We start from the raw sequence: 137,317 nt of genomic DNA on the forward strand, positions 1-137,317 counted from the left end.
GATCCTTGAAGGATTATAGTCACGAGCTACCTTGCCCAGTGGGAACTGTTTTCATGAAAGTAGAGTCAAGGGGTTCTGAAGTCATAAAAGAAAAGATGAAATTTAGCCAAGTGTGGTGGTATGAGCTTGTAGTCCCAACTATTCAGGAGGCTGAGGCAGGAGGATCACCTGAGCCCAGGAGTTTGAGGCTGTAGAGCACTATGATTGCGTCTGTGAATAGCCACCGCACTCCAGCCTGGGCAACATAGTGGGACCCCTTCTCTAAAACAAAAACAAACAAACAAAAAGATAAAATTTAGAAAGAAGAAACTTTCGTTAAACGTTAAACTTTAACTTTAGGACCTCAAAATCTTTTAAAATTACAAAATATTTCAAATGTGCAGAACAGTATAGAGAATAATAACAAACATGCCATACCTGCCACCCAGATGTCCAAATGTTACTCTTTTGGTGTATTTGCTTCAGATTCTTTTTAACATTTTTTCCCTAAAGAAAAAAACAAACATTACAGATACAATTGAGGTCATCCCTGTTCCCTTCTCTCCTTCGCTAGGGATAAACGCTATTCTCCTATTGCTCTGTGGCCCTTCTAATTATTTTTGCACTCTTATGACATAGAGACAGCCAAAAATATTGTTAGGTGTTTTAAATTATTTATGTACATGGTATAATACCATACATATCCTTTTGCAACTTGATTTTATTTCATTCAATATTCATATTATGTTATAGAAACTCACCCATAATCTCATATATATATATATATATATAAATTTTCATTTTTTTCAGATTCTAGCTATTATAAACAATGTTGTAATGGACAGCCAAGTGTATGTTCCAAGTATATTTGTACGCTTGCCCAAAGTTTCTGAGGGGTGTGGATATACAGACTTCCAACAGGGATTGCTAAACCGCTTTCTAAGTGTACGTATTAAACTCTACATCTCTACCAATACTTGTATTGCTGGACTTCCAAATTTTTGCTGATCCAATGGACACAATTTTTTGTCTTCCAATTTGCATGTTCCTGATATCAGTGAGTGTGGACATTTCCATTCAGGTTTCTTCTCCGGGGAATGGATGGAATTGCTTGTTCAAATCTTTGCCCTTGGGCCGGGCGCGGTGGCTCACGCCTGTAATCCTAGCACTCTGGGAGGCCGAGGTGGGTGGATCACTCTAGGTCAGGAGATCGAGACCAGCCTGAGCAAGAGCGAGACCCCCATCTCCACTAAAAAATAGAAAGAAATTATATGGACAACTAAAAATATATATAGAAAAAATTAGCCAGGCATAGTGGCGAGTGCCTATAGTCCCAGCTACTAGGGAGGCTGAGGCAGTAGGATCGCTTGAGCCCAGGAGTTTGAGGTTGCTGTGAGCTAGGCTGACGCCATGGCACTCACTCTAGCCCGGGCAACAAAGTGAGACTCTGTCTCAAAAAAAAAAAAAAGAAAATCTTTGCCTTTGATTTCTAGGAGGTTGCTGGTCTTTTCTCTTGTGCTGATTGGTAGGAGTTCTTCATATATTTTAGATAGGAATCCTTCATCAGTTACATGTGTTCTAAACACCTTCTCTCGGGCTTATCTTTTAACACTATTTATAGTGTTTTTAATTATTTTGTTAACTAGGAAAATGTTCAGTTGCCCACAAACATTGAGAGAACAGTATATTGAAACCACATGATCCATTACTTAGACTTAACAATTAACAAGATTTTGCCACACTTGCCTTATCTCTATCTTCCTTCTTTATTTTTGCTAAGGTATTTTAAAGCAAATCCCAGATTGCGTCTCATTTCACTCCTACAGACTTCCCTAAGCATCGAGACAACTATGGGCATTTTCTTATATAGTCATTGTGTCATGGTGACTCCTATCATAATTAACAATTATTCTTTCATACCACCTACAAGATGGTGATTTGGGATACAGAGAAGTTTTTAATGGGGCCACAGTTTTTCTACTGCAAAGCAGAGACGGACCATCGCCTGGCCTGGGATTACAATTGCTGTCCTTCCTGTGGGACGGTGACCCACGAGTGGCTCCGTTACCGATGGAAGGTCTTTCTGCACCTGGGAAAGGCGTGAGATGCCGGCTTCAGTCTGTACCTCTGGCAGCTGCTCACGAAGCACATGGCCACTTTGGTCATTATCTTTCCGGCACTTCCGCTGGAAAACGGCCACTGCCCTCAGAGAAGGTGGTCTGTCTGCAGCTACACCAGTGCCTCGCCCCGCGAGGCCTGGGAATGCCCACATAAAGCCCTTCACGATCTTTGGGGAAGAGACAGCCAGAGAAACCCCGTCTCCGTCGGGATGCTCTGGGGGGCTGGGCTGGGGTTAATCCGTCTGCTGTGTTCTCAGAATGAAGAAAACAGACCTTTACTGGGGAGGAGAACAGGCTTGGAGACAAACACTAGAACAGGACCTCTCAAATCTGCGTGTTCTCCGACTCCCGTCACCCGGAGAAAACCAGTCTGTGGGTCTGTCCCCATACCGAGTACCGTGGCGAGAGACCCCGAATCGCTGGAACTCATGGGAAGACTGGAGCAGCTCTGGATAAGACACCAGTGAGGTAATGTCTGGTTTTTGTTAAATATCCCAAATAGATTACTCACTCCCGCTAGATAAAAGGTAAAGACATTGTCGTGTTATAAACACAAATCCTGGTGAAAGCGGGGCCCCCGGGGGGTCCCCGGGCTGGGGAGCTGTTCAGAAGACCAGTGGCAGTGGGGTCACGTTAAACATCGTCCAGAGAAGAAAACCAGTCAGCTCTGCGATCTTCGCGGACTCCCTTTTGTCAGGAACCCAGAACACCAGTGAGGGTGTGGGATGCTCCGGTAAGACCCAGACAGGAAGCAGGTCCTGTGAAAGATCCCTTCTCTCTGTCGTCAGAAGAGCGAGCTTGGCATAATGACAGCCAGGCTCAACTCGGCTCCTCTTCCCTCTGGGGCCTTTGATTTTATGCCTGGAGCACTTTACAAAGAATTGCCACACGCCTTGTTTCAACTGATCCTTACAAGAGCCTTGTAAAATCAGCTGAGAACACTGAGGCTCAGATTGGTTCTGTCATCAGGCAGGGCCTTCAGCGAGGAAGTGGACACCTAGCTCGTGGTTGTTCTCCTCTGTCCATGGAGAGGGTTGGATAAAGGTCTCCCAGGTAGTTTCTTTCTCGACCTTGGAGTCTCGGACTGTCAGAGGCCGGGAAGAGGGCCAGGTCATTGGCGGAGCTCCTGTTCTGCAGAGACAAATGGAGCACCAGGGACGTGGACCTTTCCCCCAAGGGATTCTTGCTTCCAGCCAAGTCATCCCACACACTCTCTGACCCTGGTAGGGTCCTTGAAATTTCATTTCACAACTTCCTGGCAGACACCGGGGCAGAGGATGGGAATCCCGTTAGTGCTGGCCAGTCTCCCAAAGGGCCGAATGCAGCCTGATCGCTCTGCCGCAGACGTCCGCCTCCCCCACGCCGAGGCCTGGCCAGCCGGCCCCTAATCTTGGTAGCGAGCTCTGCAACCTCGCCAGGAAGTCTCCCGGACATGTGAAAGCAGCTCATGACGGTGAGCAAACATCGGGGCTGGCCTGGCACCCCCCATCCCATTCCTCGCCCTGCCTCACCCCCCATCCTGCTCCCACCCTGCTCACCTAGGTCCATGCACAAGCTCGTGCCACGTGCAGGGCCGGCCTCGAAGAAGCCCTGAGCTGCAGTCAAGCTCACTGGAGCCGGGAGCTCGGTGCCCCCAGACCAAGGACCTGAAATTTTCCTCTGAGGGGCTCAGCACGTCTCACTGTGTTTCTTGCTGCTCCCAATTCCTGCTCCTAAGGAAACTGCCAGCCTCCTTGGGGGTCACAAGGCTTTAGTAATCAGGAACGAAATAACATAGACGGCACGGAAAATCACACGGCGGTAAAAGAGTACCACAGTGTACCTGCTATTATTAAAGTCAGACCAAAGTGCCTGCCTTTTCCATCATCTCTCGATTATCTGCACGATCAACCCAGTGAACGGGGAAAGGAGAGAGAAAAATCACGATTACCCTGTGGGTTTACTTTACAGTTTACAATGTATCTTTTAAATCTGAATGCACTTAAAATATTTTATTTCTCTCAATCCTCAGAATAAAACTGTGTCTGGTACACAGCAGATACAAATGTTAATTTCTCTTCCTTCCTCCAGAAGTTGGAAAGGAAGACACTACTTGTCTCCACTCCACTAAGGTGCAAACCAAGGTCATAATCATTCAAGAGCAAATAAATATATCGTAGTGGACCTTAGACTCACACTTGACTTTGCTGGCTACAAACGTTTAGAATTCCGGAATACGGGGATTTAAACATGACCCCTTCCTTCCTTTTATGTCCCTCACCCAACTGATTAGTCCTGTGACGCAACAGCTTTTAAAACGTCTCAAGGGGGTACCAGCCTCACTATTCCCAGGCACAGTTCTAAATACTTTAAATCTAGGGAGTAATTTAATCCTCATAAAACACTGATGTAGGTATCCGTGTTATTCCCATTCTACAGATGAGGAAACTGATGCAGGTAGCAGTCAGACTTGCCCGACGGTACACACTGCCTGCAAGTGCTAGTGTGGGAATATGAACCCGGCCAGGCTGGTTCCCGAGTCTGGGTCCTTAACCGCTGCACTGCACCGGCTTCCACTTACTCGGCTGCCACTGCCTGCCTATCTTAGACGTCCATCAGTAAGTCCCTTGAAGGCAAGGACCGTCCTTTCATCCGTATTCCTGAGCCCTGGGCATTGTGTGCGGCATGCAGTATCTGCTCAGTCACCACCTACTGAATAAAGGCCTGCACGACCGGTCAGGAGGGAGGGAGAGCAGGAGGAAGGCCATCCTGTTTAAACCTAAAATGCCAGCGCTCACACGGGTCATCAGTTCTTTCTTCTGCTTTTATCTGAGATATTAAACAGTCACCAAAAAAAAAAAAGACCCCAGATTTCTAATTCCAATCTAGCCCGTCCTTTGGTTGACTTTGAGCGACCAGCTCTCCCAAAGGCAGTGCCGGCTCTCGAGGACTCGAAGCAGAGCTGCTGGGGACCCCGTATGAGGTTCACCCTCGGGCTCCCGGGGCTGCACTCGTGCGTCAGGGTCTACCTAGATCAATACGCTCCCCACAGAGACCGCTGCGGAAATCAGACCCACAGCTTCTGTGCGGAGGGGGAATCAAACGGTGAGGGCTTCCCAGAACGTCCGAGTGAATCAGCTGCTCGGGTTGGGAAAACTCCAGAACACAGGCCCACAGGGGGTGGCAGGTTGTAAATTGAGATCTAATATGAGCCATCTGGAGGGGATGGCAGCCTGGAAACTGCCCAGGAGCAAACTTATCTCGGGGAAACGATGAGTCAGCTCTGTCCAAACACAAAAGCTTCTGAAGTCCTTTGCAATGGGCCCTGCAGACTCTTCCTGGAGTCGCTAGGGTTGGGTGACTCTATCCAAAGGTTACCTTTGGACTTAAAGGTTCAAAATGCCTGGTCCCAAGCTAGCTCAGGTGTAAGTGAGTGCCAACATGAGTGCGGTAAAGCTACATGGCTCTGTAGGCGGAATGGAGTTGAAGAATCATTTCGCAGCCAGATAGAGGTGCCAGGCAAGACGTGCCAGGAAGTACAGGCCTGGCGGTGGGGGGCCAGCATTGCCCCCTAGAACTGGGACAGTTTAGCCTTGGTCCTGGAGGACACAGCTTGCCTGTGTCTTCCTCTCCCAGCCACAGTCACTGAAAAGCAACCAATTACCAGGTCTAATTATCTTCCTTCTGCCTCTTTCCTGGCAGCAGCTGCCAAGGCTCTTGCCAAAGCTCTGCTTCACCAACACCCTGATCCAAAAAGCCCCAAGTCAACGAGGAAAGAGCTCTGTGGGCCCGGGGCAGCTGTAAAGCTTCCCGACACCAAGGCAGGGCACAAGAGGTCAGTGCCGGGAGCTTCAAAGCAACTCCCCCCGGAGCCCCCTCGGCCTGAGCATCTGGATGGATGGAGGAGAGGTGGTGGCGCCGGCCACCTGGAACCGCACCAGAGAATGACACAACAGCAATCAACACACTGGCCCTTACCCGCCCCCCAGGAAGTCGGGAGGCTTTTTAAAGGCCTGTTTGTGCTTGTAGTGGGAGCTCCAAGGTCAGGGCTTGCTTAGAGCGGAGCCTGGCCTCACAGCTGAGCGGAGCTGGGAGACGGGCCAGGGGCTCTCAGGGCACCGCGCTGCTGCTGAGCCTTGCAGCCTTGCACTGCCCAAGTAGCTTTCCCACCGCTGCCCCTGGGGGAGCCTGAGACCTGATGGGCCTCTTCCTCCCTGGAACAAGAGGTGGCTCGCTCCTGAAGGGTGTCCTGAGCTGCAGGGGCTCTCTCTGACTGACACAAGAGTGAGTCAGTCTCCAAGGCCCCAGTCGCCTCAGGGGCCTGGACTTGCAGGAGCAGGGAGGGAGGGAAACCAGGCGGCCATCTCCTCGGTTTCCAGCCCCGCAGCCCCAGGGGAAGAAGGGCCAGGTGCAACGCAGGGCAGTTATGAAACCTGAGAAGCAGCTGGAGTGACATTGGGCCGGTGCTTTGAGAACAGGCAGGTATTGTGTGCTCGAGTGCGGGCGGGGGTATAGAATACCCATCAGCTCATGCACAAACACCACCCCCGCCTGTGCGCAGGGCGGGCCTTTCCAGGAGCCTGGGTGGTTTCAAACTGGAATGCGAGAAGAAAGGTGGTGCCCATAAGGGCGTTGGTGACCTACACCCAGACGCCAGGCCGGACGTGTTTCCCAACCCTCACCCCTACACAGTTCAACAGATCGCATCGCACGTGCCTGAGACGACGTCTCCGAGAATACAGAAACCCCACTGGTCAGGGATTACAGAATAATGTTTTCCTTCCGACTTTGGTAGAGCGTAGTTTCTCCATATGTTGTTCTCCTGGTCATCAGCAAATGTTTCCTGAGCAGGACTGTTTGCACGGTCCTGTCTGGGGTACCGGGTTACGAACGTCACTGCCTGCCTGGCCCCTGCACCCCGAAGACAGCTTGTAAGAGGCAGCGAAGCTTAGCAGGAGATTGAGCAACCAGACACTCCAGGCTTGCAGTGGTCAAACACCTCATCTTTGTATTAGAGACAAAAGCTTTTGCCTGTTTGACTTTTCTCTCTCCTGGTGGCTAGAGGCTGGGTAAGGTGAGAAGGGAATAAGAGCAAAGGAGAGAAATTAGGTGGAGAAAGTGACAATGGAGGGAGAGGCTGGGAAGCTGGGGCCCCCAGGGCTGAGGGGGTGAGGATGGGCCAGGCCCTGCTAGGTCAGGATTTCACAAAACGCGCTCCCCTCCCCAATTATCTTCTCCATCTGCCCTCCCACAGTGTCACCCTGGGCTCTGAGCTCTGGTAGTTTCCAAACCTTTTCTTCCTTTACTCACTGCAAGAAAGCTGTAGTTATCAGGGTGCTGGTTCTTGCAGCCCCAGGGGCCACGCTAAGCTCCCAGGCCAGTCCCTAACCCTGTGGCTTCTAAAAAAAATTGAGACGGGGGGTGGAGGGACCTTCCATGATACCACGTGTCCAGTCCTCGCTCTGGTGCCTTCTCTCCCAACAGGGCATTCTAGGCATCTCAGCCACTAAGGTCACCATATTCCTTGTACCCCAACTTCCCCCTGGGGAAGGGCTGCACCTGCTCCCTAAATGCTTGTCTTCTGTGCCTATGCTTATACCCTCCGTGTGTCCGAAAGCCTGACCATTCTATCTGTCGTTATCTGCCCTTTATTTCCAAAATCCAGCTCCTCTGCGTGGCTTTTCCTGATTTCTACCCTTAATCAAACTATCCCAGTTAACCTTTGGGACTTGATTGCAAACACCGCTTATTATAGCTAGTAGTGCATACAGACATCGCCTCATTTGTGCTATGTCCTCCCCGCCCCCACAGAGCCCAAGTGAGCCCCTGCACCGGGCAGCCCTGGCCCGGGGAAAATGCTGATGGACTTGTTGGACTGAATGACTGAAGCTGCGACAGCTGTGATCAATCAAGATTCCACAGTCACCGTTCCCCAGGCCACCCGGAGTGTTTCCACGCCAGAGCCTGCTGCTGAGTGGAGATGTCATCTGATTTATTAATTAATGCAAACACTGTTCATCCAAACGCTCCAGGGCATGGTTAAAAAAAAACAAAACCTCAGAATATTTAAAAAATGATAAAAATAGTATTTGCCAGCATGGAAAAAAAAAAACCGAAGTTTTATTCCTAAGCCCTTTCATCCCTGCAGCAATCGCGGCCTCCCCACCCACCCAGTTCAGAGCCCCCTTTTCCCACCTTCCCTACCATGCTGCTTTGGCGCTGAACAGGACTCCTGCCAGCGTTTGCTAATTGGGTTAATGGAGTGACTGCGTAATTGTTCTCTCTCTCACAGCCCAACCCACCGCACTGGCTACCTTCCTACCTGCCTCTCATCTGTTCCAGGATCACTAATTTGCAACAACAGCTTCCATTGTCGTCCACATCTGGGACTTTGGGGTTTTGAGTGAATCTCCCTAAGGCGGAGAACAGAAGATGCTGCTATTTTGGTTTGTCTGGTCCACAATGCGGCCATTCTGCGGGGTTTCTGGGCAGCGAGGGGCTGCCCGGGTGAAGGGGAAACCGGAGCCGGGAAGGGACCCAGCCAGAGAGCTGAGGATGGAGGGAAGGGGGCGGGGAGCAGGCCGGGGAGGGGCAGGCGGCAAGATCCTGACCTTTTCTTCCCAGCTACTTGGGTCTGCATTTCATTTTAATCAGTTTCAGATGAAACTGGCAAGCCGGGAGCCTCAGGAATCTCAGTACCCCCACCTTTGGCCTCTGATTTCTAGAACAACCGGCAGCCAGAGTTGGGCAGTGTGTGACCTGGCCTAACCTAGCTTCCCCCAGGAGGCAGCACTGAGGGTGGCCTTTCCGATCCCCAAGGTTCAATCAGAGCCTGTTCTCTCTCAACACCCTTGGAAAAAAAACAAACCTCCCCCCCCACCCCCCACCACGTGTGGTTTTTTGAGGTGTGTCCATTCTTGAAATCTGTTTCACCTTAAAGGGATCATTACCTGCCCAAAGTAAGGAAATGTTGGCGTTCTTGAAGTGGGGTGCAACTGGGACAGTGAGAGACAGCCTCCAGGGATCCTGAGGTGCCCCTGGGGATGCCTTTGCTGGTGGGGTTGGCATGAGGGTGCTAGAACAGTCTCTGGCCTCGGATTCTTGCGCCCGGCTCCCCTGAGGGGGCTGTTTCTTAGATTGACTTCTATCTCTGCTCTTGCCCTTCCCCCCCCAACCTTCCCCCCCCACCCCCTCACCGCCCCCCAAGCCACCCTTACACTGGCCAGGCAGCTCCTGGGCTGCTGGATTAGAACCCAGGGGGGCTGAACGTGGGTCCCTGAGGGGGGACAGCTCTGGGCCACTCCCCCAGTCACACAAGGGAGAACTTTTTTTTGGCACGTCATACAATAACACTTTACATTGTTCTCTCTTGTAACCGGTTTACTTCCTGACTCCCCCAAACACTGGGGAGGGGGAAGGAAATGCTTAGACCTCCCTGTTACGGTAGACGCCCCATCAGTGCTTGTTTTTGCCTTCAGTTCTGATTATTTGTAAACTTGTCTGACCCCTGCACCCTTCTCTGCTCTCGTTAGCTTGTAACTTTCTTGTGCGCATCTTCGCATTGACTGCAGCGCCCCCGGCGGGGTGGCAGACCTGGAATGGGGGTGCTCAGTAAGTACTAATGCATTAAACTAGATTGAAAATTCCAGCAATCAAATAAGAACCAAGGAGCTCTCACAAAAGTGTTGAGATGGAGCAAAAGGTAAACAAGCGCATCCAGACCGCTGAGTGGGGTCTTGACCGCTCAGCTGGGGATATATAGGGATCGAGGGACCGATTCCCTGGGACGCCTGTCTGTGCGTGACCGTCTGCACACCACTGCCCTCCGCTGGACGCGGAGCCGAAGCTGCCCCAGCTCCACGTGGGCATCGGGACCCCCTCAGGTTTCCTTCCCTCCGGATCTGGGACAGGCGGCCCGGGCAAACCGGTTTCTTGGTTGGCTTCTCTTACCAGGGTTTTTTTTTTTTTTTTTTTTACCCTGCCTGCCTTGTATTGAATCCATGAAACCTGGGAAGTACAAGAGGAACAACGTCTTCTTTGACTTCTGTGGGTTCCATAAATATTTAATAGGTGAAAATAAACATAATGACACACATCCCCATGTGTCAGGAATGCCTGCAGCACTTTGTTCTGTGATTATTAATATGAGAATGCATTTAGGGATCTACACTTCTTCTTGGTCTGCAACAGCTGCAGTGTTGTTTTTAGAAGACAACTGAGGAAAATAAAGAAGGACAAAAAGCTTCAAGTGGAAGAAAGAGTTCAAAAACAACCAGCCGTTCCTCTTTATCTTAGAAACCACCACCACCAAACCTTCCTCTTGCCTGCCTCTGCCGCCCTCTGGGGAAAGATATGGCCATGGAAGGAAAGGGAAGGGAAGGGAGAGTGAACACAGGTCCTGTCAGGGCTTAGACTGCTCTCTTGCTGTGACACGCTTTCTGTCTTCAGTTATAAGTATTTGTGAACTTGCCTGATTTCTTCCCTGACCTCACTATCTTATACTTTGCCCAGCAAAATCACTGACCTATAAAAAAGGTCTGCAATACAGTCATTGAATTCTACTGGTCAAATTTAGTACATGAGTGGCTAATAATTTGCCAATGGTAACAAAATAATGTTTTTTAAAAAAAGGAGGTATAACGCTTACTGCTTAGAAATTGTTTAGATTTGCCAAGAAATTGTTTTCCTCTCCCAAAGTTCAACTCTGGGGTTAGCCCAGGACCTGGCAGGCATTTGGATATATGAATCTGAGGCTCAGGGAAGAAGTCTGGACCAGGTAGAAATCTGCAGTCACACGGCAGGTAGGTGGTAGTGAAAACCCAAAGGGTATCGTCCAGGGAGAACCAGAGAGGGTGAAAACCAAAGCCAGGTACTTGAGATCTCGGTGCTGAAGAACCAGGGGAGGTAGAGGAGGCCAGAATGGAGCCAGAGCAGGAAAACCAGGGAGGCAAGAGGAGGAAGAAGGAAGAATGGGGTCAAAAAAGCCAAGCGCTTGGGAAGTTTTAGGGATGAGAGGGTGGCCCAGTGGCCTCGATGCAGCTGTATAATCTAGTCAAGAAAGGATCCAGAAGTGTCTGCTGGAATGGGCAATGTCAAGGTCAGCTGGTGACCCCAGGAATGCAGCTTCCATGGAGGTTAGGGGGAGTAGGCCATGGAAGACAGACTTTGGTGGGGAAGGGACTGGAAGGGAGGCAAAGACACGAAAACAATCACTGGAGACAACGAAGGTAGAGGGAAATAAGTTTTGGTTTTGACCCTGCACCCAGGCTCTGTTCTACCAATGCAGCTTTTATGCCGACACGAGTTACATTTGCTAAACATCAAAATTAATCAGACTCCTCCCTGCTGTGATTAACGTCTGCTGGCTCGCCATTTGCAGGACAATCAGGAGCCAGGTCTGGTGCTAAATCTGTTTCGTATCACTTAGTTTTCAGGCTTGGTTTCTGCATCACCTGTAAGACAGCTGCCCTCTTCCCAAATCCTTGAGGCCACATGTTTCGGAATTCACAGCGTGTTGGATTCTAGAAAGGTGATATGGTACACATGCAACCTATTACGTAATACCACCAGCAGAGTCTGAGCTCCACCCTGAAATCAAACACACCAGTGGAACAAATAAAGACCGAGCTTGGGGTCAGGTCAAGTTTTCCACTAAAGGAGTTACCGAGATGCTTTTGTTTTCTAGAGCTTTTCAGATATTGGGAATTGGGATAAGGGGTAAGACCACCCCGGCAGTCGTCTGACGGCTCGAATGAGCTGTGTATGGGAAAATGAAGCAGAAAGGACAACCACAAAGGGTGCAGAGGCCCTGCTCTTCTCGACTGGGAATTAAAGGAATTTCTCTTTTTCTGGCATTGTGTGTGTGTGAGCAATTTATAGAGGACACTCTCTGAGAGCCTTTTGGAAGCCATTGTCTCCACAGCTGGAAAGGAATAACCTAGTTTAAAGAATGCATCCGAGTGTAGCTGAGGACATTCAAATGACCAGGGCAGTGCCCTTCTTCCTCATCTTGATTCCTCTCCCTCCGGAGGGGAGGGGCTGGAACTCACAGCGATGGGGACCCTCACCACAGCTTCACTGTCATCCTCCCTGCTCGCCTGACAGTGAGCTCGGAGGCGGGACCGAGTCAGCCTTGCTCACTGCTGGGTCTCCAACGCCTAGCATAGCTCCTGGTATTTGCCCGGGATGGGCACTTGATATAGTTTTTGCTGAACTGAATTGAAATTAACCTTTTGTGTTCCTTGTTGTGACAGAAGGCAAAGTTGGCATTGTCTTAACTTACATTATTTTCATTTTCAGGCAACAACTCCTCCTCCCAGGGGGTCACTCTGCCTGCTTCTGCCCTCTCTACCTCTGCACCCCATTCTTGTTACCTGAGGATTTGGGGCCCTGGCTCTTGCCTTCTTCTTCACCTTATCCCTTTTCTTACTCGTAAGTGTCTTTAATATTTGTGTGAACAATGCAACTATTAACCCAGCCTCACCAGGAGCTATCGTTTCTCTGAAATGTTAACCCCCCAGTGTCCAATCCGACTATAACTTCAGTTCCTCTTTCCAATTATACTGACTCCAGATCTCCTTGAGGCCTCTCGCTTTTGGCCTGATTAATTACCGTCTGTCTAGCCTGGATCCCATGATTCATCACTTCGCTCACTCTCTTGCCAGCATCTTCAACATTCTTGACCCTTTGTTCTTCTTCCTCACGTGGCCTACAAATCCCTAACACCTGCCTTTTCCGTTCCAAGACACAGGCTTCTGGGTGGTGCTGGAGACAGACCTCAACTGGGGCTATTCCCGGAGTACGAGCTCCAGATTCAGCTGGGCTTTCAACTCTGATTTTGAGTTTCTGGTTGGCTTATTTCTCACAACGGCTTTTCCCAATCTTCTCTGAAATGCTCCAAACCTATCTTTACCCTCCTATTTTAGAAGATGGTCTTGCCTCTCAGGTGAGAAAGAAAATTTACCATCTTGCCCTTGTGTCTACATACTCATCTATACCTTCACTCAACTTTTCCTCCTTCCCCACCTCCTCAAAGGCAGTGGTGAACCTTCTGTTTTCACTCACCTGGGCCTTTGGTCTTCCCTTTCATGTTTCTCTTGAGATCTTGCTTTCCTCTCTGTCCCGTATTTTCTTTTCTTTTCTTTTTCTTTTTTTTTTTTTTTTCTGGAGGCAGAGTCCCACTCTGTTGCCGGCCTAGAGTGCAGTGGTATCATCATAGCTCTCTGCAACCTCAGACTCCTGGCTGAAGTGATCCTCCTTCCTCCTGAGTAGCTGGGACCACAGGTGTGCACCACCACACCCAGCTAATTTTTCTATTTTTAGTAGAGATGGGGGTCTCAGTGTTGCTCAGGCTGATCTCAAACTCCTGAGCTCAAGTGATCCTCCCCACCTGGCCCTCCAGAGTGCTAGGACTACAGGCATGAGCCACCATGCCTGGCCTCTCCTGTATTTTCAATCTCTACATCTTGTATGAGTCCTCTCCTAAAAGTTACAAATATGCACAAAACATTTCCGTCTCAAAACATAACACTCTCTACCTGGTGTCCCCTTAGGGCCATCTTCTCATCTCTTCCGTTCATGTTGAGTATAAGGCAGCTGCCCTCATTTTTCCACTTCTTCAGCCACTTTCAGTCAGTTCCACCCTGAATCCCAGCCCAACTGAGGTTCCGCTGTCCCAGGTCACCAATGACCTCCCCGTGACTATGGTCAATCAACTCATTTCAGTTCTCTTACATAAGTGACTGCTCCCTCCTCAAAACCCTCTTTTCCCTTACTTCCTGGATACTCCCAGTCTCCTTTCACCTCCCTGATAATTTCTCCTCTGCCTCCTTTGTGGACTCCACTTCCTCTCTAATCCTTTGTACATGTGGCTGTTTCCCAGGGTTTGCCCTCTGTCTTCTTATGCTATGTCCTCTCCCTGAGAAGGCTCAGCTACGACCTATCTGCTGACTCCTCTGAGCTACCAGACATCTCCAGCTGGATGTTCCAAAGATACCGCATGCTCATCAAGTCCAGAACTGAACTCACTGTTTTGCCCAGTATCTCCCAAACCTGTTCTTCTTCCCTTTCCCCTGTATCAATCAATGGCACCCCCCACTTCCACTGGTTTGGGAGTCATCTACTGTTTCCTCTTCTGCATACCCCACATCTAATCATTCACTAAGTAAATACTGAATCTGTATCTTCTCCATTCCTAAGCCAGTGCCCTAATTCAGATCCATGGCCTCTTCTGCCTGTATTACTGCAATAGCATCTCAAGAGGTCTCCCTGTCTCCAGGCTTGCACCACTTCAATGCAGTCTTGGTTTGCAGTTACAGCTTTATAAAATGCAAATCTGCTTAAAGCCCTTCAGTTGAAGGAAAACCTAATCTATTGTAGCAGAAAGCAGATCAGTGATTTTCTGGAATCAGGGTAAGGGTGGGGAGAATTGAACATAAAGAAGTATGGGGGAATTTTCTGGAGATGAAGAAATGTTCTGTCTTTGAGTGTGACATTGGATATGTGGGGATATATATATTTACCAAAATGCATCAAACTGTACACTTAAAACTGGTGTTTTGCAGAGGGCAGGTGGTGCGTGCCCATAGCCCCAAGCTACTCAGGAGGCTGAGCGGGGAGGATTGCTTGACCCCAGGAGTTTGAGACCAGCCTGGGCAATGTAGCAAAACCATGTCTCTAAAAAAATAAAAGATTAATAAAAATAACTTTAAAAATCAGCGTTTTGGTTGGGCACAGTGGCTCACACCTACAATTCCAGCACTTTGGGAGGCCAAGGCAGAAGAAGCATGGCTTGAGCCCAGGAGTTTGAGACCAGCCTGAGTAACATAGGAAGACTCTGTCTCTACAAAAAAAAAAAAGAAAGAAAGAAAGAAAGAAAAAGAAAAATCAGCTGGGTGTGGTGGTGTAAGCCTGTAGTTCCAAGTACTTGGGAGACTGAGGCAAGAGGATCTCTTAAGCCCAGGAGTTTGAGGTTGCAGTGAGTTATGATGACGCCACTGCCCTCTAGCCCAGGCGACAGAGCAAGACCCTGTCTCAAAAACAAAAGCCAAAAGCAAACAAAAAAACCCCGGCGTTTTATTGTACATAAAATATACCTCAATAAATCTGATCAAAGAAAATACCCATCTGCGTTGTTCAGTGCCTGGAGAAGAAAGTTCAAATTTCTTGTCCTGGCATAAGTGATGATATGCCTTCTTCCCTTGCTTTTTCTCTCCCCCGATTCCCTAAACACCAGTCATATTAAAGACACTGCAGATCTAAAATGGGCTATTTGCATCGTCTCCATCAGCCTCCCCTTGGACTCACAAGTGATCGTTCCTCCTTTGCACTCCACTACCCCGACATAAATGTTTATCCTATAAAGTCGTCGGTTGCTCCTTCACTAGGACCTTGTCGGCTCCATTCTTGCATCTCCAGCGCCATCACAGAGCCGCCCCATCTTCCCGGAAGGCCCCTGCGGTCCAGCGCCGTGGGCAGCGGGACGGACGCCACTCCTCCAGTTCTGTAAGCGGCGCTGTGGCAGCCGCCACCGGTCTCTCGCCGGCTCCCGACTTCCCGCGCATGCTCCTAGAGCCACACGCGTAGGGCCCGCCCCCTCCCGGCAACACCCCTCCTGCCCATTGGGCGAGCGTGACCGCGGCTGTCCAATGGCGCGAGGCGTTGGTGCGAGGAGGCGCCACCATCTTGGGGCGCTGGGACCGCTGCGTCGGTGGGCGGCCGCGGGAGGTGGGTAGGGAGGTGGGTAGGTGGGCTCCGTCCCGCGGCCTTGCCTGTCTCGTGTTCCGCCCTGGGCCACGATGCCGCAGTTCCAGACCTGGGAGGAGTTCAGCCGCGCGGCCGAGAAGCTCTACCTCGCCGACCCTATGAAGGTAAATTCCTGGCGGGGCCGCTGCTTCCAGCCCCAGCCCCAGGTCTGGATGTCTTCCCTGCGGTCCGCTCGGCCCCGCCGCCCGAGCTTCCGTGGCGCTCCCAGGAGGTGCTGGGGGCGAACAGAGACGGACTCCGCCACGTCTAATGGTTCCTGCTATCTCCTTCCCTTCCCCCCGGTCCAGTGGCCCAGTGAGGCCCTGAAAGTCGCAACAATGGGGGTCATTTCATCCCTACGCAGTTTTCTGCTACTATCGGCCTGCGTCCACCCCCAATCTCTGAACTTCCTTTATGCGCTTTGTTTGGTTTACGTGTCTGTAAGGCCGGGGCTCCTCCCCCTGCAACTTCAGCTGCTTGTCGCTTAGTTGTTAACGGTTCTCTTTTCCCGTGCCGCCCAGGCATGAGGATACGTCGTGTGTCTACAACGGTGATGTTTTTCTGCCACAGCTCAGACGTTCTTGAAAGATCCCGATTTGGAAGCATCTGCAGCCCCCAGGATAGCGGCTCTTAACCTGTGGGAGTCATAGGCCTTTTGAGAACATGAGAATGCTTTCACCCTTTTCTCAGAAAAAATGCGTCTATACGTAAATGTTAGCAGACAATTTCAGGGGGCTCTTGGACCCTGCAAAAATTATAGGAAGGAGGTGCTAGAGATTAGCTGATTATTAAGAAGCAGAGAAGTCCAAGCGATGGGAAATTTAGCATTCGGGTCTTGATTTTTCTTTCTCTCTTTGAGTTTTGGCTTCTTTTATTGTCCTGTCTAAAAATTATTTGAAGCATCTCCTTGTTAATTAAAAGTCCTCCTTTTTAGAACTCAGCATTTTTGAAGGGATTTTGTACTGGAAAGCCCAGACCTGAGTATGTGTGATGTCCTCGTGTTTTCTGTCTATTGTAGTAACTCAGTCAGATTCTCCTTTGTGTTCCATTTATTCCCCACTCAAATGTGAATGAATCCCAAGTCAAATTAGGTTCTGTGGGAGACACCAAGGTGAGTAAGATTCACTGAACTCTTAAGGAGCTGATATTGGAGGGTATTATAGATAGATACATTGTGGTGTGAATGTACCCCTCAGAGAAGAAAGAAAATTAAAAGCAGTTAATCTCAGAACATTCAGGTTCAGGGTTTACTACGTGAGACTTGTAGTCGATCATCAAGTAACATGAATTATGTTTTAAATGCACGTAGTGGGCCGGTAACCTGTGATTCCAATGCTACATATTGTTTACAGTGTTCATCAGTTTAAAGTGTGCAGCAAGATATGTTGATAATTATGATTAAAAATAGTTTTAGACCCATAGAGACCTAGATCAGTAACGAGAAGCTGTAAAACATTCTTAGTTCTATTCTTTACACTAATATGGTATAATAATAACTAAGGAAACAAATGAGATATTTTTGAAATTGAGTAATTTGTTTATGGCAGTGGTGCTTTCTGGCTGCTCCATTTGGTTCGCGCTTCCCTTGTTCACAGAGCCAATTTTTTTCTTCTTTCAAGCAAATGCACCATGAGACCATACAGGATTTTTGTCCAGAAGTACCCATGGTGGGAACTAAAAATATTTGAAAAAGCAGTGAAGAATATAGAAACTCACATCAAGAGTGACTATATTTTAAGAATGTGGTAGGTAGTGGTAGGGAAAATGGAAATAAAATAGTAATTACAGAGCATCGCTGTGAACAAAGCACGTCTAGAACAGACAAGAGAGAGAAAGAACCTTCTAGTTTTTTGCTCAGTCAGAAAATTCCAGTGGCCTAAAAACTTGTACATTCTCATGATAACCTTACACTGGTTTTTGACTGATTTTTGTGATAGGGGAGGGGATGATTGCACAAGGAGAGCTTGCCCGACAGTTTTATTCACTGCCTTCCATGTTGCAGACATTTTACACATATGTATAATTTATGTGATAGGCAGTGTATTTGTTTTTTTTATGTTTACATATATTAATATTTATAACTTATATAAACAATTACAGCAACCCATTGAGGTAGATAAACAATATCGTATATATAAATGATTTGCCTAGTCTCTAAGAGATTAAGCCAAAATTTGAACCCAGGTCTTTGAACCCCACGTCCGTTCTGTTTCTGCCAGGGTTAAAGAAGAAATTTTGTCAGGCCTCTAGAGTCTGCTTTCTAAAATGCTCTTATCTTTTCTTCCCACCACATTTAATCTGCTGGTTATACCCATCATTTTTCTCTTCTTTTCTTTCTTTCTATACCCATCATCTTTTCTTTTCTTTTCTTTCTTTCTTTCTTTTCTTTCTTTCTGACAGAGTCTTGCTCTGTTGCAGTGGTGTCATCATAGCTCACTACAACCTCAAACTCCTGGGCTCAGGTGATCCCAAAGAGCTAGAATTACAGGCATAAGCCACCATGCCCCACCTACCTGTCATCTTTTACCATTCTCAACTTGCATTGCTCTAACTGAAGATGGTATTACTGTTGGACTGTATAATAACCTAATAACCTCTTAGTTGGTCTGTCTGTTTGCCCTTTTTTTTTTTGTTTGTTTGTTTTTGAGACAGGATCTCACAATGTCACCCAGGCTGGAGTGCAGTGGCACGATCATAGCTTGCTGCAGCGTGGAACTCCTGGCCTCAAGCAGTCCTCCTGCCTCATCCTCCCAAAGTGCTGGGATTATAACTGGGTGCCACCGTGCCCAGCCTGTTTGCTTTTTTAGTCTGTCTTCATGCCCTTACCACAACTGTCTAAAAAACAATAATTGAATTCTCTGTCTCCTGCTTAAAAACTGGTTCTTCAACTGATTACTGGAAAAAGTCCCAACTCCCAGTCCGCAGGCTGACCTGACCCCGTTGCTAGTCGTCATGGCTTTGTCTCCCACCATTTCACCCTCCTCACCTCTAGTGTCATGAAGCAACAGAATTCATTGTATCTCTGTTCAGAATGGTTCTTCAGCCTTTCTCCTACCTTCTTCCCTGATGGAAAAAGAAAAACGCATTTCCAAAGCCACCTCTTTACCCTTTCCTTTCTCCGAGACTGAATTACTTGTTTTCTATCTTTAGCATTTTACCTGTATTTGCCTTTATAGGACTTCATTCATTCTTTCTTGTATTTTGGTTATTTTGGTTGGCTGAATTCAAATTTCCTACGTAGATAAGAATCTTGATTTCTTCTTCTGTGGCTTCTCTTCATCACATCTGACACCCCACGTGTCCCCTAAATTACCAACTGTACCCCCTTGTGGTAAGATAGGCCTTTTAACTCTCATTTCTCCTATTGAAACCAACGAGTATTCTTTTAAATGAGAACACGGATGTATTTGGGGAATTTTCAGTACATCTCTTTTCGAACTGGCTGCAAACAGAATGCCCAACTTTTTTTTTTTAAGTCTTTGAAAAAATGAATTACAGAAATAGGAATGAACTAAAATGACTTTTTTAAGATATAAAAGTAAAAAAGTTTATTTTATCCTTTAGAAGGACAGAGAGAATATGAGAGAGAGAGAGAGAAGGTTGGGGGGAGCAGGGAGACAGCGGGGCATCCCAAAGAGAGAGAAGGGGGATGCCAGCAGCGAGGCCACGTGGCTTGCTGCTTTTGTGGGGTAAAATGACTTTATTAACCTCACTTCAATTCATAGGCTTATAGTAAAGATGCCTTAAGATGTTTTGGATGTTTATTGTGAAAGGATCCTTTTCAGCCCACCTGAAGACTAAATTATCTATGAGAAACGTTATCTGTCTTCACTGTTTCTAAATATGTATTTTTATTTCAGGCACGTGTGGTTCTCAAATACAGGCATTCGGATGGGAGTTTGTGTATTAAAGTAACAGACGATTTAGTTGTAAGTATACATTTTTGTTTGTTGCATACCCTCAGATCTGTTAGAGCTAATTATTTGTTTGAAATTATTTACTTAGAATTTACAGGTTACCCATCAGGGTGCTTATTTTGCACTTCATTCCAAAATGAAGAACCTCATTCTAGAAGCGACTTTCACAGACCCTCAGGAAATAATTTAACCTGCTTTATTAGGGTAGGATGCTGAGTGTAGTTTAATCGTTTCTCTCTTCAGACCTTAAGCGAGAGGAAGGTAGTGACCAAAGTTGGATGTGAGTGAGTCTCCTTTTTGGTGTGTGAGAAGTAGAGGGGGGTGTTTGAACCCCAGCTGTCGGCTGCATCGTCACGTCTCTCTCCTGCCTTGGTCTGCCCACTCTCGTCACTTTGTCACATCCCGCCCATTCCTCAGCGCCCCGCCACCTGGCTCTGCCTGTCGGATTCCGGGGAACCCGCGCTTGGTGTGAGCGCGTCAGCAGCCCCTGTGTCTCCCAGCCCGGTGGCCTCATCGGTCCACATCTTTCTTAACCTCCTTGATGCTTCTGATACCAAGAACTGCTTTTTCATGGAAATTATTAGTTTGGCACTTGTGGCTCCATTTTATTTTGGCTTTCTTGCTCTACATTTCTGTTGTTTCTTTATTCTTGGCTGATTATTTCTTTGATGTCCCCCCATAAATATTTGTTTCCCCAGGATTCTGCCCTTGGTTGTCTTTTCAGACCACTTCTTTGGGAGCGATCTATGTAGTCAAGTCCAGTACTGCCTGTATCTGTCTATCTCTACTTGCAGATCTGTATGTTTAGCTCATGTTTTTCTTCTGACTTCCTGACGGGCTCTACGTCGAGCATCCTTCCCTCACGTAGCACTCAGAGTTAGCCTGTCTAGAGTGAAATTTATCATCTCTGCTCAGACCGGTTTCTGCTTCTGTTCCTACCTTGAGTTGCACCGTCTTCCACCTGGTTACAAACGTGGGGATTGTGTTTGGTCCCTTCCTTGCCTTCATTCTCATGTCCATTCTTCATTTGAAAAGCTTGAATTGATGCCCTGCAGCACCACACGTGCGCTTTGCTACACACTTGGAATTTTTTTTTTTGAGACAGAGTCTCGCTCTGTTGCCCAGGCTAGAGTGAGTGCCGTGGCGTCAGCGTAGCTCACAGCAACCTCAAACTCCTGAGCTCAAGCGATCCTCCTGTCTCAGCCTCCCGAGTAGCTGGGACTACAGGCATGCGCCACCATGCCCGGCTAATTTTTTCTATATATTTTTAGCTGTCCATATAATTTCTTTCTATTTTTAGTAGAGATGGGGTCTCGCTCTTGCTCAGGCTGGTCTCGAACTCCTGAGCTCAAACCATCCGCCCACCTCGGCCTCCCAGAGTGCTAGGATTACAGGCGTGAGCCACCTCGCCCGGCCCACACTTGGAATTTTTGATTCAGGCTCCTTCATCTCGTTTCCTGTCGTGAACGCTCCATCTTCACTGTTACTCTCTTAAGTCTAGGATTGCATCACTTGCTGGGACTACTAGAGTAGTCTCCTCGCTGTATCTCTGCTTGGAGTTCATCTCATACTGCTGCCAGAATGACTCTTAAAAGTGAGAATTTGATCATTACTCCGTTGCTTAAAAGCCTTTGAAGGCCACCCTCATATCCCTTCTAATCTCTTTTTTGTGTCACTTACGAGCTCCCTTAGTGTGTGCTGTGCGAGCTTAGGCCTCTGTGCTTTTGAACGTTCTGGTCTTCCTTTGCAGTGCTGAATCCCGCCCTCGCCCGTTGTGGCAAGACTGCTGCGTGTCTTTCAAAACTGACTCGAGAGCATCGTTCCATCTCTTTCCTTTTTGGCTCTTTTTGTGCTGTATCACAGTTCTTTTTTATTTAGTGGTTTTTTTGTGTTTGTTTTGTTTTGTTTTTTTGTTTTGTTTTTGTTTTTTTGTTTTTTTTTCTTTGAGACAGAGTCTCGCTCTGTTGCCCGGGCTAGAGTGAGTGCCGTGGCGTCAGCCTAGCTCACAGCAACCTCAAACTCCTGGGCTCAAGCGATCCTCCTGCCTCAGCCTCCCGAGTAGCTGGGACTACAGGCATGCGCCACCATGCCCAGCTAATTTTTTTTTTCTATATATATATATCTTTAGTTGGCCAGATAATTTCTTTCTATTTTTAGTAGAGACGAGGTCTCGCTCTTGCTCAGGCTGGTCTCGAACTCCTGACCTCGAGCGATCCTCCTGCCTCGGCCTCCCAGAGTGCTAGGATTACAGGAGTGAGCCACCGCGCCCGGCCCACAGTTCTTTTATGACATTTATCTTTTTAATAGACTCTGAACTTTAGGACAATAGAGACAGATCGGTAATATTCTTACCTGTACTTCCAGTGCCTCGTCTGACGTCTTGACCCAGAGGATACTCATACACATTTAAAAAATATTCGTTCTTTTAAAAATTTTATAGTGTGATTTTTAAAATCACTTTTTGCCTTTGGTCATATACTGTATTTGTGTTCAAGTTTCCATTTTGAGGTTGCATGAAGTCAGTCAGACCTTTTAATGATTACCATGTCTTCTAAGAACCAGTTGAATTTGGTGAAGTAACTGAACACGTGAAAAGGAAGAGTAAATTGGGGTGTAGTGTGCTGTTGAAGAGATTTGAATCCCAGCCTAGCCCTTTACTAGCATTTCGGCCTTGGAAATGTTTGGACTAAAAGTTTGGCCTTTGGGGTCCCAATTTCCTCTTCTGTAAAGTGCCATAGTGATAGTCTATCTAACAGGGTTGTTGTGGAAAGTATACAAACTATATGAGCGTACTCAGCATTAGTGCTTGCCACTGGTAGATTCAATAAATGAATTCTTGACTCTTGAGCATTCCATATTGAGAAAAATTTTAATTGTGATTGTCACATAGTGGTTAGGTATGCTTGCTAAAGAGAAGCCCTTATGTCCTGTTTTAAAAATAGGAGGGGCCGGGCGCGGTGGCTCACGCCTGTAATCCTAGCACTCTGGGAGGCCGAGGTGGGCGGATGGTTTGAGCTCAGGAGTTCGAGACCAGCCTGAGCAAGAGCGAGACCCCATCTCTACTAAAAATAGAAAGAAATTATATGGACAGCTAAAAATATATATAGAAAAAATTAGCCGGGCATGGTGGCGCATGCCTGTAGTCCCAGCTACTCGGGAGGCTGAGACAGGAGGATCGCTTGAGCTCAGGAGTTTGAGGTTGCTGTGAGCTAGGCTGACGCCACGGCACTCACTCTAGCCTGGGCAACAGAGTGAGACTCTGTCTCAAAAAAAAAAAAAAAAAAATAGGAGGGAATGCAGAATTAATTTTAATACAAAGGGCTTTATCTCCAATTGATGGTTTTTTTCTCCCCTGGTAATGATTAAACATAGTTGAGGATCCATATTAAACAATCTCAGAAAGAACTTTTATTTAACCTTGCTGATTCCTATGACAAGATCAATATATGAAAGATACTTTTTGTTTCCTTTCTTAAAACTGCGGAGAATTAGTTCATATCTAGAAGAGACCAAAGATGCAATTAGACCATCCTGTTAAATAGGAAATTTATAAATCCCCAACAGTTAAAATCTATTTTCTAATGGCTCTTTTAAAGAAAAGTGACTTCGTTCTTTATTATCACCATGTAATTTTGACTTTTTTATGATCTCATATATGCATAATTTTTTCTAATCTCATGACTGATTTATAATGTTTTCTGGACCTAAAACCTTTTTCTATCAGAAACTACAGTGAGAAGGTATGTACATTTCCCAAGCACATAGGCTAAAATTTGAAGGATGAAGATTAGTATAGCCTCTTTACGGGAGTGCCATGCAAGTTTGTACAATACATGGATAAACATTTTTTAAAAGTGAATAATTAAAAAAAAAAAAGTGAATAATTTAAAGGCTCAATGAATTCAGGTCAGCTGGACATGATGAGGTTGAACCCCAAGTTATTTAGTTTGATGACCGTTATTACAGGATCATTAGTTCCTATTGTTTAAAACTCACGTGAATCTTTAAGATGAGCTAAAGAAAAATGGACCTATATTACAAAATGAAGAAGCTGCCAGCTGAAAGTTGGTATTTTTGAAGATTCTAGAACAAATGGTTTTATAACCATAAACAAATCTTTTCATTTTATTTTTTATTTTTCTGTAGAGACAGGATCTTGCTGTCCCCAGGCTGGAGTGAAGTGGCACAATCATAGCTCACTGCAGCCTAGAACTCCTAGCCTCATGTGATCCTCCTGCCTCAGCCTCCCAGGTAGCCAGGACTGCAGGCGCGTGCCACTGTACTTGGCTAAGGCTTTTTTTGTTGTCTTTTTTTGTGTGTGTGTGGCGAGGACTCTCACTGTACTGTCCGGGCTGGTCTTGAACTCCTGGCCTCAGGCGTTCCTCCTGAGTGCTGGGATTACAGGTGTGAGGCACATGTGCCCAGCCACAATAAGCAAATCTTCGGTATCTTGTCTAATGAAGAGTTCTGTTTGGTTTAAAAATTATAATAAATGCCTTCAGGAAATCGAGATTGAACAGATTTGTCTGGTTTAATTTAGGTGTTGACTAGCAATAAGCAGGGAGTTCTAGATTTTTTTTTTAATTATCATCATTGAACACCCAATTTCACCAACAACGAAAGGGGTCCTAAGATTTCTGAACTTTTTCCCAGCAAAACTCAACTACTTACGGCCAGATCCCAGGGAGAAAATACCTAATTCTAAGCCTTGAGTTCTTCTCAACAGACCATGGCAAGGTTTAATGTATTATTTAACTGGTCATTTTTGAGAAGCTTCATCCATACCAGTGGCATTTAAAATACTGTACTATAAGGAATGTAATTGCTGGAGGCTGGGAAACTTGAGTACAGTTTCCTTAGTATGACCCCCCCCCCCAGAGACAATAGAACAAAACAATGGTAGGAAAGACTCTCAGATTTTTACCCAATTATATCTTTTCTCCATTGCCCATCTTACGTGGCTAACATGTACTTTTAAAATTTGACAGTGTTTGATGTATAGAACAGACCAAGCTCAAGATGTAAAGAAGATTGAGAAATTCCACAGTCAACTAATGCGACTTATGGTAGCCAAGGAATCCCGCAGTGTTGCCATGGAAGCAGACTGAATGGTTTGAAATGAAGATTCTGTTTGTCATGTTGTTAGGAAGTAAATATCTTTTGAATTTGAGAAAATGTTGGAACAGAAAATACATTATGTAACTAAGTGGAGCCAAGAGATCATTTTTTGTATTTTCTTTTTAATGTTTACTTTAGAGAGCTAGGAATGTAAATGGTTTCAATTAGAAAACCTTTATTTATTTTTGGAAATTGAACAAGAAGTACATCTATCTTGGAAACTTTTTGTGGATTGTTTGATGTTGGGTAAAATATGTAATTCTCTGATAAATTTGTATCAGTAATTTGAAAATGAGATATCAAGAAAAGCCAGTTCTGTCAATTTAGTTGATCTATCTTTAAAAGAAAATGAAATGTAACCATTTTGATAGATGAGTATATTTCTTTTGGAGCATAAAATTTGTGCTGTTGATGACCAAAATGTAGTAACTGGAATTAACTATACACCATAATATACCTGATTATGTACAGTAGTGTAGTCTTATTATATCTAAAAAAGTAGTAATAACAAGTATGCTTTATGTTAAGCTTTCCACATTTAAGCTATAATTTTTAGTGTAAGGGATTTGTGTTACCATCACCTTATTGAACAGTGACTAGCTTTGCAAAATCTGGTTTTCAGTGATCAGAAACAACAGCAGTTATTTGAATTCATGGATGGAATGATGATCACTATAATGGACTGAAACCACCATATTACAGACATATTTGCTACATATTTTTCCGCTATAGTTTCTCAGAAGGGCTAAGAATTATTCAGACTATTAAATCTTTGCGTACCTCTGTGACACCCCTGCCTGTTTTCTCTCTTTACTTAACCGAGGTGTTACGCATGACTGTCACAACTGTTATATTTTCCAGTAAACCATAAATGTGATACTATTTGATATCTATCTTGTATTTGTAAGGTGAATTTTACCACCTAAATGTAACGTTCACATGCTGATTCCGCAAGAATGAAATGAAGGCACTACCTTAAAATAGCTTTTGAAGAAACGTGTCATGTTCAGCAACATGTTAGCATAGGAAGTTCCATTAACCGAATGAATTTTGAGATGTTTCAGAGGGGTCAGTGAATAAAATCTTGCACAAATACATATCATTTGTTGATCTTTTTAACTTCTCAAGAATTACTGATTTCTTGACTGAGGTACACTATATTCATTTAGTCTAAAGTTAGCCTAGTGATATTGTAAGTAAGTTTTTTTTGGTTTGTTTTTGTTTCTTAGTACGTTTTATCATAGGACTTTTTCTGAGCTGTACGTTGATGGCACGGTTGTTTCCTTGAATTAGGAAAGTAACATCATGCAGTGTAGGGTTATTTTGGCTTTGGATTTTTTTCCCCCTGGAATTAATGGGATCACCATAGTTGTGGAGGAGGTTTGGCCTTTTTTTTTTCCTCATTTAGATCTACTTTTTAACACTGTGGAGATGACCTGGAAGGGAAGGACTGGTGTTTGGGTTCGAGTCCGTGTAGCCTTAGCAGCGTGGTTAAGAGCAGAGATTCCGAGTCAGGCTGCCCGGCTTGTGATCTTGGCTCCACTATTTCCCAACTCTGTGGTCAGACAAGATGCTTCTTTCAGCCTTCATTTTCTTCTCTGGAAACGGGGCTAACAATACCACCTTCGTTGTAGGACTACTAGGATTAAATGGCATGATCCATTTTAAGCTTTTGGCACAGTGCTTAGAATATAGTAAAGCTTAATAAATTGTAGTTGTTCTCATTGTTTTGATTCCTGTTTTTCAGGGGAGAGAGTGTAAGTAACCAGCTCTTCTTATGTTTTCTCATAATTCTAACGGAGTGATTATTTACAGGTAATATCTGCCTTTTCTGCTGAGCTGTGCCCTTTATTAAATGTCATTTTTTGTGGTTGGGGAAACAAAACAAAATTGCCTCCATGGAGAATGTGCTTTTTGTGCTTATGTGGGGGGAAACTGAAATCCTTAAATTTAAAACTTGTGTTTGTGTCTGTACAAAATAAAATGATTACTTAAGAGAGCTAATTGATGATAAAAAGTATTGAGCCTCTCAAAGATCATTTATTGCAGTGTTATATACCCGGAGTGTTTTCTTTTATCAGGAAGTATTTCTGGGTGCTGGAATCACATGTTCTTGGTTTTATTTATTATTTTTATTTTTATCCAACTGTTTTGTGATATATTTGATCAAATGCTGCTGACTCTAGGGTAATCCAAATAGTCACTCTAGTAATTGAGATTCTTGGTACAGTTAGCGGTTCAGATAATTTCATTTTGTTCTTCTCTTGCAGAGATCTTTCTTCTTAGAGCACAGAGCTCACTAAATGATGCTATTAGGCTACATATGTTCTCTATCGTGAAGGGTCAGCTTCTCCCTTTCAGGGTCACCTGGCCTGCCACTCCTTTTTCTTTTTTTTTTGGAGACAAGGTCATGCTCTGTTGCCCCGGCTAGTGTGCAGTGGAGTCATCACAGTTCACTGTAACTTCAAACTTCTGGACTCAAGTGATCCTCCTGCCTTGGCCTCCTGAGTAGCTGGGCCCTACAGGGACACTCCACCCTGCCTGGCCAATTTTTCTATTTTTTGTAGAGACGGGGTCTCACTCTTGCTCAGGCTGGTCTTGAACTCCTGGCCTTCAGTGATCCTCCCACCTTGGCCTCCCAAAGTGCTGGGATTACAGGCGTGAGCCACTGTACCCGGCCACCTGCCAACTTCTTATTCTTAAAAATATAAAATCCATTAGTCAAAGCTTCAAGTCATGGATAAGAGGCAGTGTTGGCAGGATTTTATAGTTGGTATCTTCTGTTCTCTCTCTTTTTTTTTTTTTTTTGAGACAGAGTCTCACTCTGTTGCCCGGGCTAGAGTGCCGTGGCATCAAGTGAGCCCAAGAACAGTAAGCAGGAGGTCCTAGCCTGTCTGCCTACAAAAAATAAAAAAAACCAATTCCTGTGTAATGGTGTTGCACCCCAATTGTTTGTCTCTTTAACTAAAGGCCTCATAGCAGTAATGGCAATGTTAATAGTATTTAGTATTTTTTCTCTTAAAAGAGGGAAAATGTCTGTTTAGTCCCATGGTTCAAATTAATGATGTCGACAGAAGTAAATATATGTTATCCCTCTTTCTTATATTAAAAGTACTACAGGTTGAGTATCCCTGACCCAAATTCTGAAACGTTTTGAGCACTGACAGGGTTCTCAAAGGAAATACTCATTGGAGCATTCAGATTTTCAGATTAGGGGTGCTCAGCCAGTAACTATAATGCAAATATTCCCAAATCCGAAACACTTCCGGTCTCAAGCCTTTCAGATGAGATACACTGGACCTGTAGTTGGGCTGGTTCCAGGGATTTACTCAGTTCAGCGTCTGTACCCCATTAGTCCTCACCACGAAGACCTAAGCGTGCTTCAGACCAGTGCTGCTCACTCTGTCAAAAGACAACTTTGTTTTTAAATTGCCCAATCTGTCGCGGACCAATACGTTTGTAAAATACAATGAATTGCCAGAAAGATGAAATTAAAAAGACATACACCAGGCAAGCTTGGGTTTTGGTTTTTAGAGTCAGCTGACAGTTACAGGATCAAATTGCTTTAAGAGTTTACAGCGCTTCTCTCTCCATTTCTGGACTCGGGCCCGCGGACCCCCCCCCACCCCGCCACCCCCGAGTGGCGGGTTTTTGCCAAGCGGAGGTGGAGCCTGCGGGAGGGGGAGGGGAAGAGGCTTTTCTGGGTCGCTCAGGTAACCTGGGGGGCGGGACGGCGCTTGGGCCCCCGCAGGCCGGGAACGCCCCTCTCGGAGGCCGGGCCTGGGCGGGGACAGCGTCGGGGCGGCCGGAGACGCGCCGAGGAGGAGCCGGGGAGCAGAAGGGACCGCGCGTGCAGCCGCCGGAGCCTGCGAGCCGAGACCGTAAGCGCCCAGGCGGCCGGGGCCGCGCTCCCAGGACGCGCCCGCGGATCCGGCTCCGCGGGCGGGGGCGCAGCGGCGGGCGGCGGGGCCGGGTGGGCCGAGGATGGGGCCGCGGTCGGCCCGCGCCGTCCCGCCCGGGCTGCGGTAGGACTTGCGGGCAGGCCGCCCGCAGCTCCACCCTCGAGCGAGGGACCTCACGTGCCCGGCGCTGGCACACAGCCGCCGTCTGGCCTGCGGTGCGCGCAGCCCGGGGAAGAGCCCGCGCGGGTCCTGCGGGCGGACTCGCTCCATCGGGGCAGGGGGTTCCGCGGCCCCGACGGGGTGGGCGGGCACGGTAGGGCCGGGGTCTTGCGGCCCCCGCAGCGCACCGGGTCCCCCTGCCCGGGTCTCTTGGCGAGCATTGCTTCCGAGGGTATGTCTCGTTCTCGCAGTGACATGCACTTGTTTGTCACCCACGTCCTAAGACCTATCGCATCTGTTAGTTGAGATGCACTTTCTTGTCATCTCTGCCGCCCCAGACCCCGTTCCCGCCCCTGCTCTTCTCCCTGGAGGGGCCAGCCTGCTCGGCGCTCAGGAAGCTTGGGGTGAAGAGTTCACCCTATACTGGGAGCCCGGGAATGTGATCAGGCTGGGGGTGGGGTCCGGTAGGGTTGTAATCCTACTCTTGGTTTGTTTTTCTTCCTTAGAGTTGCGCCCGCGCCTTGCTCCCCACCTCCCAGTGTTTAAACTTCAGGCTCCACAAAGCCTGGGTCCGCCCCGGGCTGGGCGGCCACTCCCCTCCCCGCCCCGGCAGCTGGGCGAGGGCTCGGCTCGTGGGTGGGTGGGAGGTAAGAGAGACCCGTGCATTCGTGCATTCGTGCATTCGTGCATTCGGCAGGTCGGCCGCCAGTGCAGCGCCTTTGCTGCGATTGACGCGCTTTTGCAGAACATTGTTGAGGACGTTGGAGTTCACGGCCTGTTTCTGTGCCGTTCTGCAGCCTCCTCGCAATGCAGCATAATTTGAAATAAACATTCCCAGGAAGCCCCGCTGCTCCAGAAAGTAGCATTGTTTTCTGGTGGGACGGTTGCTTCCTTCGGGGAGCTGGCCTTGGGGGATACCGGCGGGGGCAGGGATCTTTCCCTGGCCCCACTTGGTCTGACTTCGCAGCAGAAACTCCGGGAATGTTCTGCAGACAGTTTTTCGTTCTCAAATTTCCACATCTAGGCGGGGCACGGGATGACTCCCTGCATTTCCTTGGGGCAGCGTGGGCCGTGCCGAGGGACCGCCCGCTGCGTGCAGCCCCCAGGGGCACTGCCAGAAGGTGCCGTTACGGGGTTTGCAGTCCTCGGGACGGGGTTGGGGAGACAGTAAATGAAATAAAATTGTGAAATATAAAGTATGGTAGAGGATGAAGTGTGCTGTGGAGAAAATAAAGCATGAAAGAGGGAAGGGAAGTGTCAGGTGGGAAGAGAAGGCCTGGCGGGCAGAGGGGGACACTTACATAGGCCTGAGGAGTGAGCCAGCGGCCCTGCTGCTGCCTGGGGGACTGTGCTCCAGGCTCAGGGACAAGCAAGTGCAAAGGTCCTGGAGGCAGGAGGGGCCCGGGCATGGATGGCCTTTGTGTGTGTTTGCTGGGTGTGGGCAAGCTAACAAACCTAGTGTGGGTGACCCGCTGGGTAGCGCGGTCTGTGGGTGAGAGGCCCCGAGCTTTCTGCTGCCTTTGCGCCAATTCCAGGAAAGGAAGGACCTTCCAGAGGAAATAGCTGCTCGGCCAGGCAGCTGGGGTGAACCTCAACACCGGCTGCTACAGCCCACGTGCTCTCTGATGGTCCCACCTGCCCCTCAGCCGTGCTCTGAGTATGCTGGCTGGCCCGGACCTGGGGGGTGGGGCTGTCTGTGGGCTGTGCTGAACTGCTCCGTGGGCAGAGGGACCGTTAGACAAAGGGCATCTCGACCACAGAGGAGGTGGCGAGCCTCTCCCCAGCCTCCTCTTGGGGTGCCCTGGTTCCTGCCTGATGTCTCCATTGAGCACAGCTGGAGCTCACAGCGTGCCCCATGTCACCAGTGCACAGTGCCCCTTGTCCCATGGACATAAGAGCCAATGTGACCAGCTTGGTGATGGCTTACCTGGCACCCCAACTCTTCTGCTCTGGCATCTCGGCACGGGCCCGGACATGTGGACGCAGGGGCTTCCCAGACCCTCAAAAGAATGGAACATGGCTGGGCGTCCACAGCAAAGGGGCCGAGCATGGCCGGTCACCCCTGCCGAAGAAGTAGCTTGGGACATACCCACTCGAGGCTGGAGTAGGCACCAGTCGAGCAGGCAGGTGGTGATTTGAGGGGCCTCTAGGATCTCATGCTCAAAACCTACCTCTGCTAGGGCCCGAAGTCCCACTAGTAGCAATTCATTCCTTTGAGAAGTCATACAGCGATGTAGAAAGAGGATTGGGGCCGGGCGCGGAGGCTCACACCTGCAATCCTGGCACTCTGGGAGGCTGAGGCGGGTGGATTGTTTGAGCTCAGGAGTTCGAGACCAGCCTGAGCAAGAGCGAGACCCCGTCTCTACTAAAAAAATAGAAAGAAATTAGCTGGACAACTAAAATATATAGAAAAAATTAGCCGGGCATGGTGGCGCATGCCTGTAGAGTCCCAGCTACTCGGGAGGCTGAGGCAGGAGGATGGCTTGAGCCCAGGAGTTTGAGGTTGCTGTGAGCTAGGTTGATGCCACGGCACTCTAGCCCGGGCAACAGAGTGAGACTCTGTCTCAAAAAAAAAAAAAAAGAAAGAAAGAAAGAGGATTGGCCTAGAACGAAGACCTGGCTCGTGTCCCTTCCCTGGACCTCACTCACTGCATGAAATGAGGAGGTTGGGCCGCCGTCCTGCAAGGCTCCTGGCCGCTCCAACACACACTGAGTCTGTGGTTAAGTCCATCCGAAGGGATCTGCAGGAGGGAAACGGTCAGTTCTGATCAGGCCTCAGTGGGCCCTGGAGCCTAAGCAGGGTCCGCTAGGGACAATTCAAGTACAGCGTAGGTGGACAAAGCCTCAGACAGAGGTCAGGGGCCTGGGGTCAAGGTGGGAGAGTCACCACGCAGCCCAGCTGGCCTCCTGGGGTCGCCTGTGGGTGGTTCTCGACCCAGACCTGGCAGCTTGGGCACAGAGTCTCCAGGGGGCCGTGTGGGTACCGTGGGGAGGTCATGGCAGGGAGGAGGCCCCCCAGCAGGTCTCCTACGAGGGGACCAAAGCTTACCCACGGATCCAGCCACCTTCCTCTCCTGAGGAGGGTGGGGATGGTGGACGCTCCAGGAAGAGCTCCCTCCCGCCAAGCAAGGGACTGCGCAATGCTGTTCCTGCTTATATAACTAAACCCGTGACTGTGCAAACAAGTTCCACCGTGCAGCTTCCTCCACCCTCAAGGCTTATTTACTTTCCTGAGGGAAGTCACAGTTCACCCTTTCTCCCCAGAGCAGCTGTTTTCACTCTTGCGGTCCGGCCTGCGGCAGCGTTCCATCACACAGGCCGGAGCCCAGGGTGGTCTTTCGGGACTGGCGTAGCTCCGTAGTGACGAGGGCAGCTCAGTGGGCTGACTCTCGTACTAACCCTTCGGGGGGAAGTGGCAGAACCTACTTGCCGGGCCAGGTTGTCCCCGTGAGGAAGCAGAGCAGGCCCAGCAAACCCAGCCAGTCCCCAGGTGGGGGAAGCGGCCCTGCTTGCTCCTGACTGTGTGCCCAGAGCCAGGACTTGCCGTGCCCGCCAGGAAGGCTGTTCTCGGGGTCACAGTGACACCCTGTCAAGGTGGAACATCTTAATTTCAGTTACCCTCAGGAGTTTGCATTGAACTTCATAAGTATTTTTAGCGTTTTGGGACTCTTTATTCCTTTGTGCAACCTTGGCATTGCCACAAGATAAACACCACCGAGATAAAACAACCCAGGGTCCTCCTCCGAACTCGGACCCTTGGCTTTGGCGCTGGTCTCCGTGAAGCACACCCGGCCGCCCACGGCTCTCCGGGTTACCCTGCCAAGGCCGGGCTTCCAGCGCTCTCCTATTACACGCTACTGAGGAAGCTTCCAGACCGCAGAGCACATTGTTGAGGGAGGGGAGGAAGGAGCAGAGAGCGGTTCATGGTGGGAAGATCCGGCAGGCGTATTGTGTGGCCGGCTGCTGTCATCCCCTGAAAGAGGAGTCCCTCCCTGCTCGGCAGGAGAACGGCGAGGACTGAGATGCCGTGGAAGGTGATGCTCCTTCCTCACAGGCAGCGAGCGAACTGCATTCCGCTGGGGTTTTCTTCGCTGGTAATTTAGAACCAGTGGAAAACGCAACAGCTTTTATCTCGATTGGCAGAAGGTGAGACGGAACAGGACTTCCAGCGAAACTCCAGGGCAGGAGCCCGTGAACCCTGCCGTGCGGAGAGAGTGCCTTGACCTGCTCGCGTTGTGTAACTTAAAGCCTGCACGCAAGGTCGGAAGGTCGTGTAAATGGGCTTGCGTGGCCTTTAGAGACGGCGGAGCGGCCGTGTCCTCTCTGAAGGTGCGAGGGCAGCCGGCCCAGCCACGCGGTCCCCCCTGCCCCCGTCCAGACCCTCCACAGCAGGTGGGGCGACCGAGGCCTGGAGAAGCGGAGCCACTGACCTAGGGCTGCAGCGCTGGGAAGTGGCGGGGCCTGGCGCGTCCCCGCCGGCGCTGCTCCTGGACCACGTTTCGCCCCAAAGCCAACCCCACGTTGCGATCTTCCCATCCGCCCAGACACGCAGCTAGAGCCGGGTGGAGGGGCGTCTCTCCCGGGGAGATGGTGACATGGCCTTCACCCAGGGCCCGGGACAGCTCCCCCAGCCCCTAGAAGGCTGTGCTCCCACGCTGTTTTTACTTCCTTTTACTCCCCTTTGTTTTGCCTACAAACTACACTTTTCCTCTCCCCTTGGTGTCCGGCTCTCCGCTGCTGTCCCAGGGCCCAGCTCTCGCACAGAGATAAACAAGGCGCTTGGCCTGGGCAGTGCCCGCCACAGCCCGGCTCGCCTGCGTCCAGCCTCCCCATCCTGCGTCCCTGGGGGCCCCTGGGGTTCAGGAACAATGGCTGAGGGTGCAGAGTCCACCCACGGGATTCCCTCCAGAGATTGCCGCCATCCCTCCTGGGTCACCCGGAGCTGTCTCCGCTGGAGCGAGCGAGGCTGGGAGCCGGAATGGCCGTGGGAAGCCCCCGGGAGCCCTGTGGCTTGGCGGCTGCCGGCAGGGACTTAGCAGCAGGAACTTCCAGCCCACGTTCCTTGGCAGGCTGGCCCTGGGATGGCAGGGAAGCCATCTGTTTTCCCTTCCACTGGATGTTCCCTGTGCCTTTCCCCGGGGAGGAGCAGAGGGGCCGGGGTGCAGGGGAGGGCGGTGGAGGGGGGCAGGCCTGAGGAGGCGCACAGACCCTCCAAGTCCTCATCTGAGGGGCACACAGCGCCATCGTGTTCCAAAGTGGCAGGCGTCCCCCAGGAGGAGCATGAGGCTCTCACGCTGCTGCACGTGGGAGTCACCGGCAGGAAAGTGTGCGGCGCACGCCTTCAGAGCCAGGCCTGCCCAGCCCCGGCGCGGCCGACCACCGCTTGGCCTTTGCTCTGGAAAAACACTGGGTAGGGCGTCCTGCCCGGTGATGCTCCCGGCCAAGGCCGGCCACACAGGGACGTGCTGAGTCACAGTTAGCAAGCACCTCGCTACGATCTTAGGAGCAATTTCTGACCGTGAGGGTCTGACTGCTGGCCTGGGGTTGAGGGCGGGGAGTCTCCGCGGGCAGGTGGGCACACCGGCCCCTCATGGCGCACAGCGGATCCTGAGTCTGACCTCCTATGTTTAGATCCCAACCCTGAGCATGGCAGCGCGCTTGGGATACGGCTCCCCGGTCTTTTGGGGGGAGGAAACTTGCTCTAGTGCCATTTGCCACCTACTCAGCCCGTTTTCTGAATCTTACGGTCCATCTCTACCCTCGAGGCTAAGAAGTGCGTTATATGTTATTCCTCGAGGAGAATGCAGCCATCTTTTTGCTCAAAAGTTCTGAAAACTTTCTATGCTGTCATTCAGAGCATGTTTAAATGCTTTCTTTACTTCAGTGAGTGTTTAGTGAGCATCCAGTGAATGCCAGGCCCTGGGGGTCCCAGGGACATGCAGACGGGCAGCACCCCCCGGGGGGCTTACAGCCAGCGGGGGAGGCCCACGTCACATAGTCACACAGACGGATGTGACGGTGACGAGGCCCAGGACTGACAGGTGCGCCATGCTGGATTCGGTCGGGGGAGGCCGCCCAGAGGAGGGACGCTCAATCTGAAATCTGAAGGGTGAGCGGGAGCGAAGGGGATGAGAAGGGGCAGGAAGAGCTTTGCAGACGGAGGGAGCAGCCGTCACGAAGCCCTGCCTAGGACAGCACGGTGAACACCAAGAACTGAAAGACGGGTTTGGGGGGGCGGGGTCTTGGGACAGGTGGGTAGTCGGGTCACAGGCCTGAAAGGCCACATTACCCGGTGTTGCTTTGTCCCAAGGACAGTGGGAAGCTCTTTAAAGGTTTAACAGGAGATGTGACATAGTCAGGTTTGCGTTTCCAAAGGAGCACTCTGGCTACAGAGGGACCAGTGTGTTGGTGGGCGCAGGTGTGAATGCCCGGGCCAGGTGTGGCAGTGGAGATGGATGGGAGATGTATTTTGGAAGTGGAGCTGCCAGAACTTGCTGATACGTATGGGCGGGGTGACGGAGAGGGGTTTCAAGGACGTCACCTGAGTTTTTGGCTTGGTAGTGCCGGTTACCGTGAGAGGGAACCCCAGGAGAAGACCAGGTGCAGGGGGACAAGATCACAGTGCAATGTCAGATGCACTGGAGAAGGTTTTGACGCCAGGTACTGTCCGGGCCACAGGTGGCTCTGCTCAAATACACTTAGAGCTCTTTGTCCACACCTAATCACTCTGTCACACTCCGCTGCAACGGGGGCCAAGAAATGTATTGTTTGGCTGGGCTTCTCCAACTAAAATAAGAATTCTGTTGCTAAGGAAGAAGAAGAGAACATTGCAGGCAGTCTGCCACGGCGTCCGGACCTGACAGCGTGTTTGGTGCAATCGCCAGCTCGCCAAGGACAGCTGGGGTGAAACATCGAATTCTGAGTAATCTCCTCTCCGGGTCACCTTTCCGCACGCAACCACGGAATCCTCACATCCCCAAGTATATTTCCGTACCTCCCTTTTCTCAGTGTGTAATTTACAGAAGGGTCATCTGAATTGCAAACATGATTTCTAAGTTAAAACCCTTGGGTCACCTTCATCACGACGAAGCAATTTATAAAAGAGATGAGCAGCTAGGACAGTAATAAATGCAACAGGTACACTCTGAAGTTTGGCATCATCAACTCTTAACCAGCTGGATTCCTGTGATTCTTTGTTTCAACCACATACTTTGTTATTTCCGTAGCTTAGCACCTATCCTCTTGTCTGCCTGAATTGTTTTCATCCCACCATTATTTTCTGCTTGGTAAACTCCTATTCATACTTAAAAACCCTGCTCAATGACTTTAAAACCCTGCTCAGTGAAACCTTTCTTGCTTTTGCACACTTCTCTTCCATCCGTGTGTATACAGTATTGTATCTATCACTAGAAGGGTGTTTGTGAGCTGTTTGTCCTACTAGAGTGTGAGCTCCTACAGCTACAGGGCTGAATGTTATTCTCCGGCCTGTGGTCACACTTAGTGTTGCTGAACCAACCTCTAGTCCAAAAGGATGTTTATATTTATTCCCAAGGCACTAATCCAGATCTCTTATTTACTTTCAAAAAAACCAAATAACTTCTTGGTGCTTTACAGACAAAATTCAAGTAGCAGAACAAGAGTTCACTTAAGCTTTAAGTATCCATCTTAAGATGTACTGTGTGTTTTAAAACTTGTATTTGTGCCTCAAGTGTAACAGAACTACTCAGTTCAGTTAAATTATTAAACCGATTTACCTTTTAACAGTACCAGAAGACAAAGTACGTACTCTCTTTGACCTCCTGTATTTAAAATTGTCCTTTGTAAGTCAGACCCAGAAAGATGAAACAAAAATAAGCTACTCAATCGCTCCACTTGTGTTATGAATCAATCTTTTAAGGGTAAAGGTCACCAGATTGCATGCAAGTAAGTTGTGCCGATTTACAACAAAAACTGCATTTTCCTCGCCTGGCCGGTGAGTCATTTTGTTGCGAAGGATAAGACCAGATGTTTTCATTCTGAAGAGCTTCCCCTCCTACCCACCTTCCCCTCCTAGCTCTCGGCACAGTATTCTGTCGGTATTCTGAAAGAGTGCATTACAAAACAAAAATACCTAATCAGGTAAAATACATTTCTGGAACTTTTGGGGTGGGTCGATTAAGCTCTGATAAATAGCCTGACAGAGCAGGCACTGTCGTCTTGGATCGTTTTACTGCTAAATTTTTCACGGTGTCTCCTAAACCTTGCGTTTCAAAGCAGTTAGGGTGTTTTCTACACCAGCAGGAGCTGAGCACACAGAAGAGATAAACGCAGCTCTTTCTCCTTGGAGAAGAGAACACTTAGCCAACAGAGTTCCGCCTCCTGATGCTGGGAGTGTAACTTCTGCGAACAGATAGGAAAGGGGAGCAGAGACTGTCCCAGGGACGCAGCTGGCAGGACACTGATGGCCAGATGTGCACGTAGCCTTGTGCTTTCCTTCACCCTCCCCAGTCGCGTCCTTGGTGCAGGCACACGGGGAGGACAGCAGGTGCTCCCAGACCACAGGTGCTCCCAGACCACAGGCGTCCTGTGCCATGCACTGCCCCGCGTCCAGCCTGCTTACGTCCACACTGGCTGTGGCGGGACCCTGGGGTGTGGGCTGAATAATCTAGCAGGGACCAGGGGCTCCTCTGGGGTCTCTTCCAACACGGAGATTCTGCACGGTAATAAGGGATTTAGGGGAAGGGAGAGGAACACACGTGCGCTGAGCAGGTGCTTCGAACCGGGCAGTCTCCACGAATAGCCCGTAAGAACAACATTATTATCCCCATTTTACAGATGAGGCCAGAGACACTGAGAAAGGGCCGGTAACTTGCCCAGAGCCCCTAAGCTGGTCAGCGAGGGAGCTGGCGTTTGAACCATCCAGAGAGGAAAGCAAGCTGGAAGCCCTCTTGTTGTGACTCTGAGTAGTTCCAGCTCTTAAAATCCAGGGTTGTCCGTGCTGCTGTTTGCGGGGCGCCGTGGCAGGGGGGCTCCCCGGGCAGGCCAGGCGGGCTCCTCCAGCGGTACCGCCCACGTGGGCCGCCACGCTTCCCCGGATTCCCAGGTACTTGCCTTTTACTGACACGCGGTGGCCTCGGAGATAACGTCTTCCCCGGGACCCGAAGATGAGGTCGGCCCCGCTGCACCCCACCTCTGCCAGGAATCAGGCTGCCCTGGGCGACTCCTGAATCAGCAGGGTCTCGCTGAGTGAAGGATGAGGGTTGGGCGGGCGGAGGGGGGCAGTTGAAGGGGACCACGCTGGCTGTGGGGAGGCCGTGACGGTGGCACCGTGGCTCGTGGTGGAGCTTTCCTGCCGGGACTGCTCCGTGACCCCCAATTGCATCAATGCTCTTGAGCTCCACCTTGTCTGGGCTGCACACGAACCTGTCCCCTTTCTGCACGTCCTAGTCACTGGGGGGCTTTGAAAACTGAGTGCTTCAGCCCCAGTTCTGACGTCTGTCATTAAAGACGAGTTTTGCTTGTCCTTGTCGTTTATGTGAACGGAATCGTGAGGTCTGTGCTCTTTTGTGTCTTGTGTGCAGCGCTGCTCGTGGGATGCAACCCTGCTGTCATTTGTCATCGTAGATTGTTCGTTTATGTTTGGGGTGGTGGGACAGGGTCTCACTCTGTCGCCCGGGCTAGAGTGCAGTGGCATCGTCATCGCTCACTGGAGCCTCGAACCCCGGGGAGGTTGCTCATTCCTGTTGTGTAGTATTCCATGGTGCAGCCCTCCTGGTCCTCTTGGGGGCCAGGTGGCCGTGAGAGGGGGAGGGGAGGGCTCTCCCATCTGCCTAGTGCACCCTCCCCAGCCCAGGCCGCTGCTGCCAGGGGCTGCCCTGTGAACAGTCCTCGTCCTCACTGTGGGTGGCGTCTGCTTCCAGCCGCCCGACCCCAAGGAGCCCACCCCGGGGAGAAAAGAGGGAGTCGCCTGCTGGGTCCGCGCCCTTGTGCGCTTTGTGGAGAGCTGGGCGGGCAGAGTGGCTCCCTCTTTGCCGGCCTCAAACCTTTGCTTTCGGGCCGGGCGCGGTGGCTCATGCCTGTAATCCTAGCACTCTGGGAGGCCGAGGCGGGCGGATCGTTTGAGCTCAGGAGTTCAAGACCAGCCTGAGCAAGAGCGAGACCCCATCTCTACTAAAAATAGAAAGAAATTATATGGACAGCTAAAAATATACAGAAAAAATTAGCCGGGCATAGTGGCGCATGCCTGTAGTCCCAGCTACTCGGGAGGCTGAGGCAGGAGGATCGCTTGAGCCCAGGAGTTTGAGGTTGTTATGAGCAATGCTGACACCATGGCACTCACTCTAGCCCGGGCAACAGAGTGAGACTCTGTCTCAAAAAAGAAAAAACAAAAAAACCCTTTGCTTTCTTCACACTCTGAATACGGCAGTGGCCCTGGTGGGGGAGCTCGGGGGCCTGAGGGCTGGGCGCCTGGCACTTCCTAGACCCTCGCTGCCCTGGGGGTGAGGGGTGTGTCTGTGGTTCTCCCGTCTCCCAGCGGGGAGCCTGTGGGCAGGGCCCGGCCTCCACCCCGCCCAAGGCCGGCTGACCCCCGCCCCCCCCAGCACAGGGAAGGTCTTGTTTATTATTGTTTCATTTCTTGAGAAAAGACACGCAGTCCTGGAGACACGCTGGGCAGGCGGCTGCAGCTCCCGTGCCGGCATGGTGTGTCTGTGCCCTAGGCGTCCCGGAGAGCTGGTGTGACGGCTTGAAGCTGACAGCAGGTGCTGAGAGGGGACAGGGTGGGGAAGGGGCGTGCAGCACACCCAGGGACAGTCGGGGAGGGAAATCTGCGGCCACAGGTTCTAATCCTCACAATTGCAGCGTGAGTTAGGGCAAGGCCTGCTCTTGCGCTTGCCTAGAATACGTGAAAAGGAAAGTCAAGTTCAGTGAACATAGTGGGTGGATTTTGCATGTACCACGGCTTATTCCATCCCTGGAAAACCCACCTGCAGACAGTCACCAGCTGCTCTTACCCCGGGCTAGTCTAGGACACCTTTCTCGGTGTGCGTTTAATACCTGCTGTTAAACAAAGGGCCATGACTAGGTGGCAAAGCAACGCACCTCACCGCAGTAAAGCCTGTCTGTAATCTGAGACCAGAAGCTCTGAGCCACCCTCCTTGAGCCAAGTACGAATATTCTTGTTATCTTGATGAGAGTGCGAGAGACACGGTTTTTAAATTTCTCTTTGAGTCTGTTACTTTGCCCTCCTCTCCCTGGGTGATACTCCAGGGGGTGCTGGGTGGGCCCCCCTAACGCCCCTCGTCCTGGATTCCCTTTGCGTCGGTGGGACTCGAACACCGATCGTGGCAGCGCCCTGTCTCTGGGGTCAGCGTGGTTCAGTTTGCTGTGCGAAGTCCAAGGCCGATAAGGCTGCGCACACATCAGATCAGCTGAGTCAGCCAGTCCGCAGTTGTAAAAGGGCCGCGGCGAGTGGGGAGCAGCCCCCGCCTGTCCCACGGGTGCCTAGAGTGTCACCGGGTGCCGAGCTCCCAGCTCTGCTTCCCAAGGAGGCGACTGCAGGGCGAGAACAGGGAGCCCTGGGGGATCCGTGGAGGCGCTGGGACCATTCTGCACAGAAAAGGGAAAGTTGGGCATTTATATCCCAGAGGGAGGTGACGACGGTGACTCTCGGTGCTGAAGTCAGGTAAGCAGGGTGGTTTGTAAAGGTCACTTGGGCGGTGGATCCCTCTTAATTGTTCATTACACTTGCCGCTCCCTTGACAATATCATGCAGAGTTGTCTTATCTGCGTCCAGCCCATGTGCAGATATGGGGGTGGGGGGGTGCCTCGCGGTCCCCGGGCAATGCCAGGGCTGGGCACTGGGGCTCGGGGTGGTGGCTGGGAGGGACGCAGTCCCTGCCGTCCCAAGCTCCGGTTCACTGTGGTGGGATCTGCCTGCCGGGTGGGCTGCGTCCGTCTGCTCCTGCTGCTGGGGGCAGCGCTGCCCTCTGCCTCCCGCCGCCCCCCACACGCTCCCCGTGCGCCCCCCAGTCCCTAACCCTAGTCCTGCCTTTGGTATCGTCTTCTCAGTGGCTGGGATTTCCTGCCAGGGAGACAGAGTCTCTCTAGAAATGGAAGAAGCCTGTGCACGTTTTCTTCTCTGAATACCTTAAACTAGAGGGACTCGTCCCCAGCTGTCCCTTGCGTTGTTTTAACTGTGGGAGTGCTGGTCCCATCTGATCGGCTGACATGCACAGGGGATGTGGGGGCCAGGCACTCTTGGAGCTGGGCATCGGAACATGAAAGCCATGGCATGTCTTGGCTGGAGATAAAATCCACCCCAACACACCCCGTGCTGCGTGTCCAGCTGGGATGGCCGAGGCCGGCTCCCTGGCACCTGGCAGACCTTTGGTAAACACTGAGACCTTGACCCACTGCAGAGTGTCACCACCCGATGAGGAAGGTGTGTTGGGGGTTCAAAGGTGGGCATGCTGGGTGTGGGGTCCCAGGGAGAGGGCTGTCGCGGGTTCTAAGACGTGTACCGGTGACTTTGAGAGCTGGGAGAGGGGGTTGCCTCTCTGGAAAGCTGTTGTGGTGATGTCGTGGGTGATGAGGGCTCTGGTCCAGGGGACGGGGCCAGGCGTGCAGGGAGGGGGCTGAGTCTGAGTGGCATCAGGGCTTGGAGGTGGACGGATGTGGAGGGAGAACCAGAGACGGCTCCAGGGACTGAGTGTGGACGCTGGCGTTCAGCGGGATCGCTGGCAAACGGGATTACCGAGCCGACTGTCCTCATTGGGTTTCCGCTGGGCGGTGGGAAGGGGCGGGAACCATCGCACACACCCCTGTCCCCGTCTCTGTTGCGAAGCTCCTTTGCTAGACCACCGTGGACGGGCATTTCCGGAACGGCTCCAGTGGCCCGGGTCTCGGCTTAGAGGGCAGACTCTGTCTCCCCGGGTAGAGTGCCGTGGCGTCACCCTAGCTCACTGCGACCTCAGACTCCTGGGCTCGAGCGATCCTCCCGCCTCGGCCTCCCAGCGTGCTAGGACTATAGGCGTGAGCCACCGCGCCCGGCCAAGGGGCAGCTCTTGACGGGAGCAAACCCCCAGCAGAGTCCCCAACAGCTGACATCAAGCAAAGCAAGGCGCCCACACGGCCCTCCTCCTGCCCTGGGTTTCCACCACGAAGTCAGGGGTGGTGCTGGGGAGGGGTCCGCTGGGGCCTGGTCCCAGATGCGCTGCTCTCTCCTCCTCTTCTGACCCGGCCCTAACCGCGCTGCGGCCGCAGCACCGCCTCTGACTCTGGCGTGAGGACAGAGAGCACAAACTGGAACATTCTGTGGGTGCTTCCCCGGGGAACGCACAAGACGAGGTGTTAGACGACAGCGCTGGCTGGCGTCTCCCTGGTACCGCTTTGCTGAGTCTAAGCTCTTCGTTCTGAGCCCTTCTGGGAAAAAAAGATGTGGGCGTCGGAGCACTGGGCATTAAAACGCATGGGCGTCTGTGAGATGCGACAGGCAGCCGGTCTACAGAGACGGAGGGTGGACTGGCGCCTGCCAGGGCCCTGGCTGGGAGCGGCCGTGGAGGCGTGATGGCCGCGGGGTGCAGGGTTTCTCTTTGTCCCGAGGAGACTGTTCTCACGCCGGCTGCGGTGACGGTTGCGCAACTCTGTGAATCTCCCCAAAACCACTGGATTGCAGATTTTACACGGTGCATTGCACAGTGTGTGAATTGTATTTCAGTAAAGCTCCAGCACGCACAGCTAAGATGCGTGGCCGTGGTCGGGCTCCTTAGCACAGAACTCGATCTCCCAGCACCGCAGGCCCCAACCCCTCCCCGTCCCCCCCCCCACCCCCCGGGTGCCCTGAGCACAGGCCGCTCCCCAGGACAGGCACAGCAAGGGGCCCAGGTCCCCACTGCTCAGAAAAGCCGCCCCTCCTCCCGTGGAGAGACGGCTTCTCAGCAGCTCGTGCCGGAGGCCCCTCATAGGAACATGAGGCCTCAGAAATGCAGCCCCCGACGCCCCCCAGCCCGGGCTGTGCAGACGCCAGCCCGAGCTCCCATTGTCCCAGTCTGAGTAACGATTTTCCAGGCTTAGTAGGATTGTGGGTGATTTTGTCTCCTTTTCTATTGTTTTCCAATTTTTCTATACCATATATATATATGTATTTTTTTAGGTCAAATGTAAATGAAATCAGGGATTGGGAGGGAGAGGTTGGGAAGGGGAGTCTCTGCCCGGTGTGCAGGCCTGGCTGGGGTCCCTGTCCCTCACGGCCTGTCCCGCATCTTGCAGGAGCCATGTGGCTGGAAATTCTACTCGCCTTGGTGCTGGGCTTTGTCATCTATTGGTTCATCTCCCGGGACAAGGAGGAAACTTTGCCACTTGAAAATGGGTGGTGGGGGCCGGGCACGAGGCCCACAGCCAGGGAGGACGAGAGCATCCGCCCCTTCAAGGTGGAAACGTCGGATGAGGAGATCAACGTAAGACACCTGGTTCCGGGCACGGCGGGGCGGGCGGGGAAGCCGGGCGGGGGGATCTTAGACTGGGATGGGGGGGATGGGGGCTCAGGACGTGGCCCTCTTGGGAGTCTTCCAGTCTGCTCTGCCCGCCCTGGGCAGTGCAGGTTGCTCCCGAGAGCTGTGCCCAGCTCGCCCACTCCCTCCCTCCTGCCCCTTTCCCCTCTCCAAGGCCCAGCGGCACCCGGGCAGGAGCAGGGATGCCAGCAGGACCCGGTTATATGCATCAGAGGTCACAGGAAGCAGCCTGGCCTTTCAGCCTGATCCACGCCCATTAGACTTGCACCCTCTCTCCTGGTCTGCAGTTTTTATCCCATCTGAGTTACAATGTATCATTCAGTAATGTCCAACGGGGGTCTGCAAACCGTGGCCTGAAGACCACGGGTAGCCTCTGCCACCTGTCTTTGCGTAGCCCCCATGCCAAAAATACTCTGTACGTTCTTAAATGGTCAGGGGAAAAATCAAACGAATAATAATATTTCATGACGTTTGACGATTATATGGCGTCCACAGTTCAGGGTCCATAAACACAGTTTCACTGGAACACAGCCGCGCCCATTCATCTGCGTATTGCCTGCGGCTGCTTTCCCATCATTTTGCAGCTTGAAAAGTCTAGAATATTTACTCTCTGGCCCTTTACGGAAAAAGTTTGCTGACCTCTGCTATATAGAAGCCTTGGTACATTAAAGATGAATATTGTTTATACATTTAAAAAATGAGAGATGGGCTGGGCGCTGTGGCTCACGCCTGTAATCCTGGCACTCTGGGAGGCCGAGGCGGGAGGATCGCTTGAGGTCAGGAGTTTGAGACCAGCCTGAGCAAGAGCGAGACCCCCGTCTCTACTAAAAGTAGAAAAAAATAAGTCACACAACTAAAAAACTAAAAATAGAAAAAAATTAGCCAGGCGTGGTGGCACACGCCTGTAGTCCCAGCTACTCGGGAGGCCGAGGCTGGAGGATCAGTTCAGCCCAGGAGTTGGAGGTTGCTGTGAGCGAGGCTGGCGCCACAGCACTCACTGTAGCCCAGGCGACAGAGTGAGACTCTGTCTCAAAAAAAGGGCAATCTGAAGTCTGCAGTGAAGAACACAGAGGCTTTGGGAGCAGCCAGTGACGTGGGAAACTGCTTTGCCCCTACCGTGGCGCAGCGTCTTGTGGCTGCAGGGTTTGCTCTCTTTTTCTGGAAACAAACTTTGTCTTGTGCTCTGCCCCCTCCCTCCCTGGGGTCCTGCCTTTCGGCCCAGGACTTACACCAGAGGATCGATAAGTTCCGCTTGACCCCGCCTTTGGAGGACAGTCGCTTCCACTACGGCTTCAACTCCACCTACCTGAAGAAGGTCGTCTCCTACTGGCGGAACGAATTTGACTGGAAGAAGCAGGTGGATGTTCTCAACAGATACCCTCACTTCAAGACGAAGATCGAAGGTATGTTTTTAAAACCCCAGCCAGAGAGGGAGGTGTGTCGTGGGAACGGCCTAGGTCATGGAGATGCGTGTATCCATTGTGACCTGACCTGGAAGTAGCACGGTCCCCACCAACTCATCGGTCTTTAGCGCCAGACAGGGAAACAGACAAGTAATTTAAAAACGGAAGAATTCCAGAATGGCATCCGGGGATGTGGAAATCTTTGAGAGGAGGGACGGAGGCGAGATTTAGACCTGGGCGTGGCCTGGGTCGGCTCAGCCCCTTCGTGAGGCTTTGGAGTCCTTGACGCTGTGGCTGCTGTGGCTGTTCAGAGATGCTCCGCCTGTCGGTCAAGATCCTGTGAAAAACTGTCCTGTCTGCAGCTCTAGACCTCGTGTCCCGACTGCATCACAGGTGGCCACACAACCTCACCAGGAAGGCAAAGTACCTTTCAAAATTTTCTTGGGAAGGTAACCCCATGATCATTTGGGATGAGCTAACAGTTTCCTCAGTAGGAAAGCATTTTCTAGCCCCGGAAAGATTTAGAATCAAATATGGAAATGTTTGAGAAACTCAGACCCATACTGTTAATTTTTAAAATTTCATTTATTATATTTTTAATTATGGTAACATACATGTTAAACATAACATTTTTTGAGGAACGTCCGTATTGTTTTCCGCAGAGGCTTCACTGTTTTACTTTCCCACCAGCAATGCACAACAGTCCCCGTCTGTCCCCATCCTTGCCAGCATTGTTATTTTCTGTTTATTGGTAATAGCCATCCTGTTGGGCATGAAGTAATATCTCATTGTGCTTTTGATTTGCGTTTTCCTAGTGATGAGTCATGTGGAGGAATTTTTCACGTGGTACTTAGGGGCCCCTTGTATATCTTCCTTGGAGAAATGTCTGTTCAAGTCCTTTGTCCATTTTTGCATCAGGTTAATTCAAGTTTTTGTTGTTAAGGTTTAGGAGTTCTCTATATATACTCTGAATACTAATTCCTTATATTTGCAAATATTTTCTCACATTCTGTGGGTTGCCATATTATTAATTTTTTTTTTTTTTTTTTGATACGGGGTCCCTGTGTTGCTAAGGCTGCAGTACAGTGGCTATTCAGAGCCAGGATCGCAGTGCACTGTGGCCTTGAACTCCTGGACCGCAGGCAGCCTCCCACCTCAGCCCCCTGAGCAGCTGGGACTACAGGCACGCACCACTACGCCCACCTTATTAATTTTTTACGTTGAGGAAATTGTGCATGTTTGGAATTTTAAATATTTATGTTTAAGAGAATTTGGCCTTTTCAAGTAACAGTTAAGATTTTAATTTGCTAAAATTCTAGGAATTACTTAACCTGTGTGAAAGACGGGTCAAGTCAACTAAAGTTCTTACAAAAGGAAATGGAAATTATGCGATGTTTAAAGGCACATCATTAAGCAAGTTTAGAAATGCAACCACCCATTAATCAAAGAGTGTTAACGTTTGCTAGATTTATAAACACATGGTGTAAGATTTGTCGGCTGAACTCAAATGCTTACTGAAGAACTAGGTTTTAAATGTGTAAGTTGAGTAAATTTAAAAATTATTTTATTTTATTTTATTTATTTATTTATTTTTGAGACAGAGTCTCGCTCGTTGCCCGGGCTAGAGTGCCGTGGCGTCAGCCTAGCTCACAGCAACCTCAAAGTCCTGGGCTCAAGCGATCCTCCTGCCTCAGCCTCCCGAATAGCTGGGACTACAGACATGCGCCACCATGCCCGGCTAATTTTTTCTATATATATTTTTAGTTGGCCAGATAATTTCTTTCTATTTTTAGTAGAGATGGGGTCTCGCTCTCGCTCAGGCTGGTCTCGAACTCCTGAGCTCAAACAATCCTCCTGCCTCGGCCTCCCAGAGTGCTGGGATTACAGGCATGAGCCACCGTGCCCGGCCAAGAATAATTTTAGCAACGAAGTTAATCTCTGAATATTCTTTTTTGCACATAAAAACTCAGGGTCCCTCGGGGTCACTCGCGAGCTCACAGGGACATCTGCGTCTGCACCGTAGGTGGCAGAGGACACCCTGGCAGCGGGGGCGCTGCCCTAAGAGCTGTGAGAACGTGAGCTGGTGACCCGGCCCCCCAGTTCCCACTCCCGGGGGAGGGTGGGGGGACCACGAGAAAGGACGGATGGACACGCTGACCCGGAGCAGCCTGGCCAGCAGACGCCTTGTCCTCCGGGCACGAGGAGGCTGGGCCTGGGGGAGAGTGGCTGACGGAAAAGCTGAGTATGGTAGAATCCGGGGGCTGCGTGTCCTGGAACCGGAGCCCTTCCTGGAGCTCAGGCAGGAGCACAAAAAAAAAAAAAAAAAATCTGAAACGGTGTTTACGTCAGATTTGGACTCCTCGTGAGGATTGCTGTGTCTTCTCGGAGCCTAACAAGGGGACCCGAGCTGCCTCCTCCAAGCCAGCTTGCCCACGGGTCGTGATCTGTACTGTAATTCCCGCAGCTTCCAAATTGCCTGGCGTCCCTGAGTCTGACTTGGATCCCTCTGCTGTCCCAGCCCTTCCGTGTCCATCCAGCAGGTGTTGACAGGGCACTTCCTGTACCCGGGGCAGTGACACACATGCTGAGGGCTACTAGGAGGGAGGAGGCTCCGGGAGCTTTGGGAGCCCCACATTCTTCCTTCAGGTGTGAGGGAAGGCTTCCCGGAGGAGGTGGCGTCCAAGCTGAAACGAGTAGGAGTTTGCCAGGTGTGTGGGGAAGGGGTCGCGGGAGGAGGCCACAGCATGTTCCAAGACCTAGAGGTTGGAGGCGGTAAAGGGCTGTGTCCCTCCTGGAGGCCGACAGCTTGAGGCCAGAGCCTCAGCCCGCTGGACTGTCCCGGGGTTCCTCGGGACACTGGTGTTCACAGTACAAAACTTCACCCCGGGGAACGAGCGCTCCATCGTGGACTTGGTCCTCGTGTGGTTCTGGCGCACTTCCCAGGGCTGGCGGCCTGCTCTTGGCCTTGGTCCTTGCGGCACGGAGCCTTCCGCGGGGCTCGGGCCCGCACGTTCTCTGCCCGGAGCCCGCGGTGCTGAGCCAGCAGCCTCTGGTCCCCGCGCCCAGCAAAGCTCCACTGCGCCTCTTTTCCTGCGCCCCCAGCCGGGGTTGGTCCACGAAGGCCTCCTACCCTGCTGCGCTCTGTTTTCTGCTGTCCTCTGTTCCCTCTTGCTGTCCCTCCACATGTGGGGCCTTTTCAGGGTCCTCTGTCCCCGCTCTGACCCCTGTGCTCCTGGCTGCTCACAGCCCACCCTCTCAGCCCTGCCCCAGAGCTCTGTCCTCGTCCCTAAGTGGCCTCACCGTTCAGTCTCCCCAACAGTAGCTCCTGCCCCTTCCCTGCCCGCTCCCTGCCATCTAGCCCAAGTCTCGGCCTCCCATCGCCGGAGACCAGTCTGTTCCCAGACAGCCCGAGAGCTGGCAGGGGCTTCCGCGGCCCCTGGGCAAGTCCAGGCCAGCACGTCCAGAGAGGAGGAGGGAATCGCTTGGGGCCCCAGTCCCCAGACTCCCAGCGCGGCCCTGTCTCCGTTACCCTCGGCCATGACACCCTCTGCCCACCCCCAGCCCAGCTCTGGCTTCCTGAGCCCACCTGCCCCCTGGACTCTGGCCTGGCAGCCCTGTCCCGGAGCGTCCTGCGGGCGCCACTCACCCGGGGGGAAACCGAGGCGAGGATTTCCTTCCGAGAAGGGGAAGATGGGCCCTGGCAAACTGCGAGGTGTGGGCTTTTCAAAATGCGTAAATTTTAAAAATTCTCATATTTAACATTCAACAAGTGCAGAAGGGAAAAAGGGACCGCAGGGAAAGGAAGCTTCCCTCCGGCCCCGCCCCCGCCGGTGACCGCGTCTGCTCTCCGTGTGCGCGGGGACAGCCCCTGCGTGTGCCAGCGCGTGTCTACGCGTGTATCTTTTCCTCATTTTAAACACAAATGAGGATGTGGTAGAATTTGAATGAAAAGTGATCTCATATCATGCAGTGTGTTCCAAAGCAGGTAACATTGCCTACTAAAATAGACTAGAACAGGAGCAAGTTTAGTGAGAGAGAAGGACGCCAGGTTGTATTGTTCGGTGGAGAGAAGTTAGGTTCGAAAATAGAACGTATGCAGGGTTCTATTTTTGTTAAAAGTTATAGTCTCTGAGTCTTGTTTTAGAAGTTTGAACTGTCACGGGCAAGAGAAGCCCAAGGAGACAGGACAACTGTGTGTAACAGGTGTCCTGGGTGGGGTCCTGGGGTAGAACGTGGCCATTAGGTAAAAACTAAGGAAATCTGCATAATGCTCCGTTGTGTGTATATGCCAGTATCATTCAGCCTTAGATAGGGAGGAAGTCCTGCAATAGGAGGCGACGTGGATGAAGCTTGGGGACGTTATGCTGAAGGAAACAAGCCAGACGCAGAAAGACAGAGCCTGTGGGATTCCGGCTGCACGAGGAATCTAAGATAGACCCGCAGAAGCAGGGAGTGGAGCGGTGGCCGTCAGGGCTGGAAATAAGGGAAAACGGGGCATTGCTGATCAACAGGTGTGAAGTTGCAGGTGTGAGCCGGGTGTGTGGCCCACACGTCCGTGCCGCTCGGGAGGCTGAGGCAGGAGGATCACTTGAGCCCAGGAGTTCGAGACCAGCCTGGGCAACAGAGAGAGGGAGACTTTGTCTCCAAATTAATAAATAAGGCCAGGCAAGGTGGCTCACACCTGTAATCCCGGCACTCTGGGAGGCCAAGGCAGGAGGATCACTTGAGGTCAGGAGTTCGAGACCAGCCTGAGCAAGAGCGAGACCCCCCCCCCCCACCCTCCCCGTCTCTACTTAAAAAATAGAAAAAATCAGCCGGGTGTGGTGGTGTGCACCTCTAGTCCCAGCTACTCGGGAGGCTGAGGCAGGAGGATCGCTTGAGCCCAGGAGTTTGAGGTTGCTGTGAGCTAGGCTGACACCACGGCACTCTAGCCCAGGCAACAGAGCGAGACTCTGTCTGGAAAAAAAAAAAAAAAAAAATCCTCCACTTAAAAAGAGTTATGTTTTATAATTAGAAAAAGATAAACGTTTTCTCAATGTGTATGAAAAAGTTATGCATTTAATGTATGTTCGTCGTAGAATTATTAGAAAGTTTACATCCCACAAACAGGGAAGAAAAGCACTAGGCTTCCGCGCAGGGAGAACTGCTTTTTACATTTTTGGAGTTTATCCTCCCAGGCTCTTAAAGTTCACACACACACAGTGTAAATACAGTGTACGCACACATGTGACAGTTGACAGAACTCGGATCACACGGTGGGTATGATTTGGCAGTTTGCTTCTGCCGCCAGCAATGGCTGCTGATCTAGGTTAGAGAAATACCCGTCTACGCTGTCCTTCTGAGTGCCTGTCTTGCACTGCAGGATACTGCCGAACTCTAGGCCGCTCGGTTAGTCCTCTCCTGCTCAATATGTAGGGCTTCCCTCCACCCCCTGATGTTTAAATTACCGAACAAGTGTTTTATGGAGACCTGCTGGGGGCTGGGACCTGCCTCGGGCTCCGAAAACCCAGCGGCACCTGGCCCTGCCCTCAGAGCACGCGCTCTCGGGCGGCTGGGGCGGGGGGTGAGGACAGCAGGGCCCGCGCAGGGGGGCCGTGCAGGCTGAGCAAGGTCACCTGTGTGGCTGGAGCATGGGGAGCACCTGGCCAGCGCCGGCTGTTAGGATTTAAGCAACCCCGTGGCGCCAGCGTGCAGAGCCTGAGCGCGCACCCTCACAGCGTCTCGGGACTGCGCCCCGCCAGCCTGCCTGTGCTCTGTCCCCGCAGGGCTGGACGTCCACTTCATCCACGTGAAGCCCCCCCAGCTGCCCCCCGGCCGCAGAGCGAAGCCCTTGCTGATGGTGCACGGCTGGCCCGGTTCTTTCTACGAGTTTTACAAGATCATCCCGTTCCTGACCGACCCCAAGAGCCACGGCCTGAGCGATGAGCACGTTTTTGAAGTCATCTGCCCTTCCATTCCGGGCTACGGCTTCTCGGAGGCGTCTTCCAAGAAGGGTACGGGGGCTGCTGGGGGCTGCGCGGCCGCCCTGTCCTGGCCCACTGTGGACCGGGCATCTGTGGGTGGGTGGGTTGGCCCCGGGGGGCTCGGAAAGCAGGGTCTGGGGGACGTTGTTTGGCAGGTGGTGGCAGGCCCGGTGCATCTCGGGGTCTGGGGAGGTGGTGGGTGACTGTTGGGAGCTGGTCGGGGCCTGGGCTCTTGTCTTCTTGGGGGCTCCCGGCCAGGGGCAGGGCCACACCTGGACGCTAGACTGCTCCAGGCCAGCGAGGCTGACCGAGCCCCCAGGCAGCCCACAGACACGTCACCGGGGCCGGCCGAGGCCCTCGCACGCCGCACTGTCCCCTCACTGCCCCCGCGGAGGCAGGCGCCAGGCACGCTGCCGCCCGGGCTGGGGACTCCGCGCCCACCTTTGGGCCCCGGACTCCTTCCTGCCTCCCATGAGCTTCTCTCCCCTCAGCCCGGGGGAGGCGGGTCTGAGGAATGTCACGGGCCCCCGAGGGCCCCGGGAGCGACGTCCCTGTGACTCCATTTTCTTTCCCCGTCACAACCAGGCTTCAATTCGGTGGCCACCGCCAGGATCTTCTACAAGCTGATGCTGCGGCTGGGCTTCCAGGAGTTCTACATTCAAGGTGGCGACTGGGGGTCCCTGATCTGCACCAACATGGCCCAGCTGGTGCCCAGGTGAGGTCACGTTCAGGTGTGTGTGTGTCCAGCCTCTGAGAGGTGGACCTCTGTGCAGGGCAGGCCACAGGCCACCTGGGGGAGAGGAGGGAGGTCCCCTGTCCCCTGTCATCGGCTGTGCTTGGGGCGCATGGACTCGGATCCCCTGTTTGGTGTAACTCGAGGTTGTGACTCTGGGCCAGGTGAGAAGAGGTCAGGGATGAGGCTTCTCTGATGGGCCAAGCTCTAGGAGAAACCTGACCAGAACTTTCTAGAAACTGTATTTTTTTCTCCCCTAACTTCCCTCCTCCAACTCCTGAGGCCACCGCAGAGGGACGGGCGCTGAGCGAGGCTGGCACCGCATTTGGCACCAGCCCACCTCACCTGGGCCCTCTCTCCGCCCTCAGCCACGTGAAGGGCCTGCACCTGAACATGGCCTTGATCACGAGAAATGTCTTCACCCTGACCCTTCTCCTGGGTCGGCGTTTCGGGGGACTTTTTGGCTACACCGAGAGGGATATGGAGCTGATGTACCCCTTCAAGGAGAAGTTTTTCTACAGCCTGATGAGGGAGAGCGGCTACATGCACATCCAGTGCACCAAGCCCGACACCGTGGGTGAGCACACCTGGGCCGCACAGGGCGGGCGGGGGGGGGGCCCGTTGTCCCCAGGGATGCTGCTCCCAGGGTGAAACCCCTTGTAAGGAACTCTGAACTTTTTTGATCTTTAAAGTGCATTTTCCCACTGAAGTAAGTTTATAGACGGTTATCAGATTCCCAACAGCTCCGTTTGGCTGACATCGGCCCTGAGCCTGAGTCCTGCGCTGAGAAGCAGAGGTGGCGGGGGGCTGGGGGCAGGAGGAGGCCTGGGGGCCTGGCAGTTCCAGGGCTGCAGGGGAAAGGGGACAGGGTGCCCCAGAGCCCGGGGGCAAGTTCCCCGTAGCAGTGAGGGGGGGCCCGGCGATCATTTCTGCCACCAGGGTCCCGTTAAAGGATAATTAAAAAATATATAAAATCATGATTTTCATATGAATATAAAATGAACAATTGTCCAGTATTTTTTTGTAATTCATTAATTGAAAAAGGAGGCCGGGCGAGGTGGCTCACGCCTGTAATCCTAGCACTCTGGGAGGCCGAGGTGGGCAGATCATTTGAGCTCAGGAGTTCGAGACCAGCCTGAGCAAGAGCGAGACCCCATCTCTACTAAAAATAGAAAGAAATTATATGGACAGCTAAAAAATATATATAGAAAAAATTAGCCGGGCATGGTGGTGCATGCCTGTAGTCCCAACTACTCGGGAGGCTAAGACAGGAGTATCCCTTGAGCTCGGGAGTTTGAGGTTGCTGTGAGCTAGGCTGACGCCATGGCACTCACTCTAGCCTGGGCAACAGAGTGAGACTCTGTCTCAAAAAAAAAAAAAAAAGAAAAAGAAAAAGGAACCAGTAAAATACTAAAAAAAAAAAAAAAAAAACCAGTTTGAAAACAATTAGGAACACTGAAAATAATTTGCTGATAGATGCAAGATTTGTCAAAATCCATAGAGTAGTGATGAATTAAATTGCCGGTGGATGCAGTTCACTGGCTTCTCTGTATCACGCACATCACTGTCGGCCTTTTATAGTTTGCAGAGCGGTAAACAGCTCCCAGACAGGGGAGGGAGGGACTGCGTAGAGTCAGTAGCTCTGGAAGGGGCCACTCGGTAACTCCCCAGTCCCATCTGGGGACACCCCGGATCATCTTGCCCGTGTGGAAGCCTTCGGTGCTCACACGTTTGAGGCAGCTCGTGACCATAGTAACACTTTATAAAACCAAGTGTTTTCACAACAAAGTGACTAGAGTCAACAATAAGTTAGGGTATACTGTAAAATAATTAAAAGAGTGGAATTGGAATGTTCCTAACACAAATAATAAATGCTTGAGGTGATGGACACCCCAATACCATGATTAGATTAGTTCACATTGTGTGCCTGTCACATGCACCCCATAAATATATACACCTATTATGTGCCCATAATAATTTTTTAAAATTTTCATTTAAAATAATAAAGATCTACCCAGCTGGGGAAAAAAAAAAAAACCCCAAGTTTTTTTCTCCGATTAGGAAATACACGTTCATTGTCAAAAAGTTTAAAAATGCCAAGAGCACAAAACATCTCTAGCTTCTCCTCCCTCCCCACATCCCCTTTCAGAACTTGCTAACATTTTTTTGTTGTTGTTGAGAGATATTTTATTCTGTGTTTTACTTGCAAAATAAGAAATACTAATAATAGGACCTTTAGCAGCTTTTTGCCATATAAAAATTTACAGTGAGAATAGAGTGGCAAACATTTTTTCCTTCCAAATACCATTAAGTTTTCCAATGTTGCCATTAAATTCTCCTAGAAATATATCAAAGTTTAACCAACATGTCATTTCCTACTTATACAAAAAGTGCTTCTGATCTTTCTATTAGGTTATCATGAGTAAAATACATATTTACTCAAATATTTTGGAGTATACCATGGAATTGTGTCTATACCATACAGAGTTGTGTGTGATTGTTTTCCTCTCAATTTGTTTGAATATGCCTTAGAATTTTTGATACGATTGGTGTCACTTAAATATCATTTATTACTAATTAAAAGAGACGCTTATGATCTTGTGAGGATCAGACCCTTGGCAAAAATGTACCAAAGATGCGGAACGCTTCACGCATTTGTGTGTCATCCTTGCCCAGGGGCCATGCTGATGTCGGTATCGTTCCAATTTTAGTATACGCGCTGCCGAAGCGAGCACAACTTGCTAAGGTTTTGATGGGTGAATTTTCACGAGTGAAATACCCTCATTACCAGCATGGCCCCGACACCCCAGACAGCCCTTTGTGCCCTCTTCCCCCCCGAGGGCAGCCACCCCCCCTGGCTTGGGACCCACAGGTGGCTTTGCCTGTTTCTGTCCCCCGGCTTCCTTTGCTCCACGTGGTTTGGAGATTCACGATGCCGTCGTCCCAGCCATTTTTAATGACAACAGAGTATTTTAGCTTATGGGTGCACCGGTATTTATTTGTCACTGGTCTTCTACTCTGGGCTTTTAGGTTGTCTCTCATTTTTCAGAGGATACAGACTGAAAACCCCCCCTTTTTAGAAGCAGCCTTCGTATACACTCCTCACTGAGTCTTCGCCAAACCCAGGTCACAGACACTTCATTTTGAAGGAAGCCGCACACACAGCGTGTGAATCCCCTGAGCTGGCAGGAACGGGGTGTCCCTGTCTATCAGACGCGGGTGCCCGGGCCAAGGGTCGAGGCAGGCAGTGTGTGAGCAGCGAGGGCTGGGGGGCTGTGCTGGAACGAGGGCTCCCCGCCACAGCGCCCGCTGCACGGCCAGCCCCCTGGTCCCCAGGCCTGAGTTGCCCCCTTGCTCCTTCCCATGCCAGGCTGTGCCCTGAACGACTCTCCCGTGGGGCTGGCTGCCTATATTCTAGAGAAGTTTTCCACCTGGACCAACTCCGAATACCGGTACCTGGAGGATGGAGGCCTGGAAAGGTGAGACCCCCCCCCCCACCCCATTCATTCGCCTCTGCTGTCGGGACCCCGGTCCCAGCAACCAGCTTCCTCACCATGCTCTTCGTCCTCTTCTCTGGTTGCTCAGGAAGCTCTGCCTGTGGCTGACTTTCTTATGGGTCCTCACCCGTGACCATCACAGCCCCCTATTTTGGACAGGGTCGTCTAGTGACTCGTTCCAGGCCTCACAGTGGGGAGGTCGGGACTAGGACGCAGGGCTCAGTTGCCTACGCTGCTGGGATTGGGGTGTCCAGAGGGCAGTGGCACCCCTTTATCGAGAGCAGCCAGGGCCTCTCCTCGTGAACCCCTGGGAGCCTGGCGTCAGGCCCAGGTGTCTGTGTTCCCAGATGGCGGCTGCAGACAGACTGGGGAGGCTCACATCCCCCAGAGCCTTCGCGGCTGCAGCCTCTACAGAACGTGACTCGAAGGCCCCTGGCCTGCCTCGGGCTTCCCCAGGGTCAGCTGGGACCCACCGTCTCCAGGGCCCATCCCTTTCTCTGTTCCTCCAGGGTCATGCGGAGGACCAGACGGGGCTGGGGATGGGAAATGAGGGCGAGGTGAGATAGGATCCGGCCCTGGGGGTGGGAGCCCACCTTGGCCGAGCTGTAGCCGCAGCAGCTAGAGCAGTGCCAGGCCGTGGTGGGAGCTCGGTAAGCAGCTATTGGATAAAGGAGCTCTGAGGACACGTGCAGAGGGCCGTGGGATCCAGAGGAAGGAGGGTTCGCTTTGTCTAAGGGGCAGAGAGAGGAAATGACCGGGAGGATGTATTTGATCTGGGTCTTTGAAGGATGAGTAGGAGTTTGCTGGATATAGGAAAAGAATTTAGGCAAAAAGAAAAGCAATGAAACACGAGGTGTGCTTAGAAAAGGTGACGCGTTCAGAGGCTGGAGCAGGTGCGTTGGGGGCAGGCGGTACCCTCGTCCCTGCAGGCGGGTCCGCCACAGGCTTCGGCGAGCCCTTCCTCCGAGACCTGTTCCCCCACCCCAAGCTCAGCAGGCCCCAGGGGGTCATGGGCTCCTTTAAGACCACCTGGGCCGGGGGTCTGGCCCTGCCCCGCCTACAGGGCGCACCAGACTTCGAGTGAGACAGTCAGGATCAGATCCGTCTTCTGGGAAGAACAGTGGGGCGGAAAGGGTGGTCGTGGTAGTGTTCGAGCGGAGGCGGGAGCCGCAGGGGACGAGGAGGCACATGGGAGCTCGCAGAAAGCAGCTCACGGGGTTCCCGAGTTTATTGTAACTGCTCCGTTTTCATTGACCGGTTTTCGTTTTGTCAAAATCGCATTTAAGAGGGAGATCTTTATCCCCGCTAGATACTCAGAATTTCCTAGAGATTCAGGATTTCCGAGCGGAGGGGGGATGAAGGACTAAGAAGAATACGTTCTTGAGTGTGCAGATGTCTTTGGAATCTTCCTTTCCGGAAGGTTCTTCCCACGCACACTCCCCGAGCTCCCGTTCAGCAGCGGGACCCTCGGCCTCCCCTCGCTGGCCCCGTCTCCAGCTGCGTTAGTGCCTGCAGGGCCCAGGTGACTCGAACATTCCTCAAAATGTGATTCTGAGGATAAAAATAGGATCAACCAGCTGCACCTAATTGGCTGAAGCAAACTGGCCATGTTGGTGACTTGGCTTCTGGTGACTCAGCCAACTGTTGCCCTTGAGCTGAGGGGCGGGGCTCGAGGACCAGCAACCATGCCCTAGTTCAGGCAGGAGCAGGGCCCGGCCCGGGACGGGAGGTGGGATTGGAGGATCGAGGGCAGCTGCGACGTGGTGGGAACAGGGAGAGGGAGATTCCCCGATGACTCGGGTCTTAGCGTGGCTGCAGGGTGTGGAGGATGAGGAGGGGAGCATCGGTGTGTACACAGGTATGTGCATGTGTGTATCTGTGCATGTGTGTCAGAGCTTGCTGTTGTCGTGGACGTGTGGAGGGGGCGATGTCCACTGCGTCACTGGACCCCACGTCTGGAGCTCGGGCGAGGGGTGGAATCGGAGGAGACTGTTCACACCGTGTTTCCAGTGGAGTCAGTGGTCAGAGGCAGAGTGAGTGGTCAGAGCCGAGGTGCAGATCTCGGAGGAAACATGGACCAGCCCCACGCACGGACACTGGGGAGGACTTACTGGCTACAGCAGGAGGGAGAGAGGAGGAGTGTGCTCGTGTCTGGGAGGACAGAACCTGTGAGGCCTGGGCAGCAGGGGCCGGTCAGGGTGCAGGGTTGAGAAGGGACAGGAGCAGAGGTCGGGGCAGGAGAAGGGGACAGGAGAGTGGAGGGGAGGCAGGTGGGGAGGGCCCCAGGGTGACAAGAGGCCCTTCGACTGCAGGCAGTGGGGGGAGGAAGTGACTGCCAGAGTAGGGTGCCAGGAAGCTCCAGGGCTGGGGTGCTGGAGCAGAGCAGGAAGACCATGGCCAGGGGGGGCCCTGCCTCCCGGGGCCCAGGACAAGAGGCAACACCCCCCCTAAGCCTGAAAAGCCTAGAATCGGCAGGGAAGGATGTGGGGGAAATTGCTGCCTGTAGGACTTAGATGTCCCCAAAGACGGTGGCAAGGAAGGCAGTTGGCGGGGGGGGGTGCAATAGGAGGGCACACGGCTGTCAGGAGTGTCTGGGGAGGTGGCAGCTGCGCCTGGAGGGCTGGGCGTCCTCCCCGGTCTGTGGGCATTCGGGTGCGGGGGGAGGGCACCAACGGGGTGTCGTGGAAGCAGTTGGCCAGCCCTGGCAGGGGCACAGGCTGTGACGCCAGAGGGTCAGGGTGCCGTGGGCAAGTGCTCCCGGGAGGAAGGGCTGGAGCCTGGTGAGGCAGAAGTGGGGCCGGCACCCCTGGCTGTGCCAACTCTCCGGCCGAGCAGGCCGTCCTAGTAACGGACCTGGATTTTGTGGTGTTTTTACTTCTGATACTGCCACGTGTCTGCCAGAGAAACGGGCACCGACAGGGTGAGCAACTGCCAGCGTCCCAGCGCTGCTTAGCGTGGCTGAGACGAGGCCCCTGGGCTCGTGAGTCCCGGCCCTCTCGGTGCAGTGCGGGGTTTGGAGGGAGGCCCGGAGGCTGGACCTCATTTCTATATCCGGGAATCCCAAGCCCAGGCTGCTCTGATGCGTGCCCAGGGTCCCTTAGGATTCCGAGGAGTGGGGAGCTCATTGCCCTGGAGAAACCCAGGCTCAGAACTGGGCCTCCCTGGAGGGTGGGGCTGGGGGCTGTGGCTTCTGCATCCGGGACCCGACCCGCCTGGGTTTGGATTCTCCACTGAGCAGTAAAGTGGAGATGACAATAGCCTCTGTCCCACAGGTTACTGTTGTCAAGAGGAAGAAATAAATTAAATGCACGTAAGGAGCATAGAATACGCTGCCTCGTGTGTGGTCAGGACTCTGCGTTACCTGTCCCCATAGCAGCTGGCGCCCTGGGCCCAGCCTGCCGGTGGCAGGGGGATCCTGCCCCCCACCTTGCAGTGAGGGCGAAGGAGGGAAGCCACGTGGGCAGGGCCTGGCATTTGCACACAGCCTGAAAGGGGCAGCTTTGTAGCACGGCTGGCCCTGGTGCTGAGCGTGGGCCCTGTGCTGTCTTCCCAGGAAGTTCTCCCTGGACGATCTGCTGACCAACGTCATGCTCTACTGGACGACGGGCACCATCGTCTCCTCCCAGCGCTACTACAAGGAGAACCTGGGCCAGGGCTGGCAGGCCCACAAGCACGAGCGGTGAGCTGGCCACACCCCGAGTGTGGCGTCTGGGGCAGGAAGCAGGGGGGTGCCGGGCTTGAACTCAAGTGGGGGCCTTTGCTGGCAGGGTGACGACAGCCTTGCCTGCAGGGGCACGGGGGCCTTTGGATGAGGACACGAAAGCTCCGGGGTGTTTGGAGAAATCCCTGTGCCGTTAGAAAACTGCCCAGGGAGGGAAGAGCAGGCCTGTCCATCCCCCCCCCACCCCGGCCCCGAGTCCCTCAGGGCCTCCCCTGGCCCAGGACGCTGGTCTGCTGTGGCGCTGATGGTTCTGGGATTTCCAAATCCCACCTGCGACCCGCAGGTGGCAGGAAAGGGAAGGACGGTGGGAGTCAGAGGCTGTCCCATGCCCCTGCCCAGGTGGCCCTCCCAGAAAAGAAAGGGCCCTGGGTGAGCTGGAGGGGAGGGGGCGAGAGGCAGTTAAAACCCTGGGTCTGTCCTATTCTTTATGGCTCTGTGGGGAGGGGGGGACAGCTCACCCCACCCCCAGGCCCTTGAATTCCCCCCCTGTGGGGGCAGAGGGGGCGCAGGGCCACAGCCTCACCCCTCCGTGGCTCTGTCTCTTCCAGCATGAAGGTCTACGTGCCCACCGGCTTTGCCGCCTTCCCCTCGGAGTTAGTGCACGTGCCAGAGAAGTGGATGAAGTTCAAGTACCCGAAACTCATCTCCTATTCCTACATGGCCCGCGGGGGCCACTTTGCGGCCTTCGAGGAGCCGGAGCTGCTCGCCCGGGACATCCGCAAGTTCGTGTCGCTGCTGGAGCAGCAGTGACTGCCCCGCCCCACCCCGGTGCCCCCCAGGCCCTTCCTGGGGAAGGTCCCCCTGCTGTGTGGCGTCTGCCCTGTCCCTGCCCTGCAGGGAGCCCACACTCGCCCACCCCCCACATACTCCCATGTACGCAACATGGCTTTGATAATAAACGATTTTACTTCCAAGAGCAGGTGGAACCAAGTGACAATTAGGTTGCCCTGACCCCAGGTTGGGTCCCCCTTTCCAGAACAGAGCGGGCAGGTACGCAGTCTGTGTTGGGGGAGGGCGGCCCTCTGCTGCCCAGGGCCACACTGCACCAGGATGGTCTTCAAGGGACCCATGGCACCAGGCCCCCCCCCCCGGTGCCAGGCATCTGGCTGAGTGACCCCTGGCACAGGTCAGCATTAAGAGGGGCCCAGGTGCGAGGAGCCCAGGCCCAGCCAGGCCAGGGGACAAGCACAGGCAGGTCTGAGGAGGGCCACCAGGGCCCTGCCACACTCACCCCTGTTGGGATAGGAAGGAATCTCAGACCCCCTTCCCGCCCCCACTACTCGAGCGTGGGCCTTGAGGGCGCCTGGCAGCAGCAGGGAGGCGGCTCCGGGGGCAAAAGCCCAGCCCAGCCCCAGAATCCCCCCGGGAAGGAAGAGGCCTGTCCTTGCCGCCTGGGTCACTGCTCAAGGGTGGTGCGGCAGCCTGGCACGCAGCCCCAACGCCCCTCCTCCTCCTGCCCTCCACACCGGCCACGCCGCCTACTCCTGGCTCCAAGGACGCCCTGCCCTGCGGCCCACCGTGGCGGGAGCAGACACACGTGAGCTGCACGGGGCCTGCCGGGACCCCACGCACCTGAAGGGGCGGGGAGAGGCTGTATCTCACCTGGCTGGTCCAGTGGGCACTTTAGTCGTGGTCCTTGGTCCTCTTTGACCCTGACCCAGCCAGAGTGTCCCTGACGATGGGACAAAAGAACACAGGACGTAGAGGCGTGTGCATGGCTGGCTGGCAGGAGCTGGCCGCAGCGAGCACTGGCTGCTTCTGCCCTGCTCCTCGCGGTTGTCCTGGGAACGCGGGGAGGGCCGGGGCGGGGATCTCGCCACTGTCACCAGCACCCAGGGGCGCTGAGCGGGCAGTCTCAGCCCCTTCCCCTTCAGCCAAAGGCCTGAGGCCCTGGTCTTTCTGGTTCCTTCTTTCAGAGCAGTGGGGCTTAGAGCAGATGGACTTGGTTGGGGATGGGGTCCAGCCAGTTCTCCACGTGTGTCTTCTCGCCTCCTGGGATCCCCTGAGCCTGGCCCAGCCGGGCAGCTCGCCCAGCCTCAGGCCTCTGAGTGCGCAGCGGCCACACCGTCCGCAGGGCTCCGGGCCAAGGGCTCTCCAGGGAGAGTCCCACTGATGTTGTGGATGGCGCCGTAGGTCGGCTGGAGCTGCGGGGACAGGGCTGTCCTCTCCGAGGCCAAGCCATTCAGAATCCGAGGCACGTAGGGCTGTCAGCAAATGGGGAGGTTAGTGCGTGGGTGGGGGAGGGCATGGGACACCCTTCCCTGCAGTGCCACCCCCTCCTCCAAGCAGGAGGACACAGAGTGCTCCTGAAGGACACATACAAAGCAGCAGCAATATCCACTTAGGACGCCAGGACCCAAATCATGCCACCTGCAGAACTTCCAGCAGCCCGGACAAAACAGAAAGCACAGTGCACAGTTCTCAGGATCACACAGCAGGAAGCGCGACAGAGGCTACAGAGTTCCCAGCACTGGACTCTAGGAGACTTTCCCACTTGATCTAGAACACAAGCCTGTCTACAGAGGCAGGCTTAGAACAAGGTCAGTGGCACTTCAGGGATGCGGAAGGAAGCCGTGTGACTTTTGTTTCCTCCCATTCCCAGGCACAGAGTCCTGCTCCCCTGTTCCCACACCCAGGCTGAGCATGAGGGCGTCACCTCCTGCACCTGTCCTTCCTCCCCCTTGCCAGGCTGGCACAGCCACAGGTGTGTCTGGGTAACGAGCCTTTGTGAGGACCTTCTCCTCTGGGGCCAGTCCAAGGACAGACACTGATAAGGGGGCCTGACACCCGGGAGGCAGCCACTGGAAAGAACAGTTGGCTGATATCGGCCGCTGTCTTGCCCTTGGGTCTGTCGAGAAGGCCAGCGGTCACAGCTCTGGGCTCCTGTGGCTCTAGTCTCCTTACCCAGCCCTCCCGAGGAGTGGGACCCTGGAGGCTGAGAGCAGGGACCCCAGCCAGGGAAGGGGTCCTGATGTCTTCCTACCCTGACCCATGCCTTCCTCTGAAGCAGGTGCAACGTTCAGTTCTTGAATTCAAAGAGGAGTTTGTGTGACACCCTCTTGGTGCCTGGTGGAGGCCCTGGCCCAGGCAGGTGCACCGTTGGCAGGACAGCTTCATCAGACCCTAGCACCTTACAATGTCACCTCACTAAAGCCCCAGACTCACCAGGCATTTAAAGCACAGAGGAAGAAAGTGAGCAGGGAACTGAAACCAATGGGGAAGGGCACACATCCCGGCAAGACGAATCATCCTCCCAGCGCTTAAATGTGCAGGCTAGAACATCCAGAGGGACTGGGGAGTCCTCTGATGTTAATTCAGAAACTTGCCTGCCACATGATCAAGGGACTTCTATCTTAGCAAGAGCTGAGCAAAGCACATTTGCCAGGGCTGATCTGGCTGGGACGGTTCCAACCAGAGTGACACAGGGCAGCAAGCAGCCACGGTCAGGCAGCATAGACAGCTTACTGTGAACGGTGGAGGCACTCGGGCCTCTGCCTCGCTGCCTTTGTCACCTGCTGATTCTTCTGTCTGCAGATAACAGCAAAAACTTGCAATGAGAAACACGACTGATCTCCCTGTACCAGCACCCTCCAAACAAACAGACTGTTGACACCCGGAATAATAGTACCAGCTGGAACCCAGCTCCGAGGCAGCCAGGGAGGACGGGGTTGGGGGAGAGCAGGGAACGGGGAGACAGGGAAGCTACACATCGCACCCAACCACCCACGCCTTTCCCACGGATAAATGCAATCTGGAGCAGGCTGCTCCTGCGTTGATACCGGGAGGGTGGCGGAGGGGTGGAGGGTGAGCCCACCATCTTCTCCTCCCGGCGCCCAGCGGGGCAGCAGTGGGGCAGGGCTTCACCTTGTAGTTCAGAGGGCTGAGGTGCTTGAAGCATCCGAAGCAGGTGTACGCCAGGCAGACCAGGATGGTGAGCAGCACGACCAGGAAGGTGAACAGGGTGGAAGGGGCCTTCATACCTGGGGACAGATGGATGCCAGCTTTGGGGGGAGGAGGAAGAGGAGGGACTGCTGAGGAAGGGGGCCACGGCTGGTGCAGGACGTAGACACCTCCCTCAGGCAGAAAATAAAGGCCCACCCCTCCATCTCCGCCCCTCACTCCAGCCGCTGGGACCCCGTCTCCACACCCAGGAGCACGCGGAGCAACCCACTGATGGGCCACCATTGTCCCTGAGCAGACTGCAGGGGCCGGGACGCCCAGTCAGTGGCAATCTGCCAGCATCCTGGCGGGGTCAGTGCCCTCCAGCCTCCCATGCCCTGGGCTAGGGAGGATGGAGGGTCCCCCAGTCTGTCTGGGGCAGTGTCACACGTGCCTTTTCCCAAGAGTCAGTTTTCCCTCCTGCCTGTCCCCTCCACCCCCACACTGGGAGGTGGGAAGACCTGGGCCACCCACCTCCCCCCAAGAGCAATCTGAATCACTTTCCCCTCCGCCTCTGGGTCAGTCCCCTGAGCTGATAAAGGGACCATATTCCCTCTAGTGATGCCTGGGACCATCAACCCGGCCCTCGTGAGGGTTGCGCCTGTGCTCAGGCTAGCTCTGAGCGGGGTTGCCAACACCACGCCCACCCGGCCCTCACCTTGGGGCACCGCGTTCTGATTGGCCACCCACTCGGCCCTCCCCTGGGGCACCGCGTTCTGATTGGACACCCACTCGGCCCTCCCCTGGGGTACCACGTTCTGATTGGACACCCACTCGGCCCTCCCTTGGGTACCGCGTTCTGAGTGGCCACCCACGGCCCTCCCCTGGGGCACCGCGTTCTGATTGGCCACCCACCCAGCCCTCGCCCTGGGGCACCGCGTTCTGATTGGACACGAAGTTGATGCTATTAAAGCAGTGAGGGATCTGACTGGCTGGGGTGGATGCAGGAATGTGAGGCCCAGGGCCGGTCGCCCAGGCCGGAAGGGCCCCTCACCCAGGCGCAGGAAGGAGAAGAAGTAGAGCCAGAAGAGGCACAGGATGGGAGCGGCCAAGGCCTGGTTCACGGCGGCGAAGTGGATCCTCTTCTGCAGCTTGGCAGGGAGGTAGACGAAGTAGAGGTTGTGCCGGTCCACCATGTGCTTGAGCAGGATGTAGATGAGGCCTGTGGGGGTGGGGGTGGGGCTGTGAGCTGGAGACCCCGAACTCTTAGGGGCGGCGCCTTCAGCCTGGGGCTAGGCCGGGTCTACTGCTCCACCGCCTGAACCCGAAACTAGGCAAAGTCACAGTCTAGCTGCTAGTTTTTTCTCTGTGTCCTCCTCTCCCCTCCTCCCCCAACCGCCTCCTCTCTCCTCCTCCCCCAACCGCCTCCTCTCTTCTGACCCCAAAAGAGCAGCAGCGTGTGATTCTGTCCCCACGGAGCACTGAAATTCCAGACTGCCTTCGGACAGGCCGTTTCACGCTCACACATCTGGCCTCAACTCTCCCCAGCCCCTCAACTCTCCCCCGCCCCTCCCAGGCTCACCCCTTGCCCTGTCACAGTCAACAGAGGCCCAAGGGTCTCAGCCCAGGGGGGCACAGCAGGTGGGCGCTGCCTTTTCTACTATGCCAAGTTCTTTTTTAAAAACACATTTTTGTTTTGAAAGAGTTAATATGGTAGAATTTAAAAATTATGCAAGAGAGCATGCAGGAAAAACTAAAACTTCTCCCCCTAAACCTCAGCTATCGCTGCCAACAGTCTCTTGACTGTTTTCTTCTAGAATCTTCCATTCATCTGCCAGTCCCAGATGTTTTGTTTTAGTGGTCAAGATCTTGGCCTTTGAAATCAAACAGTCCTAAGTTCAAATCCTAGCTGTCCTCCTTACTAAGAACATACGAACTTCTTCCTCTATAAAAGGGGGACAGAAACAGGGCCTGCCTTGCGGGGCTAGATGAGAATGAAATGTGATGATCCCGGGGGAGGCGGCGTCCCCCAGGGCAGGAGCACCCTGCGAGCTCTGACTGCTCCCGCAGCACGTCTCACTTGCTGCTAAAGAATCAGCAAAAATGACGTGGTCCAGCTGGCAGAGAACCTCAGACCGGAAGTCGCGAGGAAGGTCATAGCTGGGAGGCCCGGGGGAGGAATTCATCTAGCAACGAATGGTATTTGGTGTCGCGTGTGATTCCTTGGCAGCTTGTGGTTCTTGTGGCTACTGTTTTGGTGCCGCGTGAAGCCCTAGCAATGGCTGTGCCCGGGGGGCTGGGTGGAATCAGGTGCCCACGTGCCCGGGCCAGACTCCAGGGCCACTCACCGAACGGCGCGATGATGGGGCAGGTGATGCTGTAGGCCATGATGACGGTGAAGACGCACAGCATCCAGCCATACATGGCTCCAAACTCGTACTCGAAGGCCTGGTTCTGGGAGGAGGAGGAAGAGGTGAGGCGTTCACGGGCCTGTTCTGCCCAAACGCCCCTCCTGCACTCCGAGTGGGGAAGGGATGGCAGCTGGAGGAGGACCTTGGAAATAGGGGGTGGGTTCCTTCCATCCTCCCCCCCAGCCTGCTCCAGCTTCACTCTGCACATACCCAGATGTCCCCAAGCACAGTGACACACGTTTTCCTAGTGTTCCCCTCATTCCCATCCTGTCTACCCAGCAGGCCTGTGAGCCCAGAGGGCAGAGGTGGTCTGAGGACAGACCGTGGAGTGAACCCCACAGGCTCTGCCCCTTCTGGCCGGGGGTCCCGGGCCAGCTTAGCGTGCACCTCTGTGAAACAGGGATGCCGGTGGTGCCCGTCTCACGGGAGACCTGAGCAGCGAGTACAGGAAAGCAAAGCTGCTCCCACTTTGCCCCCGAGGTACCCGCCGCGGCAGAGGAGAATGCAAGAGAACCCCAACCATCCAGTTGGGGGAATCTCGAAGTAAACGCCACGAGCCCAAAATGCCATTGACAACTGAGGTACGCCTGAGAATTTATGCAAGTGGCCACCCACGGAAAGGGAGTTTGTTGCCTTTAGTTGTACGTATATGTGTGTGGAGCCAGACTGGTTAAAATGCAAAACTGCCAAGCCCTCTCGTCAGCCCGTGAGTTAGAGCGGAGGCCGGAGGAAGCCCCTCGGCCTGGGCCCGGGCTGAGAAGCACCTAGCACAGAGCCTGGCACTGGCAAGGTGCCGGGCTCAACCGGGCGACAGGCCCCTGGGCTGGGGGGAGGGAGTCGGACGCACAGCACCTGCTTGATGTTCCTGCGGTCGGCGGCCGTCTTGGCCATGATCATGCGGAAGGTGTAGAGGATGAGGCCGGGCAGCCGCAGCAGCTCCATGCCGTTGCCGATGAAGGCCGAGGCGATGACGTAGTTCACAAAGAAGGCGCCCTGGTCCGGCAGGAAGACACACCTGGGGAGCCGGACGGGTCTGTGAGCGAGAGCCACTCTCGGGGGGGTGGGGAGAGCAAGGGGCCCTGGGCTTTCTACCCGTCCCTGCGTCCGTGTGCCAGGCACCGTGCTGGGCACCGAGAATGAAACGAAGCCCTGACCCAGCTCTCGGAGTTCATGTTCTAGCTGGGGACACAAACAGGCAAACACACAAATACACAGGGTGCTGGGTGCTGGGTGCTGCAGGGTGGGGGGTACCGTGGTACAGGGGGTCGGAGAAGCCTTTCCCAGGAGGGGATGTTGGTGCAGGGATGTGAGGAGGTGAAGGAGCGAGTCACCCGGACCCCTGGGAGGGGGTGTTCCAGGCACAGGGAACAGCAGGTTACAGCTCTGAGGAGGTGTGTGTGGCACATCCAGGGACCAGCAAAAGGGCAGCGGGGACTGGACAGCAGCGGGCCAAGGGGGGAGGGAGAACATGAGACAGAGGGGGTGGGGCCGGCCTGGAGCAGGAGGGCCGGTCCGATGACGACGGGGCGAGGGAGTGGGGGTCGGGAGACCACGCCGAGCCCACTGCCATCAGCCCGCGTGGGCGCGGCGGAGGAGGTGTGATAGGGCCCGGTTCTGGATCTACCTTAGAGCTGTCGGGATGTGCTGATGGTCTGCGTGTAGCGTGCGAGGGAAAGAAAGGAGACATGGTCAGCCGCACGGTCTATGCCGCAGCGACTGGACAAACACTGCGGGATGGGGAGAGTGGCAGCAGCAGGTGATCTGGGGTAGACAGGAGTTTGCTTTGGGGCAGGTAACGTCTGTGATGCCCAGCAGCGCTCCGGATGGAGGGGAGGCAGCAGTGAGATCTAAGAGCCCAGAGGTACAGGCTGGAGTTGCAAACCTGGATGTCATCTGAGTATTTTAATCCAGTAGTCGTGAAGTGGCACTGAAGCCGGGGGTCCAGCTGAGGTCACCCAGAGAGGGAATGTGGCTCTCGGGGACATGGGCTGAGCCTGTAGGCAGCCAGATCTAAAGTTGGGCAGATGTGAAAAAACCTGCCAAGGGGGCTGGGAGGAGACACTGTGGGTGAGAGAGCAGAGTCCCAGAGCCCCAGGGCTGAGCGATGACAGCGTTTCAAGGAGGACAGTTGGTTAAACGCGGCAGATGCTGCTGACAGATCACATAGGGTGAGGACTGGGAGTTTGCCACTGGATTTGCCAATCTTGACGTCACTGTCAACCTAGACGGGAGCTGCTTGGGTCTGTGTGTATCTGTGTATCTGAACTCATTTGAAAGAATTCACAGCATCCTTACGGATAAGCATAGCCAGGCTTCCCCGTAAACATTCCTTTGGAAGAGTCAATTCGGGGCTTTTGGGCTTGTATTAAGACCTAAAGTCCAGGCCTGTGGCTCATGCCTGTAATCCTAGCACTCTGGGAAGCCGAGGCAGGAGGATTGCTTGAGGCCAGGAGTTCGAAACCAGCCTGAGCAAGAATGAGACCCCGTCTCTATAAAAAATAGAAAAATTAGCCAGGTGTTACACACCTGTACTCCCAGCTACTCGGGAAGCTGAGGCAGGAGGATCTTGCTTGAGCCCAAGAGTTGGAGGTTGTAGTGAGCTATGTAGTTAGCTAGTTACCTAACTAGTTAGGTAAACTTGGGCAAATTATTCGACATCTCTGAGCCTCAGCCTCCTCATCTGTAAAATGGAGATAACAATAGTATCGACCCCATAGCTTATCATAAAAGTTAAATGAGAAAGAGATGTATAAAGCATCGAGCATCGTGCCTTCTTAAATAATAGCGATTAGTATTAAGTGAGTGTGATACTCGCTTAAAATACTAACAAGGACACATCAGCAATAAGTTCAATTTCATTCTCTCTGGCAAAAAAAAAAAAAAAAAAAAAATCCCTGGAGTGAACTGTCATTCTGGTTGTCATGTTTGATTATTATTCTCCTTCCTTTCTCCCTGGCACCACTGAGACCCAGCAGCTCCCCTCCCTGAGCGGCTCTGTGCTCAGTTTCAAAGCACAGAAGAGACAGCTGCTCATCGAGTTTGTGCCTAAAAGATGAACCACGTTTCTGCAAGAGCAGCACAGAGCGAGGTGGCTCCCACCGTGTCTACCAGGAACCCGGTCGGGGGTGGCCCAGCCCCAGGCCCTGTGTCCAGGGAGGAGGACGCCTGGTGGGAAGCGCAGACCACCCACCGCCCCCCACCCTCCCACTGCAGCCCACCCCAGCCCCGTGGGACTCTCACCCGGGACCGCGGCTCCGGCACCCGGCGTGGCTGATACTTACTCCAACCTGATGGTCCCCTCCGTGGAAGTCTTGTCAAAGAGCCACCGGAAGAAAAAATCCAGACTGAAAAACAAATGAATTCCCTAAGAGTCTATTTCCAGAAGATTCCACGTCATCACTACACACGCTTTCATTTTACGCCACTCTGCAAACAGGCCGAGTCTCAAGCTCAACCATTGTTCTCCACGATGCCAGATACCACAGCGTGACTTACCAGGGCCTGTTTTAACAGAAATGTCTTTCCTTGAGATAAAGCCACGATTAGACACTTCCTAAATGGAAGGTCCTGAATAAATTTTGTTTTTGAGCTGTTGTTTCTTTGGTTTGTTTTTTTTTAAAGGAGAACAATCACATTTCCAGAAGAACCAGTGGACCGGCACAACCGAGCTGCAAGTGGGTGCAACAGGCTTAGATATTATTAGAGATTTGCGTCCAAACTCTCCGGACTCGACCCTCATTTGGAACGTAGAGCAGGAGGCGGTGTGTACCTGGTGAGGCCCAGGGAGGGCAGGATCAGCACCATGAAGATCAAGAATATGTAGACCTTGGTCATCATGATCCGGTTTTCCCCTGACCTGTGGGACGTCAGAGGTGAGCGCTCGTCACCCCCCGAAAGCTCCAGGTGCCCCAGCGGGGCCGCTACTAGGTGCCCATTGCCCTGGCCAGGGGGCCAGAGACATCCTGAGCCTCGGGGCTCCCGGCAACTCACTTGGTCCAGTGGGACTCGAGCAGCGTGGAGTAGTACACGATGGACGGGAGCAGGGCCGAGAAGGACCACAGCAGGAGGGTCGGGAAGAACTGGCTGATGATGGGGTCCTAGGAGGCAAGGTCCACAGGCGGAGAGAGTTGGAGGGGCCAGGGCCACGTGGCTCTGAAGCCGTGAGCTACTGGCATGGTGGCTCAGTGGACTCCTGGAATAGGGTTGGATCATCCTTGACCCCCAGAACCAACACTGTGCCAGGCCCAGAGGCGGCAGCCCAGAAACGTTGGCTCAATAAACAGTAACAGCGCCTTACACTGGCACAGCTTTTACAGCGAGGAGAGCGACTGCACGTACAGCTCAACTCCACTTATCTGGCCGAGGTTAGATAACCTTCCTCATTCCCTAGAGGTCACTGACGACCAGAGCTCTCAGGGCCACCTGCCCACGCACCACCACCCCCCTCCTCCCCCACCCCCACCCCACCCCACCCCGGCTGGTCTGGCTGTAGCTTCTCAGGCCTCCAGTGTGCTTGTTCCGAACCCCGAGGACGCTGGTTGTACCTGTTATTGTAATGACATGAGCTGAATTACTTTCACCGTTTAAGGGAACGTACAAATAGAGAAATTTTCTTGGAAAACTAAGTTGGACGCCTCTGAAAAAGACTTGATAAAGGCCAATCTCTACAAACTGCTGTTGAATTCGATGACAGTAAATTAACTGTCAAAGACCAAAGGGTGATACCTGGGAAGGTTCTATATTCAGAATGGCTTTGTAAGGATCTGTAAATGCTTGCTTTGCTGTAAGGAAACCAACGCTGGAATCACAAACAGTGAAACAAGGGTGCCGTTTATGTAGAACAGACAAAGGGGAGCTCTCATCAGCAGACCCAGCCTCAGAAAACAGCCCTGGTCTCGCCATCAAAAAACCGGCAGAAGAGTAGACATGCATCTGCTTCAAATCTAAACAAAATTGCTTAATATACACTTAGGGGGGTTATTACTATTATTATGTATGGAGTCAGGTAAGAGCTTCAACTACACACCAGCTCATTTGATCATCATGACAGCAACCTCATGGGTATAAACCGGGTGGGTGTTTTCACTCCAGTTTTTTGGAAGAAAAACTCAGAATTCATCAGCTAGCTAGGGAATGGCAACGCAAGGACGAGGAGGGCCTCCCGTCCGGCGTGCTTTCCCAGGGGACGCCTAACCAATGCCAAGCGGAACTGGAGAAAAGAGAAAGGATACAGAGAGATATTTCAGCAAAGCTAATGATAAGAAATCAGTATCTTTTTAGGTAGATGCCAATTTAGGGAGTGGCTAGCTGTCAACTGATTGATCTCAGATTTTTGAAAATCATCCCTTACCTACATACAATAAATGATTTTATAACAAGATTGTCAGGAAGTAAAATGTAAAAGAAATAATTCATGATCCTGCCACCCCAATCGACAAAGCTCCTTTCGTTCCTTCCCGCCCCGCCCGTGCAGTGTCCGCCACACACGGATCACCGCAGCGCACGGGGACCACTGCCCAGAGCCGGTGCCACATTCAGCTTCTGCCGTAAGTCCCGTGTCTGCCACAAAGCCTGCACAATTTTTAATGCACACTTAACAATTCCACCAGGCTGAATACACCTCAATCCACTTCAGTGGCCCCCATTGTTCAACATTTAGATTAATTACATTTAAAAAAAAACTTTTTTTTTTTTTTTTTTTTTTTGAGACAGAGTCTCACTCTGTTGCCCAGGCTAGAGTGAGTGCCGTGGCGTCAGCCTAGCTCACAGCAACCTCAAACTCCTGAGCTCAAGCGATCCTCCTGCCTCAGCCTCCCGAGTAGCTGGGACTACAGGCATGCGCCACTATGCCCGGCTAATTTTTCTATATATATATTTTTAGTTGTCCATATAATTTTTTTCTATTTTTAGTAGAGACAGGGTCTCGCTCTTGCTCAGGCTGGTCTCGAACTCCTGACCTTGAGCGATCCACCCGCCTCGGCCTCCCAGAGTGCTAGGATTACAGGCGTGAGCCACCGTGCCCGGCCTTTTTTTTTTTTTTTTGCATTACTATAAAGACATCGTAAGAGACACGGCCATGCCTGCTCAGGGCTTAGACTCACAGGCGTGAGCTGAGCAACGTGGCTTCCCGGTGTAGTCCCCCCACACCCCTCAGCCCCTCTTCCTCCCCCACCAGCCACCGCGCCCTCTTCCAGCCAGCCCTCCTGGGATGGGCCTTGCAGAATGGTCACTCACATTCAGTGCGTGGATGGGTTTGGTGACGTTGAACTTGTCCATGGTGGACAGGATGATGGAGGGCGTGGTCAGGAAAAACAGCACCACGAAGAGAATGAAGTTGATCCCCAGCCACTGGAGCCACCAACGCAGGCCCTGGATAGAGAGGTTCTTCCTGCGGGGTGGGGGGGACACGGGCCCCGAGGCTTATCTCCCAGTGCCCGTGGCTTAGGTGGGTCGGAAGGTCAGATTCAGGCGGGCCAAGAGACTAGCCCTGGGGCTCCGGCTGAGGCTCATTTGGACCTCGAGAGTAAAGGCAAGTTCTCTGCATTGACCTTAAGCTACGGGAAGGCCAGATCTCAGGTCAGATGCAAATCTGAGCTCATGTGGAAAGGTTATTCCCTGACTTGGCTCCCCTGATAAAGTCTGGCCAGCACCTACCCAAAGAGATGCCAGGAGCACCAAGCAGACCAAACACGCTCCAACATGGCATTTCTTAGACATGTCTGCAATGCTCTGTGACTAACGACACATTCTTCCCAAGGGGACCTCGGGCTGGGGTGCCAGGAGAAGGGAGGGAGGGACGAAGGAGCAGAGGCACAGCTGGCACCTGCCCTGGTCTCACCCCCACCCAGAACAGACCCACAAGCCAACCCCGGTTTAGGAGGCCCTATGAACCTACGGGCAAAACTGCAGAGGCTGAACTAGAATTCAGTGGGGGCCGGGCGCGGTGGCTCACGCCTGTAATCCTAGCACTCTGGGAGGCCGAGGAGGGCAGATCGTTTGAGCTCAGGAGTTCGAGACCAGCCTGAGCAAGAGCGAGACCCCATCTCTACTAAAAATAGAAAGAAATTATCTGGACAGCTAAAAATATATATAGAAAAAATTAGCCGGGCATGGTGGCGCATGCCTGTAGTCCCAGCTATTCGGGAGGCTGAGGCAGGAGGATCGCTTAAGCCCAGGAGTTTGAGGTTGCTGTGAGCTAGGCTGACGCCACGGCACTCACTCTAGCCCGGGCAACAGAGCGAGACTCTGTCTCAAAAAAAAAGAACTCAGAGGGGACACGCACCCGAAGCTCATTCCGTGCAAGGAACTGGACAGGCAGCTTGCTGGGGCTTCTGCTGGGGGTGCCTCACCTGCGGCCTCGTGCCCAAGGCTCACCTAGGGCCTCCGTGGACACGGCTCACCAGCCTGTCCCCCAGGCTAAGGCTGCACCGTCCGACATGGGAGCCACAAGCCACATGTGGCTACCGAGCATTTGAAACGTGGCTGGTCTGAATTGAGAGGTGCTACGAGTGTATAACACGCACCAGATTTCCAAGACTAAGCAAGAAAAAGAATGTAAAACATCTCAAAATTTTTGAAAACCTGACGGCATGTTGAAATAACATTTCGGGTATATGGGGAGAGATGAATTATTAAAATGAATTCCCACTGTTTCTACCTTTTTAACACAGCTACTAGGAAATTTAAGATCATACACAAGCTCACATTACATCTCTGCCGGACGGCGCCTGAACGCTAGCGAGTAACGCAGAGGGAGGCGCTGGGCGTGGACGCCCCGGTCGGCCACACCGGGCACAGGCCAGCGCGGGCCCAGAGCGCTGCAGACGTGTGTAGACATCCACTGAACGGCAGGTCACACCTGCGCTCCGGGTGACGGGCAGTCCCCGCCGGGACCCCAGGCCTCTCTCCCGCCCCTTCCCTGGCCTGGGGACTCACCAGCAGATGTCCTCGGGGTAAGCGGCGAAGGTGACCGTCCACTGGGAGGCGCAGAGCTCCCTGCTGTGGGAGGACGGCTGGGGCTCCCCTTTGCAGCGAAGGCCCTGGCACTTGCAGGCGTTGAAGTCCTTCAGGATGCTGCCGGGGAACGCGGACACGCTCAGGCCCTGCCCACCAGGGCGCCACATATGTCCACGGCAAATGGGACTGAGTAAGAGCGGGAGGCTTGTAGCACAGGGTCTTTGCTTTATTATTATTATTCACACCACGCAACAGCTGCCACGCTTGGCATACTACGTGGAGGATTTTGTTTTTAATCCTCACAACCACCTTGCAAGCAAGGAACTACTATTCCCATTTCACAGACAGGAAACTGAGGCCAACAGCCCCCAGCACACCCTCCTCCCTCCAGGGAGCCGTTCCCCTCCGCCCTGCCCGTGACGTGGAGCTCTGACCTCAGCCTGCCGCCAGGCCTCTCACTCCCTTGCTTCCTCCCCGGGCTGGGGAGGAGCATCAGCCCACGTGGCCTGTTCCCCAACTTCCCTCCCCGGGACTCCCACGGCGACCCTCGCCCTCTCAATGGGTTGCAGCTTTCCCCCGCTTAGCCTCCCGTAAGGAACCCACCGGCCCCTCGACTCCTGTCTCAGAAGACCCTTCCTCCTTCCTCCCACCCCAGCGTCTGCAGTGAGGCAGGAAGCCCTGCAGGGAACCTCTCAGGGTCACGATGCCCGGTGATGCCGGGGGCAGGGGGAGCAGGCGAGGGGACCCTGGCTTGGTCACTCCTTTCTGCATGCCTCTCCCGACCTGCCCCTGCTGCTCCCAAAGCTTGAGAGCATTTTACGAGCTCAGAGCCCCGTGCCAAGGGGCTCCAGGAAAAGCCACTCCCCAAGGCCAGGACCCCCATGGCACGGAGCACCCTGGAGTGCCCCGGGGGTCTTCCCCGTCAGCTTTGCGTCTCTGGGAAGACGGGGAGTCCACAAGCAGCAGGATCTGTGGTTCCCGAGTGGAGATCTGGAAGGAGGGCGCACGCGTCCCCCGGGAGAACGCAGAGCCAGCGGGATGGATCCGCACGGCTGGGGGAGCCCGGCGGGGCCAGACCGCATCAGCCCAGGAGGGGCTGCCGACAGTGAGCGCGGAAGGGTGTCCCCAGCCACGCCTGCGCAGGAGGCGGACACGCCACGACAAATCCCAGCAACGGTGGGCCAGCTGCACCATCGCCACCCAAGAGGGACAGCCAGTTATCTCAGCAGGGACAGGGAGTCACCCAAGAGGGCACCTGGGACATGCCCACACTCACTAGGTAGCCATGGACTTGTCCTGGAAGGTGACGAAGGCCATTCCCAGGGGCCGGTCCTGGACGTGGCGCTCTTCCTCCGTGATCCTCTCCAGCAGCCGGTCCTTCATGCGTGTGTAGTAGGAGATGGCGTCCTCCTGCCAGAGACACGTCCCCTTGGGATGACGTGGCCCTGGGCAGGTGTCAGGGCACCCCGGTGCCAGCGCCCGCAGTCCCCACGGTGGGGGAGGGGGTAGAGCCCTCACCCACTCACAGCCCCGCACTTCGCAGCAGCAGAACTGGCCGCAGGGCTTGGGGTTGATGAGGGTGCGCTGGCCCGTCTTCGCCTGCAGGCTCGCGTAATAGGTCAGGCTCTTCTCGGCCTTCTTCCTGCGGGGCAGAGCCCGACGCACATGCTTGGGACTCACCATCCGGTGGCCCGGGCCCCACACCCACAGCCCAGCATCGGTCGCCAAGAGGAAAGGGAGAGTCGGCTTTCTGAACAAGGAAGGGGCAGGGGGTCCCCACACCGTCCCAGCTGGGGGACCCCAGGCCAGAAGGAAGGAGGTGGCATCTTGGGCGGGGCGGGGCTCAGAAAGCTCCAGGCCAGCCCGCCGCCCCCTCACCTCTCCTTGCACAGGTACATGAGCTTGGCCACGTCGTAGCACAGCTGCACATCTGTCACCTCACACGTGGGATACGCGTCCCTGCGGCCGGGGAGGGGAGGGGACAGAAGACGCCGTTGGAGACGCCCGCGTGTCCGCGGGGAAGGACGGCAGAGCGAGCACAGTGCCGCTTTCCGTGCCGGCGGAGACCCCTTTTCTCCTTGCCTTTTGTCCCTCCGAAGGGGAGACTCTGACAGTTAATGCAAAGAGCCTTTTTACCAGTGTGAAACTAACTGCCCAGAACTGACGGTTTATACCCACCCGGCTTTCCGTCGGCCGACAGTTCTCACACCCCTCTCGCCTCGCAAAGGGACAGCTTTACTGTCTGCTCTAGCTCAGTGTCTGCCCGGGGCCCCCACTGAAGCCTGTTCTGTTTGTAGCTTTTTTGAAGGTCACAGGCCTTTTAGAGGGTCTGAAGAAAGCAAAAGACCCGCAGCCCAGAAAACGTCTACATACATACTAACAATCGGCAAAATACTCACATACTCACCACCGGCAAGGTGCTGTTACATACACTAACTTACGTGATCCTCATCACGACCCAGGCAGTTTTGTCCCCATTTTACAGATGAGCAAACCAAGGCCCACAAAGGTTAAGTGGCTTGTGCCCAAAGTCACACAGCCAGTGAGTGTCTGAGCCGGGAGGTGACTACGGGCAGCCCCCCCTCCAAAGACAATGCCGTAGCCACCACTCAATGGCTGCACACCACACACACACACACACACACACACACACAATGTGCACAGAACTCCCAGGAATTCCAGGACCGTGTAAATCCCCAGCTGCTGTGTGCCCGGCAGCGTTCTAGGTGCTGGGAACTGAGCCAGGATGAGTTTAGTTTTTAGTAAGACAGACAGCCCATAGACTGTCAATCATTCAATTAAATAGTGGGACAATTTCTGGCCCCAATAAGAGCTGTGAAGACAAGAACTCCAGCTGAAGCATCCCTGCTGCAAGGCAGGTCCACACGTCCATCCCCGTGGATCGCAACTGCGTTCACTTAACAGGCCTAACACAGGGGCAGGTATGAGTCACACTGTTTGCATGGCAGTGCGGGGACTTTCTCTCTTTAAGGTTACACAGTAAATGTTACTGCTGCTTCCACATGTTGCCCAGCTGGCAACTTTGAGGAGTTGTTTCAAAGAATAGAGAAAAATGATTCTAGGCCAGATGTGGTAGCTCATGCCTGTAATCTCAGCACTTTGGCAAGCCAAGGCAGGAGGATCACTTCAGGCCAGGAGTGCAAGACCAGCCTGGGCAACATAGCAAGACCCCATCTCTACAGAAAAAAAAAAAAAAAGGAAAAATTAGCTGGATGTGGTGGCGCATGCCTGTAGCGCCAGCTACTCAGGAGGCTGAGGCAGGAGGATCGCTTGAGCCCAGGAGTTTGAGGTTGCTGTGAGCTATGATCGCACCACTGCACTCCAGCCTGGGCAACAGAGCATGGCCCTGTCTCACCAAAAAAAAAAAAAAAGGCTGAAAAAAAATCAAACCACCTTCTTCTCTCACGGAAAGCCTTTCCTCCAACCTCTACTTGCAGGAATTGTTGGCGCAGTTGCTCCACAGGGGCTGCCAGAAAGGAGTTTCTGCCAGGGAGAGTCTGGACTCCAACACAGAGTGCTCACTCAACAGACCCCTGCTGAGTGGGTGATGAACCAACACATGCAGGTGGCCCTGAGGTCCCCCCGGGACTCCAGCTCTGCGGGTCGGTGCAAAAGCTCAGCTCACTTATCTCTTATTCTACAAAGCTGACTCTGAGAAGCCCAGGGCGAACCGTTTTCTCTTCCTGTGTGCTCTCATGACGTTTATTTGCACCTGCACCCTGGGCCACACGCCAGAAGACGCGGTCCCGTGGGGCAGCCGTGGCTGCTGGCGGAGGATGGGCCACCCAGCTCCACCCTCACATGGCACCAGCAAAGCCGGCGCACGGGAGCCACTCGATACTTGTGCGGCAGGGCCAGGCCCTTCTGGGATCTCACCTGGACACCCAAGTGAAAGGCGGAAGGTGCTCACCTAAGGTTTGTGCCCCCGGGACCCAGCTGGTCCTGCCTGGGGGACTCGGCTCCCCTTTGGGCCCAGCCCCACTTACCGGAAGTGGCTCTCCACAGCCTCCTTCTTGGCGTCTCTGGGGAGTCCCGTGATAAACAGCGTCCGCCTCACCTGTCGGAGAAACACGCCAGGGAGAAAAGTCACTGGGACAAGCCAGTTTCCGGGTGGGCCCAGTCTCCTGCCCTGTCCGAGCCTCCCGAAAGATGACGGCAGGAAATCGGGAGGCTCATGTTCTCGCCTTCTGTGGCCTGGGAGGGCCCGGGGCATGTCACTATGCTAATATTTACACATCCTCCAGCCTACACAAAGAATCCCTTTCCAAAGCAGCCCTATAGAGCCAACGCTATGGCAGGAAGCTGAGAAAGAGCCTAAAAAGGGGGAAAGAACCTGAAATGGGGGTCACACGGCTGATCAGAGGAGGACCCCGGCCTGGAACCAAGTCACAGATGCTCCCCTGCCCTGTCGAGCTGGGGTGCCAAGAGAAAGCGCTGCTCCCAACCCCAACTTCTCTCCTTAGCATCAGTAACTACAAGCCAGACCCCACCAGGCAAAGGGCGAGCTGGCAGAAAGAGGGGGAAATGTCCAAAAGGATGTACCAGGAAATTAAAAAAAAAAAAAAAAAGAAGAAGAAGGGAGAGGAAAGGGAGGAGGAGAAGGGAGAGGAGGAAGAGGAGGAAAAAGAAGAAGGAGAAAGAGAAGGAAGAAGGAAGAAGAGAAGAAAGAAGTGAGGAAGTGAGGAGGAGGGTGGAGGAGAAGGGAGGCAGAGGAGGAAGGAGGCAGAGGAGGAAGGAAGAGGAGGAGGAAAAAGAAGAAGGAGAAAGAGAAAGAAAAAAGAAGGAAGAAGAGAAGAAAAAAGGAAGGAGGAGGAAGGAGGAGGAAGGAGGAGGGTGGAGGAGGGAGACAGGCAGAGGAGAGAGGAGGAAGAGGAGGGAGGAGGAAGGAGGAAGAGGAGGAAGAGGAGGGAGGAGGAAGGAGGAAGAAGAGGAGGGAGGAAGGAGGAAGAGGAGGAGGGAGGAAGAGGAGGAGGGAGGAAGAGGAGGAGGGAGGAAGGAGGAGGAGGGAGGAGGGAGGAGGAGGAGGGAGGAAGGAGGAGGAGGGAGGAAGAGGAGGGAGGAGGAAGGAGGAAGAGGAGGAGGTAGGAAAGAGGAAGAGGAGGGAGGAAGGAGGAGGGAGGAAGGAGGAGGGAGGAAGGAGGAGGGAGGAGGAGGAGGGAGGAAGGAGGAGGGAGGAAGGAGGAGGGAGGAAGGAGGAGGGAGGAGGAGGAGGGAGGAAGGAGGAGGGAGGAGGAGGGAGGAGGAAGAGGAGGAAGCGGAAGCAGCAGCAGCATCGGCAGCCAGGTGTGAGCATGCCTACGGGAGCCGCACTGGAGGGCCCTCCCTGAGCTCCCCGCTGTCACGCCTGGGGCATGGCATGGCCGTGGGAGGCCCTCCCGGCACAAAGCGTCCCGGCGGCGCTCACCAGGCTCTCCTCCTTGTACTTGATGGACTGCGTGTGGTGCCGCATGAAGCCCACGGTGAGCAGCAAGTAGAAGACGGCGAAGATGGTGTGCAGCCAGAGCAGGTCTTTGCTGTGGGGACACGTGTGCCATCAGGGCGGGGGCCCGGGCGGGGGCCGGGGTGCAGGGCTGGGGCCTGGCTGCCCGCAGCGGGCAGGGGGCTGACGGTCGGCGGCATCATCCCAACGGATCCTCCCGCGCAGGCAAGCGGCCACTGCCCCTCGGCCCCGAGGGAGCACTTCAGGGAGCACCCCCTCGCCCTGACAAACGAGCTTCAGATCCACGGGGTCCCCTGTGTTTCATCAAATCCCCCCTCAAAACAGCATCTGCCTGTGGCGTGGCCGTGCCCACGGCCCAGTGACACACGGCACACCGGCCTCCTGGGGTTTTCTGACGTCGGCCGGCGCACTCTGGCCCACCCCGGCCCGGAACCCGGCTTCTGCCTGGTGTCCCCCGGCACCCACCGCGCCACACTCACTCGGTCTGCAGGTTCGCGATGGTCGTCCTCCCAAAGCTGTACGGGTCTTTGTCTGCAGAAAAGCAGAGACACTTAGTTCCCGGGTAACAATTGGAAAGCAGGAGGGGACTTAATCGGGCCTGGCTTGGGGACCCCTGGGGAGGAGAAACGCAAGACGCCCAGGCCAGTCCTTTCCAAGCTACGCCACCAAGGCCTCTGCTTTACTCCAAGACGCTCCCTGATAACTTCTCACCCTGCCCTGCGGGTAAAGTCCAAATTTGAATTCATCTTACTTTGATAAAACTAGAAACCCCCTAAGTTGTCACCAACACCAAGGCTGAGACTCACTGGGCATCGTGAGTAGATTCGAGAAGGCACTTTGGAAGCTGCGTTCCCGCGGCTGCCCCTAGACACGATGGCACGCTCTGACTTTCACCGAATCAGACCTATTTGGGGTCTACCGAGTGTGGCCTCCTGATTCGGGTGAAGCCAGGAAAGTATAGAACACTCTCCGAAAGCTCCTGCCTCTATAAAGCATAGGTTTTTCCTCCTACTTAGATAGAACCAGAAATCCGTATGAGGGGCCCAGGCTCGGGCTAGATTCTTCTCCGGATCTTCACTCACGTGGGGAAGTTCAGAAAGTCACCCTGAGACCGTCCCACGTCTGAGCTGGAGCGTGACTCCCGGGGTCCCTCACCACGAGCCCCGTCCCCGGGGGCTGCTGCCCTGCCCCCCACACAGAGGAGGACCGGGGGGCGGTTACCCAGCAAGTCTCCCGAGAGGTTGACGGGCAGGATGACGCACAGCGACAGGAAGCTGACGGCCACCAGCAGGAAGATGATGTGCCTCTGGAAGGACAGGTAGTGGATGGCGTCCTCCCCACACCACTCCAGGATCTGGTCGTCGCTGGCAGAGACACACAGGGAGTCGCGTGAGCACAGGACAGCCCCGGCCCCAGGCCCCCGCGTGGAGCATCTCAATCCTCACCGCATCCTACGGGGTGGCTCGATTATTGTCCCCACTTTTTTTTTTTTAACATATGAGGAAATAAAGGCACAGAAAAACTGTGTCACTTTCAGGATCACACAGCTTTCAGGATCACACAGCAGAGCTATGACGTGAGCCCAGAGCCCACCCTCTCAGCCCCTACGCCGTTCTCTGGGTGCAGGAACTGCCACGGCTCCCCCGATATTGCTAGAAACATCCGTGCCCGAGCTGTGTATGTTTCTGTGCACAGGTGAGGCGCATGCGTGCAGTCTTCCGCAGCTCCCCCTGCTTCTGTGACACGATGGCCGCTGGGAATCCCATCGGGAATGACGCTGGGAACGCGTCTGTCCCCCGGCCCCGCCCTTTCTCCCATCTCCCCCGCAGGCGGGCTGGGAGAGTCAGGTGGAGCCAAGGTTTCCAACAGTCTCAGTCTGTCCTACTGCCCCTGCCTCCCTCGCTGTGTCCCTGCCCTGGCCCCCGAGATGGGGAGGTGGCCTGCTCCACCCTTTCCCACCCTCTGAGCGCTACGCGTGGAGGCTCTGGGTCAGCCGGGGACCCAGGAAATCCTGGGTTCAGCCGGCCAGGCTTCCGTGCTGCCGAGGGAGAAGGGCAGGGTGCTCCGCTCTCTCCCACCTCCTGAGGGCCCTGCTTCCAGAAGGCCGGGGAAGCACTGCGCTGGCCAGAGCTTGGTGCTTCCGCACAAAAAGGCAGCTCCACGGACACGGCGAGGGTCACACGCCCAGTGCAGGGCGTGGACCGGTGCATGCCCAGAGGTACACTTGTTGATATTGAGGGCAAACCTCTGCAACTAACCACACTGCTCTCACTTCTAAATAAGCTCCCTCTCCTCCTGCTTCCCGCTGCTCCAGACCGGAGCTCAGGGACTTCTCCTCCCGCCAGCTCCCCTGGGAGCAGCTCCTGCCAAACCTGCCCACTCACAACACGCTCTCAACGTGTGTTAGCTCCTCTGAATCAAGCCAAGTGTGTGTTATCCTCAGCCTCCTTTTACAGTTGGGGAAACTGAGGCCCAGAGACAAGGACTTATTCAAGCCCTGTATTGCACCGATTCTAGGATATCCTTTTCATATTTCAACACCCCTGAAATCGGGTGCACCCTACAGTTGCAGCTGATGGTGGCTCAACTGGCAGCATTTTCTTGTTCTTAAAATAACGCGCCTCTCACGGCAAGGGCTCCTTGGGGTCGGTGGAACCCGGCAGCAGGTGGCGGAGCTGAGACCCACATCAGTGCTCAACTGTTTTAACCAAGTGAGGGGAACGTATTTTGTCTTCACTTTTCACCGATTCAAAGACATGCAAAGCTGCCTAGAAGCCTCCATCCACATCTAATCAAAGTTAAACATTAAGTAGAATAATTCCTGCCTAAAGCAAAAAAGTTAGGGTTAATTAGCTCGTGCAGCATTATGAAAGATGAACATAGGATTTCCACTGACTATGCTGAAATGATCAAGTTCATTGCCACCTTCCAGAACCCCGTGGGACACCCGGAGCCCCAGCAGGAACTCGGTGCTCTGAAGCATGGAGGGTCCATCCTAGGGGCCTCCTCCCCCAGTGTCCCTGACCCCAGGGGTTACCTGGGTCACCTTTATTCTCAGCCCCCACATACTGCTTTGAACTTGAACTAAAAAGTATCTAGGAGACTCCCTCTTAGGGTCAAGCATCTTGGCTCCTCGATTGGCCAAACACCCAAACAAACCAGCCCAAACAAGGGCCCAGGGGTACTCACTGCAGGCGGAAGATCGCCGTCAGCCAGGGGCAGCAGCCCTGCAAACAGAGACAGCAGGGATTGGCTTCCAGCATCTGTGTCTTTGGGAGGCGGATGTAACCATTGTCCGTGACATTAAATAACCATTTAACGTTCCGTTGTATAGTAACAGAGCTTTTGTCCCCTATTCAGCAAGCTGCCCCCTTGTCCCAAACAGGACAGGGTCCACATGCTCCCAGTCTTTTGCCATATGCACCCTGTACCTGGAATTCTTGCTAAAACCTCTCCAGTTTGGGCCATTTCATGGTCCAATCACAAAACTTGGATCAAGAGCTGATGAAAGCTCAGGGCAGCTCTGGAGAAAGTGGTGTGGGCTTTTGTTTGATTAGTTCAAAATGATAAGAGATGGGAAGAGAGACGAAATAAACCTAATTGATTGGACGGCCCCCCTGCAGCGGGAATCAGAGGGGACAATGGTGTCTGTAGGTTTTATTGTCCCTTGTAACTCTTAAACTTAACACTCCCTAGAGCTGGGCTGTTACCCAGCTGGGAAAGACAAATATTGGTTCATCATTCACTCAGCACCTACTAGGTATCAGGTGCTGGGAACAGGCCGGGTAAAGGCTGGGCTCTTGGCCACGCTGGGCTCATAATCTGCCAGGCGAGTCAATAATTAACTGTCATCCAAAACCTACGTGTGATCAGAGAGACGAGCGCTAAGGAAGCCCCGGGGATTCCACAGCCCCTTCTGCCGTGAGCTCACCGAGCCTCACAGTCCCGGGTCATCCAGCTGCCATCTGCCCCCGGCATTTCCCAAGCTCGGGCGCCTTGTTGCTGCAGAGAGGAGCTTCCCCAGCACTTGCCCCTCGAGACCCGCAGCACCGAGTTAGCCGCCGAGTCAGGAGTGTCACTGCCCTGCACCCCCATCGTCACTGCCGGTCCCCACCTGCTACCCCAGCCACAACCACAACGGTCCCTTAGACACCAACCAGCTCATTTTCAAAGTCTTGTTGCCCTGAGGAGGAAGTTGATGACAATCTCTGAAATCTGGACTCGCTAGAGACACAAAAGGAAAAAAATGACAGATAATTATTTTTTAGAAAGTCAGAAGATTATGTCCAGTGTTTTGCTGTCTTTTGGAGCTCAGGACCAAAGCTACCAGTCCTCAACGGCAGGGAGAAAATATAACTTACTCTGCGAACACTAGCGCTGAGGACGGTGACCATTCCCAGGGATGGTATAAACTCTGTGTGACACGGAATGAATGACACGAGCTCAGGGCATCCACAGACCACCTCTGTGCCCACAGCCTCACGCCTCAGCACGGCAACAGTCTACCCAAAGTGACTTCGAAGTGCTGCCTGTTTACGACATATTTCCTAATATATCAAATAAAACTTGGGATCAATACTGTATTTTATCAACTCTAAGGCACCACTGGTTGTAAGGTACAAAATTAATTTATCCATCACTAAGAAAGAAAAAATGCTGCCAATTAAACTACGGCCACCATTGATAATAAGAAGCATCCCAATTTCAGAGACGAGAAAATATCAAAATGGGCATTTTAGAGTTGACAAACTATAGCATTTTATACTGTGGCATTTTAATCACATCCTTTCTTCTTTTCAAATTTTTTTTTTTTTTTAGAGATGGGGTCTCACTCTGTTGCCCAGGCTGGAGTGCAGTGGTGCAATCATAGCTCACTGCAACCTTGAATGCCCGGGCTCAAGCGATCTTCCTGCCTCAGCTTCTCAAGCAGCTGGGACTACAGGCGAGTGTCATCAAGCTCTGCTACTATTTTTTTATTTTTGGCAGAGACAGGGGTCTCACTATGTTGTCCAGGCTGGTCTTGAACTCCTGGCCTCAAGTGATCCTCCCACCTTGGCCTCCCAAAGTGCTGTGATTACAGGTGTGAGCCACCATACCCATCCCAGATTCTTTCTTCTGAGTACCCCCCAAAAACACCCTGTTCACTGTGAATTTGAAGCATTTGCAAGATGTGAATTTTTGCTTTTTTTCTCTTTTCCTACCCCTGGCCCCACCGTCCCACTTCTAATGGGATCAAACATAATGAACGTCAACTCTCAAAGCATCTGCAGAGACGCTGTCTCATTCAGCCTTCACAGTTAACCCTGTGGGGAAAGGAGGGCAGGACACCAACCCCAGTAAGTGTGAGTGGCAGGGCCTCCTGGCCCCAGGCGCTCTTTTCTATCGCAGTGCGTGGCCCTTCTTCAGCCTGCACGTGCTGTAAAGGCATCAGATGTCCCAAACTGTCCCCAGTGGTCCAAGGTCATCGCCTCGGACTTTCAAAAATGCCAGAGCAGAGACCGTGGGGAAGGAAGGTCACTTGCAGGTCCCCTCCCCCACTCACCCCTCCCACACGGGGTCCACAGGGGCGGAGGGTCTGCCTGGTGAGCCCCCTGGGAGGCGCCGGGCGGGCGGCTGGGACCTGTCACTGAGTTCTGCCCGCTCACTTCCTGTTGCTGCATCACAAGATCCTGGGGTGAGAGCAGCCAGCTGGGGCTGGAACGGCCAGTGGTGCAGATCTAGAATCCTCTTTCACCCTCCGTGTGACATGAACAGAGAGCCCGCAGAGCCCAGGGTGGAACCGGAAGGACCTGAGGTCTGGCTGAGCGAGCCCGGGCTTTGCAAGGAACTCATAAAGCCGGCCCCGACCCGCCTCACCCGGGCCCGGCCCTGGCTCATGAACTTCACAGACGGTGCACTTGAAAACAGTCAAGGTGAGAAAGAAAATGGGCATCCCCCTTAGCTGATGATGCAACCCTACGTATCTAAAGCAACCAGCCTGCAGCCAACACGGTCACGGCCACAGCCCGGGCCCTGATCTTCTGTGAGCACCATGAGGGTAACAAGGCTGACCTCGCGGGCGTGGTGAGGGGCAGAGAGAACACGGTTTCTGCTACAGGCCTGGCAGACACGGCCGACGAACACAATCTAACGTCATCGTCACGGGGGGCCCTGCCCACACAGAGGCTGCCATTAGCCCCCAGCCCGTTCCAGTGGCACACAAACACGCATAACCATTCACACGCACACACACACTCATACGCACGCGCACACGTCTGCACACACACGCGCACACGCTAAGCAGTGTGTCCTGTTTACCTGTCTGCTTCTGACACCAGGGCAATGCGGCCATAATCCCAGAATCTTCTTCTTATGATGGAAAACACCAAGATCAAAAGCTAGAAGTAGAAAAGAAAGCAAGTGAGAGCGTACTGGATGGCTTCTAATTAGAAGAGACAGCTACCTCAGGGCCAAGGCCCACCTGCCCAGACGCGCCAGGGCTACAAGGGAATCATTCAGGCCCAGAGAGGGCAGCGAGCTGCCCAAGGCCACACAGCGCAGTGGCCCGACGCTTTGCTCACCCCCTTCCTGGGCCCCAGCGCCAAGGCTGGCAGTGCTGATGCCACACTTGCCCGCAGCCCTCCTGGTCCTGCACGTCACCCCCGTCCTTTGCTCTCAAGACAGTGTCAACACCGCGAGGGCCTCATCTCATCTGAGCCCTGATCTTCCTCCAGCAGCCCCGAGCAGGAGGGCAAGATCCGAATTCACAGCAGCCTGGGGGACCAGCTCCCTTCTTCGCTTTACAGACAATTTCCTTTTATTTTTATTTTTAGAGATTGGGTTCTGCTCTGTCACCCAGGATGGAATGCAGTGGTGTAATTACTATTCATTGCAGCCTCAGACTCCTGGGCTCAAGTGATCCTCCTGCCTGAGCCTCCCAAGTAGCTGGGACTACAGGTGTGTGCCACCATGCCCAGCTCATTTTTATATTTTTTTTGGAGAGGTGGGGGGTCTCACTATGTTGTCCAGGCTGGCCTCAAACTTCTGGCCTCAACCATCCTCCACGTGGCCTCCCAAAGTGCTGGGATTACAGGCATGAGCAACCACGCATGGCTGAATTTTATTTTTATTTACAGAACCAAGGTAGCAAAGCCGCCCCAGGCTGAGCCAGAAATAGTCAGATTTTTTTTTTTTTTTTTTTTTTTTTGAGACAGAGTCTCACTCTGTTGCCCAGGCTAGAGTGAGTGCCGTGGCGTCAGCCTAGCTCACAGCAACCTCAAACTCCTGAGCTCAAGCGATCCTCCTGCCTCAGCCTCCCGAGTAGCTGGGACTACAGGCATGCACCACCATGCCCGGCTAATTTTTTCTATATATATTTTTAGCTGTCCATATAATTTCTTTCTATTTTTAGTAGAGATGGGGTCTCGCTCTTGCTCAGGCTGGTCTCGAACTCCTGAGCTCAAACGATCCGCCCACCTCGGCCGCCCAGAGTGCTACGATTACAGGCGTGAGCCACCGTGCCCGGCCGATAGTCAGATTTTTGAGTTTGGCTGTCCCGAAGACAAGCCCTTTGGACCCACAGCACAGAGCACATGGGCAGCAATGCCCAGCGAGGGCTCCGGACTGGCTCGGCCTCAGCAAGCTGGGACAGGCTCCCTGCCCTCAAGATTCAGGGAGGTGGAGTGACACATGTTAATGAGCACCGCCTGACCTGCTCTGGTCAGACACCGGGGTTTCAAAGGTGAGTTTTGTTTTCCTGAAGGAAATCTAGACCTGAATCCCACAGGCACCGAGTTCCCGTGGGATTGTCTCAGGGTGAATCAGGGGGTTGGTGGGATATGTTCAAAGGCAGGTGAGTCACGCTGCAGGAAACACCAAACATGCTCAGGAGGTACCTGTCCCTCCCTGCCACGCGGCTGCTGTCTTGGCGAGTGCAGCGTGGACATTTCCCACGCATCCACACTCGCCGGGACCCTCTGGCTCTTCTGTGTCCCCCCAACACCCGTAACTTTCTGCAATAAAAGTCCAGCCCCATACTCCTGCCTACGCCTTCCTCTCAACCCAGGCTGGCACATACAACAGTGTTCTCGACTTACAAATGGGTTTGAGCTCCAAGACGTGGATTATTTGGTACTCAGAGAGCTCTTTTTCAGGAGAGCAAAGTGGGTAGCATGCAGGTTTCAACAACGGCCCATAAAGAACCAACAACGTAGCAAGACTCTAATGCAACAATGTAGATCTTAATCCCAGGCAGGAAGGACAGGAGAATACCCTCCTCCCTTTCCATGAGCATTTTCGGTGCCAACAAACTTGTGTTTGGTACCGTCCCTTCCTACCTGCCAGGGCGCTTCCCCCAGGGACCGGGGCCCTCCTGCCCCCCCTAACTGCCCCTCCTCAGCTCCCCACCCAGGCCTGGTCTCCAGCCCCAAGCGGTCCCAGGGTGTCTACCTCATCCACCCCATCTGCCCCCGTTCACTCTGACGGTCTCTGCCACATGTTGGGAGATGACACCCGGAAGGTGCGGCCACCCCATGGGCATTTGTGAAAAGAAGATGCACTTTAACCCCAGTACATCTCAACTAGCCAATGCTGAATCTGTATGAGGAGGAACAATGACACATTTCAAATTGGGGGCATCTTTGTGAACCAGGAGAGCTGCATTAACGAAAGGCCACCTGCTGAGGGTCAGCTTCTGATTCTTTCAAAACCCCAGGGACCCCAGAGGGGAAGGGAGGGTGACATTGGGAATTGCAGCTGCTCTGATTCTGGTCCCCACTCTCCATGCACAGCTCTGATCCCCGCGAGACGGGCCTCAGAGACACAGCGTGGTGACAGCTCCGCAGTAACGGAGTAACGGTGCCAATCAAAGGCGCAGCTGTGCGTGTTCTTCACGTGCACGGCCTTGTCCAATATTCTCCAGAATTCTCTGAGGTAGGAATTGTCATCTCCATTCTCCAGAGCAGAAACCTGAGGTCCACACAAGTTCTGTCACACGCCAAGGTCACAGAGCTGGTAAGCAGCTGAGTCGGGCTTTAAACCCAGGTGCGGCCGAGTACCTCACCTGAGCTTCCCAGAAGGCCCTGGGTGGCAATTTAAACAAATAACTGGGGGGCCGGGAAGGGGGAGGAGTGGACATGATTCACGGGAGTTCTTACCAGAAAGCAGATGACGTCTATGAGCAGGACAGTGGGGATGCCACCGAAGGTGACCCCCTGGAGCACGGTGCTGTTTTTGGCCGAGTTGTAGCAGTAGGAGTCGTTGGGCCGGTCCCCGAGGCCCAGCCGCTCACGGGCGGACACCGCCTTGGACTGCCACAGCTCCAGGAACGGGGAGTCGGTCATCACGGTTGTCCTCCCTGGACACAGGACAGGGCGGATGGTCAGGACTCGAATTCTCCTGCAGTTTCCCCGGCCAGAACCGACAGTCCCAGGCAGGCAGGTATCTCTCTGCCGCGGGGACAGGGAGGCAGCCGCAGGGAATCGGGGAGGGCCAGGCCCCGCACCCCGCGTGCCTGGCAGCGTCGGCAGAGAATGGCCCCATTGTGGAAACAGTGCCAGAGGGTCAGACGGCTGGAGCGGGGGCCTCACCCGGGACACAGCAGCCAGACGCCCCAGAGCGGGTGAGCCTGGAGAAATGGGGGGACAGAAGCTGCTGCAGCCGCTAGCTTTGGAAATCCCGAAGTTCCTCGAGCCTCAAGCACCACTGCTGGGAAAGCAACTCCCAGATCTCCCTGGGAGATCTAGACTACAGGCAGGGGACAGGGGAAAGGGACACAAATACACAGAAGACGGAGACACAGGTTAAACAAAAGAAGGGAACATTCAGGTGTGCACGATGGTCCCCCCACGTGGGCCTCAGACGAGACCTGTTCACAGACTGTCAGAGTTGGGACCTCAGAGACAGGGTCCCATTTGACATACTTGGAAACTGAGGCTCAGGGGGTTAATAACCTTCCCCGAGATTAAGGAGACCGTCAGGCCAAAATCGAGTCCCGAACCCGGCCTCCTGACTCCCAGGGGCCAGTTCACTGTTCACTGTGCCGCGCTCGCCCCTCACAGCCCTGGGAGTTGATGGAGAAACTGAAGGGGGTGGGGGAGAAGACGGAGGAGAAGGCGAGGAGGTGGTCCAGGATGGGAAGGGGAGGGAGTCCAACTGGAAGGTCCGGCATTTCCAAAGCAAACTCCAGGCTGGGTTGCCGACCTTTCCTTCCTGAGGCTCCTGGCACCCCTGGTAAAGCCGATCGAACTCTCCGGGGTCTGTCCCAGACGCCAAAGGCCCAGGAGTAGTTAGTGCCCAAGGTCTGGCCTGCTCTGCACACAGCCTGTGGCTCAAGGGCCAGGGGAATACGCACCCCCTTTCTTAAGCACCTGCCCCCCCCAGATCTGGCTGAACTACAATTCCCAGGGGACATCTGCCACGTCTGGTCTTTCCACCTGTTACAGGGACAAAAATCTTAATGACAGAAGGGAAAGTTTAGAGAACCCAAACAGATGTTTGGACTGCCTGGGGCAGTGGGGTATGTGTTGGGAGGTGATTCCCAATTCCGAGCCCGGGACTGCAGTGCGGGGGTCTCCGTCTGTCTCTCTCTCTCTCACACACACACACACACACACACACTCACACACACGCTCACACTCACACACGCACACAGGACAGGAAGTGCAGGAAGCGCGGGTGGCAGGCCCAAAGGCCTGCGAGCATTCCCCAGAAAGCCAAGTCACTTTCTCACCCCCATAAGAGACTTGGCAGTGGCCAGAGATAGTGGGGACTGTGATACCAGAGCCATGGAGTTGGTGGCTCTGAACAGTTTCGAAAGCCAGCTCTGGGACACAGACGTTCCTGTCTTCCCTTTGAACCCCACCCAGTGGCACCACCCCAATGGACACCCCAGCCCGACACCGTGAGGCCAGTACCTGCCCCTCCTTCCTGTCCCCACACTGACCAGACGCCAGGGGAAGGAGGGACCGTGGATGGCCGGGTGGAGGGGGCCTCGCTGGAGCTACGTCTGGCAAAGGCAAAGACAGCCCTGGCCACCTCCCAAGCTGCGGGGGGCCAGGCCGGGGGTTGTGGGGGGGGTCCGACACTCATGTCCTACGCGGCTCTCCTGGCCACGGAGTCCTGGGCCCCAGCCTCCACTGGCTTTCCCGAAGGAACACAGATGCCCAGCGTCACACGGCAGCTGTCTCTTTCCAGTTTAGGGGTCTGGATAAAAACCCTTCGGCACAGCCCCCTGCACTCAGACCTGCCCAAAGGTCTCTGAACTCGCAAGCTCACACAGAGCTTCGGGTCCGGCCCAGGGGGCTCCCTCCTACCCTGGATCTCTCCCCGAACTCCCAGAACTGGGTCCCCGTCTGTCAGAGCTCCTGTGCGCCACGCCACTCCTGTCTCCTCAGCCAGCGTCACCCTCTCCTCCGATGGCTCGAGGCCCTGCTGGGGCCGGGGGAGCACGGGTGGCTGTGGGCTCAAGGTAGGACCCCAAGCCAAGGAGCTCACGTGGGCTCCGAGGGCTGCGGTCGCCGGAGAGGCTCCCCAAGGCCCCCTGAGGACTAGATCAGGATAACGGAACAAGCAGAATAAACAAGGAAGGCTTCAAAGTGCAGTGGAAAGAAAAAACATCCCCATAAAATGCTCACAGAAGGTGCATTGTCCCCAAAAGGGGGAGGGCACAGTGGTGCCATTGGGGTTGGGACACCCTTGCCGGGGTCACAGAGAACCAGGAAGGCCCAGGGGAAGGAACGGACTTGGTGGCCCCTCTTCGTCCTTCAGCCCCAGTCACGCCTCCAGGTGATTTTCCTCTTGCCAAACAAGCTCTCGGTGGTTCTACAGCGCTTGATAGGGAGAACTCGGGCTGTCTGGCCAGCAAATTGCACCCACCTGGGGCCAGCCTGGGACTTCCTAGGCCAGGTGGCCTGTCCTGTCTGCCCCCCAAGGATGAGCACCCAGGTGAGGGCGTAGCTTTGGGTGCCACAGTCTCTCTTAGGCCCTTCAGCACAATCATAGCCTGTCCCCTGCCCATTAGACACATAAAGTCCAGATCCTGCCAAAACATCTCGGTCCCTCTGGCTCTCAGTGGGCAGCCCCTGCACCCCCCAAGCCAGACACGCTCCCAGAGGGCAGCTGGGAGCACAGCCACCACGGGGCAGCCCTGCTAGGCTGCGGAGAAGGTGGGGGAGGGAGGCAGTGTTGGGACAGCAGCCAAACCAGCATCGAGGCACGGAGGCTACAATGGCCCTGCCTGGCTGAGACCCTTGGCAATATTCAGTCCTCCCAGGTATAGGCGAATGTCTAGCACTTGGCTACACACCTCCCGGAAACTCTCCATTCATCGCCTCACTCCTGCCCACCACGCTGAGGGCAGGAAAGCCAAGAAGCGCAGCCGAGGCCCAGGAGCCAGGGCGAGCAGCAGATGACCTCAGACCCCCCAAACCAAAGTTCAGCCCATGTGCACCCCAGAGTCTGGCTGTAGCCAGTGGGACAGGGCTGAAGCCAACAGCTGGTCTTGAACTTGCCAAGGAAGTAAACCGCCCATGCTAATCCACTGCCCGCCAGGACTGGCCCCCGCAGCAGACCTGACTGCCACTTCGCCTCCTGTCCAGAGGAAGTGTTTGGACATTGCTGGTCTTGCAACAAGGCCCCACACAAATTCAAGGGACTTTTATCATCACCAAAGCTAGCAAGCACACAGCAAGACTACAGACGGTGCCAAGCCTCTGCCTCAGGAGCTAACTCTGGTCTTCCAGAAGCAGAACAAGGCTGCAAAGTAAGCACAGACTTCTCTTACGGCACCCCCAGGGAGGGCCCAGCAACCTGGACAACGGTTTACCTCTACAGACACGGGCCCTGGGATACCAGAGAGATGACACGGCATCTGGGTGAGGCGGTGTCACTCAGCGGTCTCGGCACCACACAGCTTAGCCAAGTGGCATAACCGCTCCGTGCCTTGGCTTCCTTCTCCATAAAATGGGGGCCACGACTTTCTCTCTTAGGGTTACTGGGAGACACAGACCCAAAACAACGCCTGCAAAGCACTTAGTCCAGGATTAGCCCTCCTGAGCGATCCACAGCTGTTTGCTTTTCTTTTAAGTCACCGCTCCAGCTAATGAGAAACACAAGGGCAGGCCCCCACCTGACGTCTTCTCTGTTAGAGCCCAATCAACTGCCGGAAGGGACCTTCGCCCCAACACTGAACAAAGCGGAGGGGTGTGTGGAGGGAAAGGGAGGCTTCGGCTTCTGTTCACATCCTCCTTAGGGCACAGCGGACTTGAGGACATCGGGACAGGTGTCAGAGGAGGGGGGAGGAGGAAGACAGCAGGCATGCAGGAGGGGGAGGGGGAAATAGGAGGGGGAGGGGGAAACAGGAGGGGGAGGGGGAAATAGGAGGGGGAGGGGGAAATAGAAGTGGCTTCTCCAGTAAGGGGTGACTGTCTTTCCCTGTCCCCAGTGGGTGTCTACAACCCTGCAGGAGTCCGTGGCCAGAAAAGGCCCCAGAACGCCTCCCGCAGCAGCCTGTACACGGGCGAGCACCAGCCCGCGACTTAATCATCAGGAACTCTCAACAACACAGCGGCTGGGACACTACCGCAGAGTTTCGGGCTGCTGGAAGTCATTGGGTCCACCACATTGTCGACCCCTGTCCCTGAGGCCACCCCAGGGTCTCAGGTAGCCAGTCTTATCAGGTAGCCCAACCTGCGCGGATTTGGTTTCTCAGCAGAGGTCCCCTCACCCTCCCGCCCCCCCCCTCCTCGGGACTCCGCCAGCGCTGCAGGGAGCGGCCCCTGAGCGACAGCCCGGAGGTGGCTTCTGCCTCCCCAGCGCCCGGAGACTCGCGCGCCTGGCCCGTTCCCGGTGTCGCCGCGCACAGTCCGAGAAGGAAGAGCCCAGAGCTGCGCTCCTAGGCAGGCTGCGGGGGCCGCACTCCCGCCCACAGATCCCGAAGACGCGGGAGGGGACGGGGGAGGGCTCACTCGCAAGAGCCAAGAGCTGGAGCCCGGGACAGAGGAGGCCTGGAAAGCTGTCAGGAAGTCCGGGGGACGCGGGGCCCCCAGACCGACACAGCAGTCCCGCCCCATGCCCCGCAGTCACCCCCGCTTGCGGGTGGGGGCGGTGGAAACTAGGAGCCGTGCCCGGAACCCGGCGCTTGGCGTGGCGCCCGGGAGTGGGTCCCCCGTCGCGCACGTCCCGGGGAAGGCGGACGGCGACATCCCCCCCACGCAGGGCCCCCTTCCACTGTACCTGCGGCGGCGGCGCGGCGAGCGCACCTGGAGCTGCCTGCCCGACCTGGCGGGGCGGGGCGGCGTCCCGACCGCTTAAAAGTTACAAAGTGAAACTCCGGCCCCTCCTGCACATGCGCAGACCTGCGTCCGCCGCTTGCCCAATTTGGAGCCTTCGCCCGCCCCGGCGCGGGCCCCGGCGCTGCCCACCGCGCTCCGGCCGTGCCCTCTCGGCGGTTTTCCGCCCGGGCCTGGCCCCGGATCGCTGCTGCGTCCGTCCAGCTCCTCCCGGCGGGCTGCAAGCCCCGGCCTGGCCCGCGCGCGTCCCGGGGCGGAGGAGGAGGGCGCTGCCCGGGCTAACTCTTCAGCCGCCCGGCGCGTCCCTGATCCCGGGCCAAGCGCAGGGCGGTGGCGGCGCGGGGACCCGCGGGGAGAGCATCTGCAAACGTTCACGATCGTACTTTGAATTTCTCCGACGAGCTCTTAGGCCCTCCCTGCGGAGCGGAGGAGCCGGGGTGGGAGGATGGGGAGCTCAGCCGGACTCAGAGCGGACCTCGGCTCCAGGCAGTCTGGGGCCACCCGGAGCCCCCTGCAAAAGGCCGCGGGCTCCCCGGTCCCTGGAAGGCGCTGGGCTCGTGAAAGCCCTGAGAGTCTCCGTTCGGCCCCAAACCGAAGTCGCAGCATGTCCAGCGCTCTCCCTGGGACGCAGCTACTGCCCACGCCGGGCGGCCCGAGGGGCACGGACTCCCGCCCGGCTCGCTGAGGGCGGCGCGTGTCCCGCCGGTAGCCAGGTGTTGCCAGTGAGCCAGTGGCCTCCGCGGCAGACTGCGAGCTCGCCAAGGGCAGGACGCGAGGCAGGGTTCAAGGAGGACCGCACGCCCAGCGAAGCTGCAGAGCACAGACCACCTGCCGCAGCAAACTGTCCCCCTCCGCAGACCTCGGTTTTCCCATCTGTGAAATGAGCCGTTGCACCAAAGCTTCCTCTCCAGCACTAAACCTCCCTGAGCTCTGAACAGCTCCTCGCCCCCTACGTGGACAGCTTTGCAGGTTCTCTGACCTCTCTTCCCTTTCTGAGCTTTTATCTGTTACTGTAACGATAAAAATATCCTCCTTACCTCCCTGGCCCTGATTCTGTCCAGGGCTGGGGATGGGTTTCTCTTCCTGCCTCTCTCGGTTCTTCCCTGTCCCCTCTGGCTTCCTCCTCCTCTCCCTCTAAGCCTCTGGGCTCTAGTTACTTCCCAGAGCTTTTCCTCTGCCCCCAGCCCAAGTTCTGCCCTATCCCTCCACAGCTGTGCCATCTCCCCCCACCCCTACCCCCCGTCACCTCCTGCTGCCAAAGGCCCCATTGCTCACCTCCACAGGGTCACTGTGTGGCTCCCTGGACTTCCCCTGGGCTCTTCAGACTGACCCTGTGCAGTCTTCTTCCCACTTTCCACCCCCCCCCCACCTGCTGGTCCTTATCCCTTCCCTGCCTCAATTAGTGCCGCCACCTGCCTGTTCTGCCACCTGCCTGGTCTATGCAGCGGGTCCAAGGAAGTGCAAAGTTCTGGCTCCAGTAATTAGAATGATGGAGCCACTGGTGAGAGAGGGGGGAAAAAAGAAAGAGAGAGAGAGATGATTTCAGAGAGGGAAATGATTTCTAAATTTGTTCTTCAGTAAGTTAAGATTATTTCAAAATCAACAGAAGGCCTTGATGGATCAGAATGTGAGTTGATACAGCCATACAAGCATGCGGAGTGCTTGTGAAATCACTATTAAATCTCCAGTAAAAGTGTGGAAGCCAGGGCTTGTTTCTGTTTCATAGGGAAGGAAATGAAGGTTCAGAGGACTTTGAATTTACACTAATAAGAGCTGTGCACACTGGCAAAGAACCCATGATGTCCACGTTCCAGGCTGAGATCCTGCAACAAGGTCACAGCTTAAAAGCCCCTGTAATCTTTGCATTCTAAAATGTTACATCCAACACTGAACATTTGCTCCCTTTGTTTGCCCAAAATCTAAAGGAGTGACCCACATTCTTGTAGCATCAATGATGATTTTGATAACAGGGTGTTTTCTTTTTTTTTTTTTTTTTGATGCAGGTAGAATTGAACTAAAGCCTAATCACTATGCCCAGAAAAGTCAAAATGTCGACAACAATAACAACAAAAGGATAAATCTGAGAGGACAGGCACCACAGATACAAGAATCTGAGTGCATTTCAGTCCCAACTACCTGTATTACTTAACCAAGACCCTCACCAAGTCTTGGCCAATTCAAGCTCTTTCCTTTGTTTTACAATCAGGTTGACCTAATCCCTAGAGAACTTTCTGCTTCCTCAATTTGCAGAGCTTTGGTTAAAAGAGAAAATTACAAAATTACACAATAAAATGTGTTTTAATCATGTCTTCCAAAGCCCTTGTTATCTGGGGTGAGAATGTAAACCCACACTTGACCCAAGGTCTTAGGCCCAGAGTAGTGGCCAGAGCTCAGCCCAGATCCAGTGACAGGATAGGGAAACAATGACAAGTTGTGGTTTCTGCCCTTAGGTTCGGCATCTCAACGTGTAAGTGCTTAGGAGATAGTGCAAGGAATAATACGAACAGAGAAGACCGGGCAAGGGCTACCAGTGGTCGAGGAGACTCACTCTTGGGAAGGAAAACTTGAGTGAGCTAACTTGACAAAGGAATCAAATCAAGATCACGTGGGGAGCAGAGAGCATGTGCCCATCAGCGGTTCAGTAGCCCTCAGCTCTCCTGGGTGCCCTAGAACACTTAAGACACTCACAGAAGCCAAATCCCTCGGTGGCTGCACCGGGCGCCTACGGCTCGAGCCTCCTTGGCATGAGCGCCCCATCCGAGGCACAGCTGCACTTCTGCACCCTCATGTTGGGCAGGCTGACCGCCTGGGACCTGGTCCTGCCCCCCTCTTTGATGCTGACAATCACGGGCAGCGAGGCCATCTCCGAGGGGATGCACTGCCGTGGCCCCAGAAACGGCCACTGGGAGGCCAGGGGATTGGGGGGCTGCAGGCAGGTGCCCACACACTCATAGGCCAGGAAGCCCGGGGGCTCCAGGACCCAGTTCTCGGCCCACTTCATCCCCTGCAGGTCAATGTACATCTCCTGGCGGCAGCAGCGGGTGCCCTCGGTCACTGGCGTCTCAGGGTCACAATCGCCTTGAGCTCTGTGTGGGCAAGGACAAGGTCAGAGGTCAGCTGGGAGTGCTGAGGCCAGGGGCATTTGAGACAGAGATTTACGATGCATCTCTCATTATGTTAAAAAAAAATGTGTGGGATATAGCATGGATAGCTAGAAATAACTAAAAAAATTAATAACTGGTATTTACTGAGGACTTCCTGAGAGCTGGAGGGAGAATTCTGTCCATGTCTCATTCACTCCCACAGCACCCTGAAAAGTCGCCCCTGTCACACTAGGTTTAACTGCCTATTTGTCTGTTTATTCAGGCCCATCAGCTTGACCCTCGGCACCTACCCGTAGTCCCTGAGGTCCAGCGTGTGCAGCTCCAGCTGGGGCTCGCCGCGCCCCGCGCCCCGCGCCCCCTGCCAGGCGAAGCGCACCAGCCTGTGGGCGCCCGAGGGCGGCGGGCCCAGGTGCTCCCTCTGCACCGACACCTGCAGCAGCAGCGGCTGCCGGGGCCGGCTCAGCTGCTGCCAGAAGGTCACGGCCTCGGTCACGTCGAAGGTCTTCCAGCCGCTCTCGTGGACGGACACCAGCCTGACGCACGACGCGGAGACGGAGCCCGCGTCAGGGCTGGGACGGGGACGGGCTCTGTGTCCCGAGGGCCCCGCCCTCCCCGCGTCCCTCCCGCCGCGCTGGCCCCGCAACTCCCGCTCCTCTCCCCGCTGCCGCGCGCAAACCGCGCCCCCACCTGGAGTCGACGAGCGAGGTGCGGTTGGAGCCGTCGTCGCGGACGCGCAGCCACTCGATGGTGACCAGGGCCCGGGCGCCGCGCGGGGACAGCCCGTGCAGCGCGGCCGCGGGGACGGGCTCCTGGAAGAGCCGCAGCACGGCCTGCACCAGCTCGCTGTTGGGCGGCAGCCGCTGCTCCATGCCGAACACCAGCAGGTGCGTGTTGGCCTCGGACACCAGGAACCTGCCGGCCACCTCTGGGGACACCAGCAGGGTCAGCGGGGCGTCTCTGGACACCAGGGGACCTCTGAGAGTGGCGGGGCCTAGGGCCAATGACCAGGATTTCCCCCATGATCCCCAGGGAGAATTTGGGGGCTGGGAAATGGGTGGGCCAAGAAAGAGAACACCTCCATCCACTAATAAAAAAACTGGGGATCAGGCCCAGTACCCCAAAACAATCACATGGAGTGAGAGCTTATTTACTAGCGATCTCCCTCCTCAGTTGGTAGGGGACGCTTTGGGGACCTGTGCAAAGAACAAGGACTTCAAATGTACAGCAATGCAGGCTTCTTTCCGCCAAGAGAGCAGACAAAGCAGGAGGGGGACAGAGAGTGGGAGACAAAGAACCCAGCAAAGGGACATCTGTGGCCATCAGCTCTCCTCCCAGGCCTTGGCCCCTCCCACCGCCCCTTGGACTAAGGAGCCCCACCACGGACTCCCCAGGACTGGGGTGCAGCAGGGCGGGGGGCCTCACCTAGGAAGTTCTGGCTGAACCTCTTCCCGCGGGAGCGGTCCCCACAGCTGCGCTGCAGCAGGGCCACGTACTGGGCCCGCACGTGGGCAGGGATGGCCAGCCCCTCCACGTCCGCCCTGTCCAGCACGGGCGCCTCGCGGAGCTGCAGCCGCTGCAGCAGGCGGCCCAGGAGCTGCTCCTCGCTCAGGGCCGCCCCGGGGCCGGCCAGGGGCAGCACCCAGAGCGCCCAGCAGAGCCACAGGGGGCACATGGCAGTGAGGAGCAGGGGGGGTGTCAGGCCAGGCTGGGTGTGCTGAGAGCCAGGGCTGGGCCAGCTTTATAGCAGGCCCTGGGCTGGCCTAGGGGTGGGAGGGGGCAGGGAGGGAGGTCACACCCCTCGGACCTCCTGGGAGCTCAGCAGCCAGACGGGTCCCTGAGCCCTGAGGAGGGGGCTGTCTGGAAAGGGCAGGGCTGTGGGGACTGTGGACAGCTGGCTACTGCTGTCTGCGTAATGGTCATGAGCCTCTAACTGGGCTGGGGGTGCCTGACCGCTGAAAATAAGAAGCTTGTTTCCTGGAGTAGAGGGTGGGTGTCTCATTCTCTGCTGGAGGCCCCGTTTCTCCGTTCCTTACTGGGACGGAAGGATAGAACAACCCACAGGAACTAGAACTGCCCAGTCAACACCAGGACGCCGACTAGAGACCCGTCGGTCCTGCAGGAACGAGGACCCGTGCTCAGAGGTGCCCAGTGACATCCTGAGCTGCTGGGCCATGGTTAGGAAACCCAGCAGTTCCCGCTGCCCTGGGGGCACCGTTCTAGGCCAGGAAGCCTCGGGGCATTCAGCTCCGCTGGGGTTTTGTCCTCTGCCTCTTCCCTGCTGTTCATGGAATTAGCGGTGAAAGGAACATCTAATCCACCCTTCCCCAATTTTTGAGCTGAGAAAACCCGAGGCTCAGAGAGGTGTCAGCTTCTCTAAGCTCACACAGTGCATGATCGGCGTCCACTTGAAGCCGGGTCTTCCATTTCCAGACCAGACTTCTTTCCTACTCTCAAGCCATTTACAGCTGTTTACAGCCCGGTCCTGACCTGGCCCGCTGAAGGCAGCCAGGTGGACTCAATCCAGGTGACCGCGCCTGACCTGGGGCAGGGGGGCAGCCCCCCCAGTCTCCTGGGCTTCCCCAAGACACAGGCTCCCTACTCTGAATATGGATTTGTGGGCTGGTGGAAGAGTTTTTTGCTGGGGATGTAAAATAATTGGGTGATCAGCCAGGGTTAGAGCTGCCAGATAAAATCCAGGACGCAGTTTGGGACAGAGTTATACTAAAAAATGATTTGCTGTTTATCTGAAATTCAAATTTCGCCAGTCCTATGTTTTTATTTGCTAAATCTGGCAACCCCAGCCAGAGGCCAAAAGAAGAAAGCGAATGTGGATTGGGAGACTGTTTACAAAGGGCTGGACGGTGGTCAGGAGGGAGGGCGGCCCACGGCCTTTGTTATGCAGAGGAGGAAGGACGGGGCTGCCCCGCCCCCACCTGTGTCTGGCCCAGGTCAGGCTCGAGCTGGTAAAGTGGCCCCAGAACCAGAGCTTCTGTGTGAGGGAGGAGAGGGGGACAAGGCAATGAGGGATCAGTACCCGGACTCAGGGCCCATGTGGACCTGGCCCTGGGCCTGGAGGTGAAGGCACCGTGGCGGGCAGCGGGCTGGCCAACCCGGGGAGATGGGTGAGGGCTGGAGGTAGGGAGGCACATGGGGACAGGGACCTTGTGCTCACAACCACCCTCCTGCCCCTGATCCGCCAGGATTTGACCCCAACCAGAGGCCAGGCTGCCAGGTGAGGGCAAGGAGAAAACGTGGGGGTCAGAGGTCATCTGGGGCCTCTGTAGGTGGGAATGAGCTGGACCCAGGCCTGGGCTCTGAGGTCAGGTGGGCAGAGCCTAAGAGCCCAGGAGTGGAGTCACTTCCAGGTGAGAGTCCAGCATCTGGGGTCTCTAGGACGGCTTCTGTCCCCTTCCTAGGCAGGGCCCGACATCACTGTGGCTGCTCAGGAAATGCCCCTTCTCTTGCCCTTTTTCTTGCCGTGTTCGTATTAACAGAGACGTCTGCAGAGTGCCCGGCACAGGCTCCAGGTATGCAGAGGTGCTCAATAAATGGTAGGGGTCTGTTATACTGTTACTAATTTTTAAAATGTTTAACTTTTAAAAATATGTTAACATCGTTTCTTGGTGGGGCGCCGGTGGCTCACACCTGTAATCTTAGCACCCTGGGAGGCCGAGGTGGGCGGATCGTTTGAGCTCAGGAGTTCGAGACCAGCCTGAGCAAGAGCAAGACCCCGTCTCTACTAAAAATAGAAACAAATTATATGGACAGCTAAAAATATATATACAAAAATTAGCCGGGCATGGTGGTGCATGCCTGTAGTCCCAGCTACTTGGGAGGCCGAGACAGGAGGATCGCTTGAGCTCAGGAGTTTGAGGTTGCTGTGAGCGAGGCTGACGCCACGGCACTCACTCTAGCCCGGGCAACAGAGTGAGACTCTGTCTCAAAAAAAAAAAAAAAAAAAAATTGTTTCTTAATTTTGTTTGGTAATGAATACAAATATCACAACATTCAGAAGATCCAAAAGGGAATGTAGAGAAATGTCAATCTCCCTTTTGTTCCTTATCTGCCCATTCAGCCTCCGTCTGTGCTCTTACAAATAGATACATAAATATTTCTTCCCACCACACAAATCTTACTAATCCATCAACATGGTCTATACCCTGCATTCTGAAATTATAATTTTATCATAATTTTATTTTTTAAACCGGACAGTGAAAATCTCTCCCACCCCTATTCTCCTTTCAAGCGGCAACCAGTGTTCTTAGTTCAATTGATTCTAAGGGGCTTATGGTTTTCTCTGATATTTAGCCTCTTTTGAAATCGGAATTTATAATCACTGTCAGTCACGTGGCAGTCTAGACTAGAATCTTCTGACGATACCTGGTATATTAGTCGGCTAGGGCTGCTGTAATGAAATGCCACAGACGAGGTGGCCTGAACAACAGGTGTATTTCCTCACAGTTCTAGAGGCCGGAAGTCCAACCGGCAGGGTTCTCTGAAGCTTCTCTTCTTGGCTTGAAGATGGTGTCTTCTCCTTGTGTCCTTACCTGGTCTTCCCTCTGCATGTCTGTGTCCACGTTTTCTCTTTTTATAAGGACACCAGTCATACTGAATTAGAGCCTATGCTGATGGCCTCATTTTAGCTTAATCACCTCTCCAAAGGCCCTGTCTCCATGGCGGTTAGGGCTTCAACATAAGAATTTTGGTGGAGCACAATTCAGCCTGTAAAACCTGGTCAGATGAAGAGAGATCCAGCATCAAAGAGCTGGAGGAAATATGGTAGTTTCTTAGGTATCCTTTAGCGATATTCTACTCTCTGCAAATACAAGCAGATCCTTTTTTTTTTTTTTTTTAAATTGACTGGGTCTCGCTGTGTTGCCCAGGCTGGAGTGCAGTGGCCACTGGCACTACTCACAGGTGGGATCATAGCTCCCTGCAGCCTCAAACTCCTGGGCTCAAGTGATCCTCCCAAGTAGCCGGGACCACAGGGGCGTGCCACTGTCCTTCCGTTCTTGAGAACTGTGTGTACATACATTGTATCCATTTTTCCATTGAGTTGTTGGTTTTTCTTATTGACTTGTAGACATACTTTATATATTAGGGACATTAGATTTTTCTCTGTTATCTGCATTGCCAATATTTCTTCCAGTTTATTTTATTTATTTATTTATTTTGAGGCAGGGTCTCTCTGTCTTGCTCTGTTGCCCAGTGGCATCATCATAGCTCACTGCAACCTCAAACTCCTGGGCTCAAGCGATCCTCCTGCCTCAGCGCCCCCCCCCCAACCCCTGAGCAGCTGAGACTACAAGCATGTACCGCCACACCCAGCTAATTTTTTTTTTTTTTTCATAGAATCAGGGTCTCACTATTGCCCAGGCTGATCTTGAACTCCTGGCCTAAAGTGATCCTCCCCTCCCGCCTTGACCTCTCAAAGTGCTCTCAGACATGAGCCACTGAGCCCACCCTGATTTGTTTTTTTGGTTTGTTTGTTTGTTTGTTTGTTTTTGAGATAGGGTCTCTGTCACCCAGGCTAGAGTACAGTGGCATCATGATAGCTCACTGCAACCTCAAACTCCTGGGCTCAAACGATCCTCCTGCCTCAGCCTCCAGAGTAGCTGGGACTACAGGCCTGTGCCATGCCCAGCTGATTTTTCTATTTTTTGTAGAGATGGGGTCTCGATCTTGCTCAGGGTGCTCTTGAACTCCTGACCCCAAGCGATCCTCCCGCCACAGCCTCCCAATAATTTGTTTTTCATACTTTATTTATGCTGGGTTTTGCTCTTTTACTCTAATGTTTTTATTGAATTATGTTAAATTTACAGATTAATTTAGGAAGCATTGGCATCTTCTCATCTAAGGGCGCAGTTTGCCTTTCCTTGTTTGTCTTATAGCTTACATGTAACTTGCTAAATCAATTCCTGGGTAGTTTAGATTTTTTATTTTTATTGAAAATGGCATCTTTTATTCCACGGTACTGCTTAATTATTGTTTGTGTCACTGGAGCCTTGGTTTCTTCGTGCCGGTTTTGAACCCAATCGCTTTACTGAATCTTTTTATCATTTTCAAAAGGTCTTAGTTGATTTTCTTTCCTTTTCTAGGTACAAAATCTTAATATTTGCTAATAATGAAAATTTAATTCCTCTTTTCCAGAATTTATTCCTCTGGTTTCATTCTATTGTCTAATTACATTTGCTGATAGTATCTCCAGGACAATGTTAAATAAAAGTGATGATAGTAGATATCATTGTCTTATTCCTGGTTTTAATAGGATTATTTTATTGTTTCCTCATTAAGTATGAGCTTTAAAGTTGAGCTAAATACATTTTATCATGTTAAGGAAGTATCCATAGGATTTTTTAAAAATTAAGAATGAGGCCGGGCGCGGTGGCTCACGCCTGTAATCCCAGCACTCTGGGAGGCCGAGGCGGGTGAATCGCTCAAGGTCAGGAGTTCGAGACCAGCCTGAGCAAGAGGGAGACCCCGTCTCTACTAAAAATAGAAAGAAATTATCTGGCCAACTAAAATATATATAGAAAAAATTAGCCGGGCATGGTGGCGCATGCCTGTAGTCCCAGCTATCCGGGAGGCTGAGGCAGTAGGATCCCTTGAGCCCAGGAGTTTGAGGTTGCTGTGAGCTAGGTTGACGCCATGGCACTCACTCTAGCCCGGGCAACACAGCGAGACTCTGTCTCAAAAAAAAAAAAAAAAAATTAAGAATGGATGTTGAATAGTACCAATTTGGTGAGTACGTGGACGGTGAGAACTCTCATATATTGCTGGTGAGCGTGTAAAGAGCTACAGCACACGAGAGAATTTACCAGTGTTTACTAGTTCAAGATGCCACATTACCCTAAGATCCAGCAATTGCGTTCAGGTGGACAGAAACGCATGCACGAGCATGATTATAGCAGCACTGTTTGTAAGAGTCCAAACTGAAGCAACTCAAAAATACTCAACAGTGTAAAGGATGAATAAACTGTAGTGTGGCCCTACGGTGGAATACTGTGCAGCAGAGAATATGAACAACCAAAGCTGCATGCAGCACTGGGCAATATCACAAACGAACCCGGCACAAAACATGTATATGATTCCGTCTATTTAAAATTCAAAACCATGCAGAACTGGCCGGGCGCAGTGGCTCACGCCTGTAATCCTAGCACTCTGGGAGGCCGAGGCGGGAGGATCGCTCGAGGTCAGGAGTTCGAGACCAGCCTGAGCAAGAGCGAGACCCCCGTTTCTACTAAAAATAGAAAGAAATGATCTGGACAGGTAAAAATATATATAGAAAAAAATTAGCCGGGCATGGTGGCGCATGCCTGTAGTCCCAGCTACTGGGGAGGCTGAGGCAGGAGGATCATTTAAGCCCAGGAGTTTGAGGTTGTTGTGAGCTAGGCTGAAGCCATGGCACTCTAGCCTGGGCAACAGAGCAAGACTCTGTCTCAAAAAACAAACAAACAAACAAAAAAAAACCATGCAGAATTAAACTGGATTGTGTAGGGATATATTCTTTTGCTTTCTTAGGAAAGAAAAAAAAGTCATTTGCTAACAGTGATCATTTTGCTCCTTGTTTCTGATATGTACAACTCTGATTTATTTCTCAGTTACTCATTTTGAGTATTTGCAATCATTGTGCACAAATTGTTTAAGAAATACCCCGAGGCTTGCAGAGAGCTGGAGGTGGAAATTATAAGACAGTCTACGTCCTTCCTGCCAGAGTCCCGGGGAGGCTGCACCCTGGCCCTGGCCTGACCTATCCCACCAGCATGCTGTCCTCCAGCCTCAGGGCCTCGGCCGGACCATCTGTCTCCCGCCTGGGTAACCACAGTCCGGCCAGGGCTCCAACACCACCTGCGCTGTTGGTAGCAGAAACGGGTTGTCCTCTGGCAGATGACGTGGGTGCCACTGGCTTCTTGACCCCCTGGCTTCAGGCCTCCCAGTGTGTGGGAAGCTGCCCCCAGCTGCCCAGGCTCATACAGCGAGTCTAGGTTTGTTTGTTCTCTTTCTGGCTTAGTCACACCTCAGCCCCACCTGTCTGCAAACCACTTCCTGTTGGAGAAAACACCTCAAAAGTGAACAACCAGGGTGAGCATTTGATTTCACCAATCTCTGTGGTGCATAAACGGCCACACAGCCCTGTGCCCCGAGTACAGATGATTCCACAAGTGTCGGGCTGTCCCCGCTGCTCTCAGCTGCGGCTGACACGTGAGCCTCCTTCCTCCCGAGACCTCCTGCTTCCCGGGAGCTCAGTCCAAATGCCTTCTTTCCCTTTATTATTCTCTTATTTAAGCCCCCAAATAAAAAATGTTCAAAAAAAGGAAACACTGGCCGGGCGCGGTGGCTCACGCCTGTAATCCTAGCACTCTGGGAGGCCGAGGTGGGCGGATCGTTTGAGCTCAGGAGTTCGAGACCAGCCTTAGCAAGAGCGAGACCCCATCTCTACTAAAAATAGAAAGAAATTATATGGACAGCTAAAAATATATATAGAAAAAATTAGCCGGGCATGGTGGCGCATGCCTGTAGTCCCAGCTATTCGGGAGGCTGAGGCAGGAGGATCGCTTAAGCCCAGGAGTTTGAGGTTGCTGTGAGCTAGGCTGATGCCACGGCACTCACTCTAGCCTGGGCAACAGAGTGAGACTCTGTCTCAAAAAAAAAAAAAAAAGGAAACACCCACATAAACCAGTCTCTTTCCCCAAATCTTGCCCCGAACAAGGACCTTCTAGAAGCTACCCATCTCCATAAGCTCCTCTTCCTGTCTCCCTTTATCTTCAATTACGTAAGCAAATATTTGCTGATGGTTTTGCCCCTGGAGACACCTGTGGAGACTGAGGCAGCTTCTGCAACAGGAAGTTGCAGTGTGGGGACCCGGGGCAGGGCAGCACCCTGTACAGCTGAGTTCAAGGGCCCACGCCCGCAATGCCCCTGAGGTGGCCAGTTCCACGGCGTCCCCAGGGCAGGAGGCACGGCCTCACCTGCAGGCGGCTTCTCTGTCCCTCGGCTTTGCCCGCCTTACCTTTTCTATCCACTCTCGCCATTCCCTGGGAGGAAGGTGCTGTGGACATTTCCCTAAGGAGGCTCAGGGCATTGAAGACCCTTGCCCCGGTCACAGATTGCTAATGAGAGCACCTGGCAGGGGAGGTGCGATCCTGGCTGGGTGACCTTGGACGGGTGCATCACCTGCCTGTGCCCCAGGTCCCTTATCTGTGAGGCGGGGCGTTAATCACCTCTATGCCATGGGCTCTCGTGAGGACTGCTGAGTGCCGGGCAGGGGCACAGGGCCCTCCCCGTCAGCCACAGGCCCAATCCACATGGCTCTTGTGGCCTGGCCGTGGCCCGGCAGAAAAGGCTTCCTTCCTGGCCCTCCTTCCGGAATCTGCCTCTCCTTGCTTCGCCCGACTGACACTAGATGGCCTGTAGACGGAGTGTCAGTGACTCGCCCAAGGCCACACGGCTGGTGAGTGGCACATACAGGACTGAACTTGGGACTCACTGTAGCCAGAAAGGAGCCAGAGGACGGGGAAAGTGGGCCTTTATTCCTGCCTGGTCCCCGCCCTCCTCCAGAGAAGGCCGGGGCTGCTCTGGGGAGACAGGGAGGGCCCAGACAGCGGAGTGTTGGAACCCCAGCGGCCACATGAGTGCCCTGGGTGAGGGAGGAGGATGGTGTGGGGTTGGGGCAGCCCAGGACGCCTGGGGCTGGCCTTGGGGCATTTCCTGAGCACTCACAGTGGTGTCTGGCCCTGCTCAGGAAGGGACAGCAGCCAGCTTGGGGACCCCAGATGCTGGGCTGTCACCTAGAAGCGACTCCACTCCCGGGCTCTTAGCCTCTGCTGACCTCAGAGCCCAGGCCTGGGTCCAGACCTCATCCCCTCTCGCGAAGGCCCCAGGATGGCCTCAGACCCCCACGTTTTCTCGTTGCCCCCACCTGGCAGCCTGGCCTCCGGTCGGGCTCCAGTCCTGACCTTGCAGGAGCAGGAGGGTGGTCGTGGGCACGGAGCCCCCTCCCACTGCTGCCTGCGGAAGCCCCATCGCTGTCTCCCCACCGTGTCCTCAGGGCCAGTCCCGGGCTGGGCCGTGGGTCAGGGTTGGGGAACGTCCTCTCATTCTCCCATTCCCCGTCCTCCTCCAGGACGGCAGTTCCGGCTTCCGGAGGACCTCAACACTTTCGACTGCCCACCTGCGTGAGGAGCCCAGCCCCTCCTCCTGCATGACAAAGGGTGGCGGCTGCCGTCCCTCCGGAGCACTAATGAGTCCCTGTAAACATCTCCCAATCCACATCCGCTTGCTTCAGGCCGATCGCCCAATTAGTTTATTTCCCCAGCAAAACTCTTGAACCCATCTGAAATCCACATTCAGGAGAGAGGTCTGTTTGCAGAGGGATAACAGGTCTGGGGGATTTGCCCCCAGTCTGACTCTGCTGATCTCCTAGCCCCGGCCCACCCCAAGGCCAATCAACCCCATCTATCAGTCCTGTCTCCCCATCTCTCCAGCCCCTGGCAGGAAGGGCCTCAGGGTCTGGACTGCCCGTTTGAACACCTGGAGGTCTCGGAAGGAGCCTGGGCCTGCTTCTCTTTTCTCCTCTACACTAAGTGGTGGCTTCCTGTGCCACCCATTCGTGGCTGTCTCCCAGGCGCCCACCCCCAGCCTGGCCTCTCCACTGGGCACCAGAACATATATCCGAAGGCCCCTCGTCCCAGCTGTTCCCATCTCAGTGCACCCAGCCGGGCCTCCAGACCGAGGGGTCATCTGACTCCTCCCATCCCACAGCCCCCAGAGTCAACCCCAGCAAGTGCTCTGGTCTCCCTTCCAAAATACACTGACATCCCGTCACAACCCTCTCCCCCTTCCTGGGGCAACTGCCCCTCCTGCTTCCATTCTCCACCCCCATAGTCCACAGCAGTCTGCGATGATCTTTGATCAGAAAATCTATTCTCTTAATCAAAACCCTCCAAAAATGAACTCAAAATGGATCGTAGACCTAAATGTAAAGCCCAAAACTATAAAACTCCTAAGAGAGAACGTAGGAGAAAATGTAAATGACTTTGGGCTTGGCGATGACTTTTTAAGAGACGCCACCAAAGGCACGATCCACGAAAGGAGTAAGTGATAAACTGGGCTTTATTGCAATTCACTTCCGCTCTGCAAAAGACTCCGCCAAGAGAATGAGAAGACAAGCCACAGACTGGGAGAAAATACTTGCAAAAGACATCTGATAAAGGACTGTTATTCCAAATATACAGAGAACTTTTAAAACTCAACAGTAAGAAAACCAACCACCTGATTAAAAAGCGGGTGAAAGACCCGAACAAAGATGTATCACCAAAGAAGATACGGACGGCAAGAAAGCATATAAAAGGATGCTTCTACGTCATATGTCGTTAGGGATCAGCAATGTGACGCCAATACGCAACTATTAGAATGGCCGAAACCCCAAACACTGACAACACCAAATGCTGGGAAAACATGGGCGACTGCAGCTTCCGTTCATGCCTGGCGGAATCGCGAAACGGCACAGCTACCTTGGAAGACAACTTGGCAATTTCTTACAAAACTCAACGTCCCATTACCACACAGTCCAGCAATTACCATCCTTGGTATTTACCCAAATGAACTGAAAACGAATGTTCACGCAAAAACCTGTACGCCGATGTTGGTAGCAGCTTTATTCCTAATTGCCAAAACTTGGAAGACATCCTTCCCTCGGTGAGTGGATAAATAAACTGTGTATAGCCAGACAACAGAAGATTATTCAGTGCTAAAAAGAAACGAGCTATCAAGCCACAAAAAGACATGAAGAAATCTTGAACGCATGCTGCTCGGTAAAAGAAGTCAACCTGAAAAGGCCACAGACTGTGTGATTCCAACTATGTGACCTTCTGGAAAAGGCAAAACTAAGGAGACAGTGGAAAGATCAGTGGTTTCAAGGGATCAGAGGGGCAGGAGGGACGAACAGGCGGAGCACAGAGGATTTTTAGGGCAGCGACATTGCTCTGTGTGATGCTATGCAGTGGACACATGTCCTTATACATTTGTCCAAACCCACAGAATGTACAGCACCAAGAGTGACCCCTAACGTAGGCTCCGGGTGACGGTGAGGTGTCAGCGCAGGTCCATCCATGGCGACAAATGTACCAGGTGCTCGGGGGGAGGGGGTGTCAATAACGGGGAAGATTATGCGTGTGAGGGAGCTGGGGACATACGGGAACTCTCTGTGCTTTCCTGTCAATTTTGCTGTGAACCTAAAGCTGCTCTAAAAAATAAAGTCTTTTTCCAAATAGTCCCATAAGCATAGAAATAAATAAAAATATATATATGATTAAAGTCTTTAAAAAAAAAAAAAAACCTCTCCAATGGCTTCTTGTTACACTTTGGATAAAATTAAAATATCTTCCCATGACCTTTAAAGCCCAGGCTGACCTCTCTCCTCACCTGCTCCCTGAGAAGCATCCACACAGGCCTTTTTACTCTCCCCAAACATGACGTGCCAGTTTCACCGCAGGGCCTTTGCACAAGCTGTTCTCTCTGCTTGCAAAGCTCTGCGTCCAGATCTTTGCAGGGTCAGCTAATTTTTTTTTTTTTTTTTTAAAGACAGGGCCTGGCTGTGTTGCTCATGCTGGCCTCAAACTCCTGGGCTTAAGCCTCAGCCTCCCAAGTAGCTGGGACTACAGGCATGTGCCACCATGCCCGGCTAATTTTTCTATATATTTTTAGCTGTCCAGCTAATTTCTTTCTATTTTTAGTAGAGACGGGGGGTCTCGCTCTTGCTCAGGCTGGTCCCGAACTCCTGACCTCGAGCGATCCTCCTGCCTCGGCCTCCCAGAGTGCTAGGATGACAGGCGTGAGCCACCGCGCCCGGCCCTCAATAGTTGTTGAATGCATGAATGAATTGAAGGATGGGCATTTCAGCTGTGCGAACTTGCTGAACTCTCCACCTCAATTTCTTTGTAAAACGAGGATGCCTTTCAGCTCTAAACCACTAGGAGAGAGATGAGCGGCGGTTTGGGCTCCTCTCTGGGCAAACCCATTGGTGTTAAACGCTGCCAGGCTCCTGCCAAGGAAGGTGTGCCAGGACTGAGAAGGGTTGGCCGGTTCCCCACCCTGGGAGCCCTCTGAGCACCAAGCCCCCGCTGGAGGCAGGGCTGTCCCTTAGTCAGCGGGCCTGTTGTGGACGGGGAAGTTTCTGGACCTGTCCAGGGCTCAGTTCCAGCGGGAATAGGATTCAGAGTCCACGCAGCAGCCCCGTTTGGCCCTGCACCCGCGGGATGTGTCTCGACTTCATCTCCTCCTCTGGAAAATAAGCCTTTAAGTGTTTTGTCTCTAGATGCGGGAGGGCCTCTGGCCATCCAGGAACTCCCAGAGCATCTCCTGACAGGAGGGCGCCTGCTGCATTTGTCATGGACCTGGCCTGTGAGGGGCAGCCCCGGAGGCCTGGCATCCCTCGGCCCTGTGACAACAGGTCCCTGCTGAAACCAGCTGTCTTCCAGCCCCAGGAAGCCCCCGGCAAGGCCAGGGGTTGGGAGGTTGGGGAGGGGGCACGGCATCCGCGTCAGCCCAGCAAGACCCCTGGGGTGAGAGTCTGGGGACCTAGATCTGACCTGGCTCTGGCACCAACTCATAACCAGGACATCCTGATCCTGCCCCCTGGGCCTGAGGGACAGAGGTCCTGCAATTTCAAAGGTAAGTATCTGTCCCCATTCTTTTGGAGCCACAAAGCTGCACAATGTGCCTGAAGAAGGTGGATCAAGCTATTTGGGGAGAGCTAAGAAGAGCGTCCTTCCTCGTCCTAAGTCAAGGCCCTTCCGTCTGGTTCCAGGTCCAGACCTTGCACTTCCCCGGACCCACGGCACAGACCGGGCAAGTGGTGGCACTAATTGAGGCAGGGAAGGGGTGAGGCCCAGCAGGTGGGGGGATGGGGAGTGGGAGGAAGACTGCACAGGGTCAGTCTGAAGAGCCCGGGGGAAGTCCAGGGAGCCACACCGTGACCCTGTGGAGCTCAGCAGTGGGGCCTTTGGCAGCAGGAGGTGACGGGGGGTGGGGAGAGATGGCACAGCTGTGGAGGGTTAGGGCAGAGCTTGGGCTGGGGGCAGAGGAAAAGCTCTGGGAAGTAACTAGAGCCCAGAGGCTTAGGGGGAGAGAAGGAGGAAGCCAGAGGGGACAGGGAAGAACCGAGAGAGGCAGGAAGAGAAACCCATCCCCAGCCCTGGACAGAATCAGGGCCAGGGAGGTAAGGAGGATATTTTTATCGTTACAGTAACAGATAAAAGCTCAGAAATGGAAGCGAGATCAGAGAACCGCAAAGCTGGCCGTGTAGGGGGCGAGGAGCTGTTCAGAGCTCAGGGAGGTTTAGTGCTGGAGAGGAAGCTTTGGTGCAACGGCTCATTTCACAGATGGGGAAACCGAGGCCTGCCGAGGTGGATGGACTGGAGTCAAGTGTCCAGGTCACAGGATCCACCCACCTCCCCCGGGCCCAGGCTTCCTCGTCCCCTAGGCCCCGGCATGCTCCGTGGCGTTGGCCCTAAGGCTGTCCTTCAGGAGAACAAAAATCCAATTAAAAAGCTGACTATTTCTGGCTCATTCTGGGAGGCTCTGTCACTTTGTTTCTGTAATTAAAAGTGAACTAACACATCAGTGATGAAGGGAGCTGGTGCCCAGGGCTGCGGTGGGACCAGCCTCTCCTTTTCCCACATCCGGCTTCAGCTTCCTGCGGCGGGTCCCCCACAGCAGAGGGACACTGTGGGTGGCAGCCTGCGCTCCCCAGTGAAGACACCACAGCCCCGCCGGGCATGACCAGCGGGGCCCTCCACGGCCACACTGACTGACCTTTGTCTGACGCATGTCTGACTTGCTGATTGCCACCGGAGCAGCCTCCTGTCTCTCCAGGTTCCGGGGTCAGGAGCGCAGCTGTACTCACCGCGCCCAGCTCACCAGATGGCGTCGCCTGCCAACCGCAAGGCCTCCGCTGCCCCCTGTCCTGGGAGCCCCCTGCATTCCCGGGCCCCCTCTCTTCCTCCCTTTAAGCCTGTGGATCGCCCTGCTCAACTAGCCTCCCTCATCTCTTACCCAGACGTCTGTAAAACTCAAGCCTCTGCTTTCCACCACTTCCAGAGTTTTCCTTCCTAAACAACAATCCGGCCTGATCCCTTCCTGCTTAAGAATTTCCAGTGGCTACACCTGCCTTCCACGGGGCCAAGCCTAGTGCAGCCTCACCTGCCGTCCAGCCACACGGCCCTGCCCCGCGAGCCCACCTTCCTCGCTCTTCACGCCCCCACGGGAACGGCTTTACCGACGCTGGGCCCTGGCTCCCACCACTCTACGTGGGCACAGGCAGTGCCGGTTGCCCGGGGTGCCAGTCCTCTGCGCCCTTGCCCTTTGACACTTCTTTTCTAGCTGGAAAACGCCCCCAAATCATCTTCGCAAACCTACATCCAACATCCCCTTCTTTGCCCCGTCTTCCTACACACCACCGCCCTGCACCCAGCGCTCGCTCTGGTTTTCTTTTCTTTTTTATTTATTTATTTTTTTTTGAGACAGAGTCTCACTCTGTTGCCCAGGCTAGAGTGCCGTGGCGTCAGCCTAGCTCACAGCAACCTCAAACTCCTGGGCTGAAGCGATCCTCCTGCCTCAGCCTCCTGAGTAGCTGGGACTACAGGCATGCGCCACCATGCCCGGCTAATTTTTCTATATATATTTTTAGTTGTCCATATAATTTCTTTCTATTTTTAGTAGAGACAGGGTCTCGCTCTTGCTCAGGCTGGTCTCGAACTCCTGACCTTGAGCGATCCACCCGCCTCGGCCTCCCAGAGTGCTAGGATTACAGGCGTGAGCCACCGCGCCCGGCCCTCTGGTTTTCTTTTAAATGGAGTCTCACTGTATCATTCGGGCTGGTCTTGAACTCCCGGGCTCGATCCTCCCGACTCAGCCTCCCGGGCAGCTGAGTGCAGGCACGAGCCACTCACTGCACTCCCGGCCCTCCTTATTGCCTCAATGTATCGCCCGGTCGGGTGGAATTTGCAGTGGTTTCTTTATCCCCCCACTTTCCCCACCAGATCAGAACCCCACCAGGGAGCAACACGACCGGCCTGGCTGTACTGGCAGCTCCGGGTCTGGCGCGCGGTGGGTGCTCAGGAAGCGAGGATGGAATAAATGAATGGATGAGTAAATGCAGGTGTTGGGGAGGCAGGTGTTTCTCGCACTTCATCTCAGTTAATCCTCGCACAGCAGAGCAAGGCCAAGGTTATAGGAAGGCCAGCTCCTCTCTCTGCCCTCTTGTGCCCCTCACCTCCAGGGTGCCCTGGGCCTCTATTTCCCAGGACTGGCCCTGAGTGTCCCAGGACATGGACACCATAACATCCGGGGTCCTGGCACGTGAATATTCTGCATCGTATGTGCTGCCGATCTTATACACATGTACTGACCGGTCATGATACAGCGCTCCTGCTCTGCCTTCTTGCTGGCCTGTCTCCTTGGACGCTGGGACCGTCGGCTGCGGCCACAGTCAGCGCAAGCCAGTTTAACGAGCATCTGTCTGGCTCCAAGGGCTGTGCCAGGTGGTGGTTCTCACACCTGGCTGAGGGTCGGAGTTGCCTGCGGAACCCCCACAGAGACTGATTCCGAGGTTTAGGGTGGGGGGTGAGGGTCTGTCACATTCAGAGAGGCAGAAAAGATAAGGAGAAGGCGTTTCTGGTGGAGAAAATTCGGTGAGCAAAAGCAGGAGGATTGCACCAGTGAGGACGGGTCTGCGGCTCAGACAGAGCTCTGCGGAGCAGAGGGGAATGAGGTTGGAAAGGGAAGTCAATTAATAAATGCTAGTTTCCGCTCCCTTTCCCTTTCCCTTAATTAAAAACGATAGGCACCCAGGCATGCCGGCTCACACCTGTAATCCCAGCACTTTGGGAGGTTGAGGCGGAAGGATCTCTTGAGCCCAGGAGTTCAAGACCAGCCCGAGCACCATAGCGAGACTCTATCTCTACAAAAAGTTTAAAAATTAGCTGGGTGTGGTGGAGCACACGCCTGTAGTCCCAGCTATTCAGGAGGCTGAGGCAGGAGGATCACTTGAGCCCAGGAGCTGGAGGTGGCAGTGAGCTATCATGACGCCACTGCACTCTAGCCTGGGTGACAGAGTGAGACCCTGTCTCTCTGTGTCAAAAAAAGGAAGAAAAAAAAAAAAAAGGCTGGCATCAGTGTGGCTTGGGAACCAGAGGTGCCTGAGCACAGGGGCACGAGTCTCCCCAGAGCAGAGCCTGAGTCTTGTCCCCCTGGCTCTGCGTCCTGTCCTGCTGGGGAGCCTGAGTCTTGTCCCCCTGGCTTTGCGTCCTGTCCTGCTGGTTAACCTCCCGCTAAGGATCACAGATTCCTTAACAAATATGATAAACCCAACAGTGGCCTCCGGTTATTGGGTTATTAGCGCTCACTTCCTGCCAGACACCAAGCCCAGCCCTTTATCTCAGTTAATCGCATCTCAGCCGTCCCAGGTGGCGACTGTTGTCATCCTCACTTTGCCAAATAAGTCTCTGGAGGGTGGTGATTCGCCCAGGTCACAGTAAGTGATCTGACTTCCGGGCCCATCTTGAGCCAGGCTGGCTGTGTATTGGCTCAGAGAACCTACGAGAAGCCAAGGCACGGTGGGCACTTGACACCACTCACGTCCCTCAGCCCAGGACGCCAGGGGAAGGGACCCAGGTCTGCGGTCAGCCAGGAGGGCTGTCCTGCTCTCCAGCCCGCGCAGGGCACTGCCAAGGGGCAGAGGCAAAGGCTGCGTGGAGGAAGCAGAGGACGGATTCGAGCACTTTCCTCTCTCCCCAGCACTGAGCCGCTTGGTTCTGTGAACACACGAAGCTGCCAGCCAGGACTGGCAGGTGGGCACCGAGCCCGGTCTTTGTTCTGGCTTCTCCCCGGGTCACCGGGCTGGGGACTCAGCAGGTGATGCCTGGCGCCCTCTCGTGGCTCAGGGGGCCTCTCCCGGCCGCTGGGCGACAGGGCCCTGGCTGCGTAAGGGACACTTTTAGGAGCCACCAGTGCAGTCCTCGAGGGTCTGGGAGCTCGTCCGTGAGTTGAGCGGGGAACACTGGAAAGAGGGCTCGGACGTGGGGGCTGGGGTTTTGGCGCCACCTCCCACAGTCGCCTTCACCTGTCAGATGGGGTCCCCCCTGTCCCTCCCCGCCTCCCAGGGTCCTGGTGGGAATCCTACCGGATGCCACAGTGACAGCACCTTGTCAGCTCAGAAGCGCTGGTGTGGAGCAGAGAATTGTGTTCACGAGACAATAACTATTATAACCACCCGGACACCCAGGGCCACAGTGGCCGGGCGTGGGGGACACTAAGGGCCACAGTGGCCGGGCGTGGGGGAAGGAGCTGGCAGGTTAGAGAGGAGGAGCCAGCAGGGCCCAGGGCAGCTCAGCAGAGAGACACATCTGCTTGGGGCAAAGGGACAGAGCATTATTCCAGGACACTGGCAATGACATTGGAAGCAACTCCAAAAATGCTCATTTCTTGTTCCTTTCCCTTAGTCAAAAGGCAGTAGGAATGGCGGAATTTGGCAGTAGCAATTTGATGCTATAAAACAGAAAAAAATGAAAATATCTACTTCTCAGAGCAGCTTTCCCAGTGACTCGAAGTCCCCGTCCCCACTGAAGGCCTACGGAGGCCAGTCCTGGCCCCGTCTGTTTGCTGGGTCTCCTTCCCAGGCCCCCCTCTGCCTCAGTTTCTCACTCAGGCTTGTTCCTGCCCGAGGGTCCCTCAGTCACAGCAGGGGACAGCAGCCCTTCCCAAGCGGGTCTCGGTTTTCGACATACCTGGACGGGCAGCCAGGCCTGTCCGTTTGCTGGCCGTGCTCCTGACTTCCCCAGGGCTCAGTTCTCTCGCCAGTAAAACGGGGAGATGGTAACTACTCGTGATGAATCAATTAAAGATGAAACAAGATCACGGATCCTGCGTGCTGCAGCCCCCACCGACCTCCGTGCGCCGTGCACCTGCTGTCCAAACGCATTTCGTGACTCGGCCATCCTCTGTGCGGCTCCTCAATCAATGCGCTGCAAAAGGTGTGCAGCGAAATGTCCTGCTCCTGCCCCGCCCTCCCCTGCCACGTTCCCGCTGCCCCCGCAGCCGGGTACCCCTTTTATGGGTTTCTTGCGTATCCTCCTTTATCCAATTTCAGACTTTCCCCTTTCATAAAGGTGGTGGACTATCCGCCCCGCCTTGGACCTTGGAAAAGGTGCGTTTGATTTTCAAAATGCTGCTGGTTTCACACAATGGCCACGTCCACGCTGCGTTCTGTCTGGTTTATTGGTAAGAGTGGAGCGGAGGTGAAGGCTTCGCAAGTACGAATCCCTGATCAGACGTGCAGAAAGGCCTGTGTCTACAGCCCGGGTGCTGAGGGAAAGCACGGCGTGTTTCTCCGGAGAGCGTTGCCTAGTGACAGTTGCAGGGGACATACGCAGACAGGGGACGGAGGAGGGGGTGTTTGTGATCGCAAGTGGCTTATGAGTGGGGAGCAGTGGGGAAAAAAATTTTAAATCTTTTAACTACCAAAATCACGTCTGCTTATCGTGACCAACAGATAAACAGAGAAATCAAGTGGGAAGTCAACTTCAATCCCAGTTCCCCAAAGAAACTGTCACTAATAGTTGAGGCAGAAGTTTTTGCCCGCACTGTGTATGCAGAGAGCACAGTGAAGGCAACAGGTAAGTGTTTTTCTGGGGTGGGAAGGGAAGGCCGCTGTGGGGTGGGATGCGGGGCTGCCCTAGGCCCGGCTGCCCAGGGGGAGGAGCCCTGGGGACCGGGAACGGGGCGGGCAGGGCACGGAGCAGGTGGCGTCTGCTCCCTGTTACCAGGAGCAGAAATGCCGGCACTTCTGCTCGCTCAATCTTGTTATTGGAGTTGCCAAGGAAAACAAAACACAGCACTGGCCACGCCACCACTGTACCCACATGGAGGAGACAGCGAGACCAGCTTTAGTGGTGGGCGTCAGTCCCCTGTGGCCAGCAGGTCCCTCCTGGCTGGCGACACAGGGCCACTGGCCTGCACGCGCCCCTCTGTGCTGCAGCAGAAAGATCCTGTCCCCTCCCCAAAGGGGACGAACGTAGTAGCGGCTTGGCTGGGTGCCGTGTGATGCACACGCTTACACAGAACAAAAGAACACGCACTGAGTCCGAAACAGGGAGGATGTTGCCACACAAGGTGACAAGTCCAGCACAAGCTTGAGGATTCTTGGTAGGGAATGTTCCAGGCCCAAGGCCTATTCTCATGCAGCCGAGAGCGGGTGGACAGACTGAGACGGCCTTTCCCGGCAGAACACTTCCTGTCGCTCAGCCTCCAGGCGGCCTCCTCTCCCCTCCCCTGCTTGGCACACCTGTGCCCACATCTGTTCCCAGCACTCGGAACAGGGACAGTCTCACTGACTGGGGCACACCCAGGCCTCCCAGGGCGCTCGGCACAGAGGAGCGCTTGGCAAATATTTAGTTAGAAGGCTGCGCTCAGCCCCAGCGCCGACTGGTGCAGGGGCGTCTGGGGGCTTTGCTGGGGGCTCAGGTGCTGGTGGGACTGGAATACAAGCTCTAGAAGCGGGTCTGACAGACCGGGGGCTCCCCGGCTGCCTCAGGGGGATACCGGCCCTGACTCCGACTGCCACAGCTCCCACCCAAGGGCCGGTGAGCCCTGCAAGGTGGGCAGCTGGGAGGGGGACGGCCGCCTCCCCCAGACCCAGCCCCAGACAGGCCTGAGGTCCTGGGAAGGGATGACCCTTTCCTCACCCTCTCTGAAGGAGGACTGGCCCCAGCCACCCTTGGTCTGACCGAGGCAGCTGTCCTCGGCAGGAGAGCACTCGCCCTGGCCAGGCCGACCCCATGCGCCGAGGCGTAGCCGGGGCCTGGCGGTGAGTAGGTCCTCAGTGAACGTATGTTGGTGGATTTCGGCCTGGGAAGGGGGTGCTCTGGCGGGGGAAGGAGGGGACAATGTGGGGAACAGTCTCTTGTCGTTTAGCATGGCTGGCCGGCAGGCCCAGTACAGAGAGGTCAGGATTTGGTATCAGACATGGATTTGAATCCTGGCACCGCTTCCTACCTAATTAAAATTTGGGCAGCTTATTTCATTTTTTAAAAGCTTTATCGAGTATGATTTACATACTGTAAAATTCACCTATTCTAAGTGTACAATTCAATGACCACGGATGCAGAGTTGTGCGACCACCGTGATCTTACTTTAAATCATTTCCATGGCTCCAGGCAGAAACCTCGTGCGCCTCCCTCCCACTGCTGAGCCCTGTGGGCGCACACACCAGCCCACGCGGGAAACTGCAGGCTCGGGCGGACGCACGGCACCCCCCAGCCTGGCTTCCAGGAAGACGGAGAGTTGGAGCCTGAGGACAGAGACGGCCCCAGCGCTGACCCATGGCACAACCGGGGTAAGCTGCTTGCCCGCTCTAGGCCTCGACATCTTCTAGAAAGGCAGGAAAACAGCAGCTCCTAGTTCTCTCCTGTGTGTCTGGGCTGCGGCCACTTGGCTGCTCTCCAGCACGGGCCCGGGCCCCTCCTAGGGCACGAGGTCTTGGTCCCGACCCTGGGCAGGGCTGGCGCTCTCAGGGCCGGCCCCCCCATGCCTCCCACCCCCACCTGCTGCCCTCAGACAGCGCCCTCCCACAGACCAGGGAGGACTGCTAAGGGCCTTGAGCTCTCTAGCATGATTATTTAAGATTAAGACAAGCAGGATATTAAAAAACAACCTTTATTAAAGCAGCTAGACTTAGCAATGAACACCACTCTTTAAATGGCACACCGATGAAGCAGGGGTTAAACACAAGCGTAGTCTAATTCTGTACACCTTTGATGGTGATGATTAAGTTGCTCCCTTCTTTTCCGTTTACCAGTTCAGAGAAAAGCCCTTTTCGTGTTTTCTCTCTCTCCTCCTTGCCTTGGCATCCAACCAGTCCTGCTGTGGGCTCCAGGTGGAGGAGCCCAGCTGAAGGTCTTCCCCGGGCCTTCCCCAGCCCCCACCCCCAGCTGGGCCCCTCCCTCCCTGCGACAGCAGTGGGAGGTGCACAGGGCCCTGTCTGGCTTCCAGCAATGACCTTCAGAACATGTGACAAGCCTCACAAAGCATCCAGTGTGGGACAGGAGAGGAAACTAGCGCTGCCTGGTCTGATCAGATTGGAGATTTTATCACAAGGATGTGAAAACTACCTGAGCCTGCCCTCTCCTCGCACAGCTGGCTGGGGAGGGGCGAAGGGGGCCCAATCGAGGGCTCTGGGTCACAGAGAGGAGGGTGAGGCTGCCTCACTCCTTCTTGCCCCCCGGGGCTGGGCTTCTTGTCAGGAGCTTCCCAGGGCTGAAGGGGGCCAGCGTGGCAACCGTGGGGGATTCCAGCTTCACTCTGTCCAGGAGGGTCTTCTTAAGGGCAGCGGGGGAGATCTTTTCTTGGTCCGCCATGGACTGCAGCTCTCTGCAGACAAAGCCCCAGGAGAGGGGAAGGGAGGGAATAAGCCCTGGAGCCAGAGCTCTGTGAGTCGTCCCCACCCACGTAACCCTGTTATGTGACACCACCAAGTTCGAACTCCAGCATGGACATTCCCCCAAGCTTCTTGGAAGTACTGTTTAATTGAGTATGGGTTTGTCTTATTTATCTCATTAGATCCAAGCTAGACATAGAGCTCCAGGCAGTATCTGTGGTCGTATGGGGAGTGTGTGTGGAAAATGACATGGTTTGGAGTCATAGACGTGAAGTTGAATCCTACGTCCATCACTTGTTAGCTGTTCGACCCTGAGAAAATTGTCTCTGAGCCTCAACTTCCCCATCTTTAAATCAAAGTTAATCCCGGCTATCAGAACAGTGAGAATTCAGTGGAGTACGGCCTGCAATCTCTTAGCTAAACCAAGCCTAATAAGTCATGGTTATTAATAGAGCACAGACTTCTGCTCTGCTAATAGGACCAGACACAGCAGGTTCCACAAGACGGCGCCCAGCTCGGCCCGGCGGCGGCTGGCGCAGAGGAGAGCGAGGCAGACTCACCGTGTTCGGATACAGGAGGCCTCAACCGCATCGATGAGCAGAGAGCGGAAGCCCCCACTCTCGAGAAAGTGCAGGGCGTGGATGGTGGCTCCCCCCGGGGAGCAGACATTGTCCTTGAGCTGGCTTGGATGCTGCTCCGAGTCCAGCAGCATCTTGGCAGCTCCCTAGGACAGGGAGGGCATGGCAGAAGAGGAACTTACTGTGCACCTGGGGACAGGCTTCCCCATGCCCACTCTGCTGCCCAATCCCTATCCCAGATTCCCAACCAACCCCAGCTCAGTGACCCGCAAGAACCCCCATCCCACACCCTGGTCCCGAACGTGCAGGGCAAAGATACTGACCAGCAAGGCCTGGGCCCCCAGTCGGACTGCCAGGCGCCGCGGCAGGCCCATCTTCACCCCGCCGTCAGCCAGCGCGTCCAGGGCCATGAACGCCTGTGGAGACACTCGCTGAGCCCCAGGCAGCGGGCACTCGAGGGCCCTCCCCAGGGTCTGCTCTTTCTCACATCTGGCACTAGCTCCAAGGGTCAACCTCCTCCACCAGCCAGCCATGCCCAAGCGGTGTGTGCTGCCCCCAGCCCAAGCCTGCCACCGGCCCATCCTGCCACCCGGGTTTCCCGGAAGGCCCAGCGAGCACACGAGGGCCTCACGTAGGCAGGCCCGCTGCCGCTGAGCCCGGTGACGGCGTCGATCAGGTCCTCCTCCACCTCAGTGCAGAAGCCCACGCTGCGCATGAGCTGCTCCAGCAGCTGCCCGTCCTCCACCAGGGCGTGCGTGCCCGTGGCGTACACTGTGGCGCCCTCCCGCACGACCACAGGTGTGTTGGTCATGCAGCGGATCACTTTGGGGGCCGGCTGGAAAGCCATCAGCTTCTGTGGCCGGAGAGAGGGCTGAGTGAGTGGCCAGGCCACGGCTCCTACCGGCACCCACCCGGTAGCGTCCACCCTCAGGCCACCCCTCCCCCCACACAAGGGGCGGCAGGGTTGAGACGGGCACCTTCTCCACAGAGCTGATGGTGACGCCGGCCGCACAGGAGACCACGATGTGCCTGGCTTGCACGTCGGCCCCAATCTCATCCAGGATGAAGGGGATGATGTGCGGCTTCACGGCCAGGAACAGGACATCACTGTGCCTCACTGTCTCCTTGTTGCTTCGCGTCAGGTTCACGCCCATCTTCTGCAAGAAGAGACTCCGGGCTCACAGGGCAGCCTGGCTAAGCCCAGGCCTCCCGGCGGGCAGCTGACCCTCTGCCAAGCCCACTCTGCCAGCTGCAGCCTGGAATCCCTTGCCCTGTGGCCCCAGCCCAACTGACACTAAGTTTACCACTGCTGCTACTGGGCAGGTAAGCACAGACACTGGGCATGATACGCTTCCCCATGGTAACCAGGGAGTGGCTGTCCCCTCTTGCCCACCAATATTCTGGCACCCAAGGCACCCCTCTGCCAGGTAAGAAGGCTCCATGGGGGGAGTGGTGCCGGGAAAGGTGAAATGCTAGCACCCCGTGGTCAGAAGCAGAGCTGACTCGGGCCCTATCCCAACCGCAGCCACTTTTCATCAGACGGCACAGCCTCCGTGTGGCCCAGGGCTGGGCTGGAGGCCACCCGTCCCTCTAGAACTCCAAACTGAGAAGCAGGACCCTCCAGTGCCTGTCACCGGCCTCATTAGCCATCCTCTCCCCCACCACCCAGGTTGAGAGCGAAGACAGGATATTAGGTTTTTGGAGAGCAGAACAACTAATTCGTTGGATTCTTTCCCAACACGTTCATTCGTGCCTCCGAATAACAGCAAAGTGGCTGCTGTTGTAAAGGGGGAAACTGAGCCTCAAAGTGGCTGAATACTTTAAGGTCACACAACCAGTCAATGACGAAAAATGAATATTTATTGGGTACCTACTATGGGCGGGGAGCTTTCCACACACAATTACCACAGTTCATTCTCTAATCACGCCAGTGTCTGGATTTGACCCCAAGTCTGTCCACCTGGGTGCTCTGGTGACACTGAGCTGCCCCAGAGAAGCGGGAAGGATTGTGATGTTCCCAGTGGGAGTTCAGCACCCGCCAAAGACCAGCACCTGGGACCAGGTGCCAGCTGGGCTCAGCGCGTCTCAGGTCATCCTTTTCCTGGGCCTCCACCCTCTTCCCCGCACCCCTCGGCTCCACCTACCCTGAGCGCGGACACCGTGGGCAGGTCCATTTCTGGGGAGCTGGCCATGATCTTGTGAGCCGACAGGATGCCTACGGAAGACAGATAGAGCTTTTCCGCTGAGCATCGTGGCTCACCTCGCTCCCATGCTTTCCCCGGGAAAGCAGAATCAAAACCCACAGCGGCTCTAACTGTACCAGCCTCCCTGCCGCCTCCATCCTTTCCGCGGGCATAAGCCCCGCTTGCTGCTTAACAAGAATCTCCTCTCCCCCACCGGATGTAAATTCCCCTTTCATTCATTCCTTCCTTCATTCATGCTGGCGGGGTGGAGGGCAGACCACAGATCAGGCGTAGGGACCCGCCGCGAACCCGCCTCCCGCCTCCACGCGCTTGCCTGCGGCCGTGAAGCCCCGCGCCAGCGCGCAGGCCAGCTGGCCGGCGCCGATGAAGCCCACGCTCATGGTCCCCGCCTCGCGTCTCCTGGCAGCCGCGGGAACCCGCTCAGCGCGGGCCCGAAGACCCCACTGGCCGGCGGCGGGCTGTTCTGGGGGCCGCCGACGGCGCGCCGAGGACCGGGACTTCCGGGCAGCTTCCGGGTGGGGCCTGGCGGGACTCCCCTCCGCCGGACCCCACGGCGGGTCTCACCCGGCAGCGCCCGCGCAGCAGACGGCGCCCTAGGCAACGTGGCCCCGCCCCGCCAGGGCGGCCAATCCAAGGCCAGGAGCTCCGGGCCGACCAATCCGCGGCCGGGCCGGGGCCGCACGCCCGCCTCCTGCGCTCCCGACTGGCAGGCGGAACTTCGGGCGGGAGCTCCGGAAGCCCCTGCCTTCGCCTTGGTGAGACGCGGAACCCCGCCGGCCCGGAGCCCGAGACGCCCACCGGAGGGCCGAGGTCGCCGTCCCGGCCCCGCCTGGGGCTCGGGGCTGAGGCGCAGCCCGGGTCAGACTGATGTTATTTCTGGCGCTGGCGTCGGTTCAAATGGGAGCGCGTAGAGGCGGCGGGGGCGGCCGCGTTTTATTTACCTGAACTTGCGTGGGTCACCGAATTTGCCTCCCTAGATCGCAAGGGGGACCAGTTCCTCTGTTCAGGAAGTTAGCGGCTGCCTGAGGCCTGGCTAAAAGTCTAAGCAGGTCTCCGACTCTTCCAGACCCCCATCCCTCCCGCCCCCTCGCTGCCACTTGCTTTAAAAAGCTCCGCAAATGTGCTGTTTCCTTTTCCATCAGTAGCAAAGGTAGTAAGGAGCCGCAGTAACAAGTGACAGAGCAAAGTACAGAGGAAGGAAGTGGCGTCCCTGGAGGAGTCAGAAGAGCCGGAGACCCTTAGTTCCCCGCGGTCTCTACCAGCTTTTCTACAGCCCCTTCCGTATAATCCACACCCCCACCCCAAGCTGGGGTTCGCTTTCTCTGAGCTTCCCTGAGCAAGTCCCCAGGGCCTCAGTGTCTGCACCCTGAAAAGTGAAGACCAAACACTTACTGTTGAGCAAAATAATGCTGTATTTCTGTAACTGTTTTTGATTAGAAAAACGGTCCGTGCATATCGAGGAAAATTTGGAAAATACGAAAGAAGTAAGAATGAGAAAGTCAAAATCATCCACAATCATACTTCCTAAGGATGGTTTCCTGCAGATATTTTTGGTGTATGCCTTACACTGTTATTTTCTATACGTATACACTTCACAGGCAATTATGTCTGATGCCTGTGAAGTTCCGTTGGGCTAAAGTTGAGGAGAGGAGAGGCCTGTAGTTTGAACCCAGCGACTTTCAACGATGGCCCCAGCCATCCTTCAAGGAATAGTTGCAAGAATTAAGGGATGTATGTGATGTTGCCTAGCCCAGCTCCCTGGTTCATACCGAATGCTCAGCCACTGTTAGCTTGCCATAGCACTGCCCTACCAGCACCCATGCCCGTCCCCACTATCCTCGGGGTTAAAGTGCTTTCTAAAGGCATATGTGAATGATTGTTTACAATAGTATTTTTGGAATGGGAGTTGTGCGGGGGGGGGGGGGGGGGAAATATCAATATCATAAAGGAAAGCCTAATCTAAATTAGAGTCTTCAGCGCCCCCTAGAAGTTGCAGGTCCTTTCTTCACATCATTAGGTTGCCCCCATGCCCCATTATTGCTCCCTTCTCTCCTAGGTAAAGAGTATTAGAAATTAAATACAGAGACACAGAGTGAAACATCACTTTTATATCTTCGGATTATCTATATTTAATTGTATTTGCTAAATTAAAAAACCACGTCAATACTTCTGGTTTCCGGTGATAAATTCTCTAAAACAGTGGGGAAAATAACCTAAATATGCACAGGTGAGGCTCGGTCTCTGGAGAGCGGGAGCAGAATTAGGTGCTGCCTGATCCCCAGGGCAATGAGATCTTAGAGCTGAAGCCCAACTCCTCTTTTTTAAGAGGAGATGGTGACCCAAAGCCTTCTGCATCTGTTTGAGGTCCCCGCATGTGACCCCATCAGATCCAGGTACCAGGTGTCTTGGTTCCCTGTCCACTCCCCTCAGCCTGAAGCCCTTCACCCTCCCCCTTACCACACTCTCAGGGGAATGGGGACCTAGGTGTGTTCGCAGAACTCTAGAATTGGTCAGTATTTGGGGAATGGGGGTTCTTTTTTAGACATCCTCCCTGCCTAGGGGAAACAGGGAACTTTTGGTTTTATTTTAATTCATCATGTAATAGAGTAAATGAGCTCTAATTTCCCAGTTCTCGTCATGGAGTTTTGTTGTTCCATACTCGGTGGAGAATTTGCCAAGGAACAGAAACTCCCAGCTGACAATCTAATCTGTCCATTGTTCAGCTGTCCCTCTAATAAGCAGGCCAGGAATTTCCACTGGAGCTGCATTATATACTCATATAAGTGCTTGGGATGGGCGATGGACAAGAAGGACAAAAATGGAAGAACACAGGGCAAAAGTAATATAGGGGCACTAAGATGGGACAGGGGTCACTTGCTAAGTATCAAATAAGACCTACATTAAGACCTGCTTTCATGCACACTGTCTAGCAGAGGCCTCGGTGGCTGCACCGGGCGCCTACGGCTCGAGCCTCCTTGGCATGAGCGCCCCATCCGAGGCACAGCTGCACTTCTGCACCCTCATGTTGGGCAGGCTGACCGCCTGGGACCTGGTCCTGCCCCCCTCTTTGATGCTGACGATCACGGGCAGCGAGGCCATCTCCGAGGGGATGCACTGCCGTGGCCCCAGAAACGGCCACTGGGAGGCCAGGGGATCCGGGGGCTGCAGGCAGGTGCCCACACACTCGTAGGCCAGGAAGCCCGGGGGCTCCAGGACCCAGTTCTCGGCCCACTTCATCCCCTGCAGGTCAATGTACATCTCCTGGCGGCAGCAGCGGGTGCCCTCGGTCACTGGCGTCTCAGGGTCACAATCGCCTTGAGCTCTGTGTGGGCAAGGACAAGGTCAGAGGTCAGCTGGGAGTGCTGAGGTCAGGGGCATTTGAGAGGGAGGTTCACGATCTATTTCTCATTATGTTCAAAAAGCTGGATGTTTGTGATAGGGGATGAATGAATAAACATATTCAAAATATAAATAATAAAATAGCTACTGTTTATTAAAGGTCTCCCAATATGTCAGATACTGAACCGGGTATTTCACACGTATTATCTCGGGTGATCTCTGCATTTCAGGCTCAGCTGAACCTTCAGGGAGGTTCCAACATTATCTCTGTTCCACCTGAGGACACCAAGACCCAAAGCCGTTCAGGGACTCGCCTAAGGACTGGCAACCAGTGGGAGGCAGAGCTAGATGGAAGCCAGGCTGTCTGACTCTGACGGCTGATCGTAGCCCTGTCCTATCCGGCCCCTTTCTGCTCCGGAGAGCTAACTTGTCCCATGAAAAGAGAATCACCAGGGCAGGAGGAAAGCTGTTCACCCTTAGTAACAGCTTAAGCTTATATTTTTCAAAGGCTTAAATAATGGAGAAAGGTAAAGTGAACACAGATGATTGTGATAAAGTGTATGATTCAGGTCGGGCGCGGTGGCTCAGGCCTGTAATCCCAACACTCTGGGAGGCCGAGGCTGGTGGATCCTTTGAGCTCAGGAGTTCAAGACCAGCCTGAGCAAGAGCAAGACCCCCTCTCTACTAAAAATAGAAAGAAATTATATGGACAACTAAAAATATATACAGAAAAAATTAGCCGGGCATGGTGGCGCATGCCTGTAGTCCCAGCTACTTGGGAGGCTGAGGCAGGAGGATCACTTAAGCCCAGGAATTTGAGGTTGCTGTGAGCTGGGCTGATGCCATGGCACTCTAGTCTGGACAACAGAGTGAGACTCTGTCTCAAAAATAAATAAATAAATAAAGTGTATGACTCAATGACAACATAAAAATCCACTGAAAATATCAGAAGGTGTTTATCCGTAAAATATTTGAAAAATAATATTTCTACCATTAGAAACCTACATGTAGTGGGGAAGCAGTCTTACCCTGGGGGGTCGGCACTGCCTGCCAGACCGGGGGGGACATCGGTCTGGACCACCCAGGCTACTCCTGCCCCCCCTGCCCAGCCCGGAGCCTACCCGTAGTCCCTGAGGTCCAGCGTGTGCAGCTCCAGCTGGGGCTCGCCGCGCCCCGCGCCCCGCGCCCCCTGCCAGGCGAAGCGCACCAGCCTGTGGGCGCCCGAGGGCGGCGGGCCCAGGTGCTCCCTCTGCACCGACACCTGCAGCAGCAGCGGCTGCCGGGGCCGGCTCAGCTGCTGCCAGAAGTTCACGGCCTCGGTCACGTCGAAGGTCTTCCAGCCGCTCTCGTGGACGGACACCAGCCTGACGCACGACGCGGAGACGGAGCCCGCGTCAGGGCTGGGACGGGGACGGGCTCTGTGTCCCGAGGGCCCCGCCCTCCCCGCGTCCCTCCCGCCGCGCTGGCCCCGCAACTCCCGCTCCTCTCCCCGCTGCCGCGCGCAAACCGCGCCCCCACCTGGAGTCGACGAGCGAGGTGCGGTTGGAGCCGTCGTCGCGGACGCGCAGCCACTCGATGGTGACCAGGGCCCGGGCGCCGCGCGGGGACAGCCCGTGCAGCGCGGCCGCGGGGACGGGCTCCTGGAAGAGCCGCAGCACGGCCTGCACCAGCTCGCTGTTGGGCGGCAGCCGCTGCTCCATGCCGAACACCAGCAGGTGCGTGTTGGCTTCGGACACCAGGAACCTGCCGGCCACCTCTGGGGACACCAGCAGGGTCAGCGGGGCGTCTCTGGACACCAGGGGACCTCTGAGAGTGGCGGGGCCACTGAGGTGGCAGCCAGGCCAGGAGAGACTGGCCCCGGTTAAAATTCCCTTTGGGTCTGAGCCTGTTTAGCAACAATCTCCACCCAGCAGGAAGGGGCAGCTCTGGGACCCTGAGCTAACAAGGTTTCCTCCAGCGAGATGTGGAGGATCAGAATCATTGTGGCGGGGATGCCTGGTCCAGCTGTGGGTGCTGAGGAGGCAGCTCCCGGCCCGGGGGAGGCGAGAGGCTGCAGTAGGGTGCAGACCGGGTTGCATCCCTGACAGCTGAATATTAATCAGGTGTTGAACTCTATGCATGTCTAGCCACAGTGACGCACTTCCACGATCACAATGCTGGGAGACAGGTAGGACATAGTCATACCCCTGCTCTAGACCAGCACACAGGTGACAGAGGATTTTAAGCCTATTTGCTGAAGGTGGGGCTCAGACCACAGTGGCCACGTGGACACAGCCCCAGGAAGTCCTGACTGCACCACAGGACTCCCAGGTCCTGCCAGGCCGCCTCCCACCGCCCTCTTCTCCCAGGCCTCGGCCCCTCCCAGTGCCCCCGGGACCCACGAGCCCCACCACGGACTCCCCAGGACTGGGGTGCAGCAGGGCGGGGGGCCTCACCTCGGAAGTTCTGGCTGAACCTCTTCCCGCGGGAGCGGTCCCCGCGGCTGCGCTGCAGCAGGGCCACGTACTGGGCCCGCACGTGGGCAGGGATGGCCAGCCCCTCCACGTCCGCCCTGTCCAGCACGGGCGCCTCGCGGAGCTGCAGCCGCTGCAGCAGGCGGCCCAGGAGCTGCTCCTCGCTCAGGGCCGCCCCGGGGCCGGCCAGGGGCAGCACCCAGAGTGCCCAGCAGAGCCACAGGGGGCACATGGCAGTGAGGAGCAGGAGGGGTGTCAGGCCAGGCTGGGTGTGCTGAGAGCCAGGGCTGGGCCAGCTTTATAGCAGGCCCTGGGCTGGCCTGGGGGTGGGAGGGGGCAGGGAGGGAGGTCACACCCCTCGGACCTCCTGGGAGCTCAGCAGCCAGACGGGTCCCTGAGCCCTGAGGAGGGGGCTGTCTGGAAAGGACAGGGCTGTCTGGACGCCACACAGGTCTGGGGCCTCTGGCTGTGCTGTCTGGGCAGCTCAACAATATTTTTAGTGCCTCTTGCATTTTCCTGGCCTTACCTTAGTCCCGTTGTATGAAAAAGTGAGGCTATTCTGTGAAAAGAGAGTCCCCTTAGCCAGCTGCTTAAATATCTTTAAATCTCTTTCCGGAGGCTGGTCTGGGTCTAGTTTCTGCATCTAGAAGGAAGCAGGGAAAGGATCCCACATTCCTGCCAGTTCTGGCCACTTTCGCAGAAGCCCCTCGGTCGTCTCCCTCCATCCTTCAGTCCTTGCCTTCGCCCCCTCCCCGCCATGGGTCCCTGAGGATCAGGTCACAGTCCTTGCCCAGCCATGACAGAGGGAGCTGATGCTCTCAGGACAGAAATCTGGCAGCTGGACCGTCTTTGGCAGTGCCAGGAAGGCCATTTCTGCAACTGTCTTTGCAGTCACGAGACCGCAGAGTGACACGGCCCCTTCAGACAGCAGAACCGTGCTGGGCCGTGCTCTGCCCTGTGAGCTGGCTGTGCCACCAGTGCTCAGCTGGAGCCCGGGTCATCTTCAGACACAGAATAAGGGACAGAAACCTGGAAAGCAGAGGCCAGAGCTGCCCGGGGTCATGTCCTGTCCAAAGCCGCAAGTACTGGGGGGATTTGGGGGTGGGAAGCCCCCAGTGCCTCCTCAAACACACCTTTTAGACGGGCTGGGTTCCAGTGTGGGTCCCGCCGCTTGCCGGCTGTCTGACTTGCTAGCAAGTCATTTAGTTGCCTCATCTGAAGAAGAGGGTGATAACAACAGGGTTATCGCAGGGTTGGTCTGAAGACGAAATGAAGGTATTTAGTCCAGGGCCTGATCAACTTCCATGTGTGCGTGCAAATGCTTGTGGGTATGATGTTTGCTGTCACTATTACCTGCCTGAAATCCACACCGTCAAGGCGGTGGCTTTTCTAAAACTATCAATAACAAGCGGGGCAAACACTTCCTGGTGCTCACTACGTGCCAGTCGTTGCTCTAAGCTCGGAATGTGTATTCACACGGCCGAGGAGGCAGGTGTTAGCTTCAGGTGTGTCTTCCAGATACACCGGCCGGAGAAGCATCCTGCCTGCGCTGCCTCAGCCGGTGGAGGGCTTGGGGGGTGAACGCAGGCGTCTGTCTCTGCAGGCGTTTCCCCCGGCACTGGCGGGGGGCATTTGGGGATGTCCCAGGAGGAAGTCCCTCTGCAGACTCAGCAGCCTCACTTGCCCACGTTCTGTCACATGGGTGCTGAGCGTGGAGGAGCACAGGGACCCTGGGCCAAGGGGCCGGGCAGGCAGGGCCCGTCCCCCTGCCCCTTCCCAGTGGGGGCTCTCTGGCCCCGTTGCAGGTAGGCTAGACAGTTCTCTGCATCCTCCTCCTCCTCCTCCTGGCCTCCGGTATCCCAGGCAAAGGAAGAGGGAAACTTCTGGCGCTCAAGGGCGGAATTTGCCCTGGATGAAAGCCCAGGGACTTCTGCACAAATTGCCACCATGTACATATCCATATACACAAGCATTTGCATATGTGTATACATAGGGGGGGTTAGCAGTGAGGGCAGGACTTACCGCCATGGCAACACTGATAACAGTCACAGTGGCTGATGGGGCTGTGGGCGGGCACTGTTCTGCGGCTTTATATATGCGATTAACCCTTTGTTCTCATGACAACTTGAGGAGGAAGTTGCCATTATTAGTCCCATTTTATAGAGGAAGAAACTGAGGCATAACTGCTACCCGACTCGCCCAAGGTCATGCAGCTAGGATGAGCTAGAGCCCCGGCCGTGTGAAGGGAAGGAGACAGGAACTTGCTCACACGCGAACACAGGGGTGAGGAAGGGCGGAAATCCTGGCCGCTGACCCCTGGGGTGGGGGGGAGGACACGCTCAGGGGGTCGTGATGCACGACTTTGGCTGCTTCTCTGTCTCCCTCTCCTTTGCCCTCCCTCCTTCACGCCACGGAAAGTGCGTAATTCACAAGGAGGGATTCAAGTCCCATCTTGGAAGCTCATCCCTCACATAGGTTGAGTGTCCCGTGACCTGTAAGTCCCCACCCCGGTGTCCGGCCCAAACAGGCCTCCTGCTCGCGCTGGGACAGGCGCACCGTCTGCAAAAGGGCAGCTGTTGCCTTTCTTTGCAAGCGATTAGCGGGGGAAAGACTTACGTGTTGCAAACATTTGGGCCTTAAGTCAGGCCAAAAGGTGCAGAAGTGTCACATTTACAGGCACCCCGGGACCCGTGGCCCTTCGTCCCCGGAAGCTGTTCTGGGCTAGTGTCCCAGAAATATGCAGTAGTCCACCTCCCTCGCTGCCGGAGGAGGAAGCCTGTGGCTTATCACCGGCCGCGGTGGTGCCGAGGATGTAACACCCGGGCTGCCCTGGCCTGCCGTGACCCCCGCCCCGAGCCCCCCACATCCAGACCCACTGGGAGCTCCCAGGCTCACCGTGCAGGGCCCTGCTCTGTTTCAGCAGGAACCTGCTATCGCAGGGCTGAGGGGGGCCGGGCCCTGCTGCCGCTTCCCTGACCTGCAGACCCCCGCACAAGCCTCTCGCCCACCTAGGAGGGCCCAAGTGGACCCTCCCCTGCTTGTCCCCTGCTTCCCCCAGATGTCTTGCTGGTGTTTCTGGATCGGCCTCTCGGCACGGACCGAGTCTAGAGCTGGGCCCTCAATGGGAGGCGGAGCTCTGCAGTCAACGTCCAGCCTTTCTGGGGCCTGGTCCTGCCTGCAGCGATGGGCGTCGGGGGCCTGGGGCCCTGGGAGCTTCCGGGGGGCCACTGGGAACCTGGGCAGGCGGTCCACAGTTAGGAAGCTGAGACCCCTTCCTGACCTTGGGGGACCTCTCTTAAGTGGGGGAGCCTGGGACCATTTAGCACCAACGGTGACTGTGTCCAGCAGATGCCCCGCCCTCCTCCTTGCCCTGCTGGTCTGTAGAATGACAGGGCTCAGAGCCGAAATGACCATCCAGCCCACTCTCCTTCCCCCGGGTTTTGGAGCTAAGAAAAGTGAGGCTTAGAGAGCTAACGGCTTCCCCAAGCACACACAGTTCAGGGTCGGTACCGCATCGCAGAAAGTCAGTCTCCCACTTCCCAGGCCAGAGTTCTTTCCACACCTCAGACTGTTCCCCTGTGCCCAGCCTGCCCTCGCCCCCTGATCCCAGGGGCTCATCCATCAGTCCCAGGCAAACTGGGGACTCATTCAACCCAGGGTCAGGTCTGGGGGCGGGCGGGGAGGCGTGGGAAGCAGACAGACAGAGGACAAAGCTTCCAGACTGCTGAGGCCCAGGACACAGGCGCTGGGTCCTGAATGTGGATTCCCGGCAGCCTGAAGAGTTTTGCTGGGGAAATAAAATAATTGGGCAATTAGCTAGAGGCCAAAAGAAGAAGTGGAATGTGGATTGGGAGACGGAGACGTTTTACAATGGGCTGATGAGCTGTCAGGACGGGGGCAGGGTGGGGGGGGGAGGCAGCCGCCCTTTGTCATGCAGAGCAAGGAGCCAGGCCTCGCTCGCTGAGGGTCTGGGCGGAGAGTCTGGCTTGTGGGGTCAGGTCAGGCTTGAAAAGCAGAAAAAATAGCAAAAATAGCCTCTTCTGGCCTGGTGGGAGGGAAGGTGTTGGAGGACAGGGAATACTACCCAGCAAGCTGTCTCAATCAGACTTCTCCCTCCGAAGACTCCCAAGGTGGAAGTCGGCCAGACTGTTTAGGAACCTGTGCTGTTCGGGGTTGTTAAGTTTTGTGAAGACTGTTTTTCAGAGATGTTCTGTTGTGAATGCTCCTAGTGTCATTGGACGCACGCTGACACGAATGCAAATGCTTTGCCTTGCCCGTTCTTTTGTTGGCATCAAATCCATTAGGACCAAAGTCTCCTCTGGCCCAGATGGCCTTCAGCTAACCTAGACTTCCTCTCTGTCCTCTCTGGGCCACAGTCTGGGATTCCGGACTCCCCCTGATCCGGGGTTATCTCCCAGCATCCTACCCACACAGCTTGGCCATTGTGGAGCCACGATGGGGACAGGCTCCCCATTTTCCCGTCCCCTCTGCCCCAGACAGCTTCTCTGCAGCCCCACTGTTCTGCCACCTCCCACCTGCCACCAGGTCTGGGGCTGCTCCACGGGGGAGTCCCCGGGGGCAGTGATTTCTGCCCAGAGTCACCTGAGGCACTCGTGTAACTACAGACACCTGGACCCCAGCCCAGGCCTCCTGAATGAACCGTGCCGGGGCCAGGGCCCGGGAACCTGAATGTTCCAGATTCTGTGCACATTAGGTTTGAGGAGCAGGGAAGGGTGAGGAGGGGTCGGGGGGACAGCAGGCCTGTGAGGCGAGGGGTCGAGGAGGCTGCCGCAGAATTCAGGTGGAAAAGCCCATCATACCGTTGAAGTTAGACGTAACCTGGTTCTTCCAGATGATTCCTCAGCTTCCCGATTGCCTGTGAGGAGAGAAAAAATAAATCAACCAGGAAAAAAATAGAAAAATATCTTTTCCTGAGGTCTTTTCTGGGCTTTCTCTGAAAATTTGAGAGTAAGAACAGGTGAACAGAAAGGGTTTTTTTCCCTCTCTCTAAATACTCTGAACGTATCATGTTCTATGCAAATTAAGCATCATAATAGTTAATGATCCAAAGTTAACAATATGCAGGCCAACAGATCTCTGAAATTATAATTATTTCTGTCTTCCTCTAAATTTCTGTTTTTTCTCCACCACCACCCCCACTACTGCAAAAAATCCTTTTGTGTTGTCTTTCCCTACAGCTTTAACACTTCCGGAAATTTCTATATCCAAGAACCCTGGTGTAGGAGGCGGGAGACCAGGGTGCCGCTCGTAAACCGTCCCTCTCTGCCTGGGTACCCTCCAGCCCAGCATTTCCGTGCCGTGTGGGACGGTCCCCGTCTTGCCCTGATCAGAAACCGCCACCATGATGCCTCCTCCTTCGCTCTCCCGGAAGCTCTTCTCCAGGTCCCAGCCTGGCTTTCCAACCCCGTGTCCCTCCCTGGTTACCAGTGTCCCCTCCCCCACCCGCTCAGCATCCTGGCCTCTCACAGAAGGGCCCCGAATGGTCACCTGTCTGCTCATTCTCCCTGTCCTGCACACCCTTCCTCTCCTCTTTGCCTTCCAAGTAACACCTCATCTGGCAAGTTTTGGCATAAATTTCACTTTCCTGCTGAAAATTCTTCCTTAATGCTCTGACCACTTCCATCTCTTTCCACCCTGTTCATCACTCTGTTCTCTGGATGCTCAAGAAAACAGTTGGGTGACACTCTCCCCTGGTACCTTAGAGCCTCGGTCCCCAAGCCCCGGGCTGCATGCTGGTGCCGGTCCATGGCTTGTTAGGGACCCGGCCGCAGAGCTCCGCCACCCCTGCCCCCACCCCGTCCGTGGAAAAACTGTCTTCCATGAAACCAACCGTCCCTGGTGCCAAAAAGGCTGGGGACGCTGCCTTAAAGAGACCTGCTCACATACAACTGTCCCAGCAAAGCGCTCAGCAAGGGACACGCGCCTGCCCAATCCCGTGACCACGCTGAGCACAGTGTCCGGCAAATGACTGATGCTCAAACGGTATTTGCCGACAGAAGGAAAAGAGAGAGAGAAATTTAACATGGGAAAGGCGAGACAGGAGATTTTAATCCAGGTTACGGCCAGCAATATTCATCAGAGAAACTAGTAACCAACACACACAACTTTAAAGTTGAAAAAACATGTCCACTCGGCAAAGGGACAGATGGTGAGCAGTGTGTCTCCTGTGCTGACACCTAAGCCCCCGTCAGCGTCCCCAGAGCAGCGCGGTGTCCCGTGTGCACTCTGCTCTCCTGTCCCCTGCTGTCCCCTGGCTGGGCATCCTCAGCCTGCTCCCTTCCCACGGGGACCAGCCCTCCTGCCCTCACACGGTCCCTGGGCCTTTCTGCAGGATCACCCGGTTCTAGAGGGATCGTGTTTTCTAGGCTGGGTTCCGTTCCGAGTTCAGAGGGAGGGCTGACTCAGGGGAGAGGGCCTGGGGGGCCGTGGTATTGACAGTGAGGGTCCTTACCCGATTCCCTAATCTCCAGGGCCCGCTGATAAGGCAGGGAGCCGGGATTTGCACATGCTGACAAGTAATTGGGAAGGTGGGCTGAGTAAACAAAATGCAGGATAATGAATATGGAGTCCTTTGGGAATGGCCTGTCCTGCGGGGCAGGTCCTCTGCCCAGAATCTCCGGCCCCTTATCAATGGCTCAGCTGTCTCGGGAGGAAACGAGCTTTTGCCATCGCTCTGGTGAGAAGCCACGGCGGCCAGCCGTGCTTTGCCTCCTCCCTGCCTGTGCATCCGGGAATGTGACACTCCAGACAGCAAGCGGCCGACACCTCCTAGAAACACGTTTTGCTTCCTCCGCAAGCAGCCCTAAGCTGTCCCTTGAGCATTTGGCCTGCCTCTTGGCCTTGGAGCGCTGAGAGGTTCCTGGTGGGAGCCGATGAGTTTCCTAAAGAGCCTTTTCCGTGTGTGTGTGTGTGTGTGTGTGTGTGCGTGTGTGTGTGTGATCAAAGACATTTATGGTACAAAATCCAATAGCACAGAAAGGTTCATAATGAAAAGCAACAGTCTCCCACTCCATCCTTACCCACTCTTTAAACGTCGCTTCTGACGGTTTGCCTCCAAAACCATAAATGGGATGCTTATGCCTCATTCCTTAGAATTCTTTTTTTTTTTTTTTTTTTTTAAGACAGGGTCTTACTTTGTTGCCAGGCTGGAGTGCAGTAGTGTCATCATAGCTCACTGCAAGCTTGATCTCCTGGGCCCCAGCAATCCTCCTGCCTCAGCCTCTCAAGAATCTGGGACTATAGGTGCATGCCACCATGTCTGGCTAATTTTTTATTTTTTGTAGAGATGGGGTCTCGCTATGTTGCCCAGGCTGGTCTCAAGCAATCTTCCTGCCTTGACCTCCCGAAGTGCTGGGATTACAGGCACGAGCAATTGTGCCCAGACAGGATTCTTTTTTTTTTTTTTTTTTTTGAGACAGAGTCTCACTCTGTTGCCCAGGCTAGAGTGAGTGCCGTGGCGTCAGCCTAGCTCACAGCAACCTCAAACTCCTGAGCTCAAGCGATCCTCCTGCCTCAGCCTCCCGAGTAGCTGGGACTACAGGCATGCACCACCATGCCCGGCTAATTTTTTCTATATATATATTTAGCTGTCCATATAATTTCTTTCTATTTTTTTAGTAGAGATGGGGTCTCGCTCTTGCTCAGGCTGGTCTCGAACTGCTGAGCTCAAACGATCCACCCACCTCGGCCTCCCAGAGTGCTAGGATTACAGGCGTGAGCCACTGTGCCCGGCCAGGATTCTTAATTTAGACAATATAGGTTGGCTCTCTGCTATGAAAAACAAGAATTTAGCTCCTCTCCCCCTTATTCTGCATGTCATTCTACCCCCCAATTATGTTTTCATTTGGACCTTAATTTTTTAAGCTTAAGTTTGCATAATATTAAGGGAGTTCAAATGTTTTTCTTACATGGATACCTTGTACAATGCTTAGGTTGAGGCTTTCGGTATGCCCGTCACCGGAATAGTGTGCGTTGTACTCAATAGGTACCACCCCCCTCTCAGCCCTCCCCTACCCCTCCTCAATTTTTAATAAATATACTGGTAATTTTAGTTCATTTTGTCACTTTTGCAAATTGAAACAATATACTAAAGCCTGTTTGGGGTGGGGAACCTGCGGCCGTGGGCCCACACGTGGCCTTCTGGATCCTTGAGTGTGGCCTTCTGAGTGCATCCAGATTTTACGGAACAAATTAAAGGATTTGTTCTGTGAAGTTTGGATTTGGTGGAGGGGCCGCACTTGGGGATCTGGAGGGCCACATGTGGCCTTGAGGCCAGGGCTTCCGAACTTCCTAGAGTCCAGCCCCAGCCCAGTGGAAGCTGTTCCCGGCTTCTCCCCAGCGGTCTTTGCACTCAGCTTCCCGCCTGCCGGAGGCTGACCCTGGGTGCAGAGAGCAGAGCCACTTCAGGAAGGTCATCTGCGAGGAAGGGAAGAAAGTCAACCCCGACCCCCAACTCATGCCACCTTTCTCAGAAGGATCAAGAGCATGAGGGACCCTGTGTCTCCCCACCCCAGTTCTCAGGCTCAGCACGCATAACTTACGTCCACCTGGGACCCCGGCTGTCACTCACATTCCATTTCTACCCTCAAAACACTCGGGGCCTTTGAGAAGAGAAACTGAGGCCAAAACCCACACTAATTTCATCCAAGATCTTGCAGTCTGACTGTCCTGTCAGTGCGGTGCGGCCCCCCTCACTGGGATTTGAACCCAGGCCCCCTGGTCGGTCTAGGCCGGCCCAGCACCTTAATCTCAGGGTAAATGATCTCCTAATCCCAGCAGATGGGCTACACCTGGGCAGCTGGCTAATCCCATCCGCGGTTCATTCATCCAATCCACACCGACTGAGGCCTGTCGGCCACCAGACACCCAGGGCCGGGAAACAAACACCGGACCCCCCTCGAGGAGCTCGGGGTTGAGTAAACAGCACACAGGACGGGAAGTGTGGCTGGGCCGGGCCCTGCTAATGCTAATGCTAACGACACTCATTAGCGTCCCAGCGAGCGGGAGATTGCAGATCTCCCTGCATTTGCCAGTTGGAGGCCCAGGACAGACGCAGCAGCCCGGAGGGACAGGCCCGGCAGGGCCCTGCCACCCGCTGAGCAGCCGGCCGGAGAGGCCCCAGCACGGGGACTCGCGGGTACAGTCCCTTCAGCCCGGCCTCTACTCTCACCTAACGCAAGTGTCATTCCTGCCGCACACGGGACACCTGCAGAACTGCCCGCAGGCCCCAGGGAGGGTGACCAGGCTTCACAGCGGTGCAGGTGAGCCAGCGCTCAGAGCACCCAGAGAAATAAAACGGGCTTAAAAGAAATAAAGTCAGCAAACCTGTGACGCAGACCCACGCCAGGGGACGCTGGCGTCTGCACACTGCAGCGGGCACCGTCCCCTCCTGCTTCCAAGGGACCCCGGCATCCGCTCCCAGACCACGTCGCATGTTGGTCCAGCCACGGCGCCAAGGCCAGAGCCCACCGTTCCATGGTCAGGTGACCCTGGCTGCGCCCCGAGCCTTAGTTTCCACGTGTTTGGAGTGAGGATGGTGATGAGCCTCCTCTGTAGGTTGTTTCAATCAGTCAGCGTCTATTAGGCACTTACACAGTTCTCAGCGCACGGAGAGCATGGTATAAAGTCTTCAAAGAAAAATAAAAGAAGGAATCCAAGAAATTCTTTAACTGACCCCCTGCCTTCCGCTGGGGTTCCATGCATGGAATGGGACTGCCTTAGAACACAGCCTTCGTTAACGGGAAGGTCGCCTCGTTCGGGAACCACATTAGTACAGACTTGAACAGTTAACAGTGGAGCTGATGAGAGAACGGTGAGGTAGTCACCACGGCCGCTTACAAGTGCCGGCTCTTTGTGCAGTAACCTGGTACGGTATATCAGGGACCTTAAAAATATTCAGCCGACTGGGCGCGCTGGCTCACGCCTGTAATCCTGGCACTCTGGGAGGCCGAGGCGGGAGGATCGCTCGAGGTCAGGAGTTCGAGACCAGCTTGAGCAAGAGCGAGACACCTGTCTTTACTAAAAATAGAAAGAAATTAGCTGGACAACTAAAAATATATAGGAAAAATGAGCCGGGCATGGTGGTGCATGCCTGTAGTCCCAGCTACTCGGGAGGCTGAGGCAGGAGGATCGCTTAAGTCCAGGAGTTTGAGGTTGCTGTGAGCTAGGTTGATGCCACGGCACTCTAGCCCGGGCAACAGAGTGGGTTTCTGTCTCAAGAAAGAAAGAAAGAAAGAAAGAAAGAAAGAAAACAAGCCAGCCAGCCAGCCAGCCAGCCAGCCACGCATTCAAAGACATTTCCCTCTGGGCCTCCCAATGAAGGAGCACTCATGAAAAATGTCTTGCACACTACAGTTGCCAAGCGCTGCCCAAAGGTAGGGCATTTGCAATAATCTATTGTACGTTTCAAAATAGCTAGAAGACTCATGCCTGTAATCCTAGCACTCTGGGAGGCCGAGGTGGGCGGATCGTTTGAGCTCAGGAGTTCGAG

The 137,317-nt window shown here is 54.5% G+C and overlaps 6 protein-coding genes and 1 non-coding gene across 12 annotated transcripts; 2 read left to right on the plus strand and 5 right to left on the minus strand.

The window, feature by feature from the left end:
• The first annotated feature begins 15,723 nt into the window (after positions 1-15,723).
• Positions 15,724-26,865, plus strand: SRP9 (signal recognition particle 9). Its single transcript, XM_069484610.1, has 3 exons — positions 15,724-15,946; positions 19,682-19,750; positions 24,727-26,865. The coding sequence occupies exons 1-3, from the start codon at positions 15,875-15,877 to the stop codon at positions 24,844-24,846; spliced, it is 261 nt and encodes an 86-aa protein (XP_069340711.1). The 5' UTR covers positions 15,724-15,874; the 3' UTR covers positions 24,847-26,865.
• A 13,490-nt stretch (positions 26,866-40,355) lies between these two features.
• On the plus strand, positions 40,356-59,639 carry EPHX1 (epoxide hydrolase 1). The gene is made up of 9 exons (XM_069484513.1): positions 40,356-40,579; positions 43,165-43,352; positions 44,629-44,809; positions 50,575-50,802; positions 51,358-51,487; positions 51,874-52,082; positions 54,876-54,984; positions 58,556-58,681; positions 59,272-59,639. The coding sequence occupies exons 2-9, from the start codon at positions 43,170-43,172 to the stop codon at positions 59,471-59,473; spliced, it is 1,368 nt and encodes a 455-aa protein (XP_069340614.1). The 5' UTR covers positions 40,356-40,579; positions 43,165-43,169; the 3' UTR covers positions 59,474-59,639.
• Positions 54,137-54,240, minus strand: LOC138393526 (U6 spliceosomal RNA). Its single transcript, XR_011235206.1, has one exon. It is a non-coding gene; the product is annotated as a U6 spliceosomal RNA (small nuclear RNA).
• A 238-nt stretch (positions 59,640-59,877) lies between the features above and the next one.
• Positions 59,878-92,654, minus strand: TMEM63A (transmembrane protein 63A). 2 transcript variants are annotated; one of them, XM_069484512.1, is made up of 23 exons: positions 92,642-92,654; positions 87,565-87,764; positions 84,728-84,807; positions 82,588-82,654; positions 81,620-81,657; positions 79,652-79,794; positions 78,910-78,961; positions 78,395-78,503; positions 76,977-77,047; positions 74,848-74,928; positions 74,488-74,611; positions 74,246-74,379; positions 72,949-73,086; positions 71,248-71,401; positions 69,004-69,110; positions 68,783-68,869; positions 68,295-68,357; positions 65,866-66,028; positions 64,951-65,056; positions 63,657-63,824; positions 62,588-62,703; positions 62,189-62,251; positions 59,878-60,927 (listed from the first exon to the last, which is right to left on the minus strand). In XM_069484512.1, exons 2-23 carry the CDS (start codon positions 87,748-87,750, stop codon positions 60,760-60,762), a joined length of 2,418 nt encoding a protein of 805 aa, XP_069340613.1. In that variant the 5' UTR covers positions 87,751-87,764; positions 92,642-92,654; the 3' UTR covers positions 59,878-60,759. The 2 variants fall into 2 exon arrangements, with proteins under 2 accessions (XP_069340613.1, XP_069340611.1); XM_069484510.1 differs by lacking the exon at positions 92,642-92,654 and adding an exon at positions 89,352-89,532.
• Positions 92,655-94,982: 2,328 nt separating this feature from the next.
• On the minus strand, positions 94,983-97,475 carry LOC138393443 (left-right determination factor 2-like). Of its 2 annotated transcripts, XM_069484612.1 has the most exons (5): positions 97,224-97,473; positions 96,680-96,726; positions 96,489-96,607; positions 96,092-96,334; positions 95,420-95,783 (listed from the first exon to the last, which is right to left on the minus strand). In XM_069484612.1, the coding sequence occupies exons 1-5, from the start codon at positions 97,471-97,473 to the stop codon at positions 95,420-95,422; spliced, it is 1,023 nt and encodes a 340-aa protein (XP_069340713.1). The 2 variants fall into 2 exon arrangements, with proteins under 2 accessions (XP_069340712.1, XP_069340713.1); XM_069484611.1 differs by having other exon boundaries at positions 94,983-95,783; positions 96,489-96,726; positions 97,224-97,475.
• Positions 97,476-117,529: 20,054 nt separating this feature from the next.
• PYCR2 (pyrroline-5-carboxylate reductase 2) lies at positions 117,530-121,578 on the minus strand. 3 transcript variants are annotated; one of them, XM_069484613.1, is made up of 7 exons: positions 121,329-121,578; positions 120,956-121,026; positions 119,789-119,968; positions 119,443-119,664; positions 119,135-119,227; positions 118,794-118,957; positions 117,530-118,226 (listed from the first exon to the last, which is right to left on the minus strand). In XM_069484613.1, the coding sequence occupies exons 1-7, from the start codon at positions 121,393-121,395 to the stop codon at positions 118,061-118,063; spliced, it is 963 nt and encodes a 320-aa protein (XP_069340714.1). In that variant the 5' UTR covers positions 121,396-121,578; the 3' UTR covers positions 117,530-118,060. The 3 variants fall into 3 exon arrangements, with proteins under 3 accessions (XP_069340714.1, XP_069340717.1, XP_069340715.1); XM_069484616.1 differs by lacking the exon at positions 119,443-119,664; XM_069484614.1 differs by lacking the exon at positions 119,135-119,227.
• A 2,382-nt stretch (positions 121,579-123,960) lies between these two features.
• On the minus strand, positions 123,961-127,039 carry LOC138393384 (left-right determination factor 2). Of its 2 annotated transcripts, XM_069484515.1 has the most exons (5): positions 126,790-127,039; positions 126,064-126,110; positions 125,873-125,991; positions 125,476-125,718; positions 123,961-124,337 (listed from the first exon to the last, which is right to left on the minus strand). In XM_069484515.1, exons 1-5 carry the CDS (start codon positions 127,037-127,039, stop codon positions 123,974-123,976), a joined length of 1,023 nt encoding a protein of 340 aa, XP_069340616.1. In that variant the 3' UTR covers positions 123,961-123,973. The 2 variants fall into 2 exon arrangements, with proteins under 2 accessions (XP_069340616.1, XP_069340615.1); XM_069484514.1 differs by having other exon boundaries at positions 125,873-126,110.
• Positions 127,040-137,317: the final 10,278 nt, after the last annotated feature.

Source organism: Eulemur rufifrons, chromosome 11 (genome assembly GCF_041146395.1).
Source record: "Eulemur rufifrons isolate Redbay chromosome 11, OSU_ERuf_1, whole genome shotgun sequence".
Taxonomy (NCBI): Eukaryota; Metazoa; Chordata; class Mammalia; order Primates; family Lemuridae; genus Eulemur; species Eulemur rufifrons.

Excerpts from the sequence above, each read along its gene's own strand:
- PYCR2 (XM_069484613.1), bottom strand. The coding sequence starts at position 121,395 with ATGAGCGTGGGCTTCATCGGCGCCGGCCAGCTGGCCTGCGCGCTGGCG. Across the intron at positions 121,027-121,328 it reads GCGGGGCTTCACGGCCGCAG|GCATCCTGTCGGCTCACAAG; the intron begins GCAAGCGCGTGG and ends TGTCTTCCGTAG. Across the intron at positions 119,969-120,955 it reads CCACGGTGTCCGCGCTCAGG|AAGATGGGCGTGAACCTGAC; the intron begins GTAGGTGGAGCC and ends CTCTTCTTGCAG.
- TMEM63A (XM_069484512.1), bottom strand. The coding sequence starts at position 87,750 with ATGACCGACTCCCCGTTCCTGGAGCTGTGGCAGTCCAAGGCGGTGTCC. Across the intron at positions 66,029-68,294 it reads GAGGGGACCATCAGGTTGGA|GTGTGTCTTCCTGCCGGACC; the intron begins GTAAGTATCAGC and ends CCGGCTCCCCAG. Across the intron at positions 65,057-65,865 it reads ACCGCAGGAACATCAAGCAG|AACCAGGCCTTCGAGTACGA; the intron begins GTGCTGTGCGTC and ends TCCTCCTCCCAG.
- SRP9 (XM_069484610.1), top strand. The coding sequence starts at position 15,875 with ATGCCGCAGTTCCAGACCTGGGAGGAGTTCAGCCGCGCGGCCGAGAAG. Across the intron at positions 15,947-19,681 it reads ACCTCGCCGACCCTATGAAG|GCACGTGTGGTTCTCAAATA; the intron begins GTAAATTCCTGG and ends TTTTTATTTCAG. Across the intron at positions 19,751-24,726 it reads AAGTAACAGACGATTTAGTT|TGTTTGATGTATAGAACAGA; the intron begins GTAAGTATACAT and ends AAAATTTGACAG.
- LOC138393384 (XM_069484514.1), bottom strand. The coding sequence starts at position 127,039 with ATGTGCCCCCTGTGGCTCTGCTGGGCACTCTGGGTGCTGCCCCTGGCC. Across the intron at positions 126,111-126,789 it reads GTTCAGCCAGAACTTCCGAG|AGGTGGCCGGCAGGTTCCTG; the intron begins GTGAGGCCCCCC and ends TGGTGTCCCCAG. Across the intron at positions 125,719-125,872 it reads ACCTCGCTCGTCGACTCCAG|GCTGGTGTCCGTCCACGAGA; the intron begins GTGGGGGCGCGG and ends GTCGTGCGTCAG.
- EPHX1 (XM_069484513.1), top strand. The coding sequence starts at position 43,170 with ATGTGGCTGGAAATTCTACTCGCCTTGGTGCTGGGCTTTGTCATCTAT. Across the intron at positions 44,810-50,574 it reads CTTCAAGACGAAGATCGAAG|GGCTGGACGTCCACTTCATC; the intron begins GTATGTTTTTAA and ends CTGTCCCCGCAG. Across the intron at positions 54,985-58,555 it reads GAGGATGGAGGCCTGGAAAG|GAAGTTCTCCCTGGACGATC; the intron begins GTGAGACCCCCC and ends CTGTCTTCCCAG.
- LOC138393443 (XM_069484611.1), bottom strand. The coding sequence starts at position 97,473 with ATGTGCCCCCTGTGGCTCTGCTGGGCGCTCTGGGTGCTGCCCCTGGCC. Across the intron at positions 96,335-96,488 it reads ACCTCGCTCGTCGACTCCAG|GCTGGTGTCCGTCCACGAGA; the intron begins GTGGGGGCGCGG and ends GTCGTGCGTCAG. Across the intron at positions 95,784-96,091 it reads CTGGACCTCAGGGACTACGG|AGCTCAAGGCGATTGTGACC; the intron begins GTAGGTGCCGAG and ends TTGCCCACACAG.